Here is a 106,258-nt window from a genome sequence, read left to right on the forward strand (position 1 = left end):
GGGGGGAAGGAAGAAGAGGAGGCCTGTAGAACACACTGCTTTTTAAGCTCCCTAGATGGCTCTGAAGAACAACTGAGTTTAGAAATCTCCATCGCAGACTGCAGATGCTCCACCTGACGCCCGGGAACACTGGACTTTCTTACAACGCTCTGCCCGCCTGTTTCAGTAGTAAATGGGTGTGGGAAGCTGACACTTCCAGACACTGTCCCAGGAGCAGAGACAGAAGGGACTTGCTGGAACTTTCCAAGCGTCTCTGTGGGGATGACACAGGAGGAAACTGAGGCACAGAGAGGGGCAGTGCTGGGTTTGGGAGCCAAGCCAGTCATCTCTACCCTCCAGCCTGTGAAGTCCTTGGCACTGTCCCCTGGCACAGCCCCAGGGCCGTTGGTGGCTGGGTGGCAGCATCGTTGGGTAGTGTGATTTTGATCTTGATAAGTGGTCCTTTCACAATTGCTGTCTTCCCCTCCATACCCCAAAGCAGAAATGGGAGGGAGGGGAAGAAAGAGAGACTTGGTAGGGCCCGATGGGTGTGTAACTCCATCACACTGTGAACCAAAATCCCAGAAAAAAAAGAGGGTGGGGCAAAGCACACTCGCTCACTGACAGAAAGACTTGCACAACACTGGATGCCCAGGCAGGGCCCTGTCAGGCCCCTCTTTCCCCTGAACAGTGTGGGCAGGGAGCAGTAAATAGACACGGATTCCACACGTAGGATCCGTGATGTATGTTACATGGAGCATAACACCCCTCAGGATTAGCCTAGGGACTCCAAAGTGCCCTACAGGGACAAGTCAGCTAGCCTGGACTTTCTGCTTGTAGGTGACCCTGAGAGTCTCTATTATTATTATTATTATTATTATTATTATTATTATTATTTTACATTTACTGCTGGGTGTGGTGGCACACACCTTCAATTCTAGCACTCGGGAGGCAGAGGCAAGTGGGTCCCTTTGAGCTGGAAGGAAACCGGATTTACATAGTAAGTTGCAGTCCAGCTAGGGCTATGCAGTGGGACTCTCTGTCAAAACAAGGGGCTGGAGAGATGGCTCAGTCGGCTAAGAGCACTTGTTGCTCTTGCAGTGCAGAGGACCCAAGGTCAGTTCCCAGTACCCACACAGTGGCTCATAGCTGCCTGAAACTCTAGGCCCCGAGGATCAGAAAAACTTTTTTGACCTCCAAGGGTCAAGCACACATGTGGTGCACAGACATACATGGAGGCATACACGTGAAATAAAAAAGAAATCTTTCTAAAACCAAGCCTTTATTTAGAGTGTGTGTTTGGAAGAGAAGTGTCCATGTCCAGGTATGTGCGTGCTGTGGCGTGCTTGTGGAGGTCAGAGGACAGCTTGAGGAAAGTGGCTCTCTCCTTCCACCATGTGGGTCCCAGGAACATGACATGTGGGTCTCAGGACAACATGCTTGGCAGCAGGCGTCTGTCCCCCACTGGAGCCATCTCACCCACCCATGAAAAACATTTCTTATGTGGCCTCAAATCCCAAGAAACCCAAAACAGCACGCCTGAGACCTAGCCTGCCTCCCCAGGATTCATGACCTGGGAAACCATCTGTGTTCCTGCACGCAAAGCCCATCTGGGGACCATAGGGTGAGCCAGTGTCTCCAAGAGCTCCCAGGAATAAGCTGAACACACACACACAAAGTGCGCCAGGCTGCCAGGCATGGGGACCGGCAGGGGCAGGGAGTGGGGGTTAGGTTAGCCTGATGGTGAAAATGGAGGTAAGAAAAACACTTACACCTGAAGGCTGGGGCCCAGCAGCTGGAATGCTTGCCTGCCACACATGAAGGCCTGGGTGTCATGCCCAGCACTGCATAAACCAAGCGTGGTGGCACACATGTGTAACCCCAGCCCTTGCGCTGTGGGGGCAGAAGAATCAGAAGGCCAGTGTCATCCTCAGTTACACAGAAGGTTTAAGGTCAGCCTGGACTTGTGAGACTCTGTTTCCAAAAAGTAACTAAATAATGAAAGAGCTGGAGAGACAGCTCAACAGTTAAGAGCACTGGCTGGCCGGGCGGTGGTGGCGCACGCCTTTAATCCCAGCACTCAGGAGGCAGAGGCAGGCGGATCTCTGTGAGTTCGAGACCAGCCGGGTCTACAGAGCTAGTTCCAGGACAGGCTCCAAAACCACAGAGAAACCCTGTCTCGAAAAAGCAAAAAAAAAAAAAAAAAAAGAACACTGGCTGCTCTTGCAGAGGACTGAGTTCAGCTCCCAGCACTCACTATGTGGCTCACAACCATCCATAACTCCAGTTTCAGGAGATCCAATGCCCTCTCCTAGCCTCAGGCACCAGGAGCACACATGATGCACAGACATACATGCAGACAAAACATTCTTACATATGAGATAAAAGACAGGCTGGATGTAGTGAGGCCTTGAATCCCAGCACTCTGGAGGCGGAGGCAGGGGCATCTCTATGAGTTCCAGGCTACCCACGGCTACATAGTAAAACCTAGCCTCAAAAACTCAAAATAATAATAATATAGCCGGGCGTAGTGGTCTATATATATATATATATATTTTTTTTTTTTTGGTTTTTTTCGAGACAGGGTTTCTCTGTGACTTTGGAGCCTGTCCTGGAACTAGCTCTGTAGACCAGGCTGGTCTCGAACTCACAGAGATCCGCCTGCCTCTGCCTCCCAAGTGCTGGGATTAAAGGCGTGCGCCACCATCGCCCGGCTGGTCTACACTTTTAATCCCTTCCTCGGGAGGCAGAGGAAGGCGGATCTCTGTGAGTTTGAGGACAAAGCATGTTCCAGGACAGGCTCCAAAGTTACGAGAAACCCTATACTGAAAAACCAAAATAATAATTGTAATAAATATTGTTTTTTCCAAACAGGGTTTCTCTGTGTAGCCCGGGGTGCCTCGGAACTTCCTTTGGAGACCAAGCAGCTGTCACAGGACTCAGAGATCCACCGGCATCTGCCTCTCAAGTACTGGGATTAAAGGTGTGTGCCACCACTGTCCAGTAATAATAAATAAAACATTTTCTAAAAAAAAAAAAAAAAAAAGCAAATTCATCAACTATGCACTAAGAGCCAGATCTCAGGCACAAACCAGTATATTCCAAAACCCTTTTCACCATTCCATGATTCAGGACTCTCTAAGAACCTGCATTTCGGGGGGGTGGAGAGATGGCTCAGAGGGTAAGGGCACTAGCTGCTCTTCCAGAGGTCCCGAGTTCGATTCCCAGCAACCACATAGTGGCTCACAACCATCTGTAATGAGACCTGGTGCCTTCCTTACCAGCGGTACATTATATGGTTAATAAATAAACCTTTAAAAAATAAAAGAACCTGCCTTTCAAAGGCCCAGAGATGGTAACCGATACACCCAAAATCACAGCCTGTGATAGAGCAAAGATAGATCTAAAGGTTACCATCTGGCTCCAGGAGATGGATGGAGACTTGTCGGATGAAGATTGAATGAACCAGAGCTGAGGACCAATAGGGACTTTAGGAACTTGGACAGAGCAGGTGGGGTATGGGTGGATGGATGCCCTGTCTCTGATCTTCAGGAGTCCTGAGAATCCATCTCTGCTAAGAGAGCCAGTAGTGGTTCTGAGTGGGCAGAGCCACCTCAGCACTGAAAGGGTATCACCAGAGGGGGGGGGGGGTGAAGCAGAGGGACAGAGCCTGTAAGAATTTGAGGACCCACCACATCTGCCAGGCAGAGATCAACATCAGGCCTTGATGGGATAGGAAGTTTGTCACCCAGTACTTAGATAAGTGTCCATGGCCAAACCCTCCTACCAGCTGATGGGTATCCCCCTGCCCAGGCATCTTTAACTGGATTTAGAACTGAGCTCCTTGGATACCCGAGGCTCCCCTAGACCTATGATCTGTCATGGAGCCCTACCCAGGTCCTCCCAGACATCGCTAGACCAACACAGGCACTCCAGATTCTCTCTGAACAGAAGCAAGAGGGGCCATGTGACCCACGGGGGAGTTGGTGCTCAGAAGCCATAAACCACGCTAGTGACAGCACTATAATGGGTCAGGGTCCCTGGTGACTCATCTGTGCTCTGGTTGATGGCTCTAATGGTGAAGCCTTACCTCCTGGTGGACTGGGAGGGGAGAGAGGAAGGGCCTCTTCTTTTGGGTCCTTGGCCTTTTCTTTTTGGGGTGTGTGTGTGTGTGTGCCTCTGTGTGTGTGTGCCTCTGTGTGTGTGTGCCTCTGTGTGTGTGTGTGTGTACATGAGCATGTTTATCAAGGTCAGAGGTCAGCATCCAGTAACTTTATTAATTTATTTTTTTAAAAAAAAAAGAGTTCTTTATTACAGAAACTAATCAGCATCAATTGCTTTGTGAGTTCATGGTATATACACTAAAATCAATGAATTAGCATGTATTTCAATATGGGGTCTATATACTAAGAGAAATAACAAAAGGACCCAGTAAGGCAGTATTCATGATTCTCAGAACTAAACAAAGCCTCAGTTCCTTCTGCTGTATTTACATTATATGCTTCTCTATTTCCTGGTCAGGATTCCTGAGCTAAACGGTTAGGGATTCATTTAGCTTTCTAACAAAAGAATTCCTATCTACAGTGACCACTTTTAAAGGACTCCACTCCACAATGTTGACAAAGATCGGTCGGTTTGCCTTAATGTGCAGCAGTCTTGTTATGCTGACTTTATGGCAAGTCCAGGAGGAACCCAAGAAATGGAACAACGAGGAACGTTTATCAAACAAGGATCCTGGCTTTCTTTACCTTCTCTTCAGTCAGTGACAGGGATTTTGTAGGCCACCATTCTGTTCACTTTGTGGATTGTGGTAGTGAATGAGCGTAGACGGACATCTTCAGAATTGGTAATGCACTGGGGTCCTGATTCCTCCCATTTTTCAGGTACAACTAAATCTTTGTCTGTGTAAATCAGCAGATCAAATGAACAAGAAACTTCCAGCAGTGGCAAAAAAGTCACAGTAGCTGTGATCTGCCTGATGACTGAACGGAGTTCATCCTGGATGGTTTTCTGTGATTTTTCTCTACAACACCATCTTTTCTGCCTGATGACTGAACGGAGTTCATCCTGGATGGCTTTCTGTGACTTTTCTCTACAACACCATCTTCTTTTGCAGTTTTGTCGCATTCAATATCTAACTGCCATCTTTCAAGGACCTCTCCACTGTCAATATTGGAGATGACCACCACCAGTTTCTGGACTGAGCGCTTGTAGAGCCAATCTTTTAGCTGCTCCATCACATTACTGAGATACTTTATGAGCTCGGGGTCAGTAGTTACAAGCAGGGTGAGTCCATACTTCTGCACTCGAGTAAAGGTTTCCGACGGATATATGCCACGCTCATACAAAATGCTGTTGATGCCAAATGAGAAAAATTCGGCCATGATCTCCGCGCTCCCGCGCAGGGTAATGCCTTGCTCCCGGGCGAGCTGCTGTGCCATCGCTAGGCCTAACAGAGAACGTTGTCAGCTTCACGCACACGGCCGCCTTATGGCTCAGCTCCTTCAGCTCCCCCCACACCCGGTTCAAAAGTAACTACGCAGCCCGCGGGGTGCCCATCCAGTAACTTTAAACTCACAGAGATTCCCCTGCCTCTGCCTCCTGAGTGCCGGGATTAAAGGTGTAAGCTAATGGGCCTGGCTGCCATCTTTTCTTTTTTAATTAATTATATTACTCGACAATTTTATACACGTAGAGAACGTATTCTAGTTACTCTCAGCCCCACCCCTTCTCCCGTCTCCTCCTCATCCCGTCCTCATCTCTGCCAATCCCTTTCCCAGAATCCCGACCTTTGGTTTTGTGGCCCAGTTCATTTAATGAGAACCTGATGGAGTCACCAGGCGGCCCCCAGCTGGAAACAGCGACTCCCATGCTCCCTGTAGCCGATAGTTCAGCAGTGAAGGGTAGGGACCCCAAGTCCCTCCTCCGTCTATGCTTGACTGTGGACGGGCCCATTCTTAGGCAGACCCAGTGCAGGTCTGGCTGATGTGAGCTCAAGATTTATGTGGCTGTACCCACCTTATTTTGCCAGACAGGGTCTCTCATTGAACCAGGGGCTGGTAATCCAGCCGGACTGACTGGCCAGTGTGCTCCAGGGATTCACCCGTCTCCCCTCTCCCAGCACGGGGCTTGCCGATATAGGCCATGTGCCCCCTTTTACATGATGCCGAGGGTCTGAACTCAGGTCCTCACTTTACCAACTGAGCCGCCTCCCCCAGGTCCCTTTCCTGTGTTCACTGAGGCAGGATGTCACAGAGCTGAGGCCCGTCTCCAACCCACAATGAAGCACTAAGGATGACCTTGAATTCTGACCCTTTCACCCCCACCTCTCCCTTTCCAGTTCTGGGAATGCAGGCTTGCACCACCATGCCCAGTTTATTCTGTGCTGGGGATCAAACCCAGGGCTTCATGAAGACCAGGCAAGCTCTCTGCCAAGTGAGCCACACCCCAAGCCTCCCAATTTCTCTTGATCCCATTTGCCCCACCTTAGTAGGCAAAATCTGGTAACAGCAGTTAAGAGCACAGACTGCGGAGGGCCCAAGTTCAGTTTCCAGCACCCAAGTTCAACTTCAGCTCCGGGGGAATCTGATGCCCTCTTCTGGCTTTTATAGGTACTGCACTCACATGCACAAACCCACATATAGACTGGAGCAAGGACTCAATGGTTAAGAGCACTTGACTGCTCTTCCAGAGGTCCTGAGTTCAATTCCCAGCAACTACCTGGCAGCTCACAACCGTCTGTAATGGGGTCAGATTCCTTCTTCTGGAGTGTACACAGACAGAGCACTCATACCCTTAAAATACACGAATAAGTAACTCTTAAAAAAAATAAAAATAATAAGTCTAACTTGGGCGACTAAAGAGTGACAGCCACGTGGTGGCGCACGCCTTTAATCCCAGCACTCGGGAGGAAGAGGCAGGCGGATCTCTGTGAGTTCGAGACCAGTCTGGTCTACAAGAGCTAGTTCCAGGACAGGCTCCAAAACCACAGAGAAACCCTGTCTCGAAAAACCTAAAAAAAAAAAAAAAAAAAAAAAAAAAAAAAAAAAAAGAGTGACAGCCACCATATGTCTCTATGTTTTTACTCTGACCCAGAGGGATGCTATGTCTCAAAGCATACGAGTTCATCCTGGACCAGGAAAAGCAGAAGAGGTGGGGAAATCAGGGGACGGGGTTGGTAGCAGAAGAGAAGATGATAGATACAGGAATTGATGGGCTTGAGGTTAGGGTGCTTGGTTCTTGTCTCCACCAGCCCTGCCAACCACAGTGTGGTCTGAGCCACCAAACCCTAATTCCTCATCCCTGCTCCCCAACCTCAAGCCCATCATATGACCAACAAAGTAAAGAGTAGGGCCCATAGCCAGACTCTCGGGGTCCTAACGGATGATTAGCAGCAAATAACCCAAAGCCTGTGGACCTGTGATCGGGACCCCGGAAACAGGGAGGTGGAGACAGGCAATGGGGGCTGCCTTTGAAAGGTTCTCTGACTCAGGAAGGAGTCTAGCATTCCTTGGCAGGCTGTGAATGCCCTTTACTTAGGTAATAAATGTGGAACCCAGGAAACCGGGAGGGCTCTATTTAATCGCCGTTCCTGGGTTCAGCTCTGTCAAGCAAGACTGTGCCGCCTGCCATGGCCAAGACACAGCTGTGTGCGCACACGCAGGGCCACAGCTGCCCAGACACACATTCCCTTCTGGCTCCAGCTCTCTCCATGTGGAGAGAGGCAGAGAGGCAGCCAGCACAGAGCAGAAGCTGTAATTCCATCAAAGGCCCTGGTGCACACTGTAAACCACCCGGCACAGCCGGAGCGGTTTGTCACCAGAGCCCCAGCGGAATTGATTCAGAAGGCAACTGTTGCAAATCCTTCCAACATGAGGCTAAAATCGTGAGGCCGACTAGAGCTGAGTTCCTGGGAAGGAGAAAAGCAGGAAGTATTGATCCCAAGTTCAATGGCAAGCCACGTGGTAGCTAGAGCAGCCAAAGGCATGCCGCCGTTGGCCCTGCCAACAAGGATTCAGCTGCTCAAAACGCTGAGCAGGGTTGGGGGCAGGGGAGAGGGCAGGCCTGAGAACAGGATCCAAAGCCGCTGACAGCTGTTTCTGCAGCATCCTAGAGTTGAAAGACCCAGGCCACTGGGTCTCCTTACAGGGGTTGAAGTTCCCGCGACTGCAGAACAAGGACCCTCCTAACATCAAGTGGCAGAGGGGCAGGAAAACTGGGAAAGCTGAGAAGGGGTACCCGGGGCCAATGGGAACCTAGGCTGTCTGGCCACAGCATCACAGGCTTTGAGGATCGGTGGCTTTGGAGTCTGGACCGTGTGGAGAGTCCCAGAGAAGAGTGAGATGACTGTGAGTAAGGATGCTTGCCCCCAAGCCGGCCGACCTGAACTCAATCCCTGGGACCCACAGAGGTTGAGCAGACTCCTGCAAGTTGGCCCCGGACTTTCATTCACTTGGGTGCCCACCCCCAACATACACACAAATTAATAATTGAATGCAATTTTTGGATACAACTCTCAGTGCATAGATTTGGTTGACCTTGAACTGACAGCAATCCACCTGCCTCTGCCTCACGAGCCCTAGAATTAAAGTTGGGTGCCACCATATCCAGCTTAAAAGATTTTTTTTTTAAGTTGGAGAAATGGCTCAGAGGTTAAGAACACTGACTGCTCTTCCAGAGTATCCAGGTTCAGTTCCCAGCACCTACATCTGTGATTCCAGTTCTAGCAGATACAACACCCTTTTCTGGTCTCCATGGGCCCCAGCCATGCACCTGGTACACAGACATACATGTGGGCAAAACACCCATACACATAATATAAAGTAAAATTTTTAGGGTGCTGGAGTGCTAGCTCAGTGGTTAAGAGCACTGGCTGCTCTTCCAAAGGACCTGGGTTCAATTCCCAGCACCCACATAGCAGCTCACAACTGTCTGTAACTCCAGACCCAGAGATTCTGGTACCCCCTCTGGCTTCTATGAGCACTGCATACATACGGTGCATATACATGCATGCATATAAACACTCATACACATACAATAAAAAACAATATTTTTAAAAAAAAAAAAAAAAAGAAAGAAAAGAGAAGAGAAGAGGGAGTGGGAGAAATGACTCTGTAGATAAAATACCACAAGAGCAAAAGAGACTTCCAGCTACGCAAACAGCTGCGGGCAGCCGTATGTCCCTCTTATCCCACTGTTGGGGAGGCAGAGGCAGGAGGATTCCGGGGTCTTGCTGGCCAGCCAATCTAGCTGAATCCATGACCTCCAGGTTCAAAGAGAGACCCTGTCTCCAAAAACTAAGATGAAGAGCTGAAAGACAGGCCATTAGTCAAGAGCATGTACCGCTCTTGCGGAGGATCCTAGGTGGGTCCCAGCACCCACATCAGGTACCTTGCGGCTGCTCGTACCCCAGTTCTAAGGGATCTGATGACCTCTAGTTTTGTCCAGCACCCATGATGCACATAAATTCACACAGGCATACACACATACAAAAAAAAAGAAATATTTAAAAAAAAAAATAAGGGGGGTATGGTAGAAGAAGACTCCTGGAATCAACCTCTGACCTACCTACATACACACACACTCACACTCATGCACACACACACACACACAAACACACACACACAAACCCTCTGTGTCACTGGGAAGTGACAGAGGACTTGTCCCCAGGGCTTTCTTCCTGTAGGAAGGACATAGCCAGGTGCACTATGGGATTAGGATTCTAACGCTCCTCGAACCGAGTCTCCCACCTGTTCCCATCACCAGTTCTCACTCCTGCTTGACACAAGACCCGGAGACAGCAGAGAACATCACCCTCAAAGTCCCCCTCACCTCAAAATGAAGGCAAGGGGGCGCTAAGGAAACGACTCCGTGGCTAAGAACACTTGTTCTTGCAGAGGACACTGGAGAGTTCCCAGCATCCACATGTAGTTCACAGCCACCCACAACTCTGGTTCCAGGGGATCCAAGCTGGCTTCCAGGGGCACCATATACATACATGCACACATTCATGGAAAAGCACATACTCATCACATAAAATAAAACAAGTAAATTTCTTTTTCTTTTCGAGACAGGGTTTCTCTGTAGCTTCAGAGCCTGTCCTGGAACTAGCTCTTGTAGACCAGGCTGGTGTTGAACTCACAGAGATCCGCCTGCCTCTGCCTCCCAAATGCTGGGGTTAAAGGCGTGTGCCACCACCGCCTAACCAAAAGCAAATAAATTTTTTAAATGAAGGGTAAGTCTGCTTGGGCCAAATCCAGATACATCTCAGGACTTTCCCCAGATTGGGAGAGAAGCCTACATGGTCAGGGCAAAAGTCATTACCAGAAACTCCTGTGTTTCATTCAGAAGCAATTGGCTTCCATCTGTGAGCTGAACCTGCCTGGCCCAGCCTACTTGCTGCAGCCACCTGGCAGACACTTGAAACCAGCTCTGACAGGAAGCATGAACCTGAGCCTCCAAGGACCTGGCCAGCTCTCCGTGCTCCCTAATGCTCCAGGGAGGCACCAAGAGGAGGCACACACACAGGACAAAACAGACTGTGGAAGGCCAACCTCCCAGGACAGAGCATTCGCAGGGAACTCTCTTGAATAAGCAAACAACATATGGTACCCAAGCTCTGGCAGGCAGGAGTTCAGGAGAAGCAGATGGTGGCACCCAGGCCTCTATAAGAGCCTCAGCTCAGGGACAATAAGGAGATGTGTGCACAGGGAACAAACATTTGAGTCTCAGCTCTAAATCCCAGTCACACTGTGTCCAGTGGTGGGACTCGGAGTCTGAAGCGTAAACCTCCTTTATGCATAAAGCATAAATCGCTTGTCTGTAGGCATAGAATAGCATCATTCCTTAAGGGTTCACATGCATCCCGTGACCTCATGGGTGGGCCCGCAGCCCCTTGGTACCCTCCCCATCTCCTACGTTACTAATCCTCCGACCTCATCCATGACTCTCTGCTAACCAAATTGTGTCTGCAACCCTGCTGTCCTTCCCGTCACCTAGTGTCCCATGGATATGCCCAGCCAGCAGACACTGTGGCCACTCCCCAGTCCAGAGGACAGGAGGTTCCTTACTGGGGACAGGTTCTCAGGAGGTCAGCAAGTGACTGCCCAAGGCGTCCATCCTCAGAGCACAGGGCATAACTCTTCCCTGTATGACCCAAGAACTTTCTGTGCTCCTAAAAGGGCCCAATTACCCACACTCTGGCCTGTGAAAGGCAGCCCTGAGTCACCCTGAGCATTTCCCACACAAAGGGACACTGGGACTTTTACTGAGGCTGGGGATGGGGGTGGGGTCTCCCCAGGGTGCCCACAGGCTCTTTCCTAAGAAGTCTTCTGTGGATACACCCATCAGCATTCCCCAATGCAACAATCCTAAAACACCGGGGAGTAAGAGAGTCATGTGACTGTGCTTGGTGATTCTAGTCACAGAAAACTCTCCCAGCCCAAGCATCCTCAGGGTAGCCACAAGAGTCCACACCTAAGCCAGGATAGCCAAGGCTGAAAGCTGAGACCTGAACCTGGGTCTCATTTTCGTCTAATTTTCTTCACAAAAACCCCATCAGAAGAAGTGGCAGGCACCTGAGTTCTAAATTCAGACCTCTTGCCTTTGGCCCTTCTGCCCCATGTCTCAGAGATGTTTGGTCCGACCCACAACCGGCCACTGCCATGTCTCATCGAGGCTTCTGGCTCCTCTCATTAAAGACCTCAAAGTAACTTAATGGGCTAAATGGGGAACCGATTCCATATGATTAATTGATTAGGGTACTACTAGGAATAATAATAATAATATCAGAACTTAAATAAGACTGCATGGCCTAGCTGCCAGCCTATAAAAAGAAAGCCAAAATAGCACAATTAGACGTTCGAGATGGAGGGAGCTTGTGGGTAGACCAGGCACTGGCTAGGCAGGCTCAGACCAAGAGAGCAACCTGCGTTCCATCCCCAAGCCCCACAAGACGGAAGGAAAGAACCATTTACCATAATTTGGCCTCTGACCTCTACATGTACCCCATGACACATGTGTGCCCACACACATACACACAAAATAAACAAGCGTCAAGAGAACATTCAAGGCCTGATGGGGTGTATAGCATATTCAAGGCCAGCAAAGGTTACCTTTTTTAAGTGCATGTGTTCTATGCATCTGCATGCATGTGAGCTCATGTGTCATGTGCTTGTGGAGGCCAAAGACCAACGCTGGGTGTCTTCATCAATCTCACCCCTTTTTGTACTGAGGCAGGGGCATGGTCTCTCCATAAAGCCCGGGTTCGCTAGGGGTCGCACCTCTCCTCCAGGTGCCGGAATTAAAGCAGCTGCCACAGCTGCCCGACTTTTGTGGGGATCTGAACCCCAGTCCTGATATGTACACAGCAAGAGCTTTCTTTAGCCATTGAGTCATCTCCTTGGCACCCCCAAAAGAAGCTTTGTAAGGGGCTGTGGGTGGAGCTCAAGGGTAGAATGCTTGCCTAGTATTTTTGAGGCCCAGGATTCAGTCTTCAGCACTAAAAAGAAGATGGGCCAAGCTTGAAGCCAGGGAAGTGGGAGCCCTGCCCTTTCAATCTCTAGAACCTGCAGAAAAGAAGAAAAGAAAGCCAGGTGGTGGTGGCGTGTGCCTTTAATCCAGTGTTCGGAGGCAGGTGGATCTCTGTGAGTTCGAGGCCAGCCTGGTCTACATGTGGTTACAGGACAGTCAGAGCTATAAAATAGAGAGCCTATCTCAAAACTACTAAAAGGAAGAGGAGGTGGAGGAGGAGAAGCCAGCACTGGAGAGGCAGAAGCAGGCATTTCTCTGTAAATGCTAGGCCTGGTTGCTAGGCCTGGTTGCTAGGCGTGGGGACCAGCCTCATCCGTGTGTCAAGTGGTAGATCAATACGAGGACCTGTCAGACACAAGAAAACATGTGTGTGCACATGAACATAGCTGCACACACCAGCATTGTGCACACACTAGAAACAAACGCAAAGGACTTTGCCAAGTGTGGCCTACCCCATTCGATGGCCAAATCCCTTTTCCTCTGCACTTTAAACCCGCAGCTTCACCTCAAGTCCTTTGACAGCAGCAGATGAATTTGTTTTAGATATGGTTTTCACTGTGTAGCCCAGGCTGGCCTTTTGTCTCAGCCTCTTTCAAAGAGCTAGAATTACAAGCATATAGCACCATGACTAGCTTGATTTTTTTTCCTTATGGACAAACAAGTATCCTCAGGTCTGGAATTTTTAAGTAAATATGAATTAGATTCCAAACAATCATCATCTTAGTTGGTCATGAATAAGAAAGTAGTTATGATTGGCAGATGAGAACATCTTCATCTCTGTAGCTCCGTCCCAATCCACCCCACCTCCATGCTAGGGAACAGAAGCTGGGGCCGGGCTCCTGCTCTATCCGCAGCTCCCAGGGCCCAGATCATGCTCTATCTATGTACATTCTTCTTTTATAAAGAAGTAGACAGTAGGGGCTGGAGAGATGGCTCAATGGTTAAGAGTAGTGACCGCTCTTCCCGAGGTCCTGAGTTCAATTCCCAGCAAACAATCCCATGGTGACTCACAACCGTCTCTCATGGGATTTGATGCCCTCTTCTGGCATAAAGGCATACATGCAGATAGAGCACTCATGCATAAAATAAATTAATTAATTAATTAATTAATAAAAATAAAAGAACCAGACAGGCCGGGCAGTGGTGGCACACGCCTTTAATCCCAGCACTCGGGAGACAGAGGCAGGCGGATCTCTGGGTGTTCGAGACCAGCCTGGTCTACAAGAGCTAGTTCCAGAACAGGCTCCAAAGCCACAGAGAAACCCTGTCTCGAAAAACCAAAAAAAAAAAAAAAGAACCAGACAGTAACTGAACCACCATTGCAGGCCACCGTCCACCAACCACTGTGATAAACCACCACTGTGTCACAAAAGCAGCTGTAGATAACAGATAACATGCAAATAGGTGTGGTCCCGTCCCAGTAAAGTTTTATTGACAAAAACAAACCATGTGCCAGGTTTGGCCCAAGACTCTTTGGCTTCCATGGTTCTATTGGATAGGAGGAGACACTCTTTCTTTGATATCTAAGGCGTTCTCTGCTTGAACCTCAAGTCATGATTCACTGGGGTCATTTTAGACACAAGGAAAGATCTAGAATAAGAGAAACTTGAGACACGGGCTTCTTTCAGCGTCCCTTACTCACAACACGTGGTCCTATGCCCACCACACCTTGTCACCTGTGTCTCCACTTCCAGATCACAGGATGGCTCTGAACTCTGATGAGATCTGTGGGGGCAGAAAAGTGGCAAATTGCTGTCCCCACTCACAGAGCATCTGACCCGGGAGTTCTGGTGGAAGCAGTGACTCCTGCTTCCAATAACCACCCCACCCCCCAGATGCAATAGCTGCCGGAGGATCACGCTAAAAACTGCAGGGCTCCACACAAACCGAAAACCTGAATGTCTGCTGCCACCTAGTGGACAGATGCGAGCAGCACCTCTGTCTACAATCTTGCTTCTGAAGCGTATCCAAAAGAACACACATCTTTTCGTCCTGGAGAAGAATCCATTCTTAAGGCCAATCCGTCGCCTGTATACTTGGGATTCCACTACAGTACTCCAAGCCCCTTGAAAGAAATGAGGTGTCACGTTATTTACAATAATATGGCAGTGATTTTAAATCAATTTAAACCAGAAACAGACTATTTTCCACCAGGGGGAAAACATCTTAAATATCTAAATAGAAGCAAACTGCTGCTGGCATTGGTCTCTGGCTAGTCTCCCATCACCAGATGCTCAGACCTCTTCTACAAAGCAAATCCACACCCTGCTCCCATACTCCCTGCCAGCAACCCACCCCCGACCTGGTGCAGCCCCTGAGATCTGGCAGAAGGCGGCTAAAGTGAGGTCCTTCCAGACCTTGGCACACACGGAAAAGTAGCGGTGACCAAGGGCCCTGTTGGCCCTCGACGGGAAATGTCTGCTTCTCAAGGCAGCAGAGCAAAAAGCCCTTCTAATAAAAGTCTTGGCCTGGGGGGCTTAATTAGAAGGGGGCTTAGGATGAAGGACGCTCCAGGGGAAATCCACACGTTGCATAAACTGGGTACAGTAGGCACAGTGTTATCTCAGCACTCTGGAGGTGGAATGGGGGTCTAGGAATTGGGGTACAGTAGGCACACTGTTATCTCAGCACTCTGGAGGTGGAACAGGGGTCCAGGAATTGGGGTACAGTGGGCACAGTGTTATCTCAGCACTCTGGAGGTGGAGCAGGAGTGCAGGAATTGGGGTACAGTGGGCACACTATTATCTCAGCACTCTGGAGGTGGAGCAGGGGTCCAGGAATTGGGGTACAGTAGGCACACTGTTATCTCAGCACCACGGAGGTGAAGCGGGGGTTCAGGAATTGGGATACGGTGGGGCACACTGTTATCTCAGCACCCTGGAGATGGAGGGAGGGTTCAGGAATTCAAGGTCATCTTCAGCTACAGAGTGAGTCCAAGACCAGCCTGGCGTACATGAGAGCTGTCTATGAATGAAGGAAACAGAGCAGATTGTCTATAATTTTCATCTTTCAAGTCACACCTGCACTGACCTGAATTTGAATCCGGTTCCCACCATGCGTGCAAAACTTAAGAATGGTTCCACTTTTCCCTCTTAACACAGTTCTGAGCTAGGCACAGTGGCTTATGTCTTTGATACTTCAGAAGGCTGGGCAGGAAGATCACAGGCTACATAGCAAGACTCTCAAAAAGGTTGGGGAGGGAGCCTGGGGAGATGGCTCAGGCAGTAATGTGTTTGTCATGCAAGCACAGGAACCTGAGTTCAGTCCCCCAGAATCCATATTTAAAAGCTGGACGCAGCAGCAGGTGTGTGCTTAGAACCTCAGCAGGGCTGGAGAGGCAGAAGCAGAGGAATCTCTGGGGCTCACCGGCAGGCTGACCTATCGTAATTGATGAACTCCAGGCCAAATTAGAGACCCTGTCTCAAACAATAAGATGGAGGAGCTGGGGAGACAGGTGAGCAGTAGGTGTCATTGCCACAAAAGCTGAGAACAGCAATTTGAACCCCCAGCATACAAGTGGGTTAGGGTTAGTGCTGGGCCGGCCACAGCAGGCTGCCTGAAATTCCAGCCTTTGGAAATCAGACAGGTTGCCTCTGGAGTAAACTGGTAAAGAGATTAGCCCTAACAGTGAGCTCTGAATTTGACTTAGAGACGCTGATGCCAGTCAGGTGGTGGCGGCACATGCCTTTAATCCCAGCTCTTGGGAGGCAGAGGCAGGTGAAGCTCTGTGAGTTCAAGGTCAGCCTGGTCTACAAAGTGAGTTCCAGGACAGCCAGGACTGTTACATAAAGAAACCTTGTGTTGAAAAACCAAAGGGGGTGGGGGGAAACTCTGCCTCGAAGAATAAGTTGAGGCAGGCAGTGGTGGCACACAACTTTGGTCAGGAGGCCGAGGCAGGTGGACCTCTGTGAGTTTGAGCCCAGCCTGTTCTACAAAGCAAGTTCCAGGACAGTCAGGAATACACAAAGAAAAACTAAGAAAAAATAAATGAAGAAGACTCCTAACATCAACCTGGGGCCTCTAAGCAGTGTGCACTCACACCACGTGTGCACTTACACAGGAGAACACGTGCATGTGCATGCTCACACCAAAAAATAAAAGTTAAATTTTTTTTTAAAGGGAAGGAAAACTATATTCTGCCAAAGCCCAGCAATTAGTCACTTCCTCTTGCCCAGCCCCGCTGAGATCCAGGTCCCTAACTCCGCCAGGCACCAAATAAAGGAACACACAGCCACCCACTGCAGATGCCTTGGACTCCCAGCTTGGCGGCTGCTGGAGTTTTGTCAGCATGGAGAAGCATTAGGGCCATTCTACAAAGGATGGCGTGGTACCAAGAGAACAGAGATGACAGGGACCAACCAGAACGGTTTTTTGATGCCAGCAGTTTATATTTGGCCTCCAGATGTGAGGCAGCTGACAGCCAATTAGCACGGCTCAGATCTCCACAGAGCCCCCCCCCCCCTTCTGCACACATGGTGCAGGCACGGCAGTGTGAACACGTGTCTGCCTAGTTGTGCTTTGATGGAGAAGTCTCTGGAATGAACGCTCTTGGAAGGCCTGAGATGTGGAGCCCCGGCACGTGGGACCTCCGTGGTCCTGTCTCCTTTCATCAGGCTTGATCCCAGAGCGGGTATCAAGGTGACATTTTGTACTGAGACGATGACCCTGTCTATTCCAGGGAGGGGAGGAGGCGTGGCCCAGCCCTGAGTTTCGGTGGAGGAGAACCCCTGTTAGCCGCCAGCCCGGGCAGTCCAGAGCTACTGGGCATGAGCTGTGCTGTGGAGATGCTGGAAACGCAGCTTCAGTGCTTTCTTTAGTGAGCTGTGTGGGAGGGGCTGGGAAAATGCTCGGAGCCGGCACTAGACTGTCCAACAGATGAGGCGAGGGTCCCCACAGGCCTGGTCGCCCTGCCTCTCCCTACTGTCTCCCTGCCTGCAAGCTCCTGAGTTCCAGTTTGGGGGGACGACAGGAGCACTGAACCCTCTTCCTAGAGGTCTCAAACTGAGGATGACGCAGCCCTCCTGCAAGCTGTATTCACAGCAGTTCGGAGTCGGCAGCGTGGGGACTGGATCTAACAGATGAAGAATCAGACTCGGGAGTCACAAAATGACCCCTGAAAAGCCTTCTCCAGAACCCTGGTACTCAACCTCACATAAGTTCCTAGGCTGTGCTTGGTTTCCAGTTGAGGGGTTTGTGAGCATCCCAGACCCATGATGGTCCAGCAAAGGTGACCCATGCATGCTACCTTCACCTGAAGTGGGAAGGGGGAGGGGGAGGGGGGAGGGGGAGGAGGGGGAAGAGGAGGAGGGGGGAGGAGGAGGACAAGGAGGAGGGGGGAGGAGGAGGGGGAGGAGGAGGACAAGGAGGAGGGGGGAGGAGGAGGGGAGGAGGAGGGGGAGGGGAGAGGGGAGGAGGGGAGGGGGGAGGAGGAGAGGGAGGAGGAGGAGGGGGAGGAGGGGGGAGGAGGAGGACAAGGAGGAGGGGGGGAGGAGGAGAAGGAAGAGGAGGAGGAGGGGGGAGGAGGAGGAGAAGGAAGAGGAGGAGGAGGGGGGAGGAGGAGGAGGAGGAAGAGGAGGAGGAGGGGAGGAGGAGGAGAAGAGGAGGAGAAGGAGGAGGAGGAGAAGAAGAAGAAGAAGAAGAAGAAGAAGAAGAAGAAGAAGAAGAAGAAGAAGAAGAAGAAGAAGAAGAAGAAGAAGAAGAAGAAGAAGAAGAAGAAGAAGGCAATGAGGCTAGGAGATGCCCAACCAGAACGAGGACGAGGAGTGGCCCACGTCCCTGATGACCCAGTCACTGACCAGCCTCTATAACCTGGCCCCTTGTCGGCTCTTCAGTACCAGTCCTAACAACTGTTAACTTGTTTACTGACACAAGGCCATTCACCATGTAGCTCATGTTGGCCTGAAACTATGGCAATCCTTCAGTCTCAGCCTCTCAATGTTAAAGGTCCCAGGAGTCAGGCCTGTGGCAAGCACCTTCACCCAGTGGGCCATGTTGCTGGCCTGTTGACTTTCAGTAACAAAATCCCTTACAAACACTAAACCTTCCCACTCTTGTTCTTTTTCTTTACGTTAACCAAGCCCTGGATGAGGCAAGAGGATTCTGTGAGCTCAAGGCCAGCCTGACATACACAGTGAGCACCAGGTGAGCTGGGTCTGTTTCAACAATTAATTAAATGGGGTGGACATGGTGTCATACACCTTTATTCCCAGCACTCAGGGGGCAGAGACAGGCAGATCTCTGTTTTCAGGATTTTTACATGTTGTAGTGAATCTCAGTACTTTGTTCCTTTTCATGACTGAATAATATTCCCCGATCTAAATATACTGCATTTTATCTAGCCATCCATTGATGGATGTTTTGATTGTTTATGAATGTTGCTATTGTAAATAATGCTGTGTGAGCATTCATTAACAAGCTTTCATGTGGCAGTAAGATTGACTGTATTTGGGTATGTTCTGACTAGGAAGGACATTGTTACATTGGATGATGATTCTACACGTAACCATTTGAAGGACATATTCCCGCTACAGCGTTCAGGATTCCTATTCTTCCACATCCTCCCAACGCTCTTTTCTTTTTGGCATTATATTTATTTATTTAGACTTATTTAACTTTTCATTATGCATACATGTGTACATGTATATGGGTCTGTGAATATTTGAGCGCAGGAGCCCACAGAGTCCAGAAGAGGGCGCCAGACCCCATGGAGCTGGGTCACAGGTGACTGAGCTGCCTCACATGGGAACTAAATTCGACTTGAAATATTGGCTCCTAACTGTTGAGCCATCTCCACCAGCCCCTTTTAAGGTTTTGGGGTTTTGTGGGAGTAGTTAGTTTTGTTTTTTAAATAGGGTCTCACTTAGCCCAGGCTGGCCGCCAACTCAGCATGCAGCTGGAGATGATCTTGGACTATTGGTCCTCAGGCCCCCTCCCCAGTGCTGGGATTATGGATTTGTGTCGCCATGGGGCTTTATCTGGTGCTGGAGATCAAACACAGGACTCAATGTATGTTAGTTGAGCTCTTATGGTGTGATTATTTGTGATTGTTCCTCTTTTGGGTATATGCCCAAAAGTGGTATTGCTGGGTCTTGAGATAGATTCCTAATTTTCTGAGAAACCACCATACTGATTTCCACAACGGCTGTACAAGTTTGCACTCCCACGAGCAATGGAGAAGAATTCCCTTACCCCACATCCTCTCCAGCATAAGTTGTCATCAGTGTTTTTGATCTTAGCCGTTCTGATAGGTGTAAGACGGTATCTCACAGTTGTTTCGATTTGCATTTCCCTGATGACTAAGAATGTTGAGCATTTCCTCAAGTGCCTTTCAGTCATCTGAGATTCTTCTGTTGAGAATTCTCTGTTTAGATCTGTACCCCGTTTTTATTTATTTATATTTATTTATTTTGTTTTTGTTTTTTTGTTTTTTCGAGACAGGGTTTCTCTGTGGCTTTGGAGTCTGTCCTGGAACTAGCTCTGTAGACCAGGCTGGTCTCGAACTCACAGAGATCCACCTGCCTCTGCCTCCCGAGTGCTGGGATTAAAGGCGTGCGCCACCATCGCCCAGCTCCAATTTTTTTAAATGATTTATTTATGTTCATTGGTGTGAAGGTGTCAGATCTCGTGGAACTGCATTTTCAGACAGTTGTGAGCTGCCATGTGGGTGCTGGGAATTGAACCCGGGTCCTCTGGAAGAACTGAGCCATCTCTCCAGCCCAGTTATTCCATTTTTTTTGTATCTGTTGAGGTTTTCTTTGTTACTAATTATGTGGACAGTTTTTGAGAAGGTTCCATGCAGTGTTGAGAAGAAGGTATATTTGTTTGTGTGTTTAGGTGGAATGTTCTATAGATGTCTGTTAAGTCCATTTGATGGTCGATCTGTTAAAAGATGGTTTAATATTTTAATATGAAACCTTAGTCTTTAAGCTATATAGGTATTAAGAATTATAGGTCAGGGGGCTGGAGAGATGGCTCAGTGGTTAAGAGCATTGCCTGCTCTTTCAAAGGTCCTGAGTTCAATTCCCAGCAACCACATGGTGGCTCACAACCATCTGTAAAGAGGTCTGGCGCCCTCTTCTGGCCTTCAGGCATACACACAGACAGAATATTGTATACATAATAAATATATTGTATACATAATAAATAAATATTAAAAAAAAAGAGGGGGCTGGAGAGATGGCTCAGAGGTTAAGAGCATTGCCTGCTCTTCCAAAGGTCCTGAGTTCAATTCCCAGCAACCACATGGTGGCTCACAACCATCTGTAAAGGGATCTGGTGCCCTCTTCTGGCCTGCAGACATACACACAGACAGAATATTGTATACCTAAAAAATAAATAAATATTAAAAAAAAAAAATTATAGGTCAATAGTCATCCATGTTTGTCATACTTAAACTAATCAGGTTCTTTAGATACATAAAGATTATATTCCACATAGGTAATCTTTAACCATTTCAAAGAAATGTAGAATATGGCATTTAAATAACTTAAGGTACTGTTGACATGAGACACGATTGCTCCAGACAGCACCAATCTATTCCCGAGAAAATGTTGGGCACCAAAGACTCCAAGTGGAGTCACTTGGAACTTGTTTTCTTCTTAACAAAACTGGCCTTTGGGCAAAAAACTGCCCATACCTCGACCACTGACAAAATGAATGGTGTCCAAACTGGACAAGCAGGATACAAGCAAAAAAGACCACCAAACCTTGCCAAGACAGGGTAAAACGGTTTTAAAATTTTTCCAGCCTCTAAAAATGGTCTATCAGATACTCTAGGCCTTAGCCCAAACATTGCAAATGAGACTTCGGATGATTGCCCAGGTAGTAGGTTGTCTCTGTCATTTCTTGCACCTTTTAAAAGTTGCTTGATTGCACTTCCTGTTTACTCAAGTTGAAAGACTTTGGGGCACCTTAGCATTACTGCACCCCCTTCCTGGGAACCAGGGACCTTGGTAACCAACCACGCGTGCACGGGAGCTGTGAGTACTTTCCATCCCCTTTGTAGTCTTTCTTCAATAGACCCGGACCCTGGAACGGGGGTGAGGGTCTTGTTCAACCAACCCAGCAACCGCTATAGCATTAATCAATTAGTTAGCTGACTATTGAATGAACTAGTCAAAATAGTTGACAAATGATTTCTGGACTCTCCCTTTTGATTCTGTACTACCCCCTCCTTGATTCTGTGGTTTTTTTCCTTTAAAAGAGCCTGTAATAGACAAAGTAGGGGTCCTTCTCCTCTCGAGGCTGAGGGACCTCTGCCACGGCAGCAAAATAAAAATTCCTCTTGCTATTGCATCAAATCCGCTGAGAGTGTCTCTTGGGGTGACCTCCTCCTTGGTGGGGCTTTAGTGGAAGGGCAAAGCACAGAGCTAGCCTTGTCAAAACCGTGACCCTCCCTCCTCCCCACCCCTCAGGCACATGTGTGTGGAGGATGGAGGACAACTTTCCGAAGTCAGTTCTGTTTCCACAGGGTTCCAGTGACAGAACTCAGGTCATCTGGATCGCCAAGCTAGTGTTTTTATCATTGAGCCACATAGTCTACCTCTGCATTGTCTTAAAAATACAGGAAAAGAGCCGGGCAGTGGTGGCGCACGCCTTTAATCCCAGCACTTGGGAGGCAGAAGCAGGCGGATCTCTGTGAGTTCGAGACCAGCCTGGTCTACAAGAGCTAGTTCCAGGACAGGTTCCAAAACCACAGAGAAACCGTCTCGAAAAACCAAAAAAAAAAAAAAAAAAAAAATACAGGAAAAGTACCTGGCAGTGGCAGCACACACCTTTAAACGCAGCAGTCGGGAGGCAGCAGCAGGCAGATCTCTCGGGCCAGCCTGGTCTACAGAGTGAGTTCTAGGAAAGCCAGAGCCATGCAGACAAATGCCTGTGCATACCCGTCTGCTGCCAACAGAGAGGAACCTTTGTTCTGGACAGTTATCAAGAAGTCTTTAAGTCCTTGTCTTTCAGAGACATGAAACTGAGCTGCCCTCATGTGGAAATGCTCCCATGCTGTGGAAGTGCATGCTTACATGCACTTGTTTAAATTAGACATCGTTCATGACTCTATTGCAAAGCATTTTATTGTTCTTTAAAAGGGGAATGTGCACGGCTAACAGTCATGACTTCTGACCCCAGCAGACAGTGCCAGAACCCCAGGAGCATCTGTCTTGATGCCTCTGTTTCTCAGTCCTCACGTGGCCAGTCCCAGAGCCCGGCTGTAGCTTCTCTCCACTTTCCAGTGACACTCAAAGCAGCAGCGACTGCAGCTGTGCACACAAACAGCCTAAACCCCAAATGATTTCAAAGGTTACACAGTTATACACATTTAAAATACATAGAAAAATAGTAATTAGGATTTATACAAATTAGATTTTTACAAAACAATGTCACTACAAGAATTACATCTTACATCCAAGCACAAAAATGTGAACATATGCAGATGGTGAGAAAAGACATTTATTTCAGATGCCAAATGGGGAGGCATAGGGTAAACTCGCATTTAATGGACACACGTGGAAGTCTGAATTTGGCAGCTGGAGCCTCCAGCTCCTCTACCAGCTTCTGTGCAGTTTCTCCAGGGCTCACACGGCTGTTCCTCTCTCCAGGTTCTGCTTGATCTCAGCTGTGTACTTCCCGTAGAACCTCTCTGCTTTCTTGTTGAACTTGGCATTCCTCTCATTGATGTAGTCAATGTCAGCATCATCATTGTAAGGACGTCTTCGGCTATATTTGTCTCTCTTTTCAATTCTGGAGGAAGGACGGGGGTTAGGAGGTTCAGAATTATGTTCCCCAGGCCTCTTCATGCTCAAACTCAAAGATCAACCTGCCTCTGCCTCCCAAACCCTAGGACTGACCACTATAGCTGGTCTAAATGATTTCTTTGATCTTAAAACATGGACAAAAAGATCCGGACAGAATCAACATTCATAATAAAACACCTTGGCAGAAAAGAAAAAGTAAAAAAGGCCAGCTTGGTCTACAGAGCTAGTTCTAGGACAGAGAAACCCTGTGTCAGGAAAAAAAAAAAAAAAGACAAACAAATAAAAAAACAGCTTGTGGGGGGGAGGGGGAGAGGCACAGTTTAATCAGCTTCAGATGGTGAGCTAATTAGTAGAACCTCAGTGTAAGCAATGAGACCCAGCAACTACAGCCTCTGGTCACAGCACTTCTGAGCATCTTCAGCCACCTGCTGGAGACCAGCCGAGGCTACATGACGAGAGGCTGTCTCAAAAATCCACAACAAAAAGAATGCCTCTAAAGATGCTAAAAGTAGGGACAATGAAATGTGACTTTGGGTAAAACACCCTAACAATTCTATCAGTGATGATGAGCATCGTGCAGTGTGTGTGCTATACACCACTGCACCCTGCATCACCTGCATGGTCCTAAAACATAAATGCAGTCCCCTGTATCAGAAATATGTACGGTCAGGCACTCAGGAGGAAGGATCTCTGGGAGTCTGAAGCCAGCCCACTCTACATAGTAAAATTCTACCTCAAAAGACAATTATAATAAATAATATGGCCATGTAGAGACAGACACAGACATATACACAGAGTAATCTAAACACTACTTGAGTTCCAGGCTGGCCTGCAAACATGAGGCCAGTCTTAAACAAATAGGCACAAAATGCTGACTATTAGTTTGGATTGGAAACCTGCCCCAGGCCTTGATACTGAAGGCCTGGTCCAGCTGATAGGGATACTAGAAGGTGCTGGAACCTCTCAGTGGAGCTTATAAGAGGAAGGTGGTCCGAGGGCTGTGCCCTTGAAAGGACATCAGGACTCCCCTTCTCCCCTCTAATCTGCCTGCTTCCTGGTCCTCAGGAGCTGACTAGGCTTCCTAGCGTGGACTTCTCATGATCCACTGTGCTGCCACAGGCCCAAGACAATGGACTAAGAGCTCTAAAATCAGGAGCCAAAATAAGTTATCTTAGGCATCTTGCCGCAGCGACAGAAAGCTAAAGGACAGCATGACAGTTTGACTACATCAGTATTCCCATCTCCAAATCCTATGGGCTCAACCTGTACTCGCTATCCAGCTTCAAAACCAACAGACTTGGGGTCGGAAATGAGCTGGTACCAGCACTGTGACCGTCAAGTCATCTGAACACATCAGTCTCAGATCCACACCCCACCCACTCTCTCGTGAAGTATAGAATGTTCCAGGCCAGGCTGCCCTACTGAGTACTTACTGCTTTTCCAGATCTGAAACCATTCTGTCGATTTCCTCTGAGGAAGGCACATGCGTCCCATGGAGAAGACTGTTGGATGTTGGGAAAAAATCTTCTCCACTGAGAAGACAGCAAGAAGGATTTCCAGTCAGACATGAGTGCTCCAGTCTCCAATTTCAATATATAATACATGTATTGGTGATGAGAGACAATGCACAAATATACTTATTTACATAGCAAAGGTAAAGGGGAAAAAAAATGCAGGCTCAAAAAAGATGAGCCAGGCTGGATGAGCATGCCTATAACGCCAGTCCCAGGAGGAACTCTGGGTTCCAGGCCAGTTCAACTCACACAACACAGCTTCATTCTTCAAATGCATAAACAGTGGCCAATGTATAGAGGATTTGCCAAGGATCACAGAGGGCTGGGAGCAGAGTACTTAAGGTTATTTCCACAGCGTCAAAACAGGGGCCCAGCCAGGTATGGCAGTGCACACCTTTAATCTCAGCACTTGGGAGGCAGAAGCAGGTGGATCTCTATGAGTTCAAGACCAGTCTGGTTTACAGAGCGAGTTCCAGGACAGCTGTTACACAGAGAAATCCTGTCTCCCTGTCTTCAAACCTCCTCCACCAAAAAAAAAAAAAAAAAAAGACCCTGGCTGTCTGGCACCTGCCTTTAATCCAGTGGTCGGGAGGCCAAGGCAGGCGGATCTCTGAGTTCCAGGACAGCCAGGGATACACAGAGAAACTCTGTCTTGAAAACAAATAGAGCCTGCCCCACCTGCCCCAGCCAAGCCTGCTCATGCAACCTCTCTCAGCTACGGCAGCCGGGAATGAAGAACACTAGCCCCTTAAATACAAATATTTACCACCTGGTCCTTACCAATGCTGACCCGCCCCAGCACCAAACATCCAGCTCCTACAAGAGCACCTAGCTCTGACGAGCTGGTGCTGGCCACCCGCAAGTTTCCAAGGGCAGTCAGGGCTTACCTACTGTGCGACAAGGACAACAGTAACCAGTGTCACCAAGACAGCCAGTGGTAATCCACAAGTCACCAGTAGATTGAGTTTGGTCAGGCAAATTGGTAAACCTGTAATCCCAGCACTCAGGAGACTGAGGCAGGAGGACTGCTGTGAGTTCAAGGACAGCCCGAGCCACACGGTAGCAATAGCTAGTTTAACTAGTTTCTAACTAGTTTGTATCTGCAGTGTCTGGGAGTCTATTTGCACCCACCGCCCCAGCGCAGTACTGCCTTCCCCCAGGGACTCACTGCTTTTCTCTCTGCCGCTCGTAGCTTTCCATGTCAGGTTTGATCTGCTTCGTCAGCCGGTGATACTGGCGTAACTGGGCGGCAGCATAATCTAAACAAAATGAGAACCAAAGGTGATCTGTGTCCTTTCCACCTGGGCATTACTTAGAAAACTCAAAACTGTTGTCCTACATGCACAGGACATTGGCCTAAGCACAGCCTCTACCCTGAACAGGCTGACAGAAACACTGGCTAATTCTGTCAGGGGTGATAGCACACTCCTGCAAAGGCACCACTCAGGAGGTTGAGGCAGGAGGATCCTGAGTCTGTGACTGCCTGGGCTACACTAAGGAAGGAAATGGCGACAACAAAGGCTAACTTTACACCAAGGACCAAAAAGCAGCCAGCAGACAGACAGGTGGGCCTGGGTTCTACCTTGACACACTTGCACTCTCCCTGGCCACCTAGAATATTCCATGAATGAAGCGCAATGGGCGTGTGCTCTCACTAGAGCAGAAGCCTTGGTCCAGGAGGCCCATTGAGTAAAGCAGAGGCCAGCTGTACCTGAAAAGCCCAAGTCAGGGTTCTTCCTCTTCTTCCTCCTCTCCCATCTCTCCGCGTCCTCTGCACTGATCTCCAGTAGCTTCACCTTCTCGTAGTCCTCCCCTCTCGCTGCACACTCCTGAAACGACAGGCACCTTCCGTTCTGCTTTGTTTCAGTTTGTGAACCCAGGCTGACCTCAAATTCACAGCAATCCTCCTGCCTCGGTTTCCCAAGTGCTGGAACTATAGGCATGATTCATCATGCCCAACTATTCAGCCTATTTTAGATAAAGTTCTAATCAAGAATCAAGCATCAGGCCTTCATAGTGGCCTAACGAGTAAAGGTAATTGCTGTCAACCATGACCTCCTGAGTTCTAGACCAGGCCTCACACAGTGGAAGGGGAGAGCTGACTTCTATAATTTGTCCTCTGCCCTCCTGTGTCCACACACATACAAATAAAAAGCTAACAAAACTAAAATCAACAGCAACAGAATGGAGCAGGTGTCAGACCTGTTCTAAATGCTTTGCACATGTTATATCACAGAATTCACAACTGATTCAAGTAGCCATTATTATAGTCCCTGTCCTACAGACAAGAAAAGTAAGGCTCAGCCAGGCAGCAGTAGCCCATGTCTTTAATCCCAGAATTCAGGAAAGAGAGGCAGGCAGATCTCTGTGAGTTCAAGGCCAGCCTGGTCTACAGGGTGAGTTCCAGGACAACCAGCGCTACACAGAGAAACCCGGAATAAGGCTTCCTGAGGTAAACAACTCCCCCACCTACCCAGCTACCAGGATCTCCCGTCTCAATGGAAGGGAACAACCAGGGCTTCCTAACCTTTTTCTTTTCTTCCTCCTGCAGCTCCCACTCCAAACGCGCTTTCTTCGCTTCCCAGTTTGCAGGCAACTTAAGTCTTTTGTCCTCTTCCACAACTTCCTGGTGATTTAACTTGCGAGCTTCGTTCTAAAATCAAAGACAAAAAAGGAGGCAACAGATAAAACAGGAGAGGGGCCCAAACAGACCCTGGCTTCTCTGGAGCGACTAAGTGACCCCAGTTAAGGCTGCAAGCGATAAGAGCTCCCAATGACTTTAAGCACAGGAATAGACTCATAAGGCATACCACAGGATGAGATGCTGGGCTGCAAAGCTTTGGTGCTCTGCGGTCCTAGGGGCTACTGTCAGCTTTGCCTGTTCAGTCGGGCGCATCCTTTATTATCAGAACAAAGGTTGCCAAAGTGCCCCCACTGCACCACATCACAGGACAGTGGCAAACAAAGACGTTATACTTTATTTAAAACCTTTCTTATAAATTCACTTTGTGTGTTTGTGCAGAGGTCAGAGGTCAACTCCCAGGTATCAGTTCTCTTTTTCCACCATATGGGTTCTGGGGATCAAACTTAGGTCCTCGGGCTTGGCAGCAAGTGCTGGCACCAGCTGAGCAAGTTACACTTTTTTTGAGTTTGAACTTGGAAAAGAGGACAAGTGTGTGTGGATATTTTTGGTTTCCTTTTTGGTTTTCGAGACAGGATTTCTCCGTGTGACAGTCCTAGCTGTCCGGGAACTCGCTCTGTGGACCGGGCTGATCTCAAACTCACAGAGATCCACCTGCCTCTGCCTCCTGAGTGCTGGGATTAAAGGTGTGCGCCACCGCCGCCCGGCATGTTCGTTGCTTTTAAGGTGAGGAAACTCTTACTAAGAAGTTTCTTCGTATTTCTAGCTAAATATCTCCCTAGATGAAAATGAATAATTTGATAAGATCATGGAGCACGGGGGTTGTTAGGAACAGAGCTAACCTACCCTAGATAAACTAGGTCGTGTGGGTGGGCCCTGGGAGGAGCGAGCGGGTGTGGCTTTGACGTGTGTCAAAGCGACCTCCACGTTAGTGCCCGTCCTCCACAGAGATCTTCCAGTCCTGGGACGCCCCGCCCTGGGACCTGGCGAGCTGCTGCGCCTTCCTCCTCCAACCCGTGTCCCCGCCACTCACCCGCTTCAGATGCAGCTCGCGGAACTTGCGCAGTCTCTGCTCGCGCTTCTGCGCCGCCAGCTCCTCGGCCGCCGAGGGCCGGTCCTCCGCGACGTTCGCGGGCACCTGCGATCACAACCGGCTTCAGGCTCGACGTCCCCACGGCCACAGCCTGGGCCTGACACCCCGGCCTCCCCAGTAGCTTCGACCGGACTCGCCTCATGCCCAACCCGGCGTCACCCCGACAGAACCTTGCGCGAGGCCGGTGGTACTCACCTCAACTTCAGTCGCAGCCGCCATTACAGCCTTCTCTACTTCCGGCAACAACAACGAGCACTTCCGTCGGCCTCTAGCCCCGGGCTGCAGGTCCCGCCCCTTCCGTTTGGCGTCAGATACGTCGGAGACTGTCCCGCCTCTTTTAGTGCGGGCTGCTGACGCTAAGCGTGGTTGTGCGCAGGCGCAGCCTGCGGAAGCGCCCTCATGGATTGTCTAGGAGGCGAGGCAAACTCAGGAACCGGTAACCGAGATGGGAATGACCGGAAGAAGCCTGGTTGGGAATCACTTATCCATGTCACTTGCTCTGAAGCACCCTGCCTCACATAGGTTGAGTGCAGTCGGTATTGAGTCGCTTCCATAGAGCGGATAACTTTCTGATGTTGCTGCAGAACACGGCCGACTCCATACTGTCCATTCCCACATCCCAGTACCACAGCAACTAACAAAGCCACTAAGATAATGCAGGAATACAACAGGGGCACATGAAACGTGTTCCTTTCTAATATGACAACTACAGATGAAAAAGCCGTCGCCCAAGTGTAAAGACGTTTAAGTACAAACAGCTGTGGTGGCACACTCCTGGCATCCCAGCAGGAGGTACCAAGTATGAGACTTGCCTGGGCCTCACAGCGACTTAGTGCTACAAGGCATGACCGTTTATTTCAAGCAAACAAAAAGGGACCATCTAAATTAAAAGCTTAAGCAGTAACAAACAAAACTAGAAGTTGAGGGTAAGCTCTTCTGAGTCCCCCTCCTCTGTAGGGAGATGTTTCTTAAGCTCAAGAAAGTTTTGCTTGCTTTTCAAAAGTAACAAAGGTAAATAAAACTGCACAAGACTTTTTAAAAAGTTAAACACAAGCAAATATCCTGCACACACCTTTAATCCTGTGAGTTACTGCACGCACAGTCTTTGTCTAGCCTATTCTAGGCTTAGCGAGTTCTAAGCCAGGTAGCAGGTTGAGACTGCCTCAAAAATAAAAGCAGTTCAGCACGCGGGAGACAGCCTGGCAGATCTGTGAGTTCGAGGCCAGCCTGGTCTCAAAAAAAATAAAAAGGAAAATTAATTTTTAAAAAAAGCACAGGCCGGGCGGTGGTGGCGCACGCCTTTAATCCCAGCACTTGGGAGGCAGAAGCAGGCGGATCTCTGTGAGTTCAAGACCAGCCTGGTCTACAAGAGCTAGTTCCAGGACAGGCTCCAAAACCACAGAGAAACCCTGTCTTGAAAAACCAAAAAAAATAAAAAAATAAAAAAAGCACAAATTTAAATCTGAACGATAAGGGATAGCCTGTTGATAAGTATGATTTCTACTTGATCTTAATAAAAACCTGGAGTCAAATATTAGGGGATGAAAGCTGAAAGATCAGAGAGGCAGAGCAGCCAGACACTAGTGCCTACTGCAACGAAATCCTCAGACCGAATAGGGTATCCTGTTTCTACAAGTCCTCAGACTGAATGCCATCTCTACAAAACCTCAGACTGAACTCTGTCTTCTCCGGCCTTATATTCCTCTTGGCCCAGCCGTATCACTTCCCCTCTCCACCTCCCTAGTCCTGGGATTAAAGGTGTGAGCCACCACTGTTTGGCTCAGTTTCTCAAAGTGAGATTTACGTAGCAAAGGGTGGCCTTGAACTCAGAGATTGGCCAGCCTCTGTCTCACCAAGTGTTGGGATTAAAGGTGTGTATCCCCACTGCCTGAACTCTATGGCCAACTAGTAGCTATCTCTGCTCTCATTGTCATGCAAGCTTTGTTGAAGCAAAAACAAAATATCACATTATTTTCTGGTTGGAAAACTATCAGAAAAACATTGTGGAATATCTCAAACAAGTGTCTGAAAATGTGTTCCATTGGAATCCAGGGAGATTTTTTTTTTTATAGGTATTTTTGTTGGTTGGTTGGTTGATTTGGTTTTTTGTGTGTGTAGACAGGGTTTCTCTGTGTAGCTCTGGTTGTCCAGGAACTCAATCTGTAGACAAGCCTGGCCTCGAAATCAGAGATTTGTTTTCCTCTGCCTCCCCAGTGCTGGGAAAGGAGTGTGCCATGTGCAGCCATTGTCTGGCTGAGATTTTTGTTTTTAAAGGAAGAAAAGAATGAGGAACTGGAGGTGTAGTTCAGCTGGTAAATTTCCAGCAAGGCATAGAGCAGGTGCAGTAGTGCCTGTTACCCCAGCACTCAGGTGGCACTCAGGATCAGCGGGGTGTGACAGCAAGGTCTTTAATCCCAGCAGAAAAAGGATGTGAGTTCAAGGCCAGCATGGTATACAGTTTCTCTGTGTTGAAGGCCAGCATGGTCTACACAGTGTTACTCTGTGTTGAAGGCCAGCATGGTCTACACAGTGTTTCTGTGTTGAAGGCCAGCATGGTCTACACAGTGTTTCTGTGTTGCTTTGGGTACAGTCCTAGAACTAGGTCCTTTTTTTTTTTTTTTTGTATTTTTCGAGACAGGGTTTCTCTGTGGTTTTGGTTCCTGTCCTGGCACTAGCTCTTGTAGACCAGGCTGGCCTCGAACTCACAGAGATCCGCCTGCCTCTGCCTCCCAAGTGCTGGGATTAAAGGGGTGTGCCACCAGTGCCCGGCTCAAAGGAAGGCTTAAACATGGGGGTGTACACCTTTAATCACAGCCCTTTAAAGGAGGTAGAAGCAAATGGATTTCTGAGTTCAAGACCAGCTTGGTCTATTAAGTTTCATGATAGCCCAGGGCTATGTAGACCCTCTCTCAAAAAAATTCCAAAAAAAGGTTGTCTAAAACTCCTTGGTGGTGGAGGAAGACACACAAAGATACACTCAGGTTAACTGGGTCGTCTTTCAACTCACAATCTCATCTCCAGAAGTACTGAGATTATAGGCATACACCATCACTATCTAAATGATGCTGGGTTCAAAGAAACTCAGGGTAGTGCAGAGTATGCTAGAGGCAGAATATGCTAGAGAAGCAGTCTTCCAACTCAGCTACATCCTAGTCCACTATTGGTACTTTGAAGACAGCTGCCAGCCACAATTAACACAACTATTGGCTGATTTGTTGGGAAATACCAATTAAAAACAGCATGGCTTTATTAATCTGTATTTGAGGATTGAGACACACGTGTCCACCCCCCCACACTTCCTGGGAAAATGCAGAACCCTTTCTGCCCATGGAGTAGGAATGTTTTTTATTAACTCCTCCACACACAACTCAGGGTGGAGGGTGAGGTCTTCTCGCCGGATGAATCAACCCTATCTGACTAGATTCTAACTTTCTGCCTCTAAAAGGCAGAGATGGGAACGAGTTAACGACCCAAAGGCCACCACTTAATCATGCCTGTGTTGGAGAAGCTCCATCAGCTGCCTTGGGTGTCCCTGCCAGTGCTAGCAATGAAATCCCACGGGCATGTTTGGTCTCAACTTCACTGTCTTTTATCTGGTTACCAATTCAAACCCTAAGTTATGTGTTCCACCCATCCCGAGCTCAACTTTATTGGCAAATTTAACCCGATTAACTTTCAACACACACAGCCAAGTTGAACCTAACTGTGAAACATGATCTTATGCCTTGATATTGCTAACTGGTGGGTTTTGGAATTTTTGTTTTAAAACAGCAGGGGCTTCTGTGTATTCCTGTCCTGAAACTCGCTCTGCAGACCTCCTGCTTCTATCTCCCGAGTGCCGGGACTAAAAGTAGCACTTTCAGGATTATGTTGGCCTTCCCTCTCACCTAGCAGGATGAACTCAGGAAGTATCCTGTTCCTTTAAGAGACAAACCCCACCCACTCCCAGTCTCTTTTCTCTCTCCTTCCTTCCCTATTCCCTCTTCCTAAATAAAACCCCATTACTTCCCCAGTTCTTTGCGTGGCATATTGTTTCTACCCCATCCACCCACAGTGGGACCTGCCAGGGTCATTCCCGCTTTTATCTTTCTTTTTTTTTTTTTTTTTTTTGATTTTTCGAGACAGGGTTTCTCTGTGGCTTTGAAGCCTGTCCTGGAACTTGCTCTGTAGACCAGGCTGGTCTCGAACTCACAGAGATCCGCCTGCCTCTGCAGTGCTGGGATTAAAGGCGTGTGCCACCATCGCCCGGCCCCACTTTTATCTTTCAACCACCACCTCCTGGTTTGGGTTTTTAATTGGGTCTCACTGCCCTGGAGCTCACTTTGTAAGTCCAGGCTGACCTTGAACTCAGCAAATCTACCTGTACTTGTACTTTTTCCTGCCTCATGAGTGCTGAGAATTCCCAGTTTAGACTTTTTTTTTAGAAAAGAGTATGTATAGCCAGGTGATGGTGGCACACATCAATATACCAGCACTTAAAGACACAAGAGGCAGGTGGAGATGGACCACTTTGAGTTCTAAGCCAGCCTGATCTACAAATTAAGTTCCAGGATAGCCAGGACTGTTTAGAGAATCCCTATTTAAAAAAAGAAAAAACAGAAAGGAAAGAAAAAGTTATGTGTATGAGTGGTTTGCATGCATTAAGTCACTGTACCACATACAACTATCGTACTTAACCACTGAACATCTCTCAGGCACAGGAAGGTTTTGGCATTTAACCCTCAGACTTATGATTCCTACCACCCTCAGACTACACTTAGGAAAACCTAACACTCAAGAGGCAGAGACAAGTGGGTTAAGTTTGATTTGGGCCATCTGATCTACAGATAGTCAGGGATACACATTTAAACTAAATAAAGACCAGCCTCCCGTACCCACCACACAAAGTCATCACATGGAATAATAATAACCTTGTATTGTCTGTTCAGACTCGGATTTGGATTAGAAAGGTTTCTACATTAGTAGAGCCATTTAATAATATTCATGAAATCAAGACAAATAATAAAAAGTTTATTAACAAATATACAAAATACAGTTTTCAACTGTCTTACAAAATTCACCCATGTATATATGTAATACTATACAATACTTACAAGTATATACATAAGACTCCCACGTCTACGCAATTCTCTGGTCCATCTTCAAGAGAAACCTCAACTGTCTTTCTGTAATGGCTTTTAATCACATTTACTGCCAGGATTTTCAGGCTAATGCTGGAGGACATGAACTCTCTCTCAGTAAAGTGCAGTTTTAGGGAACCCCAACCCTTAGTTGTCCTTTAAACAGGTATCCACAGTCCATAAGGACTTTTTTTCTTATCTATTTTTGGTGATCCTGATGATGTCTCTTCAGCAGCAGTTTTAGCTGTTTTCTGGAGTGGCTTTGCTATGGAATTCTGCAAGACAATAAATTAAAGTCAACTTCTCACAGAAAACAGAAAAAAAAAATTTAAAAACGCCTACACAGTAAAATAGCACCCTAGAAGCAATTTTCACAAATGTGTGGTTGGGTACACTTACATTAGAGCTGAAGGCTATGTTTCTGTGTGCGGAAGATTTCTCACTGAGATTTTTAGTTCCATCTTCAGCTTGCTTTTCTGAATGCTAGAGGGGCAAAGAATTTTTAAACATAGCCTTAGATTCTGAGCATCGTATGAAAAGCAGCACAATTGCACACAAATGCAGCTGTAGAGACACAAACCAAATTCCACCTATTGCCACTGTTAACAAGCTAGACAACAAAAAGTTGTTTCTACTTAACAAAATTGCCTTAGAAGGAGCCACAGTTCCCCAGGAACCAATTCCTGTGGTGGATACCACTCATTTTGAGTAAACAAAATAGAAAATGCTTTGTCAAAAGAATGGAGGCATCTGCATAGACAGAGAGAGTGTGCCTCAATTATCTCAAGAAGAACCTCTTGGGTACTTGCCTAAGCAAATAATAGGCAGACCCCATGGTCGCAGCAATAAGACAAACCATCTTCATTGTACTATTAACTTTTACCTTAAATTTCTATAAAACAATTTTTTGAGACCTCTGGCTCGCCTCTTAATTCGCTATATAGCCAAGGATGACCTTGAACAATTCTGTCTCCCAAGTGCTGGGACCACAGGTATGGGGCACTGCAGCCAGTTTACACTGTGCTGGGAACTAACCCCAGGTGCTGTGCATCCTAGACCAACTGAGGTACATCCCCAAACTTTCAATTCTAAGATTTAGATTTCATACAAATTAACTTGTAAGGACAGTGCAATGTGCCAGTGCACTTTGTAATTCTGGAGAATCGTAATAAACTTATCTGCAAGTGAAGCAGGCCTCTTCTTCTGTAATCTCTCAAAACATCTGCAATATATTGCATACATTATGAAGGGGACATCTAGAGCAGAGATGCCCCACCAGTACACAGAGCATCCCGGCTGAACTGCCTTACACAAGAGCCCTAGCCCAAATCTCTAACATGCACGTGGACTACCTTCAACAAAAGCTAAGCTTTAGTCTCTGAACATAACTCTTGGCATTTTAACCCATGATCAATTACCAACAGATTTTCTTCCTCATTGTCTGGAGACCACATTCATGATTTCTATAAGACAGAAATAAAGCAGATAAACTGTACTGTATACTAAGCACAGACTTTTGGGAACAAAATGCTGTAAATGAAAGCTAGAACACTCCAGTCTCTAAAGACTAGACAGAGTAAGAAAAGACAGAGTAGTACCAATGACATAGTCAGAGGTTTTACTATTATGGAAAAACACAGTGTCAGAACGAAAGCAAGTTCATCTCTCAGATCCCTGTGAGATTTTCTAGCACTTGACGGGTTAAGGTCGGTTTTGTTCTGGGCAAATGAGACAGAAGACGGCCCAGGAGGGCTGTCCACAGTAAACTAGCCAAGGGTAGGTAACGGGATCTGTCGGCAGCAGCCTTTTGAAGACACCTACCTCTGTCTTTGTACCACTGCTTGACACAGCTGCTCCGCTTGCTCCCTTGGCCACTGTCCGGAGACTCGCTGGCAAGTCAAAGTTGGCTGTCCCAAGAGCTTTGGCTGCATTGGCTTTTGCAATTTCTAGCAGCTCCATTCGATCTAAGGGCATTAAGACATTCGTTATCCGCAAAGGCTCCTTAAGGCTCAAAATAACAAATTAAGCGTTTTTCTGAAACAATAATGTTTTCCTTTTGCTAAGAAAACAAAATCACAATTTTATCTTGAGGGGGAAAAAAACTAGCTCCCCAAATAACCTCAAAAACTAGGTTGGTTATTTTTCCCCCCTCTTACTTTTTCGAGATAGGGTTTCTGCTTTAACAGTCCTAGCTGTTTTGAACTTTGTAGACCAGGCTGGCCTCAAACTCACACGTCTGCCTGCCTCTGCCTCCCAACTGGCTACAGCTAACTGTTCTAAAAAACAGCACATTTTGTCCCTTCTTCAAGCACTTCTGTGAACTGGGGCTTTGGTAACTTTAGCCCTATTACATCTACTACTAAACTAATCTTGACGTATTAACACTCATGTATTAAATTAAGAAGCCAGCTGACAAAAAAAGTGGACAAAACCCATTTTTTTTTCAGATTGTCGTCTGAAAAACGTTCTGAGTTTTCCCCAACTTAAACTAAGTCATGTTAATATTTTAAAGACCATAATAAAACAGCCACCTTAGCCGGGCGACGGTGGCGCACGCCTTTAATCCCAGCACTCGGGAGGCAGAGGCAGGCGGATCTCTGTGAGTTCGAGACCAGCCTGGTCTACAGAGCTAGTTCCAGGACAGGTTCCAAAGCCACAGAGAAACCCTGTCTCGAAAAACCAAAAAAATAAATAAATAAATAAAAATAAATAAAATAAAAATAAAATAAAATAAAACAGCCACCTAGGAGGAAAGTGAGACTCCTCTCTTTGGGCCAGCAGGGCCATAAGGGAACTTTAATTCAGGCAATTACTGTACCACTACACCGGGCTTGGACTTTACTCTTAAGGTTCAAAGTGTGCAAATCTACGTTCTGACTATTCACCAGCTATAAATTCTCCTCTTTCCCTCCAAGAAATCTCAACCTTCTGGCACCAAAGTAAACACGCGGGAAGAGCGCCCGCCTAGCATGTTAAGAGATTCCGAGTATAATCTTACGAAACCCAGCTAAACTGCTCAACCACCTGACTCCGCGGCCGACTCACACCACACTGTGGAAAAGAACTACAGGGAGGGAGGGCTGGGGGAGGTGGCTGAATGACAGCGTCCCGACTTCAGTTCCCAGGACCCAAGGGCACAAACGTCAAAGTGACACTGAGACCCACCTTTCTCACTCAGGCGGAAGGGGGTTCTGCTCCTGCTGCGCGACCGGGTTCGGGATCTTTCCCTCCACCTGGGGCGATCCTCGGGGTACACCGTGCGGCCGAAGCCGTAGTAGCGCCGCCCGCGCGTGATCGCGTAGTACGACCTCCTGTGATAGGACCTCCCGCGGGAGTGCGACCTGCTCCGGGACCGGTAGGGCGACGGAGATTGGTGGTACCTCCGCGGCCGCCCGTAACCGCTGTCTCGGTAGTAGTGGCGGCCGCGGGACCGGGAACGGCTGCGTGAGTACGATCGCGAGTAGCGCCTGTACTTGCGCTGGTGGCGCCTGCGGGACCGGGACCGCGACCTCCTGCTCCGCCGCGGCTGGCTATGGCTGCGCGACGACGAGCGGCTGGAGCTGCGGGACGAAGAGCGGCTGCGGGAGCGCGACGACGGGTGGCTGGAGCGGCCCGAGTCCGAGGACAAGGCTTTCTCCTGCGGGGAGCCGGGCCACATGTCGTTCACGTACTTGGACATCGCGGACTTCCTTCCTCCGAATCGGGCTCCTTCCGCAAACGCAACGGCGTCTAGGAACGACTGCAAAGGGCAAGGGTCAATCCCTCCCGGAGGCGGAAGCGCGCGGTGCGCGTGCGCGAGGCTGCGTCCTCTTCCCCCCCCCCCCACCAACCACCGGCGACCGCGCCACGCTGCTCACCTCAAAACGGGGACGCGCTCGCAAAGACGAGAGAAAAGCCTAGTGGGCACCTTCCTCTCGGATCAGGGACCGAAGGCGGCAGGGTTCCCGTCTCTACAGATCAAAGACCAGGTAACCTCCACCTCCGAATTCCGGACGCGAACTAAACCCAGCGCCGACGTCAGTGTCGAAAATACTAAAAGCCAGCGCGGAGCATGCGCACAAACATCAGCGCGGTGGGGAGGGCTCTCCTCTCGTCCAATCGCCACTCGACGGGCGCGCTCGGCTGGCGACTTCGGGCTACGCCTTCGAGACGCGCATGCGCATCGAGGCCATTACGCCACCCCACCCCCACCCCACTCCATCCGGGCCTTCGACATCCGGGTATTTTTGAGAATTTGGGATTTTTTCAGGATTTTTGTTTGTTTGTGGGGTGCATAATTGTTTGGTTTTGAGTTTTGTTTTTTCGAGACAGGAGCTAGCTATGTAGCGCAACCAGGCCTCGGACTGCAATCCTCCTGTCCCTGCCTTCCCTGTACTAGATTTACCCGCCTTTGCCACCACGCCCTTGTTTTCTTGTTTTGTTTTGCTTTTTTTTTTTTTTTTTTTTGGTTGTTCCACCCTCCCCAATGTACAGGGAAATTCGGGGAAAGGCGGGGTCGCAGGCTATTTAGAGGCTCAACAGCTCGATCTGGATCTGGGACACGGAAGAACCCGGCGACCCGCCCATAGACACACAGTCGTGCCTGACGTTTTGCTTAGGAGCTTGGGAGAGGACATGACAAGGCCCCAGTTGGTTTTTATGTTCTGGTTTGGTTTTGGTTTTTCAAGACAGGGTTTCTCTGTCACAGACCTCGCTCTCCTGGAACTCTGTAGACCAGGCTGGCCTCGAACTCAGTGATCCACCTGCCTCTGCCTCCCGAGTGTTGAGATTAAGGGCCTGCGCCACCACCACCTGGCTACCAAAATGAAGTTTTAATATAGAAAGGATGCTTTAACTTCCGTGTTTTAGCTAGCAAAGGTAATTGAAGTCGAGATAGAAATTCCAAGACAACCACAGTTGTCCTTTGAGAAGTAAGAATAGTTTATAAGTCGTGTGTGTGTGTGTGATTTATGTGCGCCTGAGTACTTCTGCTACATGTTGCTTTTAGGAAACCACAAAGATCAGAAGAGAAGTCAGATCACTTGGAGTCAGAGTTCCAGGCAATTGTGGGCCACCAAGCATGCCGCCGGTGCTGGGACCCCAGCCCGTGGGCTCTGTAACACAGCGAAAGCGCTCTTAATGAGCCGTTGCCGTAGCCTAATAGGTCTGTACTAAAAAAAGTGTGATTAACACAGGGCGTTAAATATTTCCAGGTCAATTTCAAACATTCATTGTCATAAAGCATAGCAGTGACCTTGAAAATTGTGGGTAAAGGAACATTGCATGAAATAACAACTTCAATATAGAGAATTAATACTCTTGGAAATTAAGCAGGATTTTACAAAAGCTGTGGCTTTTAGAGGGAAATGAAAGAAGCAAAGACTCCTCTCTTGTTCGTGTCTGCTTCCCGCTTCCCAGATGTACAGGGAAATTGAAGAAATAAACAACTTACTGAGACCACCAAGATAGCTCAGCAGTAAGAGTGTAAAGCTGGTGTAAAGCTGGCGGCTTGAGCCAGGCGAAGGTGGCACAGGAGGCAGAGGCAGGCAGATCTCTGTGAGTTCGAGGCCAGCCTGGTCTACTAGAGCTAGTTCCAGGCCAGGCTCCAAAGCTACAGAGAAACCCTGTCTCAGAAAACCAAACAGAAAAAAATACAATTTGAGCTTAATCCCACCCAAGGTGAAAGGAAAGAACTGACACCCAAAAGTTGTCCCCTGACCTCCAAAAGCCCTCACACACATACCCTTACAATAGTAAAAATTCTCAAACTACAGGAACTAGAGAAATTGCTCAGCAGTAAAGAACACTGTTTTACCGACATGGTGACTCATGGCAATCTGTAATTTCAGTTCCAGGGATGAGCCCCACAGCAACACATACACATGATACAGACATGGATACAGGCAAAATGTAACAGGGCCCCAGACCTTAGTACAACTAACTCCAAAATGGAAGCACCGTTCCGGCTGTAAAATTCAGCATGTAGAGAGCACCACCTGCCAAAACAAAAACAAAGATCTGATCTGTCAAAATTCTGGGGAAGTCTCTAAATATACTAATCTTGCTTTTTTTTTTTTTTTTTTGCTTCTGGAGTTCTGATTCTGGCTAACTGTTCTTGCTAACTGAAGTGTGTCAACCCAAGACATGGCTTTTGTGTTTAAAAGTCCACAAGGCCCCAGTGTAGTCACCAGCTGGCTAATAAAGACTTTGTAGTGGCTTAAACCCATGTCTGAGTAGTCTTCTCTGGTGGATACCCCACAACACAAGACACCCATAACCTATAAATTAAAACGCTTACAAAGGCTGTGGAGCCGGGCGGTGGTGGCACACGCCTTTAATCCCAGCACTCGGGAGGCAAAGGCAAGCGGATCTCTGGGAGTTCGAGGCCAGCCTGGTCTACAGGAGCTAGTTCCAGGACAGGAACCAAAAGCTATGGAGAAACCCTGTCTCGAAAATACAAAAAAAAAAAAAAAAAAAAAAAAAAAAAAGGCTGTGGAATAGTGGTGCACTCCTTGTAATCCCAATACCCAATTTCTAGGAAATGTTTCTTTCTCATCTTGTGCTGGTGGCCCTCACCCGTAATCCCAGCTGAGGCGGAGGCAGTAGGATTCTCTGAGTGCTCCTTAGACACCTGCCCACCAGGGGCTTTTGCTGACTCTTCTCAGGAAGCTGTGTGGGTAGACAGAAACCTATTTCACAATTTACTAATGGGGAAGTGTGGTGGGGAAAGGAGGGAAACTGCTTATGATTTGGTCCCAAATTGTACGGGTATTTTGTGTTTTAACAAAGGAGGCTTGCCTGAAGATCGGAGTGAGAGCCAAGCCATTGGAGGCCAGGCAGTGGTGGCACACATCTTTAATCCCATCCCAGGACTCTGGGAGACAGAGGCAGACAGCTCGAATCACTGTTAACTCAAGGCCACCCTGGGATACATGAGATTGAATCTGTCTTAAAGTAAAACAGAGCTCACACGAAGGTGATCTCAGCATTTGGGATCCCACACCTTTAATCCCAACCCTAGGAAGGTGGAGACAGCACTAGGAAGGCTGGATGGAGAGAGGAATACAAGGCAGGAGGAGACAGAAGCTCAGTGCAGTCTGAGGTTTGGTGGAGACAGTTGCAATCAGATGATGCAATCTGATGACAGGATCACCTGTTTGGTCTGAGCACCGGTAAGAACTCTAGTGGCTGGCTGCACTGCTGCTTTGATCTCTCAGCTTTCTCCGCCTAATATCAGACTCCGGGTTTTTATTATTAAGAACAATTAGAATTCCTACTACAGTCCTAGGCTCCTGCTTGTGAGTAGGAAAGAGGCTGTAGGAGACTTTGCAGAGTATTCAGAATGTCAAGTGCGCACCTGAAATGTCCAGACCTGGTGGCACATACCTGAAATCCCAGCACTTGGGAGGTGGAAATAGGAAAATCGGAAATTCAATGTCATAGTGAACTCAAAGCCAGTCTGGGTGTCATTAGAGTGTGTCTCAAACGAAAGAATTACTATAAGAATTCTAGGTGTCGCTGTGCGGTGGTGGCCTTTAATCCCAGCACTCGGGAGGCAAAGGCAGGCGGATCTCTGGGAGTTCGAGGCCAGCCTGGTCTACAAGAGCTAGTTCCAGGACAGGAACCAAAAAGCTACGCAGAAACCCTGTCTCGAGAAAAAAAAAAAAAAAAAGAATTCTAGGTGTCAAGAGAACCTTGAAGTAGTGGGAAACAGGATCCTCCCATCCCCCACATATAGAAATATAGAATGCTGGTGTCTTTGTGCTCAGGATAGTTGACCAGAATTAAAGCTGCCAGTGCAACTCTTGTCACCCCAGGGCATCCAGGGATGGAGCAGACTGATTAAATCTATTCAGAGACCTCCACACAGATGAAGCTGGATCCTTGACTTTCCTACAGGAAAGAGCCAATTTGAATGGGAGGCAGCACCTATTAGAGGAATTTTAACATAAATTTAGAGTTGCTAGGTGCTCAGGACAAAGCTGAGAGGCACCCGAGAGGAGCAGTGCACTACCCCGACTTTACCAAGTCCTGCAGTAGGGGGGTGATGCTGCAAAGCCGGCTCAGCAGTTCCCAACACCTGCTGCTTCTCCAAGGGACCCAGGTTCAGTCCCCAGTATCCACACGGTGGCTCAGAGCAATCTGTAACTGCAGTGTCTGGGGATCTGAGGACACTTCTGACCTCTGAGGACACTAGACACACATTTTAATTTTATTTTTATTTGGTTTTTTTCAAGACTAAGTTTTGCCGGGCAGTGGTGGCGCACGCCTTTAATCCCAGCACTCGGGAGGCAGAGGCAGGCGGATCTCTGGGAGTTCGAGGCCAGCCTGGTCTACAAGAGCTAGTTCCAGGATAGGCACCAAAGCTACAGAGAAACCCTGTCTCGAAAAACCAAAAATAAATAAATAAATAAATAAATAAATAAATAAATAAATAAAAATAAAAAATATTTATTTATTATGGATACAATACTCTGTTTGCATATATGCCTGAAGGTTAGAAGAGGACACCAGACCTCATTACAGATGGTTGTAAGCCACCATGTGGTTGCTGGGAATTGAACTCAGGTCCTTTGGAAGAGCAGGCAATGCTCTTAACCACTGAGCCATCTCTCCAGCCCCTTTTTTTTCTTTTCTTTTTTTGAGACAGGGTTTCTCTGTGGTTTTGGAGCCTGTCCTGGAACTAGCTCTTGTAGACCAGGCTGGTCTCGAACTCACAGAGATCCGCCTGCCTCTGCCTCCCGAGTGCTGGGATTAAAGGCGTGCGCCGCCACCGCCCGGCCAAGACTAAGTTTTTCTGTGTGGCCCTGGCTGTCTTACTTTGTAGACCCGCTGGCTTCAAACTCAAATAAATCCAACTTCCACTGCCTCCCGAGTGCTAGTACTAAAGCATCGCCACGCATAGCTCAGACACACATTTTTAATTAGAAAGAGAGAAGGGGGTGGGGAGGATCTCATGCTGAAGTGTGGACTGCTCTGAAAGTTATGTGGTTGAGGCTAGTCTCAAAGTTACAGCAGCACATTTGCCATTGTGATGTAAGTGCACTATGTCAGAAGCACAGATGGACATATTACACCTTTTCAGATATATAATCTTTTCATATAAATATATATATATAAAATGTACACAGTATTTTGCCTGCACAAGTGCCTATACGCCAGTAGAGGGTACCAAATCTCATTACAAATGGTGTGAGCTACCATGTGGTAGCTGGGACTTGAACTCAGGACCTCTGGAAGAGCAGCCAATGCTCTTAACCTCTGAGCCATCTCTCCAGCCCCACCTTTTCTTTTCTTTTTTTTTTTTTTTAATATTTATTTATTTATTTATTATGTATACAATATTCGGTCTGTGTGTATGCCTGCAGGCCAGAAGAGGGCATCAGACCCCATTACAGATGGTTGTGAGCCACCATGTAGTTGCTGGGAATTGAACTCAGGACCTTTGGAAGAGCAGGCAATTCTCTTAACCTCTGAGCCATCTCTCCAGCCCCACCTTTTCTTTTCTTTTTTTTTTAATATTTATTTATTTATTTATTATGTATACAATATTCGGTCTGTGTGTATGCCTGCAGGCCAGAAGAGGGCATCAGACCCCATTACAGATGGTTGTGAGCCACCATGTGGTTGCTGGGAATTGAACTCAGGACCTTTGGAAGAGCAGGCAATTCTCTTAACCTCTGAGCCATCTCTCCAGCCCCACCTTTTCTTTTCTTTTTTTTTTAATATTTATTTATTTATTTATTTATTTATTTATTTATTTATTTATTATGTATACAATATTCGGTCTGTGTGTATGCCTGCAGGCCAGAAGAGGGCATCAGACCCCATTACAGATGGTTGTGAGCCACCATGTGGTTGCTGGGAATTGAACTCAGGACCTTTGGAAGAGCAGGCAATTCTCTTAACCTCTGAGCCATCTCTCCAGCCCCCACCTTTTCTTTTTAAGAAAATATTATATATAGTGTTCTGCTTGCACACTACAAGAGAGTACCAGATCTCATTACAGATAGTTTTGAGCCAGCATGTAGTTGCTGGGATTTGAACTCAGGACCTCTGGAAGTCCAATGCTCTTAATCTCTGAGCCAACTCTCCAGCCCCCCCATTAGACCTTTTCAGACTGTCAGAACTTGTGGAATAATAATGTTCACATGCTGTGTCAGTTTCACTGGCAGCTATCTGCCAAGGAGCAACTGAGCTACCTCCCCAGGCCTGAACACAGGCTCCTTTACGGCAATCTTCACTACTAAGATTAACTCTCAGAGACACGGCACACAGTAAATCTATATGTGTGTATATTTAGGCTTCAGAATGCCCACGGAGAGTTAAAGAGGTCCTGAGTCCAAGGCATTTGAGAGCCGTCAAATAAGAGATGAGCAGAAGGCTGATAGGGAGGCAGAACATCTCTGTGGCGATAAGATAAAACCCGGAGGAGGTCTGCTGGCACTGAGGTTCCAAGCTGAGCAGAGCTCAGGACTGGGTGGAGAGCCCCAGGGAAGGGATGAGGAGACCACAGAGGCTGTGAAGGTGAAGGGCAGGCCAGGGTTCAGACGTACAAACAGGCAGAGAAATGGATGGCAGAACTACAAAGATGGTTGACAATTCTAATAGGCCACCTCAAGAGCAGGGGTGACCAGGTGGAGCTGAAACTCGTCTTTGAATACTCGGAAGAGGATTTTAAGTGCTAGTCACGAGAATGCTAGTTAAACACAGGGATGGCAATAAGTGGCTCTTTAGGGGGCTAAAGATAATCCAGAATACTTTGGCCACGCCTCTGCCACACTGCAGCTCTCCAGTCATAGAAGTTATCAGCCAGTCAGGCCTGTAGGATGCTTGACCTATGTACAGCTCTCTTTCTGGGTGCTGCACACCACAGCTTTCTTTAGGGTTTCTTGTCGCACCATGCACACAGACTGAAATCTTTCAGTGGTGGTGGTCTGCACAACAGAATGAGAAATGTCCCCCACAGTCTTGGGCACTTGAATATTTGGTTCCCAGTTAGTGGCACTATTTGGGTGTTTAGGTGGGGCAGCCTTACTGGAGAAAGCATATGACTGGGGGTGTGTTAGGGTCCAAGAGAAGCCCCCAAGAAAAGACCAGAAGTCATGTCTGCAATAAACAAGAACACTTCATTAATTCCAGCATGTTGGGGTGGCACACGGAAGGAGACCCTGAGAGAAGCTCATAGGCTCTTTTTAAACTGGGTTAGGGGAATTCCAGGGAGGAGAAATTAGTCCGGAGATTGATTGGTGGCTCTAAGCAGTTTACGGTTGCTATAGCATTGATGGTGGCTCAGTGGTTAGGAGCTTTTCAGCTACAGGGTGGAAAAAGCGATCTTTAGTTATCTTAAGCTTACACAGGTTGTGGGGTGCCCTCTGGTTGCCTCTGCATTGCAGATTCCCAAAAACTGCTTGCTCAGCTCCAGCCAGTTCCAGTAAACTAAAACTAAGGCCTGGTCCCTGGCAGGGGCCATTAAAAACCTGCATGGTTCCCGTATGACTTGCTGGCCCTATAGGTGGAGTGTGAGATTACAAAGCCTTGCCCCATTCCAAGTTCGCTAGCTCTGCCTCAGGCTTGTGATCAAAAATTTTAAGATGTAAGCTCTCAACGTCTGGCTCAAGTCACTACGCCTGCCACTTACTGTCACCCACCCCCATGATAGACTCATCCCTCTATAAGCCAAATTAACCTTTCTCTTCTATAAATCGAATTGAACATGGTATTTTATCACAGCAACCGCAAAGTAACTAATACAGCAAGTAAAGAAAGGTCAAAAGGAATAGAGACAACACGAAGAGAAAAGGGGTTGATGCTCTTCCTTCTGCTCCTTGGTTTCATAGACGTTTTAGTAAGAGTTGGTTAAAAATTCTTTTAAAAGTTTTCATTAAAATCTATCTTTCAGCCGGGCGGTGGTGGCGCACGCCTTTAATCCCAGCACTCGGGAGGCAGAGGCAGGCGGATCTCTGTGAGTTCGAGACCAGCCTGGTCTACAAGAGCTAGTTCCAGGATAGGCTCCAAAACCACAGAGAAACCCTGTCTCGAAAAACCAAAAAAAAAAAAAAAAAAAAAATCTATCTTTCACCAAGCGGTGGTGGCACATGTCTTTAATCCCAGCACTCAGGACAGATCAGTACACAGGCAGAACTCTGTGAGTTCAAGGACAGCCTCGACTAAAGAGGGAGTTCTAGGACAGCCAGAGCTAAACAGAAAAGGCAGAGGCGAAGGGATCTCTTTGAGCTGGGGATATGGCTCTCTGGTAGAGTGCCAACTTAGCATATGGAGACCCAGAGCAGTAACATGCCCAGCAGGACCATAGATAGAGTTAGAGAAATAGACATCTACGTATGTGCACACGTGCAAGGACGCGTGCGTGCACACTCATACAGAGAGAGCGTGGTCTTGAGACATTAACCAGTCATTAGTCAGCCACAATAAACCTTTATCTTAGAGGTTAAGAAACATGTCCATTTAAAAAATAGGTCATGGAGGGGCTGGAGAGATGTCTCAGTGATTAAGAGCAATGGCTGTTCTCTTGGATAACTTGACTCAATTCCCAATGCCAACATGGTTGTTCACAATGGCTGTAACTCCAGGTCCAAGCAGCCAGCACCAAACGCACAAGCGGTGCACAAATGTTCATGCAGGCAAAATACTCATCATATAGAAATTTTAAAAACTGAATATGTTATGGAGCTAGGACCAGAGCTGAGTAGTAGGGCCCTGGGTTCCAGCCCCAGCACTTTGGGGTGGGGGTGGGGGGTTAGCAGGACACTGTATAGTTTAATAGACCAATCAGCCAATGTCGCATCCCCAACTAAAGCTGCATAGATTTAATGCATCAAAGGGAAAAATGGATTGGAGAGTCCCTACTGCCTAGCTCTGTCAGGCAATGAGGCACCCACTCCCTTCTGTGCCTCAGGCACCTAACTCTCTACCTGTCACCCGCATAGACCTGTGATCAGAGCCAGGCCAACCCCAGCCTCATTAAAGCCACCATTGGGCTGGAAAAATGGGTCAGCAGGTAAAAGTGCTTGCTGCTAGATGACCTAAGTTGGAGTCCCGGGACCCACAAGGTGGATGGAGAGAACCGACTCCTGCAGGTTGTTCTGTCTGGCCTCCACACAATAACAACAAACATAAATAAAAGTGCTTAATAAAAAATTAAAACAAATAGTAAGGGTAGATTGCCGCCTCCCTTCCTCGGCCCCAGAAGTCAAGCTCAATGCTAGTATTTCCCACGGTGACCAGAGGGACTGAAAGAGGGAGGCCGGGCATGCGCAGACTTTGTCGGCGCGGTGGGCGTGACCCACAGACCCCGCCCCGGGACCTGCCCTCCGCCCCCGGTCCGCATGCGTACTGGTTCGAGGCGGGGTCTGCACATTGACATCCGGGAGTCTGGTTGCCTGTGGCTGTTTTGTTTTCTTGCAGAACTGGAGTAAAGTGAGGCCACCGAACGCACGGCGACTCCCGGCTCCAGACTTGGACGTGAGTGTGGACGGGAGGGCGGAGCAGCAGGTCGGGTCCGGCTCGAACTCGCGGTGGTGCGGGCCGCGCCCCAGCTTTTGGACGCTGCCGCCGCGGTTGAGCTCGCGACACGCCGGGCCGCTTCCTGTCGCTGGGTCTCGCCCCAGAACTGCAGAGCTGAACATGCAGACCCCACGACAGAGCAGCGCGGCCGGCCCACGCGTGGCCGCGCCCTGTTCCCCTAGAGTCTGCAGGGCGGGTCTGCCTTTGGGATGTCAAGTAATTGGGCAGCGAAAAATGGACTCGGGTGGAGCCGTTGGGGTGAACTGACAGACATAGTGGGTTGCTTTTCTTTCCAAGCACTAGATAAAAAACGAGTGTATTTTCAGACCCGAACTCATCACAAAGGTGTACCTGTTTTTCCCTTTAGCTTGGTTAGAGGAAGCTAAAATTGAAATCGCACTCTTAAGGGAGTTAGTTATGTGGGGATTTGGGGTGTTCATTCACTGTGAGCGAGTTGTGTGTAATTCAGGTTTTCCCATTATCCTGTGAAATGGAGATCACGTGGTGTTTCTCGGGCCGGGTCTGCACAGTTGAGCATTAAGGAGGTTTTTATGTAATTTGTTAAGACAGTTTCACTTGGCTGTGGTAATTTGACAGCACATTATTTTTAGTCTGAGTTAATTTCAGATTTGAACTTTTTTTTTTTTTTTTTTTTTGCGGGGGATGTAGAAGCATCATCAGAATCAGAGTTAGAGACATTAGTGCCCTTTATACAGAAATGACGTCCAAGGGCAGTCCTGGGGGAGAAATATTGTAAAAGAAGTGAGGTAGAAATAAAAACCTGCAGTTGATATTTCCTGTCTTAATCTGGGCATGAAAAAACCCACATACATGGTAAAATGTGCAATTTCCTAGGGGAAATAGTTTTCATCCAAGTACATTGTTAACTTAGGACCAAGTTTATCGAGTTCTCGTTCAGCAAAACCAAATACTAACCTTAGCTTGGAACTAAAGCTATAGAAACAGTCCGGGAGGACTAAACATCATTGTGCTCACTTATCTAAAGGACTCTTAAATTAATAATGGAATTAATGGAATTGGAATAACAGAGTGTGACAGATCTGAGGAACTCAGTACATTTTTGGGTAATCACTTTCGTTCATATTACGTAAATACTTTAAAACCATACTATTTACTATTTTGTGTTCTTGGTTTTTGGGTTTGTTTTTTTTTTTTTTTTTTTGAGACAGACTGGCCTGAAACTTACTGGCTGGCCTTTGCCTAAGTACAATCCTCCTGCCAAATGCTAGGATTGCAAGCACAGTGGGAGGCTGAGGCAGGAGGATTACCTAGAGTTTGAGAGCAGCCTTGGAAAGATCCTGCCACACACACACACACACACACACACACAACAAACCTAGGAGCAGGGAGGGACAGGCTGGGGACCTACTTTATTTGTAGCCCCAGGTTTGATCCGAAGTACCGCACTCTCCCCAAAAGCTATATCAGATATTCTGAAGAAATGTATAGAGCCAGAGTAAAAATAGTTTGTAATGTGTATTAGATTGTAAATGAGCTGTTATTTTCAGGACCACCGCCAGGTTTGAAGCAAGTAAATGGAAGTACTTTATTTTGTTGTGTTGGTTTTGTTTTAGTGACCTGAAAAGATGTCTGGGTTTCTAGAAGGTGCCAGGTGTTCGGAATGCATGGACTGGGGGGAGAAGCGGAACACCATTGCGTCAGTCGCTGCTGGCATTCTAGTAAGTATCCTTGATGCTTGGCCCTCATGTTGGTCTGTCTATATAGACCTTTCGGATTGTGTGAGGACTTTAAAATGTATGCTTTAAAAAAATTGCTCACCAAATTTCCTTAGTGATTTTTTTTGTGAGTTTTGTTAGTATTAGTAGCTTTGTTAATAGTTGGCTGAATAAAACATGCATTTATTTATTGTATGGGTTATGACTCCTCTCAGTGAGTACAATAAGTTTAAGAAAGGGTTGAAGAGGGCCAGGTGTGGCACATGCCTGTAATCCCAGCACTCTGGAGACAGAAGCAGGCGGATCTCTGTGAGTTTGAGGCCAGCCTGGTCTACAGAGTGAGTTCCAGGACATTCAGAGCAATTGTCAGACACTGTCTCAGAAAAAGGAAAGAAAGAGAAAGGGTTAGAGAAAAAATCAGGTCTGAACCAGTCAGAGATAGCCCCATTTCTCAGATTATCCCGAGTTTACATTCCCCTTAATTTAGTAGGGAAAAGTAGTAGGAAGCTCGAGATTGTTTTTTTCTTGGACTGGGTCTCAAGTAGCTCACGTTGTCTCTAGTCTAGCCAAGAATGACTTTGGGCACCTCTTCTTCCTAGTTTCCAAGTGCTGGATTACAGGTATGTTTCACTTCGACCCCTAAAACATAGTGCTCAGAAGTAATTTGCAAAATAAAAGTATTATTTACATAGCAAATTCTTCATCCAGTCTGATACTATGGCTTAAGATCTTACCCAATGCCTGTTCTGAGGAGTACTTTTCCTAGACACTGAACCCAGAACCTCACATAGAAGGCAAGTCCTGTGCCTCTGAGCTATAGCCCCAGCCTGGAAGGTAGATATTGTAAATCAGTGACTAGAAACCCAACTTTAAATGTCTTCGCTTTACCAGGTCTCTGATTTTTGGAACTTGCTATGTAGACCAGGCTGGCCTTAAACTCACTGAGATCTGCCTGCCTCTGCCTCCCAAGTACTGGGATTAAAAATGTGCACCACCACCACCTGGCTCTCATATTTTTAGAAAGAAATCATCATATAGTTTTTCAAAGTCATAACAACATTTATTTATTTATTTTAAGATTTATTTATTAATTATGTATACAGTTTTCCTTGCATGTATGCTACATGCCAGAAGAGGGCACCATATCTCATTATGGATGGTTGTGAGCCACCATGTGGTTGCTGGGAATTGAACTCAGGACCTCTGGAAGAACAGTCAGTGCTCTTAACCTCTGAACCATCCCTCCAGCCCCCACATAACAACATTTAATACCATTTTAGAAACTCTCATATTTTGAAAAGGTTTTAAATTTTAGTCTATGAATATGAAACTACCTTGAATGAAGGTCTCGGAGAGATGGCTTGAGGGTTAAGAAGACTTATCCCTTGCAGAGGACCCAGATTCAGTTCCCAGCACCTACATGTTGGTTTACAAACGTCTGTAATGCAGCTTCATGGACTCTTGATACCCTCTCTTGAACTCCATGGACACTAGGCACATTTGTGATACATAGATAGACATATATGCAGGCAAAACATCAGATACATAACAAATATTTTGAAATATTGAATGCACATATGGATCTGTGTGTAAGCCGGGCGGTGGTGGCGCACGCCTTTAATCCCAGCACTTGGGAGGCAGAGGCAGGCGGATCTCTGGGAGTTCGAGACCAGCCTGGTCTACAAGAGCTAGTTCCAGGACAGGCACCAAAGCTACAGAGAAACCCTGTCTTGAAAAAAAAAACCAAAAAAAAAAAAAAAAAAAAAAAATGAATCTGTGTGTAATCTGCAAGAGGCAATTTGATGGCTTAAAATAACTTTAAAAATCAGCAGAGGATGGTGGTACCCAACGTTCCTCTGGATTGGCAGGGAGAGTGGGAAAGGAGGCTCCTTTCAAAGGAGCTTCCTTTCAAACCTTTCTAAGTTATTGGTTAATATTAATGATTCCGTTAATAGCATCTTATACCTGTGGTACTGAGGATGGAAGCCAGGGCCTCGTGCACACCAGACAATGTTCAACTAGCAAGCTACATCCACAGTATACTTAATGCTATTCTGTAGAGTCTTATTCAGTTGGGTTTTTGTTGTTGTGGGTTTTTTGTTTGTTTATTTGGTGGTTTTCAAGATGGTTTTTCTGTAGCTTTGGAGCTTGTCCTAGAACTCGTTCTGCAGACCAGCTTGTCCTCAAACTCAGAGATCCATCTGTTTCTGCCTCCCGAGTGCTGGGATTAAAGGCGTGCGCCACTATGCATCACCACTGCCAGGCAAATAAATCTTTATTATATTTAGTCTTCTGCCTGTGTGTATTCTTGGACGTCAGAAGAGGGCACCAGATCTCATTACAGATGGTTGTGAGCCACCACGTGTTTGCTGGGAATTGAACTCAGGACCTCTGGAAGAGTAGCCAGAGCTCTTACCTCTGAGCCATCTCTCCAGCCCAGGGTTTTTTGTTTTTTATGAGATAAGGTTTTTGTGTAGCCTTGGCTGTCCTGGAACTTGCTCTATAGACCAGGCTAGCCTTAAAACTCAGAGATTCACCAAGGCCTACACCAAGACCACCCAGTGTGTGTGTTTTTTGTTTTGTTTTGTTTTTTTTACTGTAGAGTTTTATTATTTTTATTTTATATATTTTTTTAATAATAACCAGAGAAAGTTTACTTGCGGTAATATATAATCTTGTTTTCAAATTGAATTTAAAAATCACATCAGAAACCACCACATGACCACATTGTAGTCATCAAGAAGGAATAAGAGAATTACAGACCTGTTCTTTCAGGATACCAGGATGTAGCTAAGAATCTTTCAGTGAGCCAGGCGGTGGTGGCGCACGCCTTTAATCCCAGCACTTGGGAGGCAGAGGCAGGTGGATCTCTGTGAGTTCGAGACCAGCCTGGTCTTCAAGTGCTAGGTCCAGGACAGGCTCCAAAACCACAGAGAAACCCTGTCTCGAAAAAGACAAAAAAAAAAAAAAAAAAAGAATCTTTCAGTGATCACTGTTCTTTCCATAGACCACCTTGTTTGGGCAGGGAGGGTGTCTTGCTGTGTAGCCCAGGCTGCCTTTGCTCTCAGTTCTCCTGCCTCAGCCTCCCTGGGGCGGCTGTGCACTACCACCCCACAGCGTAGAACTGCAGCAGGGCATGTCTTCTGTCCATCGGGATCCAGTGCAGACTCAGTGCAATTGTCCTGAAACCCTCAGAGCAGTACAGTTTACAGGCGTGGACAGTCTGATCTGACTTCTCCTTTCCCCTTTTCTGTGATACGTGGTCACTCCCTTCTAGGTCACCAAATCTGGTGCAGGTTTATAAAGACGTACTAGTGAAAGCAGGTTTAGGGTACCTGATATTTAATTGGCTGGCAAACAGCCTACAGATCGCAAGTGTGAAGCTGTTGGAATGGTTGAGGAAATATGGAAATTCATTTGCAGGGGTTTCTTGGTTCCAGTGCCCAGTAGCAGCCCCTGTGCTGCAGCTGTCATGACTCACTGGTGTCACCTTACTCTGTCTGTCTAGTTTTTCACAGGATGGTGGATCATCATAGACGCTGCTGTTATGTATCCCAAGATGGATGACTTCAACCACTCATACCATGCTTGTGGCGTCATAGCAACCATAGCCTTTCTCATGTAAGTGCGGGGTTACCTAGAACATCACAAACCGAAATGATCCTAGATACAATTTAACATTCCAGTAGGTGGGGCTGGAGAGATCCCTAGCAACCAAATGGCTCACAACCATCTCTAGTGGGATGTGATGCCTTCTGGTATAGGTGTACATGCAGATAGCACTCATGCGTAAAATAAATAAATCTTTAAAAAGAAATTCTAGCCGGGCGGTGGTGGCGCATGCCTTTAATCCCAGCACTTGGGAGGCAGAGGCAGGTGGATCTCTGTGAGTTCGAGACCAGCCTGGTCTACAAGAGCTAGTTCCAGGACAGGCTCCAAAACCACAGAGAAACCTTGTCTCGAAAAACCAAAAGAAAAAAAAAAAAAAAGAAAAAAAGAAATTCTAGGGGCTGGAGAGATGGCTCAGTGGTTAAGAGCACTGGCTTCTCTTCTACAGGTCCTGAGTTCAATTCCCAGCCACTACATGGTGACTCACAACCATCTGTAATAGAATCTGGAGTTCTCTTCTGGCCTGCAGGAATACATGGAGACAGAACACTGTATACATAATTAAGTAAATAAATCTTTAAAAGAAATAAAATCCTAGGCCGGGCGGTGGTGGCACACGCCTTTAATCCCAGCACTTGGGAGGCAGAGGCAGGCGGATCTCTTTGAGTTCGAGACCAGCCTGGTCTACAAGAGCTAGTTCCAGGACAGGCTCCAAAACCACAGAGAAACCCTGTCTCGAAAAACCAAAAAAAAAAGAAAGAAATAAAATCCTAGCAAGTAAGAAAGATAGCCAGGCACGGTGGCACACTCTTGTAACTTACAATCCCAGCATTCAGGAAACAGAGACAGGAGTATTGCTGAAGATTTCAGGCCAGCCTTGCCTTCTTATAAAGTCTCATACCAACCAAGGCTCTGATCTCAACAAGACAAAGGGTATTGAGGAATGGCTCAGTGTTTAAGATCATGTATTTCTCTGGCATAAAACTTGGGTTTGATTCCCAACACCCTCATGGTACCTCACAGCCTCCTGTAACTCCAGTTCCAGGGAATCCAGTGCTCTTTTACGCCCTCTGCAGGTGCTGGTATATATATATATTTATATATATATATATATACAGTAAAACACTCACAGCCATAAAACAAATCTAAAAGAAAGAAGACAAAAATCCTAGAGCTTGTGTAGGTTGTGTGAGTTCAAGGCTGGCAAGTCACTCTTGTGAGAAGAAGTGACAGTCTCTTTCGTCTCTCCACTCTGATAGCGTCTCCTGCTTTCCTCCACTGTGCTTGCTTCTGTTGTAACATAGTTTAAAATTTCCCCTTCACCTCACCAGTTTTTCAGCCTCCCACAGGTATTTACTGAGTTTCACAGTCCAACCTCTGTTCTCAGGATGAGAGAAATGCTTGAGTCTAAAACAGAAGCAGTCCATAGGTGAGTGAGGTGGACAGTTTTTTCTTTTTTTTTTTTTTTTTTTTTTGGTTTTTCGAGACAGGGTTTCTCTGTAGCTTTGGAGCCTTTCCTGGAACTCCCTTTGTAGACCAGGCTGGCCTCGAACTTACAGAGATCCGCCTGCCTCTGCCTCCCGAGTGCTGGGATTAAAGGCGTGCGCCACCACCGCCCGGCGACAGTTTTTTCAAGACAGGGTTTTTCTGCACTCGGGAGGCAGAGGCAGGCGGATCTCTGTAAGTTCGAGGCTAGCCTGGTCTACAAAGGGAGTTCCAGGACAGGCTCCAAAGCTACAGAGAAACCCTGTCTCGAAAAACCCAAAAAAAAAAAAAAAGACAGGGTTTTTCTGTAGCTTTGGAGCCTATCCTGGAACTAGCTCTTGTAGACCAGGCTGGTCTTGAACTCACAGAGATCTGCCTGCCTCTGCCTCCCAAGCGCTGGGATTAAATGCGTGTGCCACCACCGCCCTGGCAAGTGATAGTGTCTTAAATGACTGCAAGTACAGATAGGAAAAACAAAACCAACCAGGGGCTGGGGGCTGGAGAGGGGTCGGGACCTGGAGCGGGGAAGGGAACTGGACAGAGGTTGGAGCTGGAGAGGAAAGAAAGACTCACTGAAGCTGTGACTGAGAGTCTGAAACTTTCCTTTTGTGTTTGGCCTTCTAGTTGTACAATATTAACTCTGTTTCTCTTCCTGTCTCTCTGACTGACCCTCTGTGTTTGACAGGTTGTCATGGATTCTCATCTCTTTGTGCCACATTCCAGATCACCTCAGGGTCCTTCCCATCCTGTTGAATGAATTCCAAGGACTTTTCCTTGTTCCTGCACCTCTATGTTTCCTATATTACAAATGCTTCCTCTCGAGTCCCGTTAATTGTTTTTTGTTTGTTTGTTTGTTTTTTTGTTTTTCGAGACAGGGTTTCTCTGTAGCTTTGGAGCCTGTCCTGGAACTAGCTCTTGTAGACCAGGCTGGTCTCGAACTCACAGAGATCCACCTGCCTCTACCTCCCGGGTGCTGGGATTAAAGGCGTGCGCCACCACCGCCCGGCGAGACCCGTTAATTATTTTTGAGACACGGTCCTACTATGTAACTAGATTGGCAATCCCCACACCTCACCCTCCCAGTTGCTGGGGTTACATATGTGCACCCCACACAGGCCTTTTCTTGCCATGCTGTGGTCCTTTGCTCAGATATCTGCCAACCCTTGGCATCCATTTTTAGGTGAGGAGTCTGGGAGGTTGAGAATGCTCCAGTCCTGCGTCAGGACTTCAGCTCCGGATGAGCGGGTGAGGGCCTGCTGTTCTGCTGAACACCCGTGAAAGGGAGTTTCCCTCTGGGCATCGGAGCTCTCAGCAGCTGGAATTCTCCCCGTAACATTCCCTGCTTATGAGGACAAGTAGTGGCATGGCCTGCTATAGGCCGGAGGGATTGGCAAATTATGAGCACATCTAGTTTGCAGATCAAGTTTTACTGGGACACCGCCACACCCTGCTGTTGTTGTCTTTCCATGCGCACATGTGTGTGTGCATGCTTGGTGTGTGCGCGCGCATCCTCCTTGTGGTGCTTGGGATACAACCCAGGGCCTTGAGCATGTCAAGCAAGCACTCTGGCATAGCCATGCCCTTATCCTTTCCCCATGTGTGATTATGGGTCCTTGTTTATGACGGTGTGACAGGGGCTTCATCGTTCATAGACCTAAATCATTCTGTGATCTTTAAGGAAATTCAGACAAATTCAGGGGAAGTTTGCAGGTGCCGGGAAAGCAGGCTAAATTCATTCTTATGTCCACAGACCTTCTGATGACCCTGTTCCCACCCCCTGCTCACTAAGCCTTCTATTCCCAGCCCTGCACTGAGGCTTCTCTGTGCAGACTGAGTGCGAGATCCTCTCTGCTTTCCCCCTGCTTCACACATGCCGAGAATCTTCATCTGCAAACATTCCCCAGCCTCCTGACTGTCTTTCTCATATATATTTCCTTCCTTGCTCACAGGGTGGGGCAAGTGCAGTTGAGGTTTGAGAAATCTCCGTATATAGCCCAAGCTGGCCTCGAACATTATGATCCTCCTGCCTCATATATTGTCACTTCTTTGTACACCTGTATCAGTCTCAGGTTAAGTCAAAGCATTCTTCATCTCTCTACAGGTGGTCCTCTTGTTCCTTCTCTCTCTGCAGCTCACAGGCAGGCTGTGCCAGAGGGAAGTGAAAATACACCCACTCCAGATACAGGAACCTCGCAAGATTTATTTTATACTATGTTTTCTTTTCTTTCTTTCTTTCTTTCTTTCTTTCTTTCTTTCTTTCTTTCTTTCTTTATGGCTTTTTGAGACAGGGTCTCTCTGTGTAACAGCTCTGGCTGTCCTAGACCTCACTTTGTAGACCAGGTTGGCCTCGAACTCATAGAGATCCACCTGCTTGTGCCTCCCAAGTACTGGGATCAAAGGCTTGTCTTACCATCACTTGGCTATACTGTATGGATGTAGATACATACATATATTTTTGGAGGGGAGTTTTTGAGACCAGGTTTCTCTGTTTATCTCTGGCTGTCCTGGAACCCACTTCGTAGACCAGGCTGGCCTCGAACTCACAGAGATCCACCTGCCTCTGCTTCCCGAGTGCTGGGATTAGTGGTGCATGTGCCACCACCGCCCGGCTAGCCCAGAAGCTTTCAAGTGACACCATTCCTCCAGTCTAGACCATAACTACGGCTCCAGGACGTGTTTCACTTGAAGGGACTCCCTTAGGTGACCTAAGTGACATGGACTCGTGACTCAAGACTTAGGAGGCCTCACCTTGAGCTTGGGCAGCCCTAGCTTATTGCATTTAATAATTTGTTGTTATAGACGCTTCTCCTTGGAGGGAAAGCCCTGACGTCTTGCTTCTCCTCCCACAGGATTAACGCAGTGTCGAATGGACAGGTGAGAGGTGACAGCTACAGCGAAGGCTGTCTGGGCCAGACAGGTAACGGGCGCCGGCATCTCTGCAAATCTTTCTTCCTGGCCTAGGACGGGGTGGTGCTGGATGCCAAGGCATAGGTCACAGCAGACTGAGTGCAAAACATACCAGGCTTGAGTATGTGACCTCAGCAATAATAAAAGCAGTTTTAGGTGTCTCCAGGCCGCAGCAGAGAACAAGGGGCTGGCGGTGTTTGCCACACAGAATCCACAGCACGTTAAACTACCTGTATGTGGTTGTACTAGCACTTTTTGTTTGTCTTCCTAGACAGGGACTTCATTCTGTAGTCGTGGCTGACCTGGATCTAGAGGTGTGCATCACTCTACCTGGCTTGCATTAGCCTTTTGAAATATATTTATATATTATAACCTTAGACCATTTTTTTAAATGTGTGCAGAGGCTTTGCCTACATGGTTGTCCGTGCACCGCATGCGTGCCTGATGACTGCAGAGGCCAGGGGAGAGCGTTAGATCTCCATGTGCATGCTGGGAACCAAGCCTAGGTCCTCCAGAAGAGCCTTTTCTGAGCCCTGCCTTAGCTATATAGGAAGGTTCAGGGAATGCCGTTCGGGTTTTCAGACCTGCATAACAAGCACATTACCCACTGAGCCATCTTACTGGTCCTTGCCTGGCTTTGACACAATACCTCAGGTAGCCTTGGCTAGCTTCAAACTTCCCATTGTAGCCAAGGATGGCCTTGAAGTTCTGATCCTCCTGCCTCAGCGCCCCAAGTGTGTGGGTCACAGGTGTATGCCACCTTTTTAAAAAAAAAAAAAAATTTATTTATTTTTTATATGTGTTGGTGTTTTGCCTGCATGTATGTCTGTATGAGGGTGTCGATCCCCTGGAACTGGAGTTACAGACAGTTGTGAGCTGCCATGTGGGTGCTGGGAATTGAACTCGAGTTCTTTGTTTTTTGTTTGGTTTGTTTTCTTGGTTTTTCGCAACAGGGTTTCTCTGTGTAGCTTTGGATCCTATCCTGGAACTTGCTCTGTAGACCAAGCTGGCCTCGAACTCACAGGGATTCACCTGCCTCTGCCTTCTGAGTGCTGGGACCAGAGGCGTGCGCCACCACCAGGTGGATATTTGTTTGTTTCTATTGTGTGTATGTATATTACATCATGTGTATGAGTGTATGTGTGTGCTATATGTGTTTTCTTGTTTGTTTGGTTTGTGAGACAGAGTCTCTGTAGTACTTGCTGGCCTACACCTCACTGTGTAGCTCAGGCTGGAATTCCTTCTACCTCAGCCACCCATACCTGGGGGAGGAATGAGGGTGGCGTGCACACGCCATGGTGTGTGTATGGAGGTCAGAGGACAGCTTATTGGAGTCAATTATCTCATGTTACCGTTTGGATCCCCGGGAGCCAACTGTGGCATCAGCTTGGCAGCAAGTTCCTTTACCTGCGGTCCCCTTTCAGCCCTTTTGTTGCTTTTATGGTAGGGTCTTATGTAGCACAGGCTAGCCCTGAGCTTCAGACCCTCTTGCCTCTAACTGTTGGGATCACAGACAAGCACACACAGGGTCTTATGTAGCACAGGCTAGCCCTGAGCCTCAGACCCTCTTGCCTCTAATTGTTGGGATCGCAGGCATGCACACACTCTCATCGTGGCCTTTGGTTGCAGAGCAGCCATGCTAACGTGTTGTCTTCGCAGGTGCTCGCATCTGGCTCTTCATAGGTTTCATGCTGGCCTTCGGTTCCCTGATTGCGTCCATGTGGATTCTCTTTGGAGGTTATGTTGCCAAGGGTAAGAAAATGCTATATTTTAATCTCATGCTGGCTCCATTAATCGTCAAAGCTGTCTACTTTAGGATAAACTTTTTTAAACAATGTTTTTTATGTAGATGAACCAACTATTGCAATTTATTTTACCTTGAGGCGTCTCTCTTCCCATCAATAGATAGCTTTGTATTTTTTTTCTTCCAACATGGTACTTGGAAGGACTGGGATACAACTCCACACCCTGCTCTCGGCTCTAGAGTAGAATCTTAAGTCCTGTGACCCGAGAGGAGCAGCTTAAAAAAGAGAGGGACTGTCTTGGCTCACTCAGTTCAGGAGCGTCTGGCTCTGCGGCCCTGGTGTTGATGCAGTAGGAGGGGATGGCTTAGTGTATCAGAGATGCTCTCGGCATGGCAGCCAGGAAACACAGAGGGCCAGCAGGAATGAGCCAGGGCCAAGACAGGCCTTCAAAGCTTGTTCTCCACAACCCACTCCTCCAGGGAGGGCCTGCCTGCCCAGCCCCACCCCTGCACGCCCCACCTCCTCCAGGGAGGGCAAACCTGCCCAGCCCCATCACTCACTGGTCCCAGAATTTGAATCCATGGTTGAATTTGTTCATTGATTGGGTCAGCACACTCGTGATGTGTCATTGGGTGTGCACAGTCGCCCTACATCTGCTGTCAGTGACCAGGTATCACTTCATCTCTGCAGAACTCAAGCATCCCATTAAAGTGCTCATTGAGCCCCGGCCTTTGGAGGCAAGCACTCTCCCGTTGAGCTAATTTATGGCCTTTGGGTTTCTTGGCTTTGTTTGTTTCTGTTTATTTTGGTAAAATAGACTCTTAGTGTGTAGCCCTGGCCTTAGATTCCCATCCATCCTCCTGCCTCACTCATACTCCCGAATTCCGGAATTATAGATGTTCACCATCACACCCAGGGTAAGCTCCTGCTGTATAGCCTAGGATGGCCTGGAATTAGCGATTCCTTCTCCACCGCCTCAGCACTGAGGTTACCTGTGTTTGCCACATTTAACCGACATTTATTCGGTTTTGCCTCCTTGGTGATGCGATGTTACATAGGAAAAGTGATTAACAGTCGCATGCACTGGTAAGGCATGGAAAAGGCCTTGGGCTCCTGGCTGACATTCGACTTGAGGGACCTAGAAAAATAGGAAACATCTTTAGTAATCCAGATAAATAGACCAGAGCTAGCAGAGTGGAAACAGACTGCCTGGCAGAGCTTGGACCAGCCTCGCCTGATTTGGTTGGTTGGTTTTATTAGTGTTGTTGTTAGGAGACATGGTCTCATTATGTAGCACAGGCTGGCCTCACAGAGATCTGCCTGCCTCTGCCTCCCGAGGGCTGGGACTAAAAGACATTTGCCACTATACCTGAAGGTGGTAATGTTTTTTTGTTTTGTTGTTTTTTTCTTTCTTTCTTTTTTTTTTTAAATATTTATTTATTTATGTATACAATATTCTGTCTGCGTGTACTCCTGCAGGCCAGAAGAGGGCACCAGACATTACAAATGGTTGTGAGCCACCATGTGGTTGCTGGGAATTGAACTCAGGACCTTTGGAAGAGCAGGCAATGCTCTTAACCACTGAGCCATCTCTCCAGCCCCCGTTTTGTTGTTTTTTCAAGACAGGGTTTCGCTATAACTTTGGAGCCTTTTCTGGAACTAGCTCTTGTGTCAGGGACCAGCCTCAACAAAAATACCTTTCTTGTAGAGTGGAGGCGTGGGAATTTAGAAATATAGTAAAGAATACAAAGACCTGAATGAAATAATAAAATGCAGAAACATATAGGATAGTATCGGGAGGGAATTTCAGTGAGTACTGAAAATTTGCTCATGTTTAATTTCCAACTGATTAATACCCCTGACCCCATAGAAGTAAAACAAAAGACTGCATTAACATACAAATTGAAAGTCACAGGCTGTCTTCCTTGCTCACGCCCTAGACCAAACACTGTAGGCAAACCACTCCCTGGGTGGAATCCCAAGTTATTTCCAGAAAGGGAACTTAGTTGGATCCTTACTTAGACTTTTGTTTTAGGGAACCAGTTACTTTACCCTATTTCAGGAGGGGCTGACAACTAGCCACAGCTGTTGACAGTAGCCTTGAGAGAGCAGAACTCTGATTTACAACGAGGTGGGACCTTTGTTAGAAGCACAATAACTTTGAATGAACTAAAAACAAGTCCCAAACTCTCTGACCTTTGTCCTCTTTGGGCCTCCACAGTCTTGTAGACCAGGCTGGCTCGAATTCACAGAGATCCCACAGCCTCTGCCTCCCGAGTGCTGGGATTAAGGGCGCACGGCCCGGCTGTAATGTTTGTTAACATGGAGCAGTAGAAAACTAGACAAAACTTGAGGCTGTTTTGGGATGGACAGAGCTGACAGTGGGCTGTGCCTCTGGGCTCGGGCAGCCTGGGGGCGAGGCTGCTGCTCTCTGGGTCCCCACAGGACCCTGCAGTGTCTCCTCTCAGCTGAGGTTGCTCTGTCTTTTCGGAGGTGTCAAAAAAGGGGCCTTTCTCTCACGCTGAGCATCCAGTCTGGGGTGCAGCATCCTGACCCTATCCACCTCATAGCCACCTCTTGGCATCTCCATTACTGTCACCACAGTCTCTTCCTGCTTTCCTGAAAGGACTTCCTAGCCGGTTTCCTGCCTCTCCCTTTCCCTGCAGAGGGATCCTGTTAGGACACGGTGGCCCGGCGTGATTGCCTGGCCTCTCACCTCCTTGTCCTCACTTCTCCTACCCAGCAGCCTCAGGGCCTTTGTCCTCTGCTGTTCTGCTCCTCCCCTCCTCTACTCTGGTGTCTGCTCTTCCTGGGATCTTCCTGGCCTCTGGGTCTAATGTCTCCACGCCTCCCACTCCCTCTCCTGGGTTGCTTCTGTCTTCTGGTTGTTCCAAGGGAAGGTGATGCAGCTCCCTGAGGGCCAGACAATTGTCAGTTCTGTTCTACAGGATCCTCAGCGTGTTTCACGGTGTCCTTTGTGTATAATGTGCCCTCAGGATGTAGTATTACTGAACAGAGGGAGCTGTCATTTACTGAGCCAATGCTGCCTGGTACGTATTGCATCGTTTAGCTTCCCCATCACCACTGCAGAGCCATCAGTTATGGTAGGCAAGAAAGCTGGTGTTTGCTTGTCTAACTGGACTAATTGTTCGGAGATTATTTTTAGTTTTTCAAGACAGGGTTTCACTGTGTAGCATTCTGGCTGTCTTGGAACTCACTCTGTAGGCCAGGCTGGCCTTGAATTCACAAAGATCTGCCTGCCTCCCGAGTGCTAGGATTAAAGGCATGTGCCACCACTGCCTGGCTCTGTTCAGCGATTGTAAACCTCTAAATATCACAATTGTTTTTACAGAAAAGCCCACAGTATATCCTGGAATTGCTGTATTTTTCCAGAATGCCTTCATTTTTTTTGGGTAAGTTCTGATTTTCAGTCTTTGGGGTGTGTGTGTGTGTATACGCATGCACACGCGCTTTGGGAAGGAATTCCTCTCTGTAACCTAGACTGAACACAGCTTCATAAGTAGCTGGAACTACAAGAGTGTACCACTAGGCAGGATTTTCCCTGCTTCACGCATGCTAGGCATTAACACTACCGTGGACCTCCATCCCTCGGCCTTCACCCCTTAGCTTCTTGGCATTCGAATTCTGAGGTGCGGTTTCTTCACCAAAAAGTATCTTGTTCATTGTCCCACTAGCTCTTATTTCTGCCACCGTGTCCTAGTTAGGTTTGCCATTGCTGTGATGAAATACCAGAACCAAAACAACCTGGGGAGAAAGGGTTTATTTGACTCACACTTCCACATCACTGTCCTTGAAGGAAGTCAGGACAGGAACTCAAACAGGGCAGGAAGCTGGGGGCAGGGGCTGATGCAGAGGCCACGGATGAGTGACGCTTACTGACTTGCTCCTCATGGCTTGCTCAGCCTGCTTTCTTATAGAGCTCAGAACTGCCAGGCCATGGTAGTACATGCCTGCCTTTAATCCCAGCACTCGAGAGGCAGAAGCATTTGGATCTTTGTGAGTTCGAGGCCAGCCTGTCTACAGAGCGAGTTCCAGGACAAGTAGGGTTGTTCCCACCAGCCCAGGGATGGCACCACTCACAATGGACTAAATCTTCTCCCATCCATCTCTAATTAAGAAAATGCCCTACAGGATTGCCTAATGACCCAGGCTTTTTGTTTTGTTTTGTTTTTTTTAAGACATGGTTTCTCTGTGTAACAGCACTAGGTGTCCTGGAACTAGCCCTTGAACTCAGTGCTGGGATTAAAGGCCTGTGCCACCACCGCCCATTAACAACCCAGTTTTATGGAGGCATTTTTGTATTGTTTTGTTTTCCTAGACCGGTTTCTCTGTGAAACTTTGGAGCCTGCCCTAAAACTTGCTCTGTAGACTAAACTGGCCTTGAACTCAAAGAGATCCACCTGCCTCTGCCTCCCGAGTGCTGAAATTAAAGGCATGTGTCACCACTGCCCAGCATGAAGGCATTTTTTAAAACTGAGATTCCCTCCTCTGATGACTTTATTTCGCGTGTGTCAAGTTAACATAAGGTAGCAACATCATACTGCAGCTCATTTGAACTCCTGCTTATCAGTCAGAGCCATTTCAAATACGCCATCCTTTGGATCCTCTTTAGTTACTTCTTATTATTGTGTGTGCATATGTGCACCTGCCACCACACACATGGAAGTCAGAGGACAACCTTCACAGTTGTCTTTTCAGCTTTCCGTTGGCTCCAGGCACTCGGGTCGCCAGGCTCTCAGTGCCCACTTTACCCGTGGAGCCATTGCCCTGCTTTTGTCTGAACCATTTTCAAACAAATTCAGAAAATGACAGCAAGGCATAGTGATTTGTGCTTACAATCTTAGCATTGAAAGGCAGAGGCAGGAGGTTTGCCATGAGTTCAAGGATAGCCTCGTTTATATATAGTAGGTTCCTTGCCAGCCAAGACTACACCACGAGACCCTCATCTCACAAAAACAAAAAACTGAACTCGTTCAAGGAGAATGAGTTACATGTTTCAGGCTTCCTTGGGGTTTGGTATTGTGCCTGTCACCCCCTGAAGTGCGTGCCATGTGTTATCAGATCTGAAAGGCTGAGGACAAGGACTGTATGAATGCTTATCTGTATGGGCCTAGCACACCAAGACAGCCCAGGAAGGTGTATGGGTGGGGCTGATCGCTAGCATGCTCACCCCAGGCCTTGGGTTCCATCCCTCGCTCACACCCCAAAGAGTCTTGTTGGATCAAGTAGTTAATGATCACTACCAAACACTGGCTGGCTTTTCAGAAGCCTCAGCAGTGAAGAGCTCAGGTCTGGGGACAATGACAGCAAGTAGCAGTCTAGCAGTATAAAGAAACCATGTCTCTAAGACGGTGTGTGTGCATTTTGAATGATTCGTCTGTCATATGCTTCCTATCTTTCTAGAAGTTTCCCAACCCAGACAGTCATGTTGTCCTTGCTCTGTCCACAGAGGGCTGGTTTTTAAGTTCGGCCGCACGGAGGACTTGTGGCAGTGAAGACACCTGCCTCGCAGCACGGCCACCCTGCCGGGGATTGTTTTTTCTTCACCGCTCACCCAGTCTTTTGTAACGCTGTTTTCTAAACTTATTTCTGAGTACAATCTCAGCTTAAAATTGTATAATGCTAGAATCATGAGAGCTCCTATGTACTCTGCAACAGTCTGGTGTGCCGCGACCTGGTCCGCTTTTGCAATGGGAAAGGAAACTATTGATGTGAGTAACTGTCAGCTTCTATCATGGTTTGAAGAGCCGGTTATGGAGAAGTGATAGAGTCCTTGGGGTGAGGATTTGCTCTGGGGTCCAACGTGTCTGTTTACTGAGCGTGCCCTCTTCTGTGTCCGATGTGGAATAACGCATAAACGTTTCTTGTTATTAAAAACTATTCAGTGGTCAGAGTTTTTCTTTTGGTACCATGGGTATGGTTTGTGTAGCTCTGCCAGGATGTCCTGCAGCTTCCTTAGCGTGTAAATTAAGATAACCTGTGAAAATGGTTCATGACTCTCTTGAACCAGAAGAGCCTTCAGAGCGTGTGAAAGCATCAGATCTGTGTTCCCATTAAGAGCACCCGTACTGCCTGAGTGTTGGCTATGGGAAAGGTAGCACCTTTCACATATGACATGTGCCATCCTGGCAGGAAAATGGAAGAATTGGTAGGGGTGCCCGGGAGTGTGGGGCTGGACCCAGTCAGTGGCCCAGACTTTCTACTGTGCTTACTTAAAAACAGAGTACTGCAGAACTCAAGGATTGGGACGTAGATTCTTCAGTCCTTCGAGATTTCCAGGAGAAATGAGCACCCAAGATGCACCGGACTTACATAGTTAACTTGCACGGCAACTCCCCAGCCAATGGAGATGCCCCTTGCTGAGAAGGACAAAACTTCCTGGAGCCAGGAGAGGAGGCCGCACAGAGAATGACAACCCAGAAGAAACCAAAGAAACAAAAGCTTGCGGCACAGGAAGACATTCCGCGTGAAATGAATACAAGCAGAAGGAAAGGAGAAACTGGCAATAGTTTAGGCATGAGCGGGGCGTGTGGACCTGCCAGAGAGCAGGAGTGCACTGGAGAAGCCGAGTAACAGCACAGACCAGCTATGACAGGGTTCTGATGGGTACAGACTTGACACTCTCTCAGGTGACAATTTCTAGGACTTGACAGTCTCTGGCTCAGGTGACAATTTGTTTTGTTTTTGATTTTTATGAGATGTGATTTTCTACAGAGCCTTAGCTGTCCTTGGCTGTCCTGGAACTCTCTGTAGACCAGGCTGGCCTCAAACGCACAAAGATCCGCCTTCCTCTGCATCCCAAATGCTGGGATTAAAGGTGTGCGCCACCACCTCCTGTCTGACAATTTGTTTTGATAATGACTTGAATTGTGTGTTTCACTTTACCTCTCAACAGCTAACCTAAATTCAGCACACCCCAAGGTTGGTTACACTACACGGACCAGCTGCCAGAGACGCTAATAGTCTGTCCCTCACTGTAACTATTGGCCTCACACCACCCCCACCTCACACAATATGCTGCAGATTCTTCGGAGCAGAGCTTGAAGTCTTGGCCTTCATTGGGCTGTTGCACTTGCCCAGTGAGAGCCATGATTGGTGTCATAGATGGCTTAGATGTGTGGACCTACTGGCCATGGTTCCGAATGATGTCGGCTTGTCAGGACACAAAGGACTGCTTTGGTATCATCCTCCATGACATCCCAAATCCACAGATAATGGATTTGAGTCCTCTTAGGAACTTGAGAGCTTGCACCCTCCCTCACCCCATAACCAGCTCCACAGCACAGTCTGGGGGATTCCGAGGACCTTGTAAAACTGCTGGGTTCAAAGCTTGTGTGCAGTGACCAGACGTGAGGTTCTTAGTTTCCATATTGCCCATCACTTCCTGTGCTGCTGTAGCCAGCAGTTAACCACCTGGGTGGCGGCTTCATTAAGTGTGAAAAGAAGCAAACAGTTGTCGACAGAATGGACCAGAACTTTAATGAGGTGTCTGCAGCCAACAGTATTGACGGTATCTGTCACGAAACCAGACATATTGTTTAAACTTAAATCACCACTTGGAAGACCTCCTTGTAACACATGTTGCCAGCACGAAGGGAACGCACGGAGAGGGGCAGCTCCACGCTCGGCCTCATTCTCAGATGTTTCTGCTTAAAACCCAACAGCCAAGTGAGGGAACTGTCAAGGCAAAGCAGACATTTTATTACGTGGGTTTTGAGACAGTTTATGTTAGCTGTGGCTATCCTGGAACTCACCGTGTAGAGTAGGCCGGGATTAAAGGCAGCTGACGCTTTCAGATCTTAAGTTAGGAGAGATCTTAGATCTATATTTCTCTTTCTGTTTTTTGTTTGCTTTTTGGTGTGTGTGTGTGTGTGTGTGTGTGGTTAAATTATTTTTAATTTTTAATTCTTTAAAAAAATCGTTTGGGTGGTGATGGTGCACTCCTTTAATCCCAGCACTCAGAAGGCAGAGGCAGGAGGATCTCTATGAGTTGAGGCCAGCCTGGTCTACAGGATTTCTCTGTGTAACTGCCCCGACTATCCTGGGACTCCCAGTTAAAGGTGGTGCACCCCCACTGCCTGGCTCAAAAAGGAAATTTTAACTTATCTGTTTGGAGGATTGCTTGCTGGTATGCCTGCACCATGCACATGCCTGGCTCCTGCGGAGGCCATAGTAGCCATCGCATCCCTAGAACTGGAGTTAGAAATGGCTGCCAACAGATGTGAACTGCCATGTAGTTTCTGGACATCAAAACCAGGTCGTCTGGAAGAACACCAGTGCTCTTAACCACTCATGTACACTCATGTGTGCATGTCTGTCTGTACACTACATGTGTACAGTGTGCAGAGAGGTCAGATCCACTGTAAGAGCAGCAAATCTCTTCCCCATCCCAACCCCTTTTTGTATTTTGAGACAGAGTCTGACTATGTAGCCAGAGCGATCCCTGAACCTGCCATCCTCCTTCCTAAACCTCCTCACCATTGGGATCACAGGCTGGGCCACTACACCCAGCTTCACATAGCTCTTTACATGTTTTTGGTTTTGTTTTTGTTTTGTTTTGTTTTGTTTTTTTTGGGTTTTTCGAGACAGGGTTTCTCTGTGGTTTTGGAGCCTGTCCTGGAACTAGCTCTTGTAGACCAGGTTGGTCTCGAACTCACAGAGATCCGCCTGCCTCTGCCTCCCAAGTGCTGGGATTAAAGGCGTGCGCCACCACCGCCCGGCTGTTTTGTTTTTGTAATACCTCCAGGGGCAGGGACTCACTACTACAGAAGCAATAGCACATTCCATTTGGTTTTTTCTATGTGGTGCTTATATGACTTCAGGTGACATGGGTGTCTGAAGATGGTTCTCCAGCAGAGGCCTGCTACACATTTGGAGTCAAACATACTTGTGCCCTTGATTGGTTCTGCCACTTTGGACAAGTGACTTAATCTCCAATGGGCCTCCATTTCCTTATCTTTAATCTTGGGGCACCTGAAGGGTACTCCCATGAATTATCCTCTGATCTCCTTGAACACACACATGTGAACACACACTATAAATAAAAATAAATCTATCCTGTTAATAACCTAAAAATCTTACCTCCCAGAAGGCCTGATCATCAAAGTACTTGCTGGCGTGGGGAGCCCTCCATATTTTGATGTTTAGGAGCCAACCTTAAACAAATGACAAGTGTTAATATAGAGAGCTCATTGTTACCTCAAGATCGCTGAAACAAGCTGGGTGGTGGTGGCACATGCCTTTATGCCAGCACTCGGAAGGCTGAGGCAGGTGGTTCTCTGAGTTCAAGGACAGCCTGGTCTACAGAGTGAGTTCCAGGACAGCCAGGGCTACACAGAGAAACCCTGTCTTGAAAAACAAAACAAAACACTAAATCTCCCCTCCTTCAGACAAAGAGAAGCTCAGTGGGTCCTGGTAGCTCCATTCATCCTATAGGTGTCTCCTAAGGAACCATGAGGGCAAGAGTTCCTAGCAGGACTGAGGTCACACCCAGCAGTATCCAGTGGGTGTGGTTCTGACACCTTCCCCAAGACAGACTCAAAGGGCCCTGGCACAGCTGAGGGAGGTGGCACAGGAGCCACCATGGAGAGCGAAGCCCTTGCTGTGCACAGCAGTCAGAAGAGGCTGTTGGATCCCTGGACCTGAAGTTAGGGATGGTTGTGAGGCTGTGAGCACCAGGTCGGTGCTGGGAATTGAACCTGGGTCCTCTGCAAGTGTAGCCAGTGCTCTTGGCTGCTGAGCCACCTCTCCAGCCCTCTGGGTTGTTTTTAATCACCAGTTCCCTGATGTGGTATGAGGGAATGAAAGGAAGGCCAACTGGTCTCTGCTCTCAAAGTGCGAGCCACGTTCCCTCTGTGCTCCTGTGACTCCAACAAAGCACAACAAAAAGCTCCAGAAAGCCAGGCATGGTGACAGTTGTCTTCCCAATGTTTAGGACACTAAGGCAGGAGAGTAGAGAGTTCAAGACCAACCTGGGCTATTGAGAGAGGCAGTGTCTCAGAAAAAGAAAGAGCCATCTGGAGAGATGGCTCAGAGGTTAGGAGCATTGGCTGCTCTTTTAAGAGGATCCAGGTTCAATTCCCAGTACTCACATGGCAACTCAAAACTGTAACTCCAGTTCCAGGAGATCTGGCACCCTCACACAGACATACATATATGAAAACATCAATATACTTAGAATAAAAATAAATAAATTTTTCAAAAAAGAAAAAAGATGAAGGAAAAAAATGGGAGGGGAGGCAAGGAAAGAAACTTCCTGTGCTAAATTCCACAAACTGTGGGCAGTGTGCTTACTAACTAGAGTGTCCACTCCGGGAGCTGGAGAATTTCTTCCGTTCCCTGTTCTCCAGAGTAAATGGTTCATAGGTGAAATGTGATGTACGTCTGTTGAGTAAAGTAGTATAGCATAAGGGTGCCCTTGGGGAATGAGAGGCAGATCTGGGGGCAGAAAGGATCCCTTGGCCTTCCACGCAAAGCTGGGTGCAGTCACTTCCCCTGAGCCCAAGGACACCACCGCCCCATTTGAAAACTCCAGGGAGGGTCCCATCTTCTTGGGCCTCATTGGCAGCAGGTGGCCTCTGGATGCCTTTCTAGCTCCGAAATTACATGTTTCTTGGATTTTGTGTTGAGTCTTTTGTTATGGGGTAGGGTAGTGACAGGGACTCAATAGTGCTGAGCTCTGGCTGGCCTTGAACTTGGAGACTGCCTGCCACTGCCTCCTGAATGCTGAGATTATAGGAATGACCCACTACTCTGAGCTGATTCTTTGATTTTTAAAAACAGCACTTGAAGGTCTAGAGGGATGACTCAGCAGTTAAGATCACTGGCTGTTCTTCCAGAGGTCCTGAGTTCAATTCCCAACAACCACATGATGGCTCACAACCATCTGTAATGAGATCTGGTGCCCTCTTCTGGCGTGCAGGCAAAACACTGTATACATAATAAACAAATTTTAAAAATCCTCGTTTGGCCGGGCGGTGGTGGCGCACGCCTTTAATCCCAGCACTCGGGAGGCAGAGACAGGCGGATCTCTGTGAGTTCGAGACCAGCCTGGTCTACAAGAGCTAGTTCCAGGACAGGCTCCAAAACCACAGAGAAACCCTGTCTCAAAAAACCAAAAAAAAAAAAAAAAAATCCTCGTTTGAAGGCCGGGCGGTGGTGGTGCACGCCTTTAATCCCAGCACTCGGGAGGCAGAGGCAGCTGGGTCTCTGTGAGTTCGAGGCCAGCCTGGTCTACAAGAGCTAGTTCCAGAACAGGAACCAAAAGCTATGGAGAAACCCTGTCTCGAAAACCAAAAAAAAAAAAAAAAAAAAAAAAAAAATCATCTTTTGAGCAGCCTGCCTTACAAGGGGTGACTTCTTGAGGAAGGGGCCTGGCATGCACATGTGTACCACGGCACCCTCTAGTGGAGGAAAGTCTGGTACTGCACTGACCTGTTAGGAGTCCAGACACCATTCCCACCGCCAGAGCAAAGCTGAGAGCCCCAAAGTCTGTGATCATCTGGTTGGTAACCCTAGAATGGACAGAGAGAACACTCACAAATCAGGCTGTGGGTATGAGGACAAACAGGACAGATGGCATTAGTAGTGACACGGCCAAGAAGGGCCGTGAAGAAACCAAGTGTTCCCCCCCACCCGGCCACCATGTCCCTGACACTTTCTTATAGGGCTATGCAGATGTAGTTGGGTAGGCACATTGAAATCCCCAGACTCCATGAGTCAGCCCAAGCCTGACCTACACTGGCTCTTCAGTGTGATCCTACAGTCAGAGGTGCTGAACAACTGAACTTTTCCCCGTCAGATCTCGTTATGTGGTACACACTACCTATACCAGGTAGAAGATAACTTTGAACTCTTGGTCCTCCTGCCTCCACCTTTCAAATTCTGGGACTCACCCAGTTTTTGTGCTTGAGGATGGAAAACACTCTACCGGCTGAGCCTGCCTGTAACTCACAGAGATCCACCCATCTTGACTCCCAAGTGCTGGGATTGAAGACCTACACCAAGCTGGGCGGTGCTTGCACACGCCTTAAATCCTGCATTCCAGGAGGCAGAGGCAGGAATATCTATGTGAGTTCAAGGCCAGCCTGGTCTACAAGAGCTAGTTCCAGGATAGGCTCCAAAGCTACAGAGAAACCCTGTCTTGAAAAACCTAAATAAATAAAATAAAGACCTATATCACCATGCCTATCTTACCCTGTCTAAATTTAATAATTTAAAAAAATATGAATTAATTGGCTCTGGATACATTTCCTTCCAAGTTGGATGAAGGTTAAGGGAAGAGGCCAAGGCACCCACTGGGCTATACAGTAGTTGTACCCCCTGGGATATACGATAGTTGTACCCACTGGGCTATACAGTAGTTGTACCTTACACTGGGCTATACGGTAGTTGTACCCACTGGGCTATATGGTAGTTTTACCCACTGGGCTATACTGTAGTTATTAATATGTATCAGCAGAATGTAGGTGACTGCTCCGAGCAGACCCGGCAAGCCGAAGGTATAATGGATCCCACCGTGCTTCTGGATCTTCAGCATGTGGTTCAAACACACCTAGGGACAAAGTGATATTATAAGTAGATCTGTACTTAAGACCCAAGACCCGCTGGGTAGTGGTGGCGCACACACTCCTTTAATCCCAACACTTGGGAGGCAGAGGCAGGCAGATCTCCGTGAGTTCGAGGCCAGTCTGGTTTACAGAGCAAGTTCCAGCACAGCTAGGACTGTTACACAGAGAAATCCTGTCTTGAAAAACAAGCAACAACTGGCTGGAGAGATGGCTCAGAGGTTAAGAGCACTGCCTGCTCTACCAAAGGTCCTGAGTTCAATTCCCAGCAACGACATTGTGGCTCACAACCATCTGTAATGTGGTCTGGTGCCCTCTTCTAGCCTTCGGGCATACACACAAACAGAATATTGTATACATAATAAATAAAATAAGGGCTGGAGAGATGGCTCAGAGGTTAAGAGCACTGACTGCTCTTCCAGAGGTCCTGAGTTCAATTCCCAGCAACCACATGGTGGCTCACAGCCATCTGTAATGAGATCTGGTGCCCTCTTCTGGCATGCAAGCATACATAATAAATAAATAATCTTAAAATAAATAAATAAATAAAATATTAAAAAAAAAAATAGGGGGCTGGAGAAATGGCTTAGAGGTTAAGAGCATTGACTGTTCTTCCAAAGGTCCTGAGTTCAATTCCCAGCAACCACATGGTGGCTCACAACCATCTGTAATGGGGTCTGGTGCCCTCTTCTGGCCTTCAGGCATACACACAGACAGAATATTGTGTACATAATAAATAAATATTAAAAAAAAGGATGGGTCATGGTCTTTAAAAAAAAAAAAAAGCCGGGCGGTGGTGGCGCATGCCTTTAATCTCAGCACTTGGGAGGCAGAAGCAGGCGGATCTCTGTGAGTTCGAGGCCAACCTGATCTACAAGAGCTAGTTCCAGGACAGGCTCCAAAACCACAGAGAAACCCTGTCTCAAAAAACCAAAAAGAAAAAGAAAAACAAGCAACAACAACAACAATAAAAAAGTAAGACCAGTTCTTCCACAGGTCCTTCCATCAGGACCACCTAAATATGCCCTAAAAGTACATTCACATCCTCCAACCCCACACACCATGGAAACATTTAAAATGCCAAGAAGAGGGGCTTGGAGAGATGACTCAGCAGTTACGAGCATGGGCTACTCTTCCAGAGGAGGTCAATGTAATCCCAGCACCCGGCATCCATCTTTGGAAGCCTCCTCCCCTGAGCCCACCAAACCTTGACCCCTCTCCAGGAAAGGTCAAGACCATTCCCACAGGCTATTTAAACTGCCTCCCAGGGGATAAACACATGGTCTTCCCTCTTCCTCTTTGGTGGTCGCATTGGCTTTCTGTTCCCCCTCTGGGCTACCCCCAGAGTGCGGATGTCCAATTAAACCTGGATATCTTTTAATTTGGTCTGACTGGGATTATTTGTGTCAGCAGAGAGGCTCATTTTTTTAGGAATATTTCCTAACAGTCCTTCAGAATTTGGGGTTCAGTTCTGAGGACCCACATGGCGGCTCACAACATCTGTACCCCCGGTTTTAGGGAATCTGGCTTCAGCATGCTGCACATGGTGTAAAAACATACATTCAGGTAAACCACGCATACGAATAAAAATAAACAAAACCTTTATTTTAAAATGCTCAGAAAGACTGCGGATGTAGACTGATCCGAGAATGCTTGCCTAGAAGATGCCAGGGCCTGGTTTCCTTCCTCTGGCATGCACATGCACTCACGCATGCTCACATGTAAAGGATTTAGTGACTCTGGCTGCCGGATGAGGACTGGGATTCTGCAATTCTGACAGACTTCCCAGGGATGTTGTCACAGCTGGAATGTGACAGGGCCCACAAGCTCATAGGGTTGAACACCCGCCGCCCCACCCCCTCCCATGATGGTTCTGTTCTAGGAAATTGTAGAACCTTTTAGGAGGAGACATCTGGTGGCCGCAACCCAGGAACCCAAATAAATCCGTCCCCTTAAATTGCTTCTTGGTGGTATTTGATCACAGTGCCAAGGAAAGTAGCCTGCACAGTCACCATTGCTGACGTTTCCCTGGTCATGTTCTGAGTAAAAGGGCCGGGCACAGATTCCATTCCCATTTAAGGCCGATAATCCTATGTTGGGACTGGGGTACCATCCTCTGTGCTGTAGGGTGTTGAGCAACATCCTGGCTTCTAACTTCCACAGCCCAGCAGCATGCCGAGCAAGAACATCACTAGGCACCCATAAATGCCATCCACAAGACAACAGAAGACGAGAAATCAGACAGATGGCATCCATCCACGTGGCACACATCGTCCCACGGTCCCTCCACTCCTGCCCTCATTAGGCCTGAGGAGACACCTAGGGAGCTTCCTCAGGTTCCTTGTCCCCTTACAGCCCCCACCATCTCTGGAGTGAACATCCAGACACCTGGTCATCCCAGGAGCTCTGCCCAGCACTTCCCACCTCTCCATGCTGATCTCACCAAGGTCCGGGCGAATGCAAACCTTCTGCCATGATTATATCTTTCTGTTTCTTGACTGGGTCGCATGCTCTTCTCACTGAGGGTTTGAAGGCACTGGTCCTGTCTGGGATTCATTTCCGAATTTGCCTGGCTAATCCGACCCTGTCGGGGATTCATTTCCCTATTTGCCTGGCTAATCTGCCATACTGATACTGCCCATCTCAGGCGTCATTCCCTCTGCAAGTACTGGCTTCTACTCTGACCAGACCTAGGCTAGCTTAGGGGTCTTTCTGCTTTTTATTGACGTGTTTATCTGAAGTAGAACAAGGGTTAAAACATGTTTGGTGACTGGAGAGATGGCTTAGTGGTTAAGAGCACTGACTGTTCTTTCAGAGGACCTGGGTTCATTCCCAGCACCCAGGTGGTGGCTCACAACTGTCTGTATCTCTAAGATCTGACACCCTCACACATACATGCAGGCAAAACATCAATGCAAATAAAATTAAAAAATAAAGATTTTGGGGGGGGTTGTTGTTTTTTGTTTTTCTTTTAAGCATGTTTGGTGAATGATTGAATGAATGAATTGATAAACAAATGAGTAATCTTCAAAGTAGCAGAGCCACCTGCCCTGGTAAAAGAGTCAAAGGAAGGGCTGGAGAGATGGCTCAATGGTTGGGAGCACTGGCTGCTCTTCCAGAGGACCTGGGTTCAATTCTCAGCACCTACATAGCAGCTCACAACTGTCTGTGACTCCAGTTCCAGAGGATCTGACACCCTCACACAAATATACATGCAGGCAAAACGCCAATGCAATGCACATAAAATAAATAAATCTTGGGCTGGAGAGATGGCTTGGAGGTTAAGAGAACTGATTGCTGTTCCAGAGGTCCTGAGTTCAGTTCCCAGCAACCACATGATGGCTCACACCCATCTGTAATGAGATCTGGTGCCCAGAACACTATACACATAATAAATAAATTAAATAAATAAATAAGTAAATCTTAAAAAAAAAAAAAAAGAGTCTAGGGAACTGAGGCACCAAGACATCAAGGGGCTGTGCTGGGCAGCTTTACGTCAACTTGACACAAGCTGGTGCCATTTTGTAAGAGACGACCTCAGGTGAGAAATCGCTCCCCCTCCCCAGACTGGCTTGGGGCAAGCTTTACAGGCCATTTTCTTGACTGATGATCGATGTGAGAGGGTCCAGCTTACTGAGGGTCATGCCACCCCTGGGTGGTCCTGAGTTCTATAAGCAAGCCATGGGAAGCAAGCCAGTAAGCAGCACCCCTTCATGGCCTCTACATCAGCTCCTGCCTCAAATTCCTGCCCTGACTTCCCTGGATGATGGACTCCCTACCACCTGGAAGATGAAATAAACCCTTCTCCCAGGTTGCTTTTGGTCATGCTGTTTTATCACAGCGATAGAAAGAATCACTCAGATAGGGCCTGAGTCCAAGGGGAGCATGCCACCTTCCAACACACTCTTTTGCTGTCTAACAACTGCTTTCATCTTGGGGTTTCAAAGCCAAAAGAGATAAGAGACACGTGTTCCCTCTGCAGATGAAAAGCAGAGAGGCTTAGCAAGGATCAGATCCAGCTGCTGGTAAACTCTTCCTTGAGTTGAAGCTGAGTATCCAGATTCAGCCTTCAAAAGTCTGCCGCCAGGGTTGGGAGAGGGCTCAGTGGGAAAGGGGCTTGCTGCCAAGCCTCACGATCTGAGTTCAATTCCCAGGATTCATATGGTAGAAGTGGAGAACAGACTTACTCAAGTTGTCCTCTGATTTCTACTACGCACAATAAACAAACAAACAAATAAATGCCATTTTTTTTTTTTTTGGTTTTTTTTCGAGACAGGGTTTCTCTGTGGTTTTGGAGCCTGTCCTGGAACTAGCTCTTGTAGACCAGGCTGGTCTCGAACTCACAGAGATCCACCTGCCTCTGCCTCCCAAGTGCCCAAGTGCTGGGATTAAAGGCGTTAATTTTTTTTTTTTTTTTTTTTTTTTTTTGGTTTTTCGAGACAGGGTTTCTCTGTGGCTTTGGAGCCTGTCCTGGAACTAGCTCTTGTAGACTAGGCTGGTCTCGAACTCACAGAGATCCGCCTGCCTCTGCCTCCCGAGTGCTGGGATTAAAGGCGTGCGCCACCATCGCCCGGCGCGTTAATTTTTTTTTAAAGATTAAAATGATGGACAAAAATGCCTCTGGGCCTGCTCTGCTTGTCAGATAAAGTTTGATCTGAGAACCGGGTGGTGGTGGCGCACGCCTTTAATCTGCCTGCGTGCCAGCATGCTCCCTTCCATGGTTAGAATGGACTGAACCTCTGAAAACTGTGAGCGAGCCACCCTGATTAAATGCTTCCTTTATAAGAGGCACCACAGTCATGGTGTCTCTTCACAGTGATAAAGTCCCACTTCCTTACCGGCAGACACTTGGCTCCCCCAATGGAGATCAATCCCGCTGTGAGGCCCAGCACCATGGCAATCCAGGGAGAAGTGATCAGGAAACACGGGGCACCCACAGCTACACCTCCCGCCAGCACTGCGTTGTGGATGTGAACCTGCAAAGCAGCAGCTTGTGGGTAGGTGATAGTAACATTGATTTAAACACATGTGTGCACACGCATGCGCAAACACACACACCAGCCCCCAGAAAACCTGTCCAGTCTCTGGTATCCTGATATTCCCTACATGGCAGACAAGGAAGGGCCCATTGCAGGAGCTCCCCCACCCTTCCAGAGCCTGGCCCTGTGGGAGAGCCATCAACACGTGTGTTAGGCACAGAGCGACACATGTTGCCCAGGAGGCAGCCTCCTCCTCACCATGTTGATCTTCCCCTGGGGGTGGCTCAGGGCTGACATGGAGGTGGCTGTCACTGCGCTGACGGCAAGGGCATAGTAGGTGTTGAGCACTGCGGTCCTCTTCTCATTTGGCCATTCCAGCAGAGCAGAGTTGAAACTGGGCCAGAAGATCCACAAGAGGAAGGTGCCTGGAGGGCAGAGAAGGCCATTAGCCAGAAGAGGGCTGCTTCTGAAACCGCTCTCTTCCCTGACATCAGAGGAACGGCCTGGAGCTAGCAAGCAAGCCTGGTCACCTTCCAGGGGTGTCTAAATAGTCACCTCTCCCTCCTCCCTCTGAAGTCTCAGTTTGGTAGGAAGCAGACGACACATTTTCCAGACGAGGAATATAAGGCCCAGAGCATTCAGAGCTCTACAAATGCCAGGCCTCACTCTGCTTTTTGATGGCCAAATGCTTCCTTTTAAAATGCAAGGCCAATGTGAGTTCGAGACCAGCCTGGTCTAGGGCTGGAGAGATGGCTCAGTGGTTAGAGCACTGGCTGCTCTTGCAGTAGACCTGGGTTGGATCCCAGCACACGTGATGGTTCACAACTATCTGTAAACCCAGTTCTAGGGGATCCAAAAAGCATATACATAGTACACAAACTTGTATACAGGCAAAACAGTCATACACAAATCTAAAAAATATTTTTTTCAAGACAGGGTTTCTCTCTGTAGTCCTGGTTATCCTAGAATTTACTGTAGATTAGGCTGGCCTTGAACTCACAGAGATCCGCCTGCCTCTGCCTCCTGAGTGCTGAGATTAAAGGCGTGTGCCACCACCGCCCGGCCTATTTTGATTTTTTTGAGACAGGATTTCTCTATGTAACAGTCCTGGCTGTCCTGGAACTCACTCTGTAGACCAGACTGGCCTCAAACAAGGAGATTCAACTGCCTCTGCCTCTGAGTGCTGGGATGAAAGGCTTGTGCCACCACGCCCAGCTCCACCAAATATTATTGAAGAGAAGTCCCTAAAAGGAGAGGCTTACTCCAAAGCTACATGAACTCAATAACATTATATATAAACTATACGGTGTTTAAATATGTTTTATAGTTGATATATAACATATAGTGTATATATACAATAACATGGTTCACATATATAACAATATAGTTTATATATAACATTATATATTATAATATAGTCTATAGACTATATATAAAGCTATATAAACTCAACAACGTTATTAGAAACAAAGGGCCTTTATGGACGGGACCAGGATACTCAGGGTCAGAAAGATTTGTCAGCAGGATTTGTTCCCAATTGTTCAGACAGGAGACTACCCAGCCCTCTCATCCTTACCCAGCATGGCAAACAGACTGGAGCTTGTGGCCATCTGAACCTTCTCTGTCTGGGCTTTCTCACCCATTCCCCTGGGCAGGGACCTGGAGAGGCACCAGGCCACAAGGAGTCCGAAATAGGCCCCAAACACATGCCCATGCATCGCGATTATGTGGTCTTCCATCTGCAACAGAGCACAGCGGTCTGCGTGAAGAGGTCAGCCATGCCGCCCCTCTGAGAAAGTCCTGTGCTTTCTGTGGGAGGTGTGACTTGAACTCTGACCTGATATTCAGAGCTTATACAGCCCACCCAGATGGACTTCCCATGGTGATGAGTGGTCTCGGAACACCACATTACAGCCAGGTAGACTCGTGGTTCATGCTCACTGTGCATAGCACATTTAATAAGGCTTCATTCTTAGTGGCTGTCTTCAGGGTCTTCCAAAAACTCTCAGACTTGATTGGCTCTTTACCTACTCCCCACTGATGCTGCTTTGACCAAAGTCACCTTCACAGATACCCCAGATTTCTTCTTTTTTTTTTTTCTTTTGCTTTGTTTTTCAAGACAGGGTTTCTCTGTAGCTTTGGAGCCTGTCCTGGAACTAGTTCTTGTAGACCAGGCTGGCCTCAAACTCACAGAAATCCACCTGCATCTGCCTCTCGAGTGCTGGGATTAAAGGCGTGCGCCACCCCCACCCCCCCACCCCCCACCCCACCCCCCCACCCCCCACCCCACCCCCCCCACCCCCCCGCAAGCTGATATTGAATATTCTCCTAACAGCTGCAGACCCTGCCACTTCCTGGCTCAGAATCCTCCATTGGCTTCCTCCTGACTCAGAGTGACTGTCCTTTCCATAACCTGCAGGAAGACCCTGTGTGGTCCACTCTTTCTCCAGCCTAACCCCTCTTTCCTCCCCACCCTCCACTCTCACTCCTCTAGCCCTCTCTCACAATACTGTTTCCCTGGGCAGAGGGGGAGGAGGAAGTAGTCAGCCCTGAGGGGGTAAGCAACAAGCTTTCTATTATCACCAAGGGGCAAGACGTGTAAGGAGTCTGGGCAAGAGACACAGGGGCCTTGGGACAGATGCAATCTACCAAACACCTGACCAGGGCTGGCCATTGTTGCCAGACGCCCTCCAGGTCTGGCCTCAAAATTGCTTGGTGATGCTTTCCTACCTGTCTGTCTGGTATCTTACCCACCCCCTCACATCTTGGCACCACCGTCTCACATCTCGGCACCACTGTCCTTTGCTTCATTTTTCCCTATAGAATTGGTCACGATTGAACAGGACACATCTTTTGTCCACTTCATTTTTTTAATATTTATGTATTTATTTATTTATTATGTATACAATATTCTGTCTGTGTCTATGCCTGCAGGCCAGAAGAGGGCACCAGACCCCATTACAGATGGTTGTGAGCCACCATGTGGTTGCTGGGAATTGAACTCAAGACCTTTGGAAGAGCAGGCAGTACTCTTAACCGTTCAGCTATCTCTCCAGCCCCCTCATTTCATTTTATTTATTTATTTATTTTTTTGGTAATGGTGCCTTCCGCAGCAGAAATTTCCCTGCAGTTGTATTTTCCCATGGTGGTGAGAGTGCCTGGAACACGATAGGTGAGTACTTCTCAATAGGCGGATGCTGCTAAAGAGCCCTCGCCCACGCATGAAGACACGCGCCTACACAGCTTCCGCCTACGGACCGGGAAGAGGACATGCCCGTACTTCCATCACATAGAAGGCTAAGGCAAGAGGATGCTGTGAGTGCAGAGTCATCCTGGGCTACAGAACGAAGACCCTGTCTCAGATAGACCTGAAACTAGAGATCATCTCTAGTTCATTCAGCTAAGAGCTTGTGTGGCATGCACAGAGCCCTGGGTGTGGGGACCTGTCTGTCATCCCAGCACTCAGGAGGCAGAAGCAGGGAGAGCTCTGTGAGTTTTAGGACAGCCAGAGCTACCTAGTGAAACCCCACCTCAAAAAATAAATAAATGAGGGGGCTGGAGAGATGGCTCAGAGGTTAAGAACACTGGCTGTTCTTCCAGAGGTCTTTTTTTTTTTTTTTTGGTTTTTCGAGACAGGGTTTCTCTGTGGTTTTGGAGCCTGTCCTGGAACTAGCTCTTGTAGACCAGGCTGGTCTCGAACTCCCAGAGATCCGCCTGCCTCTGCCTCCCAAGTGCTGGGATTAAAGGCGTGCGCCACCACCGCCCGGCTCTTCCAGAGGTCTTGAGTTCAATTCTCAGCAACCACATGATGGCTCATAACCATCTGTAATGAGGTTCTGGTGCCCTCTTCTGGCATAGAGGAGTACATGCAGGAGGAACATTGTGTATACATAATAAATAAATCTTAAAAAAAAAAAAAAAAGAAAGAAAAAATAAATAAATGAATGAATGAAACCCATTGAAGCTGAGAGACTGCCCATCAGTTAAGAACATTTGTTCTTTCAGAGTGAGACTCTTCGACCCTTAGGCCTGGTCTTAGACAGGTTTAAGAAAGACAAAAGCAAAAAAAATAAAAAGTAAAAAGCAAAAAGAGAAGGTTACAGACATCACTCAAGAATAAATTGGGGCCGGGCGCACGCCTTTAATCCCAGCACTCGAGAGGCAGAGGTGGGTGGATCTCGGTGAATTCCAGGCCAGCCTGGTCTATAAGAGCTAGTTCCAGGACAGGCTCCAAAGCTACAGAGAGACCCTGTCTCGAAAAGATAAAAAAAAAAAAAAAAAAAAGAAGAAGAATAAATTGGGTGGCCAGGCAATGTTGGCACATGACTTTGATTCCAGCAGTCAGGAAGCAGAGGCAGGTGGATCTCTGTAAGTTCGAGGCCAGCCTGATCAACAGAGACCTTATTTCCAAAAAACAAACAAAAAAAAGGAAGTGTATTCTTTTTCTTCATTTATGTATATGTGTGTTTATCTGTGTTTGTACATGAGCACCCTCAGAGGTCAGAAAAAGGTGTCAGATCCCTTGGAACTGGAGTTACAGGCAGTTGTGAGCTGCCATGTGGGTGCTGGGAATTGAACCTGGGTCCTGTGGAAGAGTAGTCAGGGTTCTCAAAGGATGAGCCATCTCGCCAGCCCTCCCAGCATCTGACTTATTTGGGTTCCAGGGACTCAGGGCATCAGGCTTGTTGTTGTTGTTGTTTTTAACAACAAGCATCTTTATTCACGGAGCTATCTCCCTAGCCCTGTTCTTTGTTGCTGTTATTTGTTTGCTGTTTATTTTGTTTGCTGTTTTTTGTCTTTGTAACTGAGGTTAACCCCAAACTTACTATATAGTCACAGATGACCTTGATCCTTTTGTCCTCACCTTCCTGCTGTGGAATATTCCTTCACATTGTGTGAATATATGCCGTTGTGATTGATCCAATAAAGAAGCCAATTGGCCAATAGCTGGACAGGACAAAGTTAGGCTGAAAAACCAAACTAAGGATGGGGAAGAAGGGTGGATTCGGAGGACTTGCAAACCAGACCCAGAGAGGGCTGCGGTAGAATATTATTTTAAGGTGTGTTACAGTTGCTTATGCTCTGGAACATTTGTCTAACTCTGTGAAGCTGTGATTCTTTGTCTAAAACACATGATGGTCTAATAAAATGCCGAATGGCCGATCGGCAGGCAGGAGAAAGGATAGGTGAGGCTGGCAGGCAGAGAGGATAAAAAAGAAGAAGAAGAGGGACCCGATCAGAGAGCATGAGGACAAGGACGGCTAACATCAGGGGTCGCCTAGCTACACAGCCAGCCACGGGGTAAGAGTGAAAATAAGCAGCACAGAAATAAGAAAAGGTAACAGCCCAGAGGCAAAGGAAGATGGGAGAATGTAAGAAAAGCTAGACTGGTGGCCCTAGGCTATATAAGAAAGCAAGGTGGCCAGGCAGTGGTGACACAGGCCTTTAATCCCAGCACGTGAGAGGGAGAGGCAGGTAGAGCTCTGAGACCAAGGCCAGCCTGGTTTACAGAGTGAGTTCCAGAACAGCCAGGACTGTTATATAGAGAAACCCCGACTCAGGGAAAAGAAAGATGAACAAGCCAGTAAGGAGCAGCCTTCCATGGCCTCTGCTTCACTTTCTGAGTTCACTCACCATGGAACTTGCTGGCCACAGCCATGATGACACTCTGCAATGGCTAGTCTTGGTTGTTTATGTGACTACATATGGAATGAACTAAAACCCAAGAGGCTGGCAACTCCTGTGAGCAGTTTCTCTTGTCTGAATCGTGTTGTGGAATATTATTTTCAGGTGTGTTGCTTTTGTTTATGCTTCATTTGTTTAACTCTGAAGCTGTGTTACTTTGCCTGTCTAAAACACCTGATTGGTCTAATAAAGAGCTGAACAGCCAATAGGAAGGCAAGAGAAGGATAGGCGGGGCTGGCAGACAGGATAAATAGAACTCAGGGGAAGGCGCGAGGAGAGGAGGACACTAGGGGCTAATCCAGCCAGCCACAGAGTGTGAAAGTAAGCCACACAGAGAAGAAAGGAAGGAAGAAGCCCAGAGGCAAAAGGTAGCTGGCATAAGATAAGAAAAGCTGGCTTGAAACAAGTCAAACTAAGGTCAGGCATCCATAAATAAGAATAAGCCTCTGTGTTTTATTTGGGAGCTGGGTGGCAGGCCCCTCAAGAGCAAAGAGTTCAAAGGGCCAAAGAGAAAAAAAAAAAAAAAAAAACATTTGAAGTAGGAAGATCTACTTTAAGTCCCAATCTTTTTTTTTTTTTTTTTTTTTTTTTTGGATTTTTCGAGACAGGGTTTCTCCGTAGCTTTTGGTTCCTGTCCTGGAACTAGCTCTTGTAGACCAGGTTGGACTCCAACTCACAGAGCTCCGCCTGCCTCTGCCTCCCGAGTGCTGGGATTAAAGGCGTGCGCCACCACCGCCCGGCAGTCCCAATCTTTTGAGGTGGGAAAATCCGTCTTAAATCTAGGCCACTCCTGCTGGCAGCCTCTATAAAGGACAAGGGAGAAGGAAGCCCTTGCTCTCAGTCTCCCTGGCAAGTCCATTCCTTCACGTCATTAGAGCCTACTTCTTTAGGATCCCAATGTATACTGAAGGCCAGTGAAACATCAGCCTTATGGGCTGGAAAACTACTGGACCCTTGGGCTTTCTATCAGGAGACAGTCATTGTTGGAATAATTGGACTAGCCTGTAAGCCATGTATGAAAAATACAACACACTTTGTGGCTAATACGCTCTGGGAATTCATCTTACGTACGCATCCCATAGTAATCTCATGCCGCTCAAGGCCTCCACGCACTGTGTTTAACCTTCAGTGGTGTCTAAGCACTTTCAGCTCCTCTGGGGCCTAGCTTCATCTTCAAAACTCCAAAACTTCATCAAGGTGGGGCAGCATCCTACCCCCCTACGCTCTCCCAAGTCCCCTCAGAGCCCTGGGACTCACGTGGAAGACCTTCTTGTCAATAAGCCGGACGGCTCTGAAGGCTGCAGCTTCCATCAGCACCATTGCAGCCAGCTGCACCAAGTTGGCCTTCCCAAGGACAGCGCCCGCTGAGATGAGCACAGGTATTGTGCTCAAGGTAGCCGTCCGGATGCTGAGGGAGGAGAGAGACCCTGTGAGGAAGAGTACCTCTCATTCAGCAGGTCACACGCGCACGCACACACGAGGGTTTTCCAACAGCACAGGCTTTCCTGCCCTGTCCCTCACCAGGATGGCACCTGAGGTCCTTGCACACTCCAGTGGTACAGGCAAGCTCAGAGGCGCCAAGCCTCTTCTACCAATGTCACTGTGATTTAAAGTGGCTGCCTCTTCCCCAGGGACACCGCTGCTGTCGGAGTTCCACCCTCAACCCCACTTCCTTTCTGCTGTCGCCGCTCTCAGATGTTCCATAGAGGGCGCTGTGCACCCGCTGGCCCGCCACGGTCCTCCTTTCTCTCCTCGATGTGTGGAGCCTGGGTTTGGCAGTTTGGAAGTAGAATAAACTTGGCTTCCCATCCAGCTCTACCACCCAAGCAGCTACTTAATCCCTATAAAGCATCCACTTGGAAAATAAGAATGACCACGTTTGTTTGCCCTGGCTGGGGCAGGGGTTAGAAGGAAGTCTTTGCATACGTGTATCTATCTAACACAAAGACTGGTAGGCACATGAAGAGGAAATTCATAAATAGAGGCAGGCATCATGAAGATTCAAATCCTTCCTTTCCTGGACAAATGTGCAGGCTCAATGTGGGGGATTTGGGCAGAGAAAGTCATTTTTTAATCTTCAAAGTGCTTCTGGTCTGGCTGGAGAGATATAGGGTTTCCTGAGTTAACTGTGCCAACTGGACTTATCATTGAGGGCTTCCTGGAGGCCGTGGCACTGAACTGGGCCTCCCCTTTTCCCCTGAAGCTTCTCCTCCCTAGGAATTATTCCAGCTGTGCTGGAATCCAGCTTTTGGCAAGAGGCTGGTGAATGGCCTGAGGTTAAAGATTAGTACTCCATCAGGGTGGTACTACATTACCACAATGTTGTGTGCCTCCCCTCCCCCCATCATGTACAAGAGGGCATGAAACTGGAAGGATGGCCATTACTACCTCCTGCTAACAAAGATGAGGTTCAAGCCCAGCTGGCCTAGATCTAAGACCCTAAGGCGGAGTCCCTAGATCTAAGGGATGCAGCCTCCCTGGTCTTCATTGCTGTTGTTCCTGAGGCTCAAGGATGTGAGGGGACGGTAAGAGCAGGACATGGGGACGTGGACCAGGAAGGACAGTATATTGGGGAACCTGGTGTGTCACTGTCTAGACAGGCCATGTTCGGCAGGCGAGTGTTCAGTGTATTGACCAACTCAATTCGAAAATTAGGCCAGTCATGAGATCTCAGATCTGTGACAAGTGACAGCAAGACCCTGAAATAAGGTGGTTAAAAGGCTCGATGCAGCCATGTCCTGACAGTGAGACCTGGAACATACCCTGTGCCTTTGTGACTTCATGTAACAACCCCTGGGGTCACAGTAAGAGCAGAATTCATGAACACATGGCAGACGCAACAAGGAAGCTGCGCATTGCCAGGACCTTCTAGGGAGAATCTTCTAGAACCACTCAGGGTATACAGTTAAAAGTACACCCCTTGGGGCTGGAGAGGTGGCTCAGTGGTTAAGAGCACTGACTGCTCTTCCAAAGAATCAGGGTTCAGTTCCAACACCCACATGGCAACTCACAACTGCCCATAATGCCAATTCCAGGGGATCTGATACCCTCACACTGAGATACTTGCAGGCAAAATACCAAATGTACATAAAATACAAGTAAATAAATACTTTTTTAAAAAGTACACCCATGGAACCTGGGGTTTTGCTCAGTTGGCACAAAGCCCTGAGTCCGATCCCAGCACCACATAAACCAGGCGTGCGCACCTGTAATCTCTGCACTCAGATGGTTGAGGCAGGAGGTTCAGAAGTTCAACGCCACCCTCAGATACATAGTGAATTTGAGACCTGTCTGTGCTCCATGAGCCTATGTCATGGAAAAACAAAACACCAATGGTTGGGGCTGGCGCTGAGCAGAGATCTTGTATAGCATTTGCAAGGCCCTGGTTTGATCCCCATACCAGGCGTGCAGTCAGGTTGAAATCGCTCACTGAAGGGCCTTTTGTTTTCATTTTTATCCCAATGAGCACTTACCAAGTCCTTACTGTGTGAGGGGAGAGCGGGGTCTCTGTCCCTAGTGCAGGGAACAGGTCAGGCAAAGCCCACTAGCCCAGCCTGGCCTGACAGGCAGGTGGGTGCCACTGTTCAGTCTTGCAAAGTCAGGGCCAGCTGAGTCTCAGTCGGGAGGATCCAAATGGTTTTTGGTAGGATGGCGGCTGGGTGGCAGGGAGGGACAACAGGTCCCTGTTACAAGTTCCATGACAGGTAAACATCCTGAAATGCCCCCAGTTCCAATTTGTGTGCCAAAGGCTAACACCTGTGCAACTTTAAACAGAAGCCCCAGCCCAGGACTGCCACTGTGAGAACCCCAGGGTGTCCTTTGACACAACCCAGGGGGTATGCAATACCCACAGGCAGTTGCTCTAAGCCTTGAAAAAGTTATTTAAAAGGGTATTTTTAAAGATGGGCTGTCTAAAGCCGGGCGTTGGTGGCGCACGCCTTTAATCCCAGCACTCGGGAGGCAGAGGCAGGCGGATCTCTGTGAGTTCGAGACCAGCCTGGTCTACAAGAGCTAGTTCCAGGACAGGCTCCAAAACCACAGAGAAACCCTGTCTCGAAAAACCAAAAAAAAGATGGGCTGTCTGCTAGCCCAGGCTGGCCTCAGACTCACTATGCTTGGCTGAGGGTGACCTTGAACTCCTGGTCTTCCTGCCTCCACCTCTTAAGCGCTGGGATTACAGAGTGTGCCATAACGACCAGTTTTTTGTTTTGTTTTGCGGTGTTGGGAGTAGAACCCAGGGCTTTATGCAAGTTAAGCAAGAGCTCTGTTAACTCGGCTGCATTGCCTCGGCCCTCTGCAGTATGTAAAAAGGAATGGACCATCTCACAACGCGACTGCCTGGGAAGGCTGGAAGGAAGGTAGAATCCTATGACCCCAGCCGCGTGTCTTAACCTCTCTGAACCTCTCCATTCCTTTACCTGTGGATGACCTTGGACCTTGACCCTGGATGGGCTAAGGAGAATATTGGTGACAAGTCTAACACAGTGTTTGGGCTCACAGAAAGCTTACTGTCCATGGGCAAGTCCCAGAAGCCTTAGCAAGGGCCTGAGAGGGAAAGCTAGGGTGGCCTTGACAGGGCCTGAGACATTCCCAAGGTGTGACTCTGAATCCTAGCAATTCAAGGTTGGACAAAACAAAATTTACTTTTATGGGGGGAGGGGCGTGGGGGAAGAGTGGGGGTCTCGCCATGTAGCTTTGGGTGACCTGGAACTCAGCCGCCTGCCTCTGCCCATGCACCAAGAAAGCATTCTTTTTTTTTGTTTTTTTTTGTTTTTTGTTTTTCGAGACAGGGTTTCTCTGTGGCTTTGGAGCCTGTCCTGGAACTAGCTCTGTAGACCAGGCTGGTCTCGAACTCACAGAGATCCGCCTGCCTCTGCCTCCCGAGTGCTGGGATTAAAGGCGTGTGCCACCATCGCCCGGCGAAAGCATTCTTTTTCTTCTTTTTTTTCTTTCTTTTTTTTTTTTTTTTTTTTTTTTTTTTTTTTTTTTTTGCTTTTTCGAGACAGGGTTTCTCTGTGGTTTTGGAGCCTGTCCTGGAACTAGCTCTTGTAGACCAGGCTGGTCTCGAACTCACAGAGATCCACCTGCCTCTCCCTCCCGAGTGCTGGGATTAAAGGTGTGCGCTGCCACTGCCTGGCTCCAAGAAAGCATTCTTAAGGAAAATGTCTCCTAGTTCTTTCTATCAAGTATCCAGCGCCTATTTAAAGTAGTGTAGAGCCCCTCAGGAACTGTCTACCGCCTATCTGTGTTTAGAATCACCTTGTAGAGGGGACCCTCAATTGAGGAACTGTCTCCATCAGATTGGCCTGAGGGGCATTTTCTTAATTGCTAGTTGCTGTGGGAAGAGTGTGGGAGGTGCCTGCTGGGTATTAACCCAGACAGAAAGGGACAGTCAGGAGGAAGTTTGTTTGCCTCCCATCTGCCCAGCCTTCCCTCCTGCTGCAGAATGATGCACCCTGCTGCTGCTGATTCCTTTGCAGATGAAAGAACCTGCATTTCCAGACTTCCACTGTGGACTAAGGACCAGCGCTCTCCAGGACTGAGCAATTACCAGGCTGTCCACCGCTGGAGTGTGACAGCCACTGTGGGACCACACCAACTTGCTGGGGCACCAACAAGTGTTCTCTGCCTCTCAGGTGTGAGACACCTGTTATTTCTACTATTATTATTGTTGTTACTGTTGTTTTCAAGACAGGGTTTCTCTTTGTAGCCCTGGCTGTCTGTGTAGACCAGGCTGACATCAAACCCAGAGATCTGCGTGCCTCTGCCTCCCAAGTGCTGGGATTAAAGGTGTGCGATACCACCTCCCAGCTCTGTTAATATTATTTTAATGTACCTAAATCAATAAATTCTTATATCTAAATATGTGTGTAAATATATACATGTATATATACATATATGCATCCTATTGGTTCTGTTCTTCTAGAGAACCCTGACTAATCTGTATCTGTTAATCATCTCAGCTCTATTATTAATCACCTGTCGTTTATTAACCTGATTTCCCCCTATAGAAACATCATTCAGATTAACACAGAGAATGGTCACTGAGCCCACAGGTTCTTTTTTTTTTTTTTTTTTTTTTTTTTTTCTGGTTTTTCGAGACAGGGTTTCTCTGTGGCTTTGGAGCCTGTCCTGGAACTAGCTCTTGTAGACCAGGCTGGCCTCGAACTCACAGAGATCCGCCTGCCTCTGCCTCCCAAGTGCTGGGAGGGATTAAAGGCGTGCGCCACCACCGCCCGGCTTTGAGCCCACAGGTTCTGTGGTGCTCTTTCCTAATCAATACGCACCTGTTGCCTGGGTAACCACTACTGTGACGTCTAGCATCACAGGTTAGTTTTGCCAGTTTGTACCATTTAGCTACGCCTACATGGATTGATGCTAGTTTACATAAAATAAAAATGTGATCATTTCCTGTCTACTGGCATCTCAGAACCGAGCCTTCCTTCTTGCATCCCTTTCTCCCTTCTCTCTCTTTTCTTCTTCATCTCCCCTTCCTCTCTCTCTCTCTCCCCCTCTTCCTCTTCCTCCTCCTCTTTGTTTTCTCCTGGCAGGCTGGCATGGAACCCAGGACTGATGTACATGCTAGGCAACTGTTTCACCATGGAGCCGCACCTCCCGCCCACCCTTCCTTTTCTTAAGATGCTGTCTCTCTGGGCAACAGTTCTGTTTTCTGCTTTGTGTCTACTCCTTTTCTTTTCTACAAACTTGTATGACTTTATACAATCAGAATCATTAAGAACAAAACAGGGAGAATTTGGGGAGGCCAGGGGTACCACAGAGTTGGAAATGCCCAATAGGACCCAGTTAAATTGGATTTTTGTATAAATAATGAAAATCTTCTAGAAAAAGTTTGCCCTAAGTATTTTGTGACGTCAGAGCTAGAGAGATGCCCTGGTCATCTAGAGCTTTCCCTCGCTGCATTCTAAGCACCCAAAACAACCCAGCTGCTTTCAGTTACCTGAACAGATTGATGGCCACATCCTGTAGGAAAGGCCAGCTCAGGAAGCGCTCCAGCAAGATCGACCCCTGCACCCCAAGGGCCAAGATGAAGAGGTTAAAGGCCACACTGCTCCAGCTGTGTCTCCGGAAAGATGAGGAAAGGAAGCCGAAGCCCAAGGCTGACATAAGGGTCAAATCCTGAAAGACTGAAAAGGAGGAGTGGGTGAGAATTGGACAGAATGGCCGCTGGAAGGGACTTGGTCAAACTGCTTTGCCTCTTTGGGCCTCAGCTTTCTCATCTGAGTAACGGGGCCATGACTACTGAGCATACAGGGCTGAGGTGGGGTAGAGGAGAGAAAGTTGGTAAAGTGCTTCAGGCAGATGGGAGAGCACAGGAAATGAGCCTCGGTTATGAGGAATAAACACTCTGATGCAGACAGTGCGGCGTCAGGGTCCCCGCTTGGCCCATCACCGGCATTCAGTGAAGGTAATTAATTGCTCTGGGATTGTGGGCGGGCTGCCACTGTGCCACTGTGGTACACACAGCCTCAACAGCTGAGCCGTCCTGGTGAGACAAAAAAGAGAAGACAGGGTGGCCTCGGAGGTCCTGTGGCACACGCCAAGTCATCTTCTTCAGGAGCAGGTAGTGTGGGTGAGATGGATCAGTGGAAAAGGGACCCGACTCTGATCTCCTGAATCCTCAGTGGAGTCCATGAACCTCTGAAGGCTGTCCTCTGACCTCCACAGGGCACGTGTACAAAAGCATTCACACAGGCGTGTGCACACACATGCAAATGATGGAAGTTTTTTGTTTTCTCAACACAGGGTAGCTCTGGCTATCCTGGAACTAGCTCTTGTAGATCAGGCTGGCCTGAAACTCACAGAGATTCACCTGCCTCTGCCTCCCAAGTGCTGAGATTAAAGGTATGCACCACCACACCCAGGATGAAAGGTTTTTTTTTAGATTTATTTATTTATTATGTATACAACATTCTGCCTCCATGTAGGCCTGCACGCCAGAAGAGGGTGGCAGATCTCATTACAGATGGTTGTGAGCCACCACGTGGTTGCTGGGAATTGAACTCAGGACCTCTGAAAGAGCAGCAGTGCTCTTATCCTCTGAGCCATCTCTCCAGCCCCCCATGATGAAAGTTTAAAAAAATAAGGTAGGAAAAGGAAGGGAGGGAGGGAGAGAGAGAGAGGATTCTTTCCCAGTTCATACGAGGGACCTGGTAGGCCACTAGGAAATACCTTCCCTGCCTCAGGGCCCCAGCAGGAGCAGCTGAGACAGAAGAATGCAAAAATCCTCCTCACACTCCCCCAGGCCCCAGCAGAACAGTGTGTATGGGGGACTTTAATGTGATTCTGGTTTGGAGAACTAATTAGCAGGTGTACTGCAGAGGGTTTGGTGAGACTGGGCCTGCTCTAGCTGCGCGGTCCGATCTAGAACTCAGCCTCTCTGAGCTTTAGAGGAACCCACGCTAAATGCACGCAAACAGCCAGTGACACATCTTGACCAGCAACTTGACTGCACTGAGAGATGCCCAGGAGATCAGCAAAATGTCTCTGCACAGGTAGCAATGCCTTGGCTCCGGGCCTCTCCATGCTGCTTCTCTCAGTGTCCTGGCTGCTATGAGGTGACCATCCCTGCTCTATTGTGCCTTCCCCCATGGTGTTCTGTCTCACCACGGCCTGCAAACAACGGAAGCCAGCTGCCCACAAACTCAAGCGATCTCGCCCCCTTTAAACAGTTCCTTTCAGTATTAGCCACAGTGATGAGAAAGTCCAGCCAAAGTGGATTGCTTCACGTAAGCTGTCTCCTGTCCTGTTGCACCTGTCCTTTCAGTGACTGTTTATGAATGTGGAACCCTCCACGAGAAGGAGCTAAGCAACCTGCCTCCGGTAGAGTGGAGAGTAGGGTCTTTCCCCAGACCATTGGTGAAGCCATTCCGCAGCTTCCACACCTCCTCTTCTGGTTCTCACCGGTAACGGGAACAATTCCACCCTCTCATCAGACTCCTACAATGAAAATGGGAGGCGCCTGGAGAGGCTGTTTTCCCAGCAGACGTGGACCATTTTCCACAGGGATGATGCCTGCACAGGTTTCCCCTCCCTTGACAGCTGTGTGAGACTTATTAGCAGATACGCATAACTCACTGCCTTGCTGCTGTCTTCCTTCCATCTGTGTGAGTTCACGTGGACAGTTGAGAATCGCCTCTAGCCGGGCGTGGTGGCGCACGCCTTTAATCCCAGCACTCGGGAGGCAGAGGCAGGCGGATCTCTGTGAGTTCGAGACCAGCTTGGTCTACAGAGCTAGTTCCAGGACAGGCTCCAAAGCCACAGAGAAACCCTGTCTCAAAAAACCAAAAAAACAAAACAAAACAAAAAAAAAAAAAAAAAAAAGAATCGCCTCTACTTGCACACTCCTTTCCCTACCATAAAACCGTGCACGCCCTTTTATTACTTTAAGATATTTTGCCTGCCATGGTGGTGCAGACTAGTGGCTGAGGAGCCAGAGGCAGGAGGATCAGAAGTTTAAAGCCAGCCTGGGACACACCTGGAGGACTGGAAAGATGGCTTAGCGGTTAAGAGCATCTTCTGCTCTTGCAGAGAACCCAGATCTAGTTCCCGGCATCCACATGTTGACTCACAACCACATGTGACAGCTTCAGCAGATCTGATGTCCTCATCTGGCCTCTCCAGGCACTAAGCATGCGTGTGATACCCAGACATATATGTAGGTAAACACACCTACATATAAAATTTCAAAAAAATAAAATAAAATAAAACAACATAGTTATCACCAAAACCAACTCCAAATCACTCTGAAGCCTTAGCATACTAGGAAGGAGGGAGACAGCTTGAGGACAAAAAGCCATCAGATGTTGCTCACTTGTCCCTCCGCTTGTAATGATTGGCTATCGCACACACGTCTACGGGGACTACCGGAGTGAGCTTTCTCAGGACCACACAGCACACCTGTAGTGAGCTCAGCTCTGACAGGTACGGGGCGCCTTTCTTCCAGGGAGGCTGCCTCTAGCTCTGGTTTTCACCTCATCATGCTAAAGGATCTCCGGCAAACCTTTTGCTCTTTCCGAGCCTCAGTTTCTCTCTCTGGGTTTGATAGTCTAGGTGCTCTTAGAGCTTTGGGGCATTCTAAAGAAGGCGTTAGGGGAGGGTAAGAGAGGAAGAGGGTAGAGTCTGGCCTGAATGTAAGAAAATGAGAGGATGGGGTGGGGCGAGGCATTTCCTGACCCAGCTGCCACCAATTCCAGGTATAGGGGCCCCAACCTTCCTCCCTGAGGCCTCACGGGGTCCCTGAGGAAGGAACTGGTGCCTTAGGCTGGAGGAAATGTAGCCTGGCCATTTCCAGTTACACCGTTCCGGGAACCTGTGCAGTCCAGCTGTTAGCTACAGCATCTGGCTTCCCACCCTCCACCCCAGCCTGCCCTGCTTCCCATTTCCTCTCCAGCATCCTGAGGATCCAGGCTCAGACTTACTCCTGCCCCTTCCCACCCCCACCCCAGGGCCGAGTCCCACTCAGAGGGCTCCCCCATGGGCGGCTGCTCTCAGAGCAGCTCTGCCCCAGGGCTGATAAACTAGTGGCCGGCAAGGTGTTTGGTGTGATAAGGAGTTGAGAGAACTGGGCGGCAAGAGGAATTTCACTGCTGGAGTCTGGCCTTCTGGGACCTGGGAGGCCAGCAGTGAGGCGAGGAAGGCAGTCCCCAGAATCCTCATGACCAGACCCGTTCTGTCATCACCACTTATCTTTCCTATTTTACAGATGGAAGAAGAGAGGCCCAGCAGGCTGCTGTGCCTGGCTCAGGTCACACAGCTGGTAAATGGAGACAGAGAGATTTGAACTCCACACCCTCTTGCCTCATCCTGCATGTGTGGTGTGACCCCTGAGTTTGCACGTCACGGCTAAGGCCTGGTTCTGTGTGTCTCAGTTTCCTAATCTGTAAAATGGGTAGGGGCACCTGTTCACTGGCTCCTACAAGGTTTGGTGCTGTGACCGGAGCACCCATGCTTGCTGTACATGACATATATTAGTCTTTGTGCCTATGCATTTGGATAACTGCAGGTTGGCCCTTGAATTTGTCCACCCAGACCTCTTCTTTCCCCTTCCGGTCCTGTCCATGCACTCACTCTTGTCCCTCCTGGTAGGGAACAAGACTCAGGGGAGGACCTCCACAGCCTTGGGACCTTAGCACTCTGTGCCTTCTCCTTCCGCAGTCTCTGCTCCCTCCCACCCCACCATTGCCCCAGCAGGCTCAGAAGGGAAATGGAGCTTCCCTGAGAAGCTGTGGTGCACTTGGCCCTGGAAAATCCCTCTTATTTTCCCATAAGCCCCTTTCCCTGCTCCTGAGGAAAGCAGGGGGGTAGTGATCTTTCATTTGTATTTTAATAAAAGCTTGCATGAAGTTCAGAGAATAAAACAGCCTCACTGGTCAGCCTTACAGACCAGGCAGTGGTGACACAGACCTTTAATCTCAGTAGCCACACTAATTTGCCATTGAAACCAGGCGGTAGCGGTGCATACTTTTAATCCCAGCACTAGAGAGGAATATAAAACAGGAGGAGACAGCTCTCACGCACAGTCTCATTCTGAGGATTCGTGGTGTGGTGCAGGTAAGAGCCAGGGGCTGGCTGTTTTGCTTTTCTGACCTTCAGGCTGAACCCCAATTTCTGTCCCTGGGTTTTTATTAATCGTGCTACACAGGGGGGCAATGAGTGGTTTGTAAAGCAAAAGGCCCAAGAGATAGTTCTCCAGTTTGGCAGCGCTAGGACGGGCTGTCTGTGGCAATGGCTCCCAGTGGAGCCTCTGGACGAAGGCTGGCCTCGAACTCACAGAGATCTACCTGCCTCTGCCTCCCCAGAGCTGGGATTAAAGGCAAGCACCACCACTACCCAGCTTGGAGTCTGTGTTTCTTAAGAACTGGCACAGTGTGCCATTTTGAATGAGAATAGCCTCCACATGCTTGAATTTTTGAATAATCATTCCTTCCTTGGTGACTCTGTTGTTGGAGAATAATCAGGACCTGTGGCCTTGTTGGAGAAGGGTCAGGTTGAGGCTTCAAATACCTCCTGCCCTCCCGACAACACTCTCAGCCTCCCGCTTTGAGAGGTGAGCTCTCAGCTGTTCCTCCCGCCATACCTTCATTCCACCAATACGGACTCCAACCCTCTGGAACCGTAAGCCCAATGAAAGGCTCACTTTTAGAAGTTGCCTTCATCATAGTGTTTCCTCAGAATAACAGAAAAGCAGTAAAAACGGACACAGCTATTGTTCAATCGCATGTCTGTAGTATTCCTGCCCCGCCCCGCCCAAGTAAAGGTGATTTTCATCTAAATGTGTCTTCAATTGAACTTCTTGCTTCTACTGTCTCATCTCTTGCCTATTTGGCTCCATTACTGGTCATCCAGACATGGCCATCAGAACACGGAGCCTTGGAAGGTGCCCAAGACAGTCCCTAGAGCTTCCTGGAAGAAAACATTAGCCCTTCCAAGTTTATTTTTTTTCTTATCTAAAACATAAGAAATTGAAGCTGGTTAGTAATAAAAACTGATAGTATTTATCTATCTATAGATGTTATTTTTTTCTTTGTGTTTTAAGACAGGATATCTCTGGGTAGCCCTGGTTGTCCTGGAACTCACTCTATAGACCAGACTGGCCTCGAACTCACAGAGGCCGCCTGCCTCTGCCTCCCAAGTGCTGCTTTCAATCCTTTTTATTTACTCATTTGAAGATTGTGTGTGTGTGTGTGTGTGTGCTATGTGTGGGTGTGCGCTGTGTGGTGCTGTGTGTGTGTGTGCGTATGTTGTGTGTGCTGTGTGTGGGTTAACAAGAAAGCCGAAGGAGGGCACTGGACGTCCTAGAACTGGAGTTACAAATATGCACGGCAGGAACTGAACTTGGGGCCTCTGGCTTTTAACCACTTTGTCATCTTCCCTACTCCTATTTATTTATTTTTTTTAAATTTCTGTTTCATTATGGAACTTTTAAGAATTACATTTGTGGGCTGGAGAGATGGCTCAGAGGTTAAGAGCATTGCCTGCTCTTCCAAAGGTCCTGAGTTCAATTCCCAGCAACCACATGGTGGCTCACAACCATCTGTAATGGGGCCTGGTGCCCTCTTCTGGCCAGCAGGCATACACACAGACAGAATGTTGTATACATAATAAATAAATATTTAAAAAAAAAAAAAAGAATTACATTTGTTCATTCATTTATTTTTTAATCTGGGACATAAAGAAGTCAGAGGTCAGCTTGCAGGCATCAGTCTGCCTTTGTGGCTCCCACGCCTACTGATTAGGAGACAAGTGGCTCAGTCCTACCGTGACGGGCCATAAGACACAATGGTCAGGCACATGTAACTAAAGCCAGCATGCCTGACTGTCAACTTGCTGTGCCAATGCCTGCTAGGTGTCCCTGGGCCAATGACTTAATATCCAAGTACCTATTTCCTCAGTGAGAAATTGAGACATAGCAGTCTGCCTCCCTGGGTTGTTGTGAGGGCCATTGGGAGGCTGTCTGAATAGGGTCTGGTAGACAGTAGTGCTCAATGAAAAGCAGCTGCGTGCTCCACGTGTCCAGACCCTACGATGTCTGTGACACACGACTTAGTGGAGAAACAGGAGTGAACAGGATTAAAACAAACATTGGGTTAGATTTTTTTGTTTTTGTTTGAGAAAGGGTTTCTCTGTGTAACAGAGCCCTGGCTATCCTGAACTTACTCTGTAGACAAGGCTAGCCTTGAACTCACAGAGATCCACCTGCCTCTGCCTCCCTAGTGCTGGGATTAAAAGTGTGAGCCAGCATCACCTGGCTAACATTGGATTGGATTTAAAAGAAATGAATGAGAAGGAATTAGACCTGTACCAGGAGCCTTTGGAAGCACTCCTCTGCTTCAGCTAGTGGGTCAGTTTCACATCATGGAGCTCCAAGCCAAGCCCTCTGCACTCTGCCAGACTTGGGCTGCAGCTCTGTATCCGAGACACCCTTCACGAGGGCCATCTGTTTACCATGAGCAGCCCGGGAGAGGTTTCAGACACGCCAGGATGTTTTGTACAGAGAGGCAAAGCACACACCTCTGTGGAATGTGCCTTGTTCCTGGTTGCTCTCTTCACAGCAACACATAAAGTAACCATCCTCCTCCTCCAGCCATTCTTCCTGGCTCGGGATTCCCACCCAAAGCAGGCTTTCCAGCCCTGGAGAGGAAGCGGGGAAAGGGGAAATGGAGATGAGTAAAGAGCCAGCAAGGGGGGCGCTGGACGGGCAATGCCGGGGCTGTTTCTTGTAGAGGATCAGTGTTTAGTTCCCAGCACCCCACATTGGCTGGCTCACAGCTACTGTAACTCCAGTTCCCAGGGCATTCGGTGTCTCTGGCTCCCATGAGCATCTGTATTCATCTGCACATCCCCCCACACAGACACATATACCTAATTAAAAATAATACAAACACACTTTTTAAAGAAACAAGTAAGGGAGACACCCTACAATACAATACAACACAACACAACATGATAGTCATTGCCACAAAAGAGACAGAAGTGCCCTTACCCACAGAGCCATCTCCCCAGAAAAGTAGAACATTTTAAAGACCATCTGCATAGAGAATTCAGGACAACGGACAAAGAGCTCCCCTGCTCTGTGCTCACAAGTCCAGTTGGGGCTCATGAAAGAGACAAAGCCCAGCCCACACTGGCTGACCTTTGTGCAGCTGGAACCCCCTTTGGGAGAGGTGTGAAAAGGAGCACCTGTGTCGTGGGAGAGCACAGACCTGCCCTACCCCTGGTCCATTTGGCCACCTCCCCAGGCCCCTCACCTTGATAGGTCTCCATTAACTTCTGATCCACTCGGGGGGTGTCATAGGAGATGAAAAAGAAGAGAAGAATGAAAGCCACCTGTAGCACAAAGGCCCACAGGGGCAGGCAGCATCGGAGGGACCGTGGGTACTTAGAGCCCATCTTGTGCCTGTTGCTATGCCCAGGTTCTGACAGCACTAGGTCCCCACACCCACTTGAAGGAGTGATAGGGGAAACACCCGCCAAAGGTCTTATCTCGGGATGCAAAAACTGGCTGGGCTGGCCTAAGGAGAGCAGAGGAACTTCAGAATCGGTCATTCAGACAGTCCTGGCTGAATTCCTGTTGGGACCTCCTACTGTGCTCAGCTTTATTTATTTATTTGCTTGTTTATCTTGTTTTAATTACCTCTTTATTTTCATTTTGCGTGCATTGATGTTTTGCCTGCCTGTATGTCTGTGGTGGTCTTGGATCACCTGCAACTGGAGTTACAGACAGTTGTGAGCTGAGAATTGAACCCAGGTTCACTTGAAGCTCTCGAAGAGCTTGAACTCTAAGAGCTCTGAGAAGAGAACTGGACCTCTGGAAGAGAAGTCAGTGCTCGCTCGTAACCACTGAGCCATCTCTCCAGCCCCTTATTTATTGTATTGATCTTTTCTGAGACAGAATATCGTTCTAGAACCCTGGCTAGGAATGCACTATGTAGACTAGACTGACCTCAGACTCGCAGCCGATCCTCCTGCTTATGCCTCCTGAGTGCTAGGATTACAGGTATGCCTGGTTTTGCATGTAATTTGAAGGAGAGCATCCTTTTTTGTTTTGTTTTGAGACAAGGTTTCTTTGTGTAGTAGCCTTGGCTGTTTTAGAAATAACTCTGTACACCAGGCTGGCCTTGAACTCACAGAGATCCGCCAGCCCACCTCTGCCTCCAAGTGCTAGAATTAAAGGGGTGTGCCACCAATTTGCTTGACATTCACCGTCTCTTTATGTTTGTTCCTTTGGTCTACCCTGTAAGAAAGGCAGGGCCTGCCTGGAGCTGATGCCGGAATTCTGTGGGGGAGCAAGAAGCAGGCCCAGGGTTTGGGTCTCAGCATCTGTTTTGACAAAAGAGAAGAAGTCTTGGCTTACTATTGCTATAGTAAAGTTCTCTGCCAAAAGCACCTTAGAGGACAGAGGGAATTTTGGCTCCAAGTTCAAGGTGCGGTCCATGATGGGGAAGCCAAGGCAATGGAAGCATGAAGCAGCTGGTCACATCATGTCTGCAGTTAAGAGAGAGCAATGAATGCTGGCTAGTGTTCAGCTCACCTTCTTCCTTTCATGGCCCAGCCTGCCCACAGTTAAGATGTGTCTTCTTGAGTCAGTTTACATAATCAAGACAACTCCCCCCCCCCAAGTCAGGATTCGAGCTCAAACAATTCTAGGTTTTGTCAAGTTGACAAAGCTATCACAGAAGGGAATATCAATGCTCTGATTTTTCAAAAATGGGAAACTGAGTCAGGCGGTGGTGACGCACGTCTTTAATCCCAGCACTTGGGAGGCAGAGGCAGGCGGATCTCTGTGAGTTCGAGACCAGCCTGGTCTACAAGAGCTAGTTCCAGGACAGGCTCCAAAACCACAGAGAAACCCTGTCTCGAAAAACCAAAAAAAAAAAAAAAAAAAAAAAAAGGGAAACGAGGTTCAGAAGTGACTTTAGATTTGAAAAACTTATCTTTAAAATTTATCCCTTTGTGGGTTGGGGAGATGGCTCGGTGGGTAAGGGCACTTGCTCTGCAGACATGGAAACCAGCATTCAAATCCTCCCCATCCACACAGAAAGCCAGGCATGGTGTTAGCAGTGCGAAAGGGAATGGAGCCAGGAGAATCCCTGGGGTTTGCTGGCTGCGAGCTTAGTCAGCCCCAGGTTCATTGAGTGACCTTGTCTCCAGGGAACAATGCAAAGAGTGACAGAGCTGGAGACAGAGCCAGACAGTCAACTTCCTCCTCTGACCTGCACACATGTGCACGGGTATGTGTTCCTGCACATATTTTATACATTTACCACACACAAATGAACAGATGAATAAGCCCTACCCATAAGTCAGAGTGGGCAGCTAGGAGCTTCTTATGAGGCACACCCTAAATGAGCAGAGGAAAGCAAAGCAGGATGCTTAGGCACGCTGGGGGAAGCGGATAGGAGCCACGAAGCTCCAACTGCTAAATCACAGTTAACCTGCCTGCGTTGCAATGCTTGCTTTCCTAAGCATGTTTTGTTTTGCTTTTTTCAAAACAATGTTTCTCTGTGTAGCCCTGGTTATCCTGGAACTTGCTCTGTAGACCACGCTGCCCTGTCTCTGTCTCCCATGTGCTGGGATTAAAGGTGTATGCTACCAGGGCCCAGCAATGTTTCTAAGCATTCTAACGCTAGGTGGAGAAAGAGAAAGGAGGCTTGAAGTTGGCTCTATGGAAAATCCGGAAGGGTCCTCTTCTAGCCAGTCTGAGCCCAGAGCTGTCCTACTCATGGTCACCTCCTTGTAGAGTAGCACAGGACTCTGGCTGCACTTGAGTACCAGTGCCTCTAAGGAAGTCCACCTGCCTTAGCACCCCTAATTCACAGTGGGACCCCACGGGACTTGGGAGGCTTTTTATCTTGGCTACTTGTCTCGTGGTTGTGACTAAGTACCTAGTCCCCCAGCCCCTAAAAGCAGCCTAATGAAGGGTTTATTTCGGTTCACGTGTAGCCGAGGCTGTCCTGGAACTGGCTATGTAAACAAGGCTAGTCTTGAATTCACAGATATCCTCCTGCCTCTGCTTCTGGGATTAAAGCATGTGCCACTATGCCCAGCAAGAGTAGGGACCTGGACAGTTATGCTGTGTCTTCAGTCCCCAGTAGAGGCTCGACAAAACGTGTGTTGGATGACTAAAACTGCTGCTTCTGCAGTGCTGCTGCGGATGGAGCATTTTACACATTTGCACCGAGTCTTTCTGTAGGCGCCTGAGTCCAGAAGTCATCGCCTCTGCTTTACTGATGAGGAACTGCTTGCTGCTCAGAGAGGTGATGTCACTACCAAAGTCGCACAGCTAATAAATAGCAGGGCTGGGCAATTCCAGGCACCCGACAGCAGACATGTGCCCTGAACTTTGTATTTCTGCCTCTCAAGTTACCAAACCACTGTCTCCATTTCTTTAGGAGCCAAATAATGAGGCCCGCTCTGCCCGCTGCCAGGATTCTTAGGAATCTGAAGGCATTCAAGCGTGCCCGGTGTCGCTTATAGAAGGAGGGTGTGTAGTTCATCCACACCCAATTTTAGATAAACACATGTGATTATAAAGATTGAAAAAGATACAAGCAAACCTAAGCGCTGTGTACGAGCACACTCCATGCCGCACAGGCTTCCCGGCAGGATGTCCATTCAGCCCCCATGCCCTGTGGGACATCGGGGCTGTTGCCAGTCTCAGTTCCTTTCCCAGCCGCACAGACAGGATCTCATCCTAACCCCGACTGATCTCAAATTCTCTGTCATCAAGGATGATCTTGGACTGTTCTTCCTGCCTCCACCTCCCAAGTACTGGGATTCCAGGCCTGAGCCACCATCCTTGCCACACTATCTGGTTTTGGACACCTCGGAGAGCTGACTTCCTTCATAGGCTCTCTGGGGATACAAGTAGGCATAATTTAAGTCAGCCGTCCCAGCATCTGGGCTTCTGGGACTCTGGGCACAAGGCTCAGGCAGCTGGGCCAGTGCTACCAGTGAGGTTGACAGAATGGAAGCTACAGGGGGAGATGTGCTGGAGGTGGGGAGGCCTCTTCCTATTAGTGAAACAGGATCATTCCAGTTCTGCTCTGAGCTCAGCTGAAGCCCAAATGCAAATCCCCACATCATCATCATCATAATGAGCCCTAAGCACAGGAAAGGCCTAACTTCCCACCTGCCTTGAACCTCTTCTTTTTCTTCTTCTTCGTTTGATTTTGTTGTTTTGGTTTGGTTTTTGGAAACAGGGTTTGGAAACAGGACAGCCTTGGCTGTCCTGGAACTCACTCCGTAGACCAGGCTGACCTCAAACTCACAGAGATCCTCCTGCCTCTGCCTCCCGATTGCTAGGATTAAAGGCAGGCGCCACCGCTGCTTGGTACACCTGTTTTAAGTTTTAGACATGTGTATAAGTTACTTTTCTGGTTGCTCTGGCAGCAACAAAATACCTAATGAAAGCAGCCAAAGGAAGGAAGGAAGGAGAGAGAGATGGAGGGAAGGAGGAGGGAAGAAGGGGAGGGAGAGAGAAAGGAAAGAGAAGGAGGGAGAGAGGAAGAGAGGAGGAAGGAAGGAGGAAGAGGGAGGATCTGCTGCGGCTGGGATGCCATGGCATCAGGAGGTTGAGGCAGCTGATCATACTGCATCCACATTCAAGAGGCAGAGAGAGATGAACACTGGCTGGCTCACTTTCTCCTATTATTCTGCCCAGGACCCCACCCATGGGATGGTGCCACCCACATTCAGGGTAGGTCTTTTCATCTCAGTTAACCCAATCTAGAAACTTCCTCACCCGCAAATGCTGATTCTAAATCCCATCAAGTTGACCTTTAAGATTAACCACTGAGGTGGCAGTCTCTCCTAGCCCAGGCTGGTATTTAAGGATGCCCTTGAACTTCCGCTCCAACTTCCATTACCTACAGCTGCGATGAGAGGCATACACCAGGACGCCTGGTTTATGAGGTGGTAGTGATGGAACTAGGGCTTGGTACGTGCCAGGCAAGCGCTCTACTCGCTGTACCTTCTGATTGAGAGCAACTCATTTCCCTTTTGTTAATTACCCGTGAGAGGGCCACTGCCGATCCCCTCTGCTTCCCATGCGTGGTGAAGCAAGGGAGCAGGGGTGGGGTGTGTTCTGGAAAGTGGCTGCCAGAGGTCAGCTTACTTCTGTGTCCTTTGGCTCTCCAGGGGCTATCTCAGGGCTTGGGGGAAAAGGGGGACACTTGGCTGGAGCCCAAGGGATTCAGTGCCTGCTGGTCTGAGGGGCCTAAGGGAAAGACTCAGAAGAGGCAGTCCTCTTCTGGCCAATCCCTGGGCTCATGACAAGAAAACCCTCTTGGGTTGGCAGGAGGTCTCTGTGGGTAAAAGGCCCTTGCCACCAAGCCCGACAACCTGAGTTCGGTCACTGTAACTCATAGGGTAGAAGAGAACCACTCCCAAGTTGCCCTCTGACTTCTACACGAGTATGTACTGCTCCCTCCCCAATATATAATTTGTAATAATAAAACACCATTCTTATCTTTCATCCCAGACACAGCACCAACTCTCGCTGCCAGCAGCCGTGGCAGGCTCAGGGGTATAAGCCTGTGCCCGGTAGGCAGGGGCTGAGCTAACCACTCTATTCTATGAGCTGAGATGGTCAGGAGCCTCATTCTTTCTTCTGTAAAATGGAGCTAACAAGGCCTGTGACTGTGGCTCCTGAGTTTAATCCCAGCAGAGGCAGGCAGGTATCTATGAATACAAAGTCAGCCTGGTCTGTAGAGCTAGTACCAGGGCAGCTCGGGCTACAAGAGAGAAACCCTGTCTTGGAAAACAAAACCAAACAAACAAACAAATAAATGCAAAAAAAAAAAAAAATGAGTTAACCTGACCAGCCTCTAGGGTGGATTCTAGCAGAGCGACAGGTAACTCAAGGACACTGACTCATTCTCTGAATCAGAAGTGTCACTGGAGTTCAGAGCCTGAGTTCTTGTAACCTCAACAAGCTAGTTGGGCTACCTGTCCTAGAAAAGCCAATTAGGCAGACATATTAATAGAGAAAATCAGAAAAAAAGCTTTATTTATCCTGGCCACACTGAGGAAAGGGACAAAGCTATCAGGTGGTCCCCTCCACAAGTTCAAATTCAGTCCCAACAAGAAGGCAAGATCCAGCCGGGCGGTGGTGGCGCACGCCTTTAATCCCAGCACTCGGGAGGCAGAGGCAGGTGGATCTCTGTGAGTTCGAGGCCAGCCTGGTCTACAAGAGCTAGTTCCAGGACAGGCTCCAAAACCACAGAGAAACCCTGTCTCGGAAAAAAAAAAAAAAAAGAAGGCAAGATCCATGGCGAGAGCCAGAGCTGCGCAAGACAAACACAAGTGGTCTGGGCCCGTGTGGCCCCGCCTGCCACCGACCCAGGGTTGTCTCCGCCTCAGGCCTCCAGCTCTCAGGCTAAGTGGTCTGAGAAGTTGTAAAACTTCCTTTAAGTTCCGGCTCTGGGGCTGGAGAGATGGCTCAGGAGTTAAGAGCATTGGCTGCTCTTCCAGAGGACCTGGGTTAGTTCCCAGGACCCACATGAGAGTTCACAACTGTCTATAACTCCAGTTTCAGAGGACCTGACACCCTCATACAGACATGCATGTAGGCAAAAAACACCAATGTACTAAAAATAAATTATATATATACATAAAAAGAAAAAAATGTTTCTGCTCTGGCTGCCCCAGGCCTCATGCTTTTTTTTTCCCCCCTCAGCCTGATATTCCTGAGGGATTTTAGTTTCTTTCTTTTTGTTTGCTTTTTTTTTTTTTTTTTTTTTTTTGGTTTTTCGAGACAGGGTTTCTCTGTGGCTTTGGAGCCTATCCTGGAACTAACTCTGTAGACCAGGCTGGCCTCGAACTCACAGAGATCCGCCTGCCTCTGCCTTCCGAGTGCTGGGATTAAAGGCGTGCGCCACCATCACCCGGCTGCTTTTTTGTTTTTTTGAGACAGATTTTTCTCTGTGTAGTCCTGGCTGTCCTGGAACTAGTTCTCTAGACCAGGGTGGCTTTGAACTCACAGAGATCCACCTGCCTCTGTCTCCGGAGTTTAAAGGCATGTGCTGCCACCATTGCCCAGAAAGGGATTCCAGTTTCTTGGGGTCCACTGTTCCAGTCATCTGATGGCTGGAAACATCTCTTTAGAATCCTCACTCAGGCTGGGCAATGGTGGTGTACACCTTTAATCCCAGCACTCAGGAGGCAGAGACAGGCTGATTTCTGTGGGTTTGAGGCCAGCGTGGTCTACAAGAGCTAGTTCCAGGTCTGACTGCTGCCTCTCAGCCATCAACCTGAGCGTCTTGCCCACCTTTCTCTCCTTCTGCTTGGTTTGAGAACTCCACAGTAACTCCTGCCGTGCCCTCCTACTTCTCCTAGCAACAGGACCCCTTTCCCTGCCCAGTTCTGACACCTTACAAAAAGCCCTTGCTGGGAACCTGGTGACAGACCGGACTGGGAGCTACAGACACTTGGCATGTGTCCCCAGTGCCATGTTGTAGGTCCCCTGAATTGCTCATCTGTCCAATCTGCAGTGTACCACAGTGAGATCCTAGCAAAGACAAGCCGAGCAGAAAGGAGTACAGTTTCTGGGCCCCCAAACTCAGGACTTTTTAGTTATAGGGAGGAAGGATGTTTGGGTTTGAAGTGACCACATTGTCTAGAGGCATGACCCAAGCAGGTGTCTTCTCACTGGTGTATTCAAGCCTCCAGGTGCCTGGATTTCCTTTGTGAGCCAGTCTGCAGCTGAAGGCTTGGCTACTCCAGACATTCTGTTTCTTTCCTCACTGATGGGCAAGCTTGGAGTTTCTTTTTTTTTTTTTTTTTGGTTTTTCGAGACGGGGTTTCTCTGTGGTTTTGGAGCCTGTCCTGGAACTAGCTCTTGTAGACCAGGCTGGTCTCGAACTCACAGAGATCCACCTGCCTCTGCCTCCCGAGTGCTGGGATTAAAGGCGTGCGCCACCACCGCCCGGCTAAGCTTGGAGTTTCTTATCCCAGCCGTCCAGTGTAGCTGTGTCAATAAGCTGGAGTAGAGGTGAGATGTAAAACAGGTGTACAGACAGTTACTGGGACGAAGCATGGTAGTGCACACCTGAAGTGCCAGCACTTACGAGGCTGAGACAGGAGCTTACCGGTTCAGAGGCCAGCCCAGGTTATATAGGGAGACCTTGTCTCCAAAGGGGAAGGAAAAGAAAGCAGAGAGCAAGCTGGGTGTAGTTGCTCGTGTTTATAATACTGGCCCTTTGGAGGCTTCTAGGAGGGGTGTCAAGTTCAGGGACAGTCTGGGCTACAGCAGTGAGACCTGGTCTTACAACCCCCAGGCCCCAAACAAAACAAACAAATAAAGCAAGGGCCCAAAACAGAACAAACAAAGCAAGGCAGCCTGCCCCCAAAGGGAAAAAGAGAAAGAAAAGAGCAGTTACTTGCTTCCCCAACAGCATGATGCCAGGCTCTGAGGGCTCATTATCCTTCCTTCTTAATGCAGACTAGAGTGTCATCATGGGCTCTGAGGGATTCGGTAACTTGCCCAAGCTAGTAAGTGGCCAAGCTGGAATTTCAACCTTGGTCTTAAACAGCAGGAATCCTTGCCATTTTTTCAAAACTGTGTCTCCACAGGGTATAGATCTGAACCCCAAGGAGCTTCCTGTATGGGTGGATAGACAAGCCTCACCCCAGATATGTCAGAGATGCTCGAGGTGTGAGGACAATAGAAAGAGAGGAGATGAAGCTGTAGCTGGGTTAGAAACAGACTAAATACACCAGGTATGGTGGCGCACACCTTTGATTCTAGCACTCAGGAGGCAGAGGCAGGTGGATGTCTGTGAGTTCGAGGCCAGCCTGGTCTACAGAGTGAGTTTTTTTTTTTTTTGGTTTTTTGAGACAGGGTTTCTCTGTGGTTTTGGAGCCTGTCCTGGAACTAGCTCTGTAGACCAGGCTGGTCTCGAACTCACAGAGATCCACCTGCCTCTGCCTCCCAAGTGCTGGGATTAAAGGCGTGCGCCACTACCGCCCGGCCAGAGTGAGTTTCATGCTAGTACTCTGGATATCATCAACATTGGGTTTTCCCTTCCGGCTACGAGGGGTCTCTGAAGGCACCAGAATGAACTTAGAGCTTTGGAGTGGTATTGACTAAGAGGGTGACCACAGTACCAGGAGAGGTGTCCCAAGGCAAAAAAAGATGGCATCTAGTTACTGAAAATACAAAACAGGAAGAATGCTAGATGACTAAGGGCTCCACTGTTACCGAGGGGGTGAGGAGGCCAAGCCATTTGCTAGGATATTTTACAACCTTTACAAGAAATACTCATAAAGAGTTATAACAACACTAAAATGGAAAATAGGGTACAAAATTAAATGTCTAGTGTAAGTTCTTTTTTTTTTTTTTTCAAGACAGGGTTTCTCTGTGTAGTCTTGGCTGTTCTGGAACTCGATTTGTAGGCCAGGCTGGCCTCGAACTCTGAAATTCGCCTGCCTTTGTCTTCTGAGTGCTAGGATTGAAGACATGGGCCACCACTTCCTAGCCAGCTCTATTGTATTTAATAGTAGTAATATCAGCCACATAAGATAACTGGGTGGAGGAGAGCAGGGTGGTGGTGGCACACGCCATTAATTCCAGTACTCTGAGGCCGAGGCAGGCAGACTTCTGAGCTAAAGGCCAGCCTGGTCTACAGAGTTCCAGGATACCCAGGGCTACACAAAGAAACCCTGCCTGGAAAAACAACAACAACAAAACAACCCTCCCCAAAAGAAGCTAGTAAGTCAGGATTACACAGAGAAACCGTGTCTCGAAAAACAAAAAACAAACCAAAAAAAAAAAAAAAGGGTGCGGGAGGACTGAGAGTAGGGTGGGAGGGAGACAGGCAATAAAACATCGAGTACCAGTAGTTAAGATTCATGAGACCCAATGGCTTTGCCCCAATGGCTACTCCTCTACACTCACTTCCCTAGGAT

General features: G+C 48.0%; 5 protein-coding genes across 5 annotated transcripts; 1 reads left to right on the plus strand and 4 right to left on the minus strand.

Moving 5' to 3' along the window:
* Positions 1–4,563: 4,563 nt before the first annotated feature.
* Positions 4,564–5,483, minus strand: LOC130884177 (mitotic spindle assembly checkpoint protein MAD2A-like). The gene is made up of 2 exons (XM_057785178.1): positions 5,076–5,483; positions 4,564–5,019 (listed from the first exon to the last, which is right to left on the minus strand). Exons 1-2 carry the CDS (start codon positions 5,418–5,420, stop codon positions 4,735–4,737), a joined length of 630 nt encoding a protein of 209 aa, XP_057641161.1. The 5' UTR covers positions 5,421–5,483; the 3' UTR covers positions 4,564–4,734.
* Positions 5,484–22,568: 17,085 nt separating this feature from the next.
* Syf2 (SYF2 pre-mRNA splicing factor) lies at positions 22,569–28,770 on the minus strand. Its single transcript, XM_057784513.1, has 7 exons — positions 28,705–28,770; positions 28,450–28,554; positions 27,303–27,428; positions 26,487–26,604; positions 25,944–26,034; positions 24,695–24,793; positions 22,569–23,247 (listed from the first exon to the last, which is right to left on the minus strand). Exons 1-7 carry the CDS (start codon positions 28,726–28,728, stop codon positions 23,082–23,084), a joined length of 729 nt encoding a protein of 242 aa, XP_057640496.1. The 5' UTR covers positions 28,729–28,770; the 3' UTR covers positions 22,569–23,081.
* Positions 28,771–33,498: 4,728 nt separating this feature from the next.
* Rsrp1 (arginine and serine rich protein 1) lies at positions 33,499–37,661 on the minus strand. Its single transcript, XM_057785510.1, has 5 exons — positions 37,487–37,661; positions 36,795–37,368; positions 35,451–35,593; positions 34,029–34,112; positions 33,499–33,904 (listed from the first exon to the last, which is right to left on the minus strand). The coding sequence occupies exons 2-5, from the start codon at positions 37,306–37,308 to the stop codon at positions 33,788–33,790; spliced, it is 858 nt and encodes a 285-aa protein (XP_057641493.1). The 5' UTR covers positions 37,309–37,368; positions 37,487–37,661; the 3' UTR covers positions 33,499–33,787.
* A 9,293-nt stretch (positions 37,662–46,954) lies between these two features.
* Positions 46,955–64,479, plus strand: Tmem50a (transmembrane protein 50A). Its single transcript, XM_057784968.1, has 7 exons — positions 46,955–47,093; positions 48,731–48,835; positions 52,341–52,453; positions 56,776–56,843; positions 58,493–58,585; positions 61,931–61,991; positions 64,049–64,479. The coding sequence occupies exons 2-7, from the start codon at positions 48,743–48,745 to the stop codon at positions 64,092–64,094; spliced, it is 474 nt and encodes a 157-aa protein (XP_057640951.1). The 5' UTR covers positions 46,955–47,093; positions 48,731–48,742; the 3' UTR covers positions 64,095–64,479.
* Positions 64,480–66,062: 1,583 nt separating this feature from the next.
* Rhce (Rh blood group CcEe antigens) lies at positions 66,063–96,748 on the minus strand. Its single transcript, XM_057784699.1, has 10 exons — positions 96,598–96,748; positions 88,788–88,974; positions 83,087–83,237; positions 77,721–77,883; positions 76,403–76,569; positions 76,004–76,141; positions 71,025–71,152; positions 70,033–70,112; positions 67,681–67,754; positions 66,063–66,276 (listed from the first exon to the last, which is right to left on the minus strand). The coding sequence occupies exons 1-10, from the start codon at positions 96,737–96,739 to the stop codon at positions 66,250–66,252; spliced, it is 1,257 nt and encodes a 418-aa protein (XP_057640682.1). The 5' UTR covers positions 96,740–96,748; the 3' UTR covers positions 66,063–66,249.
* Between the last annotated feature and the right edge of the window lie 9,510 nt (positions 96,749–106,258).

The sequence above is a fragment of the Chionomys nivalis genome, chromosome 11 (genome assembly GCF_950005125.1).
Source record: "Chionomys nivalis chromosome 11, mChiNiv1.1, whole genome shotgun sequence".
In the NCBI taxonomy this organism is placed as follows: Eukaryota; Metazoa; Chordata; class Mammalia; order Rodentia; family Cricetidae; genus Chionomys; species Chionomys nivalis.

Bases quoted from the DNA above. Each gene is read 5' to 3' on its own strand.
- Rsrp1 (XM_057785510.1), bottom strand. From the start codon at position 37,308: ATGTCCAAGTACGTGAACGACATGTGGCCCGGCTCCCCGCAGGAGAAA. The intron at 34,113-35,450 runs GTAGGTGTCTTC...TTGCCCCTCTAG, and splicing joins GCAGTGGTACAAAGACAGAG to CATTCAGAAAAGCAAGCTGA. The intron at 33,905-34,028 runs GTAAGTGTACCC...ATTGTCTTGCAG, and splicing joins ACATAGCCTTCAGCTCTAAT to AATTCCATAGCAAAGCCACT.
- Tmem50a (XM_057784968.1), top strand. From the start codon at position 48,743: ATGTCTGGGTTTCTAGAAGGTGCCAGGTGTTCGGAATGCATGGACTGG. The intron at 58,586-61,930 runs GTAAGAAAATGC...TTGTTTTTACAG, and splicing joins TGGAGGTTATGTTGCCAAGG to AAAAGCCCACAGTATATCCT. The intron at 61,992-64,048 runs GTAAGTTCTGAT...CTCTGTCCACAG, and splicing joins AATGCCTTCATTTTTTTTGG to AGGGCTGGTTTTTAAGTTCG.
- LOC130884177 (XM_057785178.1), bottom strand. From the start codon at position 5,420: ATGGCACAGCAGCTCGCCCGGGAGCAAGGCATTACCCTGCGCGGGAGC. The intron at 5,020-5,075 runs GTAGAGAAAAGT...GTCATCAGGCAG, and splicing joins CTGCAAAAGAAGATGGTGTT to AAAAGATGGTGTTGTAGAGA.
- Syf2 (XM_057784513.1), bottom strand. From the start codon at position 28,728: ATGGCGGCTGCGACTGAAGTTGAG. The intron at 26,035-26,486 runs GTACAGCTGGCC...CATTTTGTTTAG, and splicing joins CCCTGACTTGGGCTTTTCAG to ATTATGCTGCCGCCCAGTTA. The intron at 23,248-24,694 runs GTAAGTACTCAG...TCCTTCCTCCAG, and splicing joins GTTTCAGATCTGGAAAAGCA to AATTGAAAAGAGAGACAAAT.
- Rhce (XM_057784699.1), bottom strand. From the start codon at position 96,739: ATGGGCTCTAAGTACCCACGGTCCCTCCGATGCTGCCTGCCCCTGTGG. The intron at 76,142-76,402 runs GTGAGGAGGAGG...GCTGCTTTGCAG, and splicing joins CCCAGGGGAAGATCAACATG to GTTCACATCCACAACGCAGT. The intron at 66,277-67,680 runs GTAAGATTTTTA...TTGCCTTGACAG, and splicing joins ATGATCAGGCCTTCTGGGAG to TTCCCTCACTTGGCTGTTGG.